General features: G+C 42.8%; 2 protein-coding genes across 3 annotated transcripts; one reads left to right on the forward strand and one right to left on the reverse strand.

The window, feature by feature from the left end:
• Positions 1-44072: 44072 nt before the first annotated feature.
• On the reverse strand, positions 44073-58814 carry SPRY4 (sprouty RTK signaling antagonist 4). 2 transcript variants are annotated; one of them, XM_074960509.1, is made up of 3 exons: positions 58569-58814; positions 54321-54570; positions 44073-45781 (listed from the first exon to the last, which is right to left on the reverse strand). In XM_074960509.1, the coding sequence occupies exon 3, from the start codon at positions 45730-45732 to the stop codon at positions 44842-44844; it is 891 nt and encodes a 296-aa protein (XP_074816610.1). In that variant the 5' UTR covers positions 45733-45781; positions 54321-54570; positions 58569-58814; the 3' UTR covers positions 44073-44841. The 2 variants fall into 2 exon arrangements, with proteins under 2 accessions (XP_074816610.1, XP_074816611.1); XM_074960510.1 differs by lacking the exon at positions 54321-54570.
• Positions 58815-58893: 79 nt separating this feature from the next.
• On the forward strand, positions 58894-92501 carry LOC141992658 (uncharacterized). The gene is made up of 4 exons (XM_074961990.1): positions 58894-59002; positions 86673-86787; positions 90301-91321; positions 92434-92501. Exons 2-4 carry the CDS (start codon positions 86728-86730, stop codon positions 92499-92501), a joined length of 1149 nt encoding a protein of 382 aa, XP_074818091.1. The 5' UTR covers positions 58894-59002; positions 86673-86727.
• The last annotated feature ends 51678 nt before the right edge of the window (positions 92502-144179 follow it).

Consider the following 144179-nt stretch of genomic DNA (forward strand, 5'->3'; position numbering starts at 1 on the left):
CTGGTAGAAGATGGAGATTGTGTTGATACCAATGGTGGTTGATTTCCTTCTAGTGACAAATAAAATCAGCATGGACATTTTATTCTTATCTGCAGCCATTGATAGCCTAGGATGTGGGGTATTGTTGACCTTTCTGCAGGATCTGGCGTGGTTGAATGGAAGACACTCCATTGGCTACACTCCTCCTTTCTGTCGGAGAGCTGTATTGGGAAATGTTTCATCTTTGAGGGTCTTCACATGCGGGATTCCATGTAGTTCTATCTTGTGACTCCTCTGGTTCGATATGTAGGTGAAGCCAATAAGAGAGAGTGCAAGCTGCTTGGGCTGTAGTGTTATCTGTAGGGAGATGGTATTCAACTCTGTCTCCTTTTCTTTGGACTTCCATTCCACTATCTTTCACTATTCTTCTACTCATGACTGAGACGAGGATCGCATGAAAAATAGCTGGCTGCAGATAAACCAGGGTAAGATGGAAACAAGAACTGTTGGAGAGGGAGACAGAGAAGTGGGTAGAGTTTTTCTGCCTCAGCTGTGGAGAGCGTACACTTGCCTTTCTCCAAAATGGTTCACGGCCCTATTGTCCCGTCCAGTTGGGTTCACTGCTGCTCCTGGGATGTCAGGTAGCAGCAGTGGCACGTATTAGCTTTCACGCTCCGCAACTAGCCAGAAGGTTGCAGCCACTCCTCTCTGATCTGGGTCTTATAACAGTTATCCACATCTTTGTCCCCTGCAGGCTAGTGCACTGTAATTGGACATTCTATACCTTGGAGTGCCCTGTAACCCCCATATTTCTGATTTTTATATAATTGTGATCTTGCCTGTAAAGCATGCCATGTAAGGTATCGGGGGAAGTCACTGTTCTATCTAAATATGTGTATCATTAGTGCATATGAAGTTATGAGACTGTGTTGTATGGCTGTCAGTAAAACATGCTGTGAGTTGGGGAATCAGCCAAATATTAGCTCCCCAGAGACAACAGCAAGGAAAGTAACCAACACCTGGCCGGGTGTCAAATAACCATCAACAGCCATTGTCCAGCAAGGGAATTACAATTCAGTGACTCACCTGCATAAGGCCACACCAGGGTAACTGCTCAACCCTGCCTGGGGACTCAGCAATGCCCACCAGACATGCCTGGACTTGTGTTCTCCAAGAACACGAACTAAGGGTGTAAAACAGAACACACGGGTCCCATGCTTTGCCTTTCTCCCGCCCCCACCTATGATGGAATCTTCAATCTTCTGAGTGCCCTTGTTATTTGCAACAGAGGGGACTGGCCCAAGTTTTAAGGGTGAAACCTGTGTACTATGAACTGCAATATCCAGTGGGGTGAGAAACTGCTTAATCGAGATGTTACCCAGCCTAATAGGTTGAGAGTTTAGATTGCATCCTTATATTTTATTTTATTTTGGTAACCACTCTGACTTTTTGCTTATCACTTAAAATCTATCTTTCATAGTCCATAAATTTAACTGTTTATCTTTACCAGTGAGTTTGCCTGAAGTGTTTGGCAAGGGAGTTTGCTCAGGTTTACAAAGGCTGGTGTATATCCACGTTCCATTGTTGAAGTGGTGAACCAATTAATAAATTTGCACTGCTTGTCTTGAGCAGTGCAAGATGATATATTCCTGAAGTACAAGGCTGGGAGCTGGGGGGATTTGGCTGGTGCCTTTCTCTGTGTGATTCATGAGTGGCTCTGGGAGCATTCATGCAATCGAGCTGGGTGTGGGGCTCCACATGCTGTTGTGCTGAGTGATCACAGTGCCTGGAAGGGTTTGCTCGTTGTCACTAGCAAAGCATTGTGTGAGATAGCCCAGGCTGGAGAGTTAAGGGGGCACAGCAGTGCCAGACTGCACCCCGGGGATCCTGTCACATTGTTGCCCACCTGGAGACTCCAGCTAGTTGAGAACAGTTGCCCAACAACTGAACGGGACAAGCACCTGTAAACACATTACACCTGCACTCCAGACTTAGTACTGGCTTCCTGTTTCCTTCTAGGTTCAAGCCATGGTGATGATCCTTAGGGACCTGGGTAGTCCAGGACCCAGAGGTCCAAGAGATCAGCCTCCTCCCTGCCACCCCATAGATGCCATTACAATAATCTAAAAAGCTGTGATGGGATGTTCATCTTACACTAGCCTTGAAGGTGTTGATGAGGCTGAGAAGGGGCCAATTAACAAGATAGGCCACAGCTGAGGGGGAATTAAGTGGCCTAAGTAACCCCTGAATGATGATGAAGCCCAGCTGAGAAGGAACAGGCAGGGCTATTAAAGAGCCAGGAAGTGGGCAGTGGTGAGGGAACCTATAACCACTCTCTGGATGTTAGTGAGGAGACGAACGAACGAAGGAACCCAGGAAGGAACCCAGGAAGGAACCCAGGGGCAGAGTAGAAATTCTGGGATCCAGGCCCGGAAGGAAGGAAGGATTTCTCCAGAACAGTGGTGGAGTGAAAGCCTGAGAGAGGGAGAGATGGCAAAGGCTCAGTGAAATGGCAACAAGGTGGGATACTGCGGACCGTGGCTGCTAATTAGAGAGCCCCTGAGCAGGAACCCAGAGGAGAGGGCAGGCCTGGGTTCTTCTACCAGCCACTGGGGAAGTGACCCAGTCAGGGCAGTGAGGGAGAAGACTGCCATTTTGGATGGAGAGACTTTGATAAACCCCGGGAAGGGTCAAAAACACAGTGGTCTGGCTGGAGGTCCAAGCCATGAAGAGAGTATCCTGAATCAGAGAGAGAGAAGGATGGCAGGGTACACGGATGACTGACAGAAGGGGATGGCAGACCTGGAAGGAGCTAATCTCCCGAGCAGTCAGGAGGAGCTGCCCTAGTGGTGAGTGAGCCCCATCACAGAAGCTCTGGGTGTCAGTTCCCACGGTTGAACCCTACTCAGTATCAGCAGATTTGTAAAGCACAGCTGGAATTAGATGGATACAGCAGTCAGGTTTCAACTTGCATGAGCTGGAGGATGTTTATTAATAATAATGATTATACTTTCCCCTATCTGCAGTATGTATCTTCCAGGAATCTAAAAGCACTCTATAAACATGAGCTAATTAAGGCTCAAAACATCCTTATTACATCAGTATGGGTTACAGTTGGATCACTTAACTGCTGAAATAAAATTACCTCTACCGTGGCACACAGCAGCTGTAGACAGCGCACAGCAAGACCACACAACAGTTTAGACACTTATGTGACTTAAAACCTAATAGGATATTAGGTAGGCAGATATGAACTAGAATTCTGGTCAGGACACTGAAGTTAACACAGCTATGCTTATGAGTAGTGTAGTCAGTGAGATCTTTAATGACCTTAAGTGGTTAGGATTTCTCATGTAGTACACTTTTTTTTTTAAATAATTTGGATATATCTCATCTAAAAGGCGGTAGATTCCACAGAACAGCACTCCCTAATACCAAATGGGGCACTGAGTCAGTGCTGACGACACAAACAACACCCACTTCCCCTTTTGTGTTCTCCCTACATGTAGGAAATTAATTACTTCAGTTGAACAAGAAGAACTCAGTCCTTCATCAAGTTCAAGGTTCACGTCTCTCTTCTTTCTGACTGAAGTATAGATGTTTCCTTAGACTTGAAGTCATTTATACCCTATTGTATTGTTTGTGATTATGCTTCTGATTGAATTATTTTTGTTTATTATGATTTCTAATTACTTGTAACTCACTGGCTGTGTGACATGGGGCAATCCCTTAATCTCTCTGCTGGGGTTTTCTTGATGGATATAAAAATACTGCAACACATTGGTGGCTATTTGAGGCTTTACAAGTGAATATTATTTATTTAAATCTTGTAATTTAATATCAATGGGATTTTTTTTTTGTAAGTCCAAGGAAGGGGAGTTTTTCCTTCCAGAGTTCAATCAGAATTAAGGGAAGAAATGAAAAAGATGAACCCTCATGGAAACTAGCATTGCATGGATACACTGTGCTAGAGATCTGATGTACTTAGCTGGCTGATCAAGAATGGCTAGCATGCTTGACCCTGGCAGAATTAACAGGCCTTGTAGCAGATTCTATACACTAGACTTCAAAACTAGCCTGCAGAGAAATTGCAGGTGGTCTGCTGGCTGGTCACATGATGCTGGCACTCCTCCTTGTTTCCATCGGTTTCTTCAGGCCTCCTCCAGGTTCTTAATGGCAAAGAATAGCCCAGAAGCCTTTAAAAGTAGCTGGAGAGGAGGAGCTTAGGGCTCACCACAACATGGGAGGAAATGGGAACTGTACTCTGGGACCACAGCCACTGGTGGGAATGGGGCTGTTAGCTGCCAATGGGACAGGAATATATAGGGGAGGAAGAAGTAAAGGATCCAGGCAATATGCCCAGAGATGCAAAGGGAAGAGGGAACCAAACACCAGGAAGAGAGATACAATGGGAGAGAGGGACCAGACAACAGAGTAGCATTTGCTGAGAAGAGAGGGAAACCACAGATGGGAAGGAGAGAGTGATACTTTCAAAATGGACAAAACACTTACCACAGTGAAGACAGTTAAGGACATGTAAATACTTTCCTAATATTGCTTCTCCATGTTAGCAATTGCTGTAGTCCCATTGCTACATGAACAAAAGCAGGCGGATAAGTGACCCAGGAGACAATCTCTGCTGGTAAGATGTGGTCAGTGCAAGAACCACTGCACTAAACCCCCTAGCGATGCTGAACCCTTGCAGAAATAAGGGATCAAGGAGTATGAGCCATGCAAGGATGCAGCATGGTAGGGGATTGGTGTATGCAGCCTATGGATCAAGGTTCAGTGCAGCTGGAAGGATAACTTGCAATCAGCTTTTGCAATCTAAAAGAGACACAATTTAATAAATACAGCAATATAATGTTTTTTTGATAGCGTGAGCAAGTAGTAGAAATGCATGTAACACTTTCTTTTTCTGGCCCCAGTACAGTTTAATCATTAAACCACACTGACCAAAGCAAGGCATCAGGTTTGGATTCAGCTCAAAGAACAATTAATTAAATGGGAGAAGAAAGCTTGCTGTTTGTTACTGATTTAGGCTTTTTCCTGGGCAAAACAGGATCCTTTAATTGGCTCAGCTGAAGAAAACCAGATCAAACAGTGAGTGCGCTGGAACAACAAAGGAATGTCCTGGTATTTCTTTTTCCAAGTCCAGAAGTGGAAGTCATGACAGCCTTGGGATTTGTGGAAATTCCTCCATGTCTTGTTACTAGGTAGAGGAAATGGTCTAAAGTTCAGTTTTTAGTTTCTGCATTGCAGAGCAGGGGCCAATTTCCACTCTTTAAACTGATTTGAACTAACCCAGCGCTTTACTGGTTTGGGTGTAAATGGCATTTATAGTGTCTCATAAAAGCAGCTACAAAGTTAGTTTGTTGATCAAGTGAATTGTCAAAACACCTATTATTTCCATGATGATCTCCCCCAATCCCAATTCCAGGTTTAGTGGCACAAGGCCTAGTAAAATAAATGGAAACATTTTTCCATTCCTGCTAGTATTTCTTTCTGGCAGCTGCCAGAAAGAATCGGAATTGTAAAGGTTATATTTGCAATACACTCTGTGTCTTGCAGAACTTTTCCCTGTTAAGGATCTGTCTATATATTCCTGTAATAACGATTATTGTGTTTAATTTTCATCACTTATTTCCAAACTCCATTGGAGCTGCGAGTCAACCAAGAGCCCATGACCCCCCTCAGGAAGGCTATAATTAGAACAGCAGGGGGGGAAATCCTGATTTAAAACAGTTTAAATTATTCGCTTTCCTTGTTACAATATAGGTTTTGTTTTTTTTTTAAGGGTGTCTCTGTGGATAAACGCTGTGCTGACAAGACTGGAGTCCTGCAAAGCTTGAAGGCAGGAAATGAAATAGGATGCACAATCCCGGAAGCCTGAAGTGTCCCTCAGGGGAGGCTTTCCCTAGATGAGCCAGGAAGTAAAATATTGATCAGGTCTTGCCAAGAAAAACCTTTCTCCAGAAAATCCTCTTGGGCTTTGAGTCCTGGTGGAATGTGTTCTCGTTCCCCCCCCCCTCTCTTTCTTCCCTTCCTCTTTCCCAAATTCTTTTTAAAGAGGATTGTTCCAGCCCAGCTAATTCGGGAGTATCACACTAACTGGTATTATTTATGGATTCTTAGATTGTAAGGTATAGAGGACAGGGATTGTCTCTGTCTGCATGTGTACCTTATTTAGCAGTCTGGGCCCTGATACTGAATGGGGCCTTTAGCTGCTACTGTAATATAAACATTTAAAATTTATGAGCCTCAACTAAAGTTGGCCCTACCAGGTGAGGAGGGGCCTGATGTGGTGTGGGGCAAGCCGAGTGTCCTTACCTTTCATTGTTGTAATGCTGTCTAGAGTACCCAAATGGCCTCCATTGCCATAGGTTCTGAGCACCTCACAAACACCCCTGTGAAGTAGGGCAGTACTATTAAACCCATCCTACAGATGAGGAACTGAGGCACGGCGAGACTGACCTGCCCAAAGTCATAGAGCAAGTCTACCTTGGAGGAGGCAAAAGCAGAACTGAGAGATCCTGAATCCCAGTCTAGAGCCTTAAGCACAAAGTCATTCAGCAGCATTTACTGCTACTGTCCAGGGCAGTCGGTCCACTTTCACCCAGATGAAATTCACAGAGCTATAAACCCCCCAGCCCTTTCTCTGCAATATTTCACATGCATTTCTAATACCATAACATGCATAAGGATCAAAAATGCTTTCCATTTGCTCTCTGAGGATAAGCAAGAAGGATTCAACGTGCCAAAACCTATAGGGCTTTCTGTCCTCCTTATAGGCTCCAAAATAACCTCTAAGCACCTTTCAAGTGATTAGCTCCAACTCAAGGATGGGATGTTAGCAGGCACTAGAGTCTTGCTATCTAGACTTGCTAAGTCTTTCGTAGCAAAACCTTTTATCCTGTTCCCAAGAGCTGATTTTGACTCCAGTATTCTATGACCAGGGTAAAAGCTTCCCTAGAGCGTAAATATGGGCTGTCCCCAAATATGAGCTTCCAGGTGCCAGAAAAATTCTCTTAAAGGGTGAGGGGCTTTTTTGCAAGTCAGTAACTTTTGCACATCAAGTCAGTGACATGTGCAGATGTGTAAAATAGGCACACAAATCAAAAGCCTCATTGCCCAAATAGACTCTGGGAGCAGGAAAGCTCCATGCCCAATGATACAGTATTTGGTGGCTCAATAGTACTGAGCCATTTTTAAGAGGGTGTTTTTTATATCTTTTGTTCCATACATGCCTTATTTTTGTTCTAACATTTTATTATAATGTCTTGCTATTGACAGTGAAGTGCTCTGAGAGTTAATGTAAAACAGTCTTACATTTTGTGTGTTTTGGGTTATTTGTTTAAGCTTCTATTAGACTTGTCATGCGAGTCATCAGACAAAAATGTGAAAAGGAAAAAAAATTGTCTACATGTTCATACTGGGCGGTGAAAACAAGATTCATGAATACCTCACATAGGGGATTGTTCTTTGTTTTCAAGGGAAACTGAATCCCCTGTACAAGGAAGACTTTAGTGTGATAATGGAAACTAATTTATTATAGCTCTCTATCAAGACATTAGTTTTGTTTCCCACTGATCTCCAGGCTCCTTTATATTCTTATTTAAAGCTCTGAAATTATCTAGCCCATTTGGTGACTTCTAGATGTAATGCTCTGGATACATCAACTCCCAGTTACTAATCAGGACTTTAGAGTAACCAAACAGGAGCCTAGATCCTAGACAATATAAGCCAGGTTTTTTCACTTAGTGCAGTGAATGCTGGGATGGGACTTCAGAATTTTAGTCAGTATAGTCAGGCTACCCAAGCAGTGCAGATGTGACCAATAAATCCCATAGTTGTGTAATTCACTGTTAGGGAATGCTTTGCTTTAAGAAACTCTCAGTTACTGGGAACGCAACTTCTGAACTGGAGCCTTTAGCTGTGGTGCCCTTGAATTGTGTTGCTCAAGAAACACAGTTACTATCTCCATTTTTGAAGAGCAAGTGACAGGCATAGTGTGTTTGTGTTTTCTGCGGTTTCTCCCATTCACTTGTGCTGTGGGACCTATTACATGACCAGGTTGTATAAAATATAGCAAAAGCAAATATATAAAAGGAGATTATCTTGTACTGTATCAGTCAAACAGCTCTGCCTCCTGCTGCGACTGAGGGAAGAAGAGAAGCATCGTGTTTCAATAATTTAGAAGTAGGTGTTCTGGAACTTCAGTGACGACCCCACTAGTTTCTGGTGAGGCCAATACTTAGTAATGGACAGCAAAAACCTCCTCTGCATGTAATTCAAGTGTCTACCATTCCCAACCAGAGAAAGGATAGAGATCTGCTGCAGAACTTGCATCCCTCCAACCCACCTGCTTATAGGATTATCCACAGTGGAGTCAGGTGGGTGACAGGAGGAAATCAAATGAACAGGAAACCTTTTTTTTTTTTTTTTTAAGGATGCTAAAGAAACTGGGTGAGCACAGCTCCACGGTGGCCACCACTGCAATTTTGTGGGCAGTGCTTTCTGTATACAGACAACTCAAGAATGTTACTGGGTTGGATCAGGAGATGACATATAATTTCTTCACATGACACTACAGAATGTGAGACTTCTGACCCTGTCTTGAACTTCGCCATAGATGTTTGGATCCGCCTCTAGTTAAGACAGAATGATTGGTTATGAAAATGTATTAACTATTGTGAGGGAAGGAATGGAAGGACCTGATTGGCCCAAAGAGAACATCACTGTTTTGTTTCTCAGTGACCTCCAGACACCTAGGGTGCCACTCATATTAGTGGCACTATGCTCTGTAGTAAGCATTTATGGGAGCAGACCTCTAGGCTGTCACATCCTAGGGACAAGGACCTGCCTTCCCGCATGACCGTGAAACACTCTTGGGCACTTCATAAACAATGAGAAAAATAATGCGGTAGCAAGTAGCCTGATCCCAACTAGCCAAAACCACAATAAAAGAGGCCCGTGTTAAGCATTATTCAGTGAGCCAAGAACTTCTGTGGGGAACCAAGTGTGAGTGATGGAGACATGGCCATATAATTCTCAGTGCTTCTTTGCTCTGTGCCTCTTAATAGAAAGCTGCACCCCCTGGCTGAGCACATAAACCTGAATATTGCTGTGACCAGACACATAGCTGAGATGTATTTTGGATTACATTTTAAAATTAAAATGTACACTTCTGATCTAATAGGAATCTGTTAAAGCAAGAAACTTTAGTCTGGGATTCACTGGCCTGTCCCAAGCAAAAAGCACTCGCTGACCATGGCAGTGCTGGGTCTGACCCGCTGGCAGGTCATTTCCTTGGGTTAATCCATCAAGAGATGCAGTTTTCAGCTGAGTCAGCTAGAGGGAAATTACAGACTGAAATTTCCTACTTTACATCCTGATCTTGCAAGGTGCTGCTGAACATGCTCCGCTCCCAGGGGGCGTGAAGGGCTCTCAGCACACAGCAAGATCAGGCCCCCAGTACCTGTGTCTGAGCTGAATGCTTGCAGCAGCTATTTCATTGCAAAGTGAGGTCCTTTTCCTGATGGTCCTGTCCCTGGGGCACCAGAGCTGTCCTGCTCAGAAAGAGGAAAGAAAACCCTTCATCCCAGTTCTGCACTCTCCTCACAGCGGTTAACGTAACAGGGTAGCGTGCTCATCTTCCGGAAAGAGTCAAGCCAGGGCAGCTGCACAAATACCCCAGACTGTGCTGCACATGCAAAGGACATTTGCAGCAGAAAGGGCTGGCGCAGAGGAGGCCTTGGGGGGGCATTTTCAAAAGTACCCGCAAATAATTAAATTAGCTCAGCGGCAGCTAGGAAAGTTGCAGTCTCCAGTCTAGGTCTGATCTTCCGAGATACAGCACCTGCAGCTGGCACAGAAGCAGCAGGACTTAGGGCCAACAGCCCAGCCGGGGCCAATAGCCCAGCCAGGGCGACCCCCCTTTCCCCCAGATGCTGCCAGAGTGGGAAGTGCCCTCTGGGAGCATAAGGCCCCAGTAGCCCTCGTCCCCCAGCCATGCAGGTAGAGGGAGGCAGGATTTCTCCCAGGGGGTGGCTAGGGTCTCTGGGATCCAGAAGGTGCAGCTCCCCCTCCACAATGTGTGACACCAGCAGAAGCAGGTGTTTTGCTGTTTGGTCCTAGCCCTTCTCCATGGGCCCACAGCCAGCAGGAGGACTCCAGGCCAAGGCTCCTCTATCCTACATCCCTCGTGTCACTTGGGGCCGGAGGCTCCCCCATGCCAGGCACTCCTGAGCTGGCCCCTCCTGAGCCTTTCCCAGCTGCCTGACCCAGCCCTGCCAGGTCTGGGGGCGATCCATTTGCCTATGGAGAAATCCCTGCCTGATTGGCTGGCTATCCTCTTTTTCCCCACCTCCTGGAAAAGGCCAGCCAATCAGTGCTGGGGCAAGCATTGAGGGACAGCCTGGATGCAGCACCTGCGGCAGCTGCTGCTCCAGCAGTGACCCCTCTCTCAGGCATTCCTCTGGCCTCTGTGGGGTGGGGGAAGAGGAGGCTTCAGCTGCTACTCTTTCTGGTGTCTGAAGTGAGGGGGGGCACCACGTGGAGCACTTTTAAAATGCGATATCATAGTGGGGATGGGGCCTAACAGCAAATGTGGTGGGGCCATAGGTGCTGGAGACAGGAGAAGGGGGAGCATGAAGGGCCATTGGCCTCCACTTTTTAAACTGGGCCATGCCCCCCATTTGTGAGAACCTGAACTTGGCAGGGGTGGAACTGGGGGGCGGCGTGGGTTGAGGAGGGGAGAGGGGCAGGCGTAACAGCAGAGTCTATTCCCTCCTGGCATGATAGAGGGGCAGTCAGGGCAAATTTGAGTGGTGGTGTGACTGCATGTGCTAGGTCGCAATGCTGCTCACTCAAACTTGGTCCATTTAAGTTGCTTCCCCCTCTGCCTGCCCCCCTCCCCCCCATTTTTACAGTCCACCTGGTGAGGTTTAAACTGAAATGCCAGTGGGAAAAGAGCACTGAATACTGGGGCCTTGCTCCGGCCCCCTTCGCTCTCTCCTCCTTTCCCTCCCTTAGTCTTTGGTGTATTTTTTTGTGTGTTTCTGTCTTCCCAGCTCTAAGCAGGTTTGCACACGTTTATGTAATTCCCATAAATTTAAGTTTATGCAAATGTGTGCTTGCTGTTTTTTGCGCTGAGGATGTTGGGTGCGTATGCCCATCAGCAGGGCTCTCCTTGTTCAGACCCCGCCCAAAGGCTCAGGCCCACACCTGCCAGCCAAAGTGTGTGCGTTAAACACCCCATGCAAGGGTAACCCACTGGTGAGTGTATGTCCAAGGTCCCCAAGCACAGAGCTGTGGCTTATTCTGTAACCATTCATGCTTTTAGCCCTGGAGGTCCTTTGGTTCAACTCTGGTGTATTGGCCACAATGGCAGCTATCACCCAAGCACCTCCTGCTGGACACAGTGCTTGTTTCACTCTGCTCTGATTTCTTCATGGTATTGTCTTCTGTTAGCTCCTTTTTTCCACACACGCTCCTAAGCCCAACACGAACCCAATGACACACAGTTCAAGTCACAGTCTCTGCGTAAGTTTGAAACTAGACTAAAGGGATTAGCGACTCCTCAGGGCGTGTGAAATAGAGTGGACGTCCCACCCCCTTTAAGTGCAATGCCGGTGCTGAAGAAGCTCTGCTGAGAGTGAAATGGTGCTGGAAAGAAACTGTCTTTTTCTAGAGGAGGGTTGCAGTGTGTCTGCAAGGAGAAAGAGTTCAACGTGGTCAAGTGAGAGGGAGAGAGTGATGCCCTGCAAGGGTAAACTGCTCTAATGTGTGAAGTTTGCTGAGCTGGATACAGGGGCTGTGGGGCAGCCATCCTACTCTTTCCTTTGCAATCGCGGCTCTTTGTTGGCTGTATATAAAAGGGGAGTGACCTGTGTTTTCTGCACTTATTAGTGCCAGCCCCTGCCTTCATCGCTACTCAGTTTCCCACTGTTTCCTCTTGGGAGGGCAGAAACGGAACAGGAGTGCTGTCTGAGGTTACAAATTCACATTCCTCAGCAATAAAAATCTTCTGTCTTAGAGCAATGGAATTGGTTATTGCTGCACTTGTCAGGCACTCGGTTGTGTCCTCTCTTTATTTACACAATCATATTTTCGGTTCACTTGTGTCTTGGCATTATGGATTCATGTCATCTTGTGGTGAATCATTCTTATTCCCTGATCCTGCATGAAGGAGATGATGTACCTAACATTCTTCCCTGGGTGGAGTTACCTCTTCCTTGTATTGCACAGTGACTCTCTGTGATGAGCCTGTCACATGGATGCTCTGATGATGGCTATTGATATAAGAACCTGGGCAGATGTTTGTACAGTGCCTAGCACAGGGGGCTCCTCGTCCATGATAGGGGCTCCTAAGCACTACGAATAATAGATATAGTACAACGACGCCCCCCCGAAATACTCTGGGATGTTAGCTTAGTCTGAAGGCAGTGCAACACAATATTGTGTTTAAGTGGCCTAATGTTAAGCAAGCCGCCCTATGAGACTGTTAGAGTTCAGATTGTTCAAGATTTAAAGGAATTTTTTAAATACCTATTTGGAGTTTAGTATCAGGGATAGCCGTGTTAGTCTGTATCCACAAAAACAACAAGGAATCTGGGGGCACCTTAAAGACTAACAGATTTATTTGGGCATAAGCTTTCGTGGGTAAAAAACCAACTTCTTCAGATGCATGGAGTGAAAATTACAGCTTTCATAAATGGTCCCATTGACACCTCTCCATTTAAATACAATGGGATTGACTCACTGGTGCCCGGCATCTTGTGCACTCATTTGACATTGATGCCAAGTGAGTGTAAAACTCTCTTTGGTTCTTTCAGGTTCTTATTCTGTGTCTATGGCGGTGGTATCTGGTATCCCCATTTCCCTAACCCGTGCCCCAGATTCACATGGTCATTGCCTGTATGTTCAGGGATGAATAAGAGTGCATTGGCTTGGTGTTGGGAGGAGGGAACAAGGAACATAAAGAATTTCAAAGGCATCTGAAAACAAACAATGAAGAGTGCTAGGTTTATTGTCCTGCTGTGCTGGAAGAAGGACAGGAGACACTAGATGTGACTTAATTAGGCTGCAACTTTATTTTTACACACACGGGCGCCGACTTTCCATTGTGCCAGGGGATGCTCGACCCCCGGCTCTGCCCCAGGCCCTGCCCCCACTCCATGCCTTCCCCCAAGGCCCCACCCCTGCCTCTTCCCACCCCATTCCACCCTCTTCCTCCTTCACTCCACAGCCTCCTGCATGCTGCAAAACAGCTGATTGTGGGGGTACGGGAGGGGCGGGGGGGAGCACTGATCTGCAGGGCCCTCTGGTGGGCAGGAGGGTGGCTGGGGGGTGGGGGAGGAGCTGATGGGGGGCTGCCGGTGGGTGCTCAGCAACCAACAGTTTTTACCCAGGGGTGCTCCAGCCCCGGAGCACCCATGGAATCGGCGCCTATGCTTACACATCTGGGAGTACGAGGCAGATAAGTGTCCAGTGCAAGTAATTCCATAGTCATTCCAATATATATAGCTGGGGGGCTTCTGTCAGCCCTGGCCCTTACCCATCCTGGTCTCCAGCCAATCCACTGTTGGGACCTCATCATCTCCCTCTCCCCGCCCCCCCCATGAGGGTTAAGGGGAACCATAATGGAGGAGGTGTTGGCTCCCTGCCATACCAGTCATAGGAGCCCCAAACTACCACCAACCCATTTCCACTCCTTTAAATACCTCCTTTAAATCCTTTACCAATCCATTTGATCTGCTCACTGTATCTCTTCCCTATCGGGTACCTGCATGTTTACATATTGGGTTGTGACATTGTAGCCTAATTCCTGTTCCATGTTTCCCCTAGCTAAGCCCTCTCCCCCAAATCCATTGTGGGGAAGGCAAAAAAAAACCCCCACTTTGCCTTAGCCAATCTGGCAGTAAGGGAGAAATTCCTTCCCAGCCCCCAAGAAAGGAACAAACTGGTGCAATGCCCACAGCAGATCCTGACAAAAACCTGGTATTTCACCACCCCCGTGGGTGGGAGAGTGGGTGCTGCTCCTCCTGGTCCAGGTAAAAGAGGGCTTTTCCTGCACTGGCATAGACCTATATAGTCGTCCGTCCCCTCCCCACCACCTTTCCACAGGTGGGGGGGATGGATCAACATTCCCATGGTGACCTGGTCTGCAGCTGCAGCAGAAAGTCACTTCTGGCTCTCTAGCCCTTAAAGGGACACGCACACCTTGTTTAACAAGCCAGACAACGGGCCCCACCGCTTAATGTGCGGTGAAGTCGTTGTACAAACAACCCGCTTTGGGAGAGGTACCTTTTTTTTGGTCTGTGTTTGTACAGAGCCTTGCACAGTGGGGCCCTGATTCATGATGCAATACAAATAATCAGCTTTGCAGACGATTTCTAAACTCATGTCAGTGAAGCACCTGGTCTAACAGAAGCTCTTTATAAGAGAGTGGCAAATCTTTATTTTTGAAATCATTTTTAAGGAGCGTTTCCTGCATTCAGACAGAGATGATGGATGTGCCTGGGAGGATGTGGCTCTCAAACAGCAGCTGATATAGCTTCCTGCCCCCGGCAGCACTGTGTTCTCTTGGTGGTCAGGCTGGCTTTGGTTACATTCTTGTTCATGTTTGTCAGGCCACTCCTTTCTGGGTCCATCTGTCCTTCTGTTCCAGCTGGCATCCTGTTTAGTAATAATTACAGTGGCAGCATTGGGAGTCCTCCTACTGACATGCCCCAACCATCTTAGCCTTCCTTGGTAAAGGAAGAACCACAGTCACACAATACATAAATATCTAGTGTTCCTACAATAAGAATCTTTGTTTTTAAATATAGCCCAGAGAGTGTCTTTTTGCTTTTCTTAGCTTTCTCTCCCCTATTTTAAAATAGATTCTCAGCCACTCACTTCCAGTTTCCCTCAGATGAGAATGAAACTTTTCCCCCCTAAAGACTCTTGTTAGAAGGGAATGTTAGATGGCTCAGGAGCCTGGCAGTGAGTTGGGATATGGAGCATGTCACCTTATACAGTAGTCACTGCTTCATATCCAGCCGAGGTTGGCATTGACTGAAATTTGTTACTAGAGACATACCCAGACCCGAATACCCATGAAACTTCAGGCTGTTTGACATCAGGATCCAAATTTTGCAATGTGGGATCATCTGTAATTATTACCACCTGATAGCTGTTTGGTGGCCTGCATGCAATTAGCATCAAAGGCTATGTCTACACAGCAAAGAAACAGCCCCACGGGTATAATAGGCCAGGGGAGGCTGGTGCAGTTGCTGCTGACCTGTCGCCAGATGCCTGGGCCTTGATGGCCCCACCTGGGCACTGCCTCTTTCCATCCCTGCTCCACCCCTCCCCCGAGGTCCCCACTGCCTGCTGCTACCTGGCTGAGTCCCTCCTCTCCTCAACTCCACCCGCCCTCTCCGGAGATCCGCGCTGCTTGCTGCATCCCTCCTCTTTTCCACCCCTGTGAGGCCTCCCCACATGCCATGTCCCTCCTCTTGTCCACTCCCACCCCCAGGAGGCCCCCCTGCTTGCCACATCCCTGCAGGTAGTGGGGGCCTCCCAGAGGGATATGGGAAGTGGGGAAGAGGAGGCTCACGGGGAGGGTGGCTGGAGGAGAGGAGGGATGCAGTGGGCGGGGAAGGGGGACTGGAGTTGAGGAGGGATGTGGCAGACAGTGGGGGTCTTGCGGGAGCAGGGGTGGGACCTGGTGTGGAGCAGGGATGGAGTGTGGGCAGGGCTGCAGGCAGAAGAGGTGGGATAGGGAGCTAGCCTCCTCCGTGAGATGGAGAAGCTTCACCCACCACCCAGGCCTGCAGCATGAGCCCAAATTAGCTAGCACTGTGCCCAGGCCAGTGGTGGGTGTCTCGTTGCAGTTTAGACATACTCTCAGTTTACTTCCTCGAGAACAAGTCTCCACATCCTCACCTCCAATGCCGTTGGCATCGCTGTCGGTAGTCTCCAGTAAACATTGAATGGGCCATGGAGACTTTATTACGCTTTCAGCTCTAGAGATAGCTATGCCCTGGAGGGACTGAGGCACACTGGAAGCTGCTGTCTGCTCTGTAGCTTTAATGAAGAGCAACAGAAGACTTATGTTTCCAATACTACGGTTTTCCATGAGTGATAATTTCACTTTAGAGAAAAGGAAAAGAAATATTTGTTATAGTTCAATGCCATAAATTATGTACAATAATGTAACACCAGAGAAAAGTTATGTCCATTGGTAACTAAGCTACAGAAGTAAGTGCAGCATATCTTCAAAGAGTGGGACTGAACATTCTGTTGAACAAAAGCAAGAAGATGAAGCTAAAAGCTAGATGGAGTGTGGATGTGTGCCTGGTATCACATGGAGATCAAGGAGATAAGCTTATGGCATAAACATGAGTAAAAACCTTCCTGAAGACTGTGAAGAAATGACAATGAGCAGGGGTTAACCATGTTGTAAAGGAACAGCTAGAAGACATTCCAAGGCATTTAGCAGTTTTGGCTGGACATACAATTATTCTGTCTCTCTAACACTGGATGGACACTCTTATAAACATGAGTAAATAAAAACAATGGAACAGGGATGGATGATATGCACAGCTAAAACCATCCCCAAACAGGGTGATGAGATGAAGTGGAAGCTTGGCAGAGCCTACTCGTGTTTGGCCCAGGCTGGGGCTGGCTAGTGATTCCATGGTGTCTCTTGCTGGTTACTTGGAAGATGTGACAATGAGGATGAAGTAGACACAAGATGTCAGTTATTCATAGGATATATCAAACCATATTATGCTTCATTATCTGGACCCATGTGAAGTGGTTCTTCACAACAGTAAAGAGTCCTAAAATACATGCTATGTCCGCATGTTGCCATCTGGATGAGATTTGACTGATTGGGTCTGTTTGAATTAGGATTTCATGATGGTTAAACAGGATTTCCCTTTATTTCTCCAATGATGAAAGTGTTCTGAGAGCCTTCTGCTGGGACTCAACTCTTTACAAGGCAGAATATACCATAAGTTCTATCAACACACTTTTACCTAGTGTGCAAGGATAAACTGGCCTTTCAAGAGGGGTTCAGGATCCGGCTCTGGCCCTGTTCCTAGTTCATCCCAGAACGAAAGCATTCTGGGGCTTGTAGTCAAGAGAAATCATGGGATCTGAAGGCTGGGCAGCAATGTATGCTGGGAAAGGGGACAGGGATATAATAGTACTTCCTTTTCCCTAGTAATTGGGAGACCAGGGAAGAGAGAACACTTATTGTGTACCCCTATCACTGAAGGGAACAGACCCTACTGTTGGATCTTTCTATTCTAAACACCTGGAATGGATTTTCGAAGAGCCTGGGAAAGTCTAGAGGGAGGTAGGGATGGGGACAAGCATTTTGAGGAAGCAATGGCGTTTTGGACTATACATGCAACTTGGAGAGAGAAGGAGCTGCTTTTAGGTTTTCAGCAAAGAGCTATGGAAGAAAGGGAGAAGTTTTTGGGTTTGCCTGGAAGCTAACTTGTCCAGTTATTAAGGTGAAACTGAAGCAGCAGCTGTCTTATGAAGAGAAGGTAAGTCATTGCTACACCTACACTGAGGGGAACATGTTTAAATTTGATTCCAGCTCAAATGGTTTCTACCAAGGTTTGGCAGTCTGGTGTGAATGCGACAAAACTGTTTAAAAACCACATTGTTTAGCATGGTTGTAAGGAGGTCGGACAATGCATAGGAAAATTAACCATGTCATGTATATGCTGCATGTCCAGAAGCCTGCTTTTCTCTGCTGTTTAAAGAGAGAATTGTCATAGTTTGATAGGGATGTGCTAAGTGTGTCGGAAACATTTGTAGGCAGATAACTCTTTTTCTCAGCTTTAAAAATGAAGAGACAGCAGAATTGGCTGACCCAAATGCAAATGAGAGGAGGAAAATCAGCCTTGTTGTTCAGCCTTCCTTCAGAGATTGTATCCCCAGTTCACTTTTATGCCATAGCATTGCTTGATTGGCCTGATATATTTTGTGGGAGGGATGTGACCTTGCTTTGAAGCGTCAAATATTGGCCACTTGCATAGGAAGGAGAATAGAGTTGATGGGCTAATGATCTGATCTGTTGTGGCAACGGCTGTGCTTTCCTCAATGTGAAGAAAGTCGGTCAATGCTGAAGATTTTGCAGAATTACATGGAATTGTGTAAGTAGTTTTGAAGTAGGGGAAGGCAGATCTTTAGTTGACCACACTTTCTCAAACTTATCAGTTTAGTTCATCTTAATCTGACCATATAGAACTTCACATTTGATGTTTCTTCCCATGATTTTTTTTTGCTTGTGGAAAAATTATTTTGTCCTGCAGCACATGGAGAATGAAATGTGAACTGAAATAGTATATGGAATGTCTTGCTTAGGGATATATCCTTGACTGGTTGATTCTTGTTCCGCATTGCACTCAAAGAAGAAGGGAAGAGGGAAAGTGTGAGCAATTCCAGCTGTCTGACAGGCTATGAGAAAACTGAAAGTTTAAAAATATTTAAAACAACTATTTCAAAGATGGAGGAAGGAAGAGTATTATGTGAGATGAGAATAAAAAGATTGAAAATCAGAAAGACTCATGTACAGATGAAGTAGTAGTATATGAAAATGTGGGCTAGATTCACAACTAGCTCCATTCAGTTAAATGGAGCCATAACAGTTTGGACTAGCTGAGAATCTGGCCCTGTATTTTGATTGGAACACTAAGACATTAGTGACTAAGATTAACACATTTTGTACTAAGCCCCTGCATTAATACAGAGTAAAAGTTTATACTGATAAGTGGAAATGAAGGGGGAGAATGAAAATCTAGACTATGATGGGTAGTAGGTACAAACAGGGATGACAAGTTATTTGGCATATCAACGCCCACTGGTCTTTCTCCTTATACTTTAAAGATGCCTCTATTTGCTTCCGTCAAATACTATTGCACATATTAGTTTTAATGGGACACAATGTCCTAACTCTGTTCTGCCCAGAAATCGTCAATTACAAAATATTGTTGACCTTGTAAACTGCACTTAACAGCGCTATTCAAACAGTCTTCAATGTGCTTCATTGAAACAACAAAACCCACAAAAGAGACAGGTTTGCTTGCTCATCCATAAGTGTATAAGGAAAAGCATAAACTCAACAGTCACCAGAGCTGCACATAAGTGAGGCTCTCTTTCTACAGAGCATTTGGAGTCTGTCTGCTGAAGACCATGCTTGAATAACATGGTTAATGTGTCTCATTCCAAAAGAGACACTTGAATGAGTGTGTTGTGTGGAGGCTTGAGTTAACTTATGCGCAGTGAGCATTTGTCCTCCAAGTCATGGGACACTACCAAGCTGGCTGGCTCCTTTCAGGAAAGGCCTGGGTTTTGCAATTGTCATGGTGCAGTTGTCTACATACGGACAGATCTGTATGAGGGAAGCTTGCGTAGTATTGTAAGGACTATGAATTGAGCAGGAGGGAGGGTGTGAAGTACATGCCTCACGGTGCTCATGGGAGCCCAGGCAAAGTGAGAAAGGAGGAAAATGTGTTACAATTTGCTACGCTACAAACTTCTGCCGGCATAGCTATGTTGGTCAGGGGTGCGCTGAAGTGCAATCTCAGAGCAACGCAGATATGCCAACAAAAGGCCCTAGTGTAGCCAGTTAGACCAGAAAAGCTGGGCTTTTGCAGCTATAGTTTATTTTGCGTGGGGGAATTGGATCAAGCTATAATGGCAAAAATACAATTTTGCTTGTGTAAGCTGCATTTACACTAGAAGCAGGCGGCCAGGATAGGACACTGCTATTGCTATGATGGCAAAGCATGCCTGGTGTGCACCTGGCCTTAAATTAAACAATAAAGAACCCAGTTTAATCCTAGTGTCTATTAGCATGTTTTGTGTAGTATTTTGATTGGGACAGGCAGTCTAGCTCATACCTGGTTCTAGACAGGACTTCTGATCTCTTTGGGTCCAGTCCTGCAAACGCTACTGAGCATGGCTTACTACTGGTTGAATTCAGTGAGATTACTCATGGTAGTAAGCACTACATTGGGTAGCAAGTTTCTTATGCCCCACTCTTGCATTTGGATCTGCATGTGTGGCTCCTTCTGGCTGCAGAGTCCCACTTGAAATCAGGGAGGCCCCAAGTATGGAGTCGACCCCTAAGGATCCCTCTATGAGATCTGCCTTTAGTTCTATGGGTTTTGTGTAGCACTGTGCACACAGCATACACACACACAATTGGCCTTTAACTTGTCATGGATATTAAAGTCTACCCAGATTTATTTTTAATCAGCTTTTAAGACTAATGGTAGTTATTGAAAGACATTAATGAAATGAAGAAGTATTAATACTTAGCTCTCATATAGAACTGTACTTCCAAAGAGGTTTACAAATTGAACTACTCCAAACACCTGCTGGAGGGTGGTAGATACAAAAGGAAATGGGAACAGAGAGGTCAAGTGACTTGCCAAAGATCATACAGGGAGTCAGTTGCAGAGCTGGAATTATCCAGCACTGATTGGGGCGAGGGAGAGGAGGGAGAAAAATGCCCATGGCCTGATTCTCCATTGCCTTGCACCTGGTGTTGCCATTCCACTTGCAGAACTTTATCAGCACAGAATTATAGTTCTTTCACACTCTGTCCAGGCTTAAATGATGGCAACAGGCACTGGAGAGTGGGACCCCAGTTTTCCTGCTACCCCTAAACCTAGGCTTACCTGCTGATCTATCAGTGAATTGCTGTTTCTGACAACACCACATCTAAGGAGTGGCTGGAAGCGCTGCTCGGCCCAGTAGGGACCAGGAATTTGCTTTGCCCTAGCAACTAGTGGGATGAAGAGCAAAAGAAAAAAACACAACCACCCTCCCTGCAGCTGGGCAATACCCCTCATGTTTAGAGGCTCATTAATCTTCATACACTTGTTAAGGAACCTGGAAAAAAAATCCTGCACTAAAACTCAAAAGTCTTTTTCTTCTCAGTATTTTTAGCTGCTGGGTGAATCCCAGTCAGTAAAAAGGTCCCTGCAATTATTACAACCTGTCATCTCTCATTTAGCCATCCACCTCAGAGCTCTGGGCTGGGCTTCCTGCATTGATAGCTGTTCCACACATGGAAAGTGAGTGAGATGTTATTGGTGTTGAAAGTTGCTGCTGACGCATGTCCTTTCGTTAGTGCAAACATAAAATTATCTCACTTCTGGTTGACATTTCAGGTTTTTCAGCTCCCTTGTTTCCACCAAAATATGTAATTTTTGGGGTAGCCGTTTTTTGGTATTGTCATTATTATAGCATTTTTTGTTTCCAGCACTTGTGGCATGAAAACCAAGAAACCTGGAGGAAGCAGGAAAACTATTTTCTGAACTGACAGAATGAGTCATGCTAGATGAATGGGAATGTAAAACAGAGGTGCGTTGTTGAACAGAGCCAGTATTGATTGCCCCTGAATCATACTATCTCCTTCAGATTGAAAAAGCAGCACATCCTGTGGGGTTTTAATGGAAAGACAGGCAATCCATAGAAGTTACCTAACTGGCCCGTGGATGTTGGCGTTTTCCCAGAAAAATTCAGCTGGGGAATCTGACAATGGAAATAGAAGATGAGGTACTTTGGCAGTAGCATGCAAATATGTTGCTTAAGTATAAGGACTCAGTTTATACTGCCAGTTTTGATAATTGTGTTCAGATACTACATACAGCGATGGGAGCCATGTAAGTCCCTGAACAGACTGATAGTTACACAGAATGAATCAGTGGGCTTAAGTAGGTGCTTGTGTCCTGCTGCCTTTTGCATTCTCATTTCGGCTACCTGCAGAAAATGCCCTACTCCTGAGGGAATTCTGTGCCAAAAAATTAAAATTCAGCGCACAATATTTTAAAATTCTGCAAATGTTATTTGTTAAATATGGAGGCCCCAGTATGGCATTGGGGAGCATAGGCCACTGGCTGCACAGAGGTAGGAGATCACAGTGCAGTCCCCCACCCCACTCCCCTGGGACACAGACTCAGCAGTGAGGCTGCACCCAACCCTGACCCAGCGCAAGGACCATGTCTTCCCCAGAAACACCCCATGGCCCTGGCCTTCCGTGCCAGGTGCACCAGGTGTGGGCAGGCAGGCTCAGCAAGACAGGAGCCAAGTGTTCAGGGAGGGGCTCAGTGTGAGGGGATCCAGGTGTGGGTTGAGAGGGTTCTGTGTGGGGCAATCTGGGTGCAGGCAGTTTAATGGGGGATCCGGATGCGGGGGAGAACTGGCTTCACAGGGGCTTGTTGGAAGGTTCTGGGTGCAATGGTAATGGGACTCTGCAGGGAGGTCCAGGTGAAGGTGGTTGGGGCTCAGCGGGGGGGAGGTCTGGGTGTGGGGGGGATAGAGCTTGGCAGTGGGGTCTGGATGTGTGGGGGTCAGTTGGGGTCCAGATGCTGAGGGAGTGGGGATCAGTGGGGTGGGGAACCTGGTGCAACTGGTTGGGGCTCAGTGGGGAGGGGATCTGAGTGCAGGTGGCTTATCAGGGTGGTCCAGGTGCAGGAGGAGTGGGGCTCCTTGGGATAGGTGAGGCTTGGTGAGGTATGAGGGGATCTGGATGCACGGGGGTTGTATGGATGGGGGAGCAGCTCCATGTATCGGGATCCCGCCCCCTGCAGCTGAGGAGTGATGGGTGCAGGAAGCGAATGTGTGTGGGGGAGTTTTCAGAACTTCCTGCAGCTGGGGGAGAAACCTGGGGGTGAGTCTGACCCAGCCCCGGATGCCATGCAGGGGAAGAGGAAGTCCCATTCTCCCCATCTGAGCTGAGACTAGCAGCTGATCCCGGCATAAGGTAGAAGTCAACATCCAGGTCTTCCCTGGTCCTGCCCCTTGCCCCATGATTTACCTCTCTGACAGCTACCCTGGGCACCTGAAACATACTGCTGTGGAGGGTCACATGACTGCTCTTGTGGCTTCCCTTTGCTTCCCATTCAGAAAGTCATTTTTATATGGGGAAGCAAAGAAATCTGCAGGGGACATAAATTCTGCACATGCACAGTTTTGCAGAATTCATCCAGGAGTAATGTTCAGATTTGGATGCTTACCCAAACTACAAATCTTTTGTGCCTTACCTGCCATTAAGTCCTGTGGCATCTTTCTTGCCAACTCCCTTGAAAAATGTGGAAATATTGAGGTGTAGGATTAAAAAGGAAAGAATACAGCACAAATTAGACTTTTGAAAACTCCTCTCAAAACTGGGTCTGGCTTTGAGCTAACCAGGGTGATGTACGATGTTTCCCTTGAAACCACCTGAAATTCTGTCTTATGAAGCTTTGCCATTGAAGTGGGTGAATGTTACTGGTTTTTATCTAGTTCCACTTTGTGTTTTTGAATTTGTTCAGACACAACCTGAAAACTCCCCACAAAATGTATCTGGGAAGGAAGGGGTTGGGAATCCACATGGATCAAAACTAAAGAAATTATTTGCACAAGACTCCTAGAAACAAACCATTCAGTACTCTCTCAGCTCTACAATCACACATGGGTGCTCAGACAGTACCCATCATGATAATACTGTAGAGGTTCTGAACACCTCGCCAAAAGCTTGGGGGCAAAATCCTGGTACTAGAAGTCGGTGGATAAAATCCAATTCATAGATATTAACGTCAGAAGGGACCATTATGATCATCTAGTCTGACCTCCTGCACAATGCAGGCCACAGAATCTCACCCACCCACTCCTGCGATAAACCTCTCACCTATGTCTGAGCTATTGAAGTCCTCAAATCGTGGTTTAAAGACTTCAAGGTGCAGAGAATCCTCCAGCAAGTGACCCGTGCCCCATGCTACAGAGGAAGGCGAAAAACCTCCAGGGCCTCTTCCAATCTGCCCTGGAGGAAAATTCCTTCCTGACCCCAAATATAGCGATGCGTTAAACCCTGAGCATATGGGCAAGATTCACCAGTCAGATACCCAGGAAAGAATTCTTTGTAGTAACTCAGATCCCACCCCATCTAACATCCCATCACAGGCCATTGGGCCTATTTACCATGAATATTTAAAGATCAATTAATTGCCAAAATCATATTATCCCATCATACCATCTCCTCCATAAACTTATCGAGTTTAATCTTAAAGCCAGATAAGTGTTTTGCCCCCACCGCTTCCCTTGGAAGGCTATTCCAAAACTTCACTCCTCTGATGGTTAGAAACCTTCGTCTAATTTCAAGTCTAAACTTTCAAGTCTAAACAAGTAAAAACCAGTTTATATCCATTTGTTCTTGTGTCCACATTGGTACTGAGCTTAAATAATTCCTCTCCCTCTCCAGTATTTATCCCTCTGATATATTTATAGAGAGCAATCATATCTCCCCTCAACCTTCTTTTGGTTAGACTAAACAAGCCAAGCTCCTTGAGTCTCCTTTCATAAGACAGGTTTTCCATTCCTCGGATCATCCTAGTAGCCCTTCTCTGTACCTGTTCCCCTTTGAATTCATCCTTCTTAAACATGGGAGACCAGAACTGCACACAGTATTCCAGGTGAGGTCTCACCAGTGCCTTGGTACTAAAACCTCCTTATCTCTACTGGAAATACCTCACCTGATGCATCCCAAGACCGCATTAGCTTTTTTCACGGCCATATCACATTGGGGGCTCATAGTCATCCTGTGATCAACCAATACTCCAAGGTCCTTCTCCTCCTCTGTTACTTCTAATTGATGCGTCCCCAGTTTATAACTAAAATTCTTGTTATTAATCCCTAAATGCATGACCTTACACTTCTCACTATTAAATTTCATCCTATTACTATTACTCCAGTTTACAAGGTCATCCAGATCTTCCTGTATGATATCCCAGTCTTTCTCTAAATTGGCAATACCTCCCAGCTTTGTATCATCCGCAAACTTTATTAGCACACTCCCACTTTTTGTGCCGAGGTCAGTAATAAAAAGGTTAAATAAGATTGGTCCCAAAACTGATCCCTGAGGAACTCCACTGGTAACCTCCCTCCAGCCTGACAGCTCACCTTTCAGTATGACCCGCTGTAGTCTCCCTGTTAACCAATTCCTTATCCACCTTTCAATTTTCATATTGATCAATTGACTTCAGTGGGGCCAGGATTTCACTCTGGGTGTCCGGATCCAGGGGTCAGCTTCCCAACATTCTGGTGATAGGCATGACATAAGAACCTGAATAGAACAGAACAATTTTATTGTGATCTGTTAAGAATTCTAGTTTGGGATTTTCGAGTAAAATATCCAATAATGAAACAAAATATTTATCAGTGGTGGGGGAGGGGGGGAGGAAAAGGAGGAATCATTTGTTTATAATAAGGAATTAATGTCCCAAGCTCTAAGTTGTCCTGGCATTTCATATCCATTCCGATGTTAAGTCCTTTGTTGCTGGAAAAGAGCACTGGGCCAGAACAGTTAATGATTCCATTAAGATGGCTTGTGCAGTTGCCTTTGTTTACACGCTTTGAACCATTTGCTCTTCCAATTTGGTTTGACCAAAAAAAAAAAATCTTTCATTTTTGCAAAGGGCTCTGTCCCCCACCCCTCAACCCAGTCGCTTGGTATGTGAGGAAAATAGCGCCACAGTTCTTTAAGGGGAGGACATACCACTGCAGATTCCCACAATTTATAAGACAAGGCAGGAAGGTCTTGGTGACTCATAAACACTAACAGATTCTGTGAATGTGTTCCTCTTTGTTGTTTGTTGTCCTTATTTTCATGGTTTTCCTTCTTTTGAGCATGTTTGTGTATTTTAGACCATGCCATCATTTTGTGAGGACAATTTTGTGTGTGGTTCCCACAGAAGAGAAATGTTGTTGACTGCCTTATGGCTGTTCCTTGTGCACTCAGAAATACAAAAAAAGCAGCTGATGTAGGTTTCCGAATTGCACCAAATTCGGGACACGCTGATTACGGGATAATGAGCAGGAGCAAGAGAAACGCTTTCAGGATACGGGACAGTCGTTCTATTACTTGCACCTATAGGACCGGCTCCTTGGCTGGTGTCAATCGAGTAGCTCCATTGAAATCAGTGGTATTATTCTGATTTATGTCCACATCTAGCCCATAGTCCTTTCCATCCAAGGATTTCAGAGTGATTCACAAGTATCAGTGAATTTATCTTTGGGACCCCTATGAGTTAGTTATCCCCATTTTAGAGATGGGGTAACCAAGAGACTGAAAGATTGTGACCTAACCACGGTCACACAGGATGTCAAAGTATCTAGATTTCCTATTTCTTGCTCCATGCTTTTCCACAGGTCCGTTCTTCCTCCTGAATGCTCTTCTATATCCCAGTTGTTTCCCAGTGCCCAAGCTGCGAAAGACTTGGGATATGTGTACAATATGGAGATTTTCTATTGGTGTATGAATACCACCTCCCCAAACAAAGTTAGCTATGTTGACAGAAGCCCTCTTCAGCTGACATAGCTACATCTACACTAGGGGTTTTGTTGGCATAACTACATCAGTCAGAGGTGTGTTTTTTTTCACAAACCTGACTGATATCAGCAGAGCTACATAACTTTTCAGTGTAGACCAAGACTTGAATGGTGTTTCTACCTGATGCCGAAGTCTTCTCTATTAACTATTCTCCCCATGAGAATGGAGGAGAGTGTTCCTTTAAAAGATGGAATTATATATCTTTTATGCCACTTCTGGGTAGATGGGATAAGAGACTGTAAGCAAGGAGATCCTGTTGTTTCTGTATGGACCATCAGAGACACGATGCCACTTTCTGTAAGCCTATGAACTCTTCAGTTGTACCTCCAGCCAAAAATTCTCCTCCACTAAAGAACTGTGCACCAGCTGATGCCCACCCTCTACCCCAAAGATGGCTACAATTTAATTGTGCTGGAAGTATAGTGTATAGAAAGCACTTACAGGATGTAAAGTGCATTATACAGGTAAAACATTGTTTCACTAAATAACCCCATGCCAACCATGTGGACTGTCGACCTGCAGCTGGCAAATACTTGCATGTTACGAGTTGTCAGTTGTCCAAGAACATACTTGCTATACAGAATTACATATTGAAAGACCTTTTGTTCCCCGTCTGTAGACATAAGGACAACATATAGCAGCTGTTTCAAACAAGACGCATTAGTATTTGTCTGTCTCTCACTGTAACCACATGAATCTTAAAACTTTCCCAAAGGTTGTTGAGCAATTCTGTTTGCTTTAGAATTTTAGTCCCCAATTACCTAAGAAGGATATTACCTCTTTAAACAGAGTTCAAAAACCCCAAGAATTTTTATAAATAGCTCACATCCTCTTGATAACAACTAGGCTGCTATTTATTGCCCACTTCCCCTCAGACAGACAGGTTGGAGTGGTTAAAACTGAACTTCCCATGGAATCCACAGGAACTTGGTGTTGTCAGGTTCCTGCAATTGTTTGTGACTCTGGGCTTCCTTTTGCAGTTTATAACATCCAGCCAAGCTAATTCTGAAAAGGAGGTGGCCAGGGGATTGTTAAAGTACATTCCTGCCTTGCTGGAATCTTAACCAGCATTTTGTGCTCACTTCACTGGGACATGAAGTAAAGTTCCATCATTTCCCAGCTGCATGGGGTGTTTCTTTCTTTCTTTCTTTTTTTTTTTTTTCCCGTTCCTTGGGGGATAAGGAGTAAGAAATGGAGATCCTTCTGTATCTTTGTTTTACTCCCCCATCTTTCATTCAAAGGTCACATATCAATGAACCTTCCCCCTAACTTTGGGTGGGTTGGAAATCGTTTTTTAGGGACATTCTTACTATTGGTCAGAGGGTAAAATACTAGTAAAAGGTGAAGTTCAATTTATCAAGAGAGCATGACTGTGGGGTAATAACTCTAGCCTATCAAAACAGCAGCTGTGGGTGGAGACAGTGTATTGCTGGCATTTGGGGGTCAAAACACATAAGACTTCAGTGCTAGTTCCATATCCTTAAGCCAAGCCAGCCCTACAGTCCATATATTTAAAAATCTTCCTGGTGCAACAGCTGAACCTACAACCCTTTGACAGGGCAGCTCTATGAACTAAGCCATAATCAATGTAACATGGAAGAGGCCAGGACAAGAGCTTGTCTGACTGAAGAGTTTCCAAATTGACTATTGACTGGGGGAAGCCTCCTTGTTATAGGTGTCAAATACCATTCTTTACCAAACTACTCTTTATAAGTACAGGCCAGATTTAGGTAAAATAGGCACCTAAATAAAAGTACCCGGATTAATGGGAGCTGTGGGAAGTCAGGAGCTCTGGCTATTGAGCACAAAGTTTGGAAATTTTGTCTGTTACACATTTCATGATTTGGAATCATCCAAGATTTTATCACTGCTCCTCTATCATCTAGTAATTCTAAAATCCACTGTTTTACCTACAGGTAAAGACATCTGTAGACCTCTTTATAACCAACTACAAGAGTGCATCCTCACCTCTGGGCTACCACAGCTGGACACAGCACTAAGGGGACTTCACATTTTATGCCATTGGGCCCTGCACCCAAGTGGACACTTCCTTGGCCATGATGACCAGTCCTAGCTGATGTCTTCTCCTGACTCCCTCTCTGGGTTTTCTGTGGCTTGGCCCTCCAGTCAGATCACACGGTTCACTCCCCTTCTGGGGTACTCAGAGTCTCAGCTGACGTACACAACGGGTCCTCTGCCCCTCCTGGGCTTCTCTCAGTTTTTAATCATTCTTGTTAGAGAGCTGACTCCCCAGAGTTTTCCCTGCTGGGAGTCCACATACCACATAAACTGATCATCTGCCCCTTCTATTCCCTTATCCTCTTAGGCCTTGCTCAGGACTCCCACGCAGGAACCTACTCCGCTTTCTTTGGGTCTCTTTCTCCTGTTACAGACCCTAACTCAGAACTCCCTCCACAAATGTACCCAGCTCCCTGTGGGTGCCTCATCCTAACTTCCTTGGGTTCTTCCTGGAGGGGAATGCACCTTGTTCCTCCCTCCAGGGTCTTCATTCTCTAATCAGCTCCCAGCTATATTTAAGTAGTGCCCTCCCACATTTCACTACCACAGCTTCACTACCACAGCTGGGGTCAGTCTTCCTCAGGAAGGCCCATTACACCCAACTAGGATCACGAATTAACCCTAATGTTGCCAGCTACTCATTGAGGTTGAGGGAGAACTGCTAAGTCATGGGCAAGCCTGAGCCCAGCTTGCCTCAAAGGGCCAGCCAGCCACCCAGCCCATGATACGGACGCTCTTCCGAGAAGCATCAGGACAGATTGGAAATATTAATGACAAATTGTCACTTTAGAATAGTGCATAGCTACCAAAAAATAGGTAAAACAGAACCATAGTTGCTCTTACTCAAACCTGGGAACCTCTATCAGATTTCATAAAAGCATATCCAGTGAATTCTCCATCTTCTAGTACAGCTTCTCCTTCTCAGGGACAATATAATGTAGGGTGGAATTTTCAAAAGCAATTAGTGTTGACCTAACTATGCACCTTTTGGAGTCAAGGGGAGTTTTATCATTCACTTTAATTGGAGCAGAGTTAGGGCAACACTAGGCACTTTTAAAATTCCCACTCATAAGCCTGATCCAGAGTTCACCCAAGTCAATGAATTGCTTCTGTTGACTTCAGTGGGCTTTGGATCAGGCTCCTATAACCTGAAGTGTAAGATCAGTGGTATTATTGCAACCTCTTTAAGGAAAAAATAATAAAATACAATAACAAAAATAGTGGATGTTTTTAAGCACCTGTCTGAAGAAGAGGACTCTCTTGTAAAGATTAAATTAACCATTTGCTTTATAGCACTAAGTCCAAGCGTACCTTGGACTAGACTAGAACACTTGATAATATTGTTTTTCTAAACATAATCATCCACTCAAGTGGGACGACTAAAACGGAGGGACGTGATGCACAACGTCTGAGTTTCATGCTCTGAGAAGAATAGATGTTTCTGATTAGGAAAAAGCAATTACATAACAGTGTAACATAGTCACAAACATACCTAGAGCTGAGTGGAACTTGGTTTTATGGTTTATCTGGTGTTTCGTCTCACACAAATTTCTGTTCATTCTCTGTAAGAAAGAAACAAGTCAGTGAAAACTGCAATATTTAAGAACAAGCAAAACCAAAGAAATATTAACTTTTCCATCTCTCTAATACAATATGAATAATGGGTGGGTGTTTTCAGAAGAACTCATACTCTGTGTGAGCTCCTTTGAGTATTCTAGGCTAGTGTTCTCAACCAGTTTTCAGTTGCTTATAACGTTGTCAAACTCAAACCATTTGGGCTGAAATATTCTCCACTGGATGTTTGCCTGGGGCTGAATTTTTTTTGGAAACTTTCAGCTAAAATGGAGGATGGGGAGATGGATGTCAAGGATGTGCCTTTTCCCATTCCCTTGAAAATATTGCCAAAATTTGGCCAAGTTATAAGGCTCTGAAAAATGTGTTTGCACGTGCCCTGAGGATTCTAAAATAACAACCCTGATGATGACCAATTGGGAAGGTGGGGGGTCAATGTGGTTTTACAGGATGAAATTGCATCCTTAATTCTTAATCCATTGGGCAACCTAAATTCCAATATTTCCTAACTCTGCAGTGGCTGATTTTGCAATCTTACTGTTTTTTCAACATAAGATTATTACATACAAAAACCTATGTGCCGTGGGCACCAGGAACACAATATTAAATATGCCACAGAATTTAATTTTTGTACTGCAATATTTGTTGCATTTCCTATTCTTAGACCAGGATATTGCAAACCCTGGTAATGTTGCTTTTTTTTTTTATTTCACCCAGTGTATTAAGTTAGGTGATCATCAAACTAGAATTCATACTTACTGAAAATGGGCCATATCCTCAGCAGGTGAAAACTGGCATAGCTTAAATGAAGGCAATGGAGATATACCAGTCGAGGATCTGTCTCAATACTTCTAGTAATTGTAATTGTGTTTATGGAAGAATGTTATCCAGTGGCTAGAGCAGGGGCTGAGAATCAGACTTTTTATGCTCGACTTGTTTTTTTACACTGTCCATGTGCAACTTCCACAAACCATGTGTGAAATGTTACACTGAAACACCACATCAATAAATAGCAGCAGCCATCGTTTGTATTATTCCCCGCACCTGTCCAGCCTTCTGTGGAAAGACATGAGGACCCCACCCCTCTGCTGTGAGGATATCTTGCATATGCAATCAACCAGTCACAGGTCAGCCACCATGCTAGGAGTCTGACTAGCAAATTAGAGAGGGGAGTTGTCATGGTAAGTTGCTAACTTCTGGTGCCAAACCAGACCATGGATAAACCCCCGGGATGGAACAGAGGGAGCAGTCAGTAATGCTACAGCTGGGGTTGGCAGCCAGGTATGGGGTCTCTGGAGCTAGGGGTCCCTATATGACCCCAAAGGTAGCAGAGGTGTAATGCAACCACTGTCAATAAAAGGGACTTTAAAAACTGCCTTAAAATGAAGCTGCAGACAGGTGGTTGGGCAGTGTCTTAAGAAGGCCCTCTAAAGGAGAGAATCCGACGAGGCTTTAGTCTGTCCCCTGCTGGTGAGAATCTGGACATGCTATAGGGCAGGGGTGGGCAAACTTTTTGGCCCGAGGGCCACATCGGGGTGCGAAATGGTATATAGGGCTGGGTAGGGAAGGCTGTGCCTCCTCAAACAGCCTGGCCCCTGCCCCCTATCCACCCCCTCCCACTTCCCACCGCCTGACTGCCCCCCTCAGAACCCCCGACCCATCCATTCATCCCTTCTCCACTCCTTGTCCCAGGACCCCCCCCCATCCAACCGCCCCCCCCCCCCGCTCCTTGTCTCCAGACCGCTCCCCTCCCCCCGAACCTCTGCCCCATTCAACTGTCCCCTGACTGCCCCCTGGCACCTCCTGCCCCTTATCCAACCCCCCCCTCCCCGTCCCCTTACCCTTACCATGCTGCTCAGAGCGGCAGGACAGGCTTATTGGAAAGCCTGGGAGGTCGGCGGGTGCAAGGGGGAATGGGGGCAGCGGGGGAGGGGATGGGGACTAGCATCCCCGGCCGGGAGCTCAGAGGCCGGGCAGGACAGTCCCACGGGCCGGCTGTGGCCCGCGGGCCGTAGTTTGCTGATCCCTACTATAGGGGCTGGCTGGCTCAGGGGAAGAGTTAGGATTACGGAGCCTTTCATGAGTAGATGCCCAGGTCAGACTGAAAGTTATTACTACCTGTTCAGTGGCCTGTATGAAATGAATTTAAAGGGGTAACTAGACCAAAGACCTGATTCAAAGACCACGGAAGTCGATAGATTAGGCCCTGAGCATCAATATCACAAAAATCACCCTTGATTTTCTAGATGGCAGGTTCAGCTGGGACTACATGGGTTATGGAGAGTGAACTCCCCTCTGAGCACATAGAGGGGGGATCCGTGCATGTCCGGGTTGGGAACACGTGCCGCGTTCCGTTCTGTGCTGTACTAACTCTGTGAGAAAAGGACTCCAGCCTTTAGGGCTGCGTGATGGGGTGTACCAGGCAGGAGCAGATTTACCATGAAACAAACCATGCGGTGGCATGGGGCCCTCAACAACAGGGGAGCCCCCAGAATGGAGGAAAAATATCTGACAACCTGCCCCTGAGTCCCGGCCGGTGGCCCCACGCTGGTCCCGGAAGCGGCTGGCTGCTGGCATGTCTCTGCGCGCCCCTGGCGGGTGGGGCTGGGGGGTGGCTCTGTGTGCTGCCCCTGCCCTGAGTGCAGACCCCGCAGCTCCTATTGGCTGGGAACTGCGGCCCATGGGAGCTGCGGGGAGGTACCTGCAGGCAGCGGCACATGGAGACCCTCCGCCCCTTCCCTCCCCCCTCCACCTAGGAGCTGCTGCCGGAGGGGTGTGTGTGCCTGTTGCTTTGGGAGCCATGCCACCTGAGGTAAGTGCTGCCCCCCTGCCTCACTCCCGCACCCCAACCCTCTGCCCCAGTCCAGAGCCCTCACCCTGCACCCCAACTTCCTCCCAGAGCCTTCACCCCTCCTCCCACACCCCAACCCCCTGTCCCAGCCCAGAGCCTGCACCCAAACTTCCTCCCAGAGCCTGGACCCCAACCTGCACCCCAACCCCCTGCCCCAATCAAGATACCTCACTTTGTTTTCATGTACTTTCCATTACTTATAGGAGGAGGATGAAGAAAAAAAGAATGAAAAACGGGGGGTGGGGAGAGATAAGAGAGAATGTTCTTTTTCTTGGCTGGGTCCCCAGGGGGGCCTCCCCCAAAAATGAAGCTGCGCACAGGGCCCCACTAATTCTAAATCTGCCACTGGTACCAGGCATTCGTTGCCGTCTGCCAGAAATTCTGCTGCCTTGATGCACCGCACCCCAGGAAGTGGCCCTTTAAGAGGAGAAGAGCAGGAGTTTTGGACCTTCCGGTTTGCCTAGAAAGGCCCCCTGGGTCAACAGCTGATGGAACGAGCAAGACTTGGTCCTCCTGGAGCTAGAAGTGTTGGGAGCAGCCAATCAGGGACCAGCAGGCCAAATGACAAAAGCAACCAGCCCTTTTCAAATGGCAGTTCTTGGGTGAAACCAGAATGTGGGTGGGTAGTAGGTGGAAGGACTAGTTAGTCACTCCTCCCCAAGAAGCCAGGCCTGGGCAGGACCTATTACTGACCACAGTTTGTATTTAGGTCACTGAGGGAGCTTTTTGATTTACTTTGTTTGAGTGTACAGCCCAGGTGGGGCAATCTTTTTTAGACATTGGTGGGATTATTGAGCTCACTTCACAAGAGCACCCTGATTCAGTCAACCCAGCACCTTTCACCAGCCCAAATTCACACCCAATCCTGTGAAAATGCTTTTAAAAAAAATCAGTCAGTATTGTAGTGAACATCTTCCCTCCCCGCTTTTTTGGAACACTGAATACTTTTCAATTTTCTGATTTCTTAAATCTAAGATATTAAAGCCAAAATCTTTCAAAAGTGGCTTCCAGCTTTGGGTGCCTCAGCTCAAGTGCGCCCCACGGGAGACCCCGAAGGCTTGATTTTTTCAGAAGTGTGGAGCACACGCACCTCCAGTTGAATTTAGTAAAAGCAGCAGCTGCTCAGCACATGTCACTGATCAGGCCCAAGCTATTTTTGATTGGACACCCAGAAAGCGAGGCAATCAAAACTCAGTCTCCAGTTTTGGAAAAATTGGGCCCTAAAATCTATTCAGAATATTTTCTTTAGCAAAATAAAAAGATAGATTTTTTTTTTTTTTTTTTATAATCCTGTTTCTGCTCTGATGCCATTTTGAAGTGTTCATGGTACTACCTCAGGGGGGAATTTTGCTCTTCTATTCACTAAACCACAAAGTATTTAACTTTCCCAGGATCACTTTCCCCAGACCTTGCATGGAAATCGTAGCTACAGAAAACAAATCTTTAAAACAGAGTTTCCACTTTTGAAATACTTTGCCTTGACCTTTTCATTTATTTTCTGAATAGGAAGCATTTGCTTTGTATGCAGACATAGGTGCCTCCTGAACGGTAGCTGTTGCTCTCAACTCTTTGATGGAGATCTGTAAAGTTTTATGGCTCTCAAGGGAAGAGCCTAGTGATTCACTGTGTCACACAGGAGTTGTTATCATTAGGAAGTAAAACAAAATGCAAAGGCAATTTATCTTTATCTAAACCATTTGTCTGACTCTCACAAAAAGCCAGGCTGTTTATATGTGTGATGTATATTGGCCTTCGAATTATCTGAGTGGAGCCAAACTCTCATCATTACATGGGACTTCCCCCTCTCCTTACCCCAGATTTACCTCCATCCCACACCACTTTGGCATCTGCTGGCTCTGTTAGGAATTATTTACAAGGGAAAGGCTGACTCAGGAAACTAAAGTTATAGAAACTGGTATGTCTGTTATGGAACTAAAGCCAAACTAATTTGAAGTTTCCTGTGCTGCAGTTAGGCTCGTGGCCCTCTTTCGAGTATTTGGGACCTGGCAACTTGAGCGAAAGTTCTCAGTATCAGCAGTACATTATGAATGTCAATTTGCAGCCTGTAAAAATAACTTTCCCAAGGCATAGGAGGACCAGGCCTTGAATTTCTTATCAGGTTTCAATATAAACAGAGTAGAAACTGTTCACTAAGTGGACTAGCAGCAAGTTATGCCTCCTTACACAAAATGAATGTGTGTGCCTAATTACATATGTATAATGTAATGTGTATGTGTCTATATATGGGGGAGAGAATATTTGTATCCTGTTTACAAAGAGCAATAGATTAACCGTATGCTGGAATCAGCTAAATTTGAAAGGGCTGGTTTTGCTAGATCCAATAAAATTAGGATTGCCAACTTTGGTTGGACATATTCCTGGAGGTTTCATCAGATGACATAATCTTTTATTAAAGATTAACCTTTAATTCCTGGAGACTCCAGGGCAATCCTGAGGGTTGGCAACGCTAAATAAAATCCATGTTTATAGGACCAGATCTGGAAACATTTGTATGCTGAGTCTGAGCCTATAAAATACTCAACACCTATTGAGAGTGCTCAGCATTTTGCAGAATTGGGCTAAATGTGACGTTAGATTTTGATGGGCCTGCTGCATTATATCTTTGTGACTTTGTGCTGGGCTTATTGTACCCAGCCTGGATGATCATATCTGATCATGAATCGTGTTTATACCTTTATTCTGGTTCTTGTTCTTTACCCTGACTCTTCCATTCTGTCTTTTTGGGCACTTGCCTCTCATTTTCAACTGTAAATATTCCCATCACTTCCTATTAAATAAAAATCCCACAGGTTTTTTTCAAGCCATAGTAGCTTTATATTAGAAAGTTATAGCATTGTTGTGTATATGTCCTCTTGTTTTATAGTCACCCTGTACTGATGGTTTTGGAGATGGGGGGGGGGCACAAGGGGGTTGCTCAGTTACTGAAAATGTTTTAAAAACAGATACTAATTTGGATTGAAACATTATCACCCTAACATCTCCCCCATAAAATCAGCAAGATTCCTTTGGCCAACTTCCAGCCAGGGAAATGTAAATGTTCAATTAACATTTAAAAAGCCCTGTGAACAAGACATCAATACGCCAAACTCTAACAGGGTTCAGATTTATATGTTCCTGCCAGGCTGATAACTTTCAAGAAAAGTTCAGTGTGTTTCTTCTCAGCATTACTTGTATTTGTAAAGTGTTCTCATATCCTCGACCAAAGAATCTCCTCTAGTTTTGGTCCAGTTTCATATGATTTAAAGGTCAAGTCCTTCACCCCTCTACAAGCACTGGGATAACTTGAATTAAAGAAAGTAAACTTATACAACTCATGTCCCAACTCTTGGCATAATCTCTTTAACCATTATACATTACTGCCACTGTCTTATGTTCTCATTAGTCTATATTCTTACATGTGATTGGACTCTTGAGCGATTGAGGTTTCACTGTCCAATGCCTGTGGAACACTCCCCACACCATTCAACTAAGTAGTAAGCCAGAAGATAGATCAGGATTGATTGTCTTGCCATCCTGGGTGCTTCCTGCCTTTGAGGAGCAGCTTATCCCGACTACTGAGCTAACTGGCGCTCCAAAGTCAGTGGGAGGTAGATGCTGCTTCCAGAAATGAGGCACTGATAGGGGCAGGGATGCAGCTGCAGCTAATAGATCAGTAGCAATGGAAGGAGGTTCTTCACTGATTTATTCCCCTTCTCGATTTGACCATAATCACCTGTATGACTGGGCTGAATCTGTTGCAGATCTGGATGGGGTTTATTACACAGAGAACAGCTGCAGTGAGCCTGGTTGTCTCTCCGGTGGTTAAACAATAATATAGCAACACTTAGCACTTCTCATCTGGTTTCATAGTGCATTACAAACACGGTACCCCTGAAATGGAAATCAGTTTTTGTTCCTATTTTATATGTGGGGATCCTCAGGTGGAAAGAGAGACAAACAGAGAGTCAGTGATAGAGGCAAGACTGGAATCTAGGATTCCTTGTGTAACACCAACAGACCCTGGTTGCTGGCAGGCGGGATCGAACCTGGGGCCTCTGGAGCTTAGTACGCAAGCTAAAAGTCGACTGGCTTTTAACTAAAGCTGTCAAGCAGACTCATTTAACTCTAAGTGGTCTTGGTGCCACTAGATGGGACAGAACACCACAGCCAGGAGGTGTGTGGGTTACACTTGCTCCCACTCATCTCCATGCTCTAGCTTCTAGAGACCACACTCCCTCCTCTGATATTTATATTGCAGCTGGTTAGTCATTTTCTACCACTAAAATGTCATTAGAGGAAACCCTATTATGAAAACCTGGTTATTTCACCTAGCAGTTCTTATGTTTGCACTTAGCAGAGGAATTTGTGCTCCTTTACATTTTTTCTTTGAAAAAAATTAATAAATAAAATCATAGGAAACAATGCACCACTTTTTGGAGACAATGGTATGAACTAGTAACACTGCTTCTGTGATCACCAACATGTTATGTTTGGCACCATATGTTCCTTTTAGGCTACTGCATTCCGACCTACACTGTAAGGTCTTTACAACTGTTTTCGAAAGAGTAGCACAGTCCCCCCTGGGGGCTTCTAAGTGCCCAGGAAGGTTCAACATGCAGGGTCTTCTTGGGCTCAGAGACACACTGACTGACTGAGCCGTTTCACCTATGAAGATCTGGGTTTGAATCCTGTAACAGTTTGGTGAATTGTTCTTAGTCCAAACTGACCTTTGTCCACAGCACAAAATCCATAACATGAGAGGAAACCTTTACTTGTGTGGCCAAATGAGTGTCACAGCATTAGTCTTGATGCCATTGCCCTATCAATGTGTGGGAAACTTGTGTAGTATCTGCCCTATTTGTGCCAGGTTAACCTGATGCTATGACACTAATGCAATAATAATAAATTAAAACACAACAGTCTCCTGTGCTCAGCTTTTCCCCCAGAAAACTGATTCTCACTGTCCTTTGTTCATGGTGCAGAGATCTCCCCTAACGCTTGGAAGCTAGACAAATTAGATTCAAAAGCCAAATGCCTAAACACCTGCAACCTACTAGAGACAGGGACAGACTGGCTGCAAAATAGGTCAGGGTGCAGTGCGTCTTCTGCAGAGCTCATCTGCAGAGACCAAGCCACTCTAGTGCCAACTGCCTCTGACCACTACTTTTGCCTGGCTGGCCACATGCCAGACAGGCCAGGCTGCTTATAGGTGTTTTTCAGACTAGGATGCTCTGTCCCTGGCCCCATGGGTTGTGTGCCTATGTATGTTAAAATAGCAAGGGTCGGCCATTCTTCTGTTTCTGCAGCCAGTGCCTTGCTGAAACAAGCATACATGTATCCACATGAAAAGCATCTGTGCAGAGAGGGAGGGGAAAGTATAAAAAGGGAAGAGTTTTAAAGGGGGGGAGGGGGAGTCTATTTCAAGCCTGTAGCTGTTGAGTGTTAATATACATGTCAATACAGGAAGTGTCTTCTAATGACATGGGGAAATGAGGAGAGTTTTTCAATCATCTCCTGCTTAACACATACAGATGTATTCATAATTATCCTGTGCCTGAGGGTGGCAGGCACAGGTGGGTTCCGAAAGGACTTGTGTTCCTGCCAGACAGCGCAGCCTGAAAGAATAACATGCAGACAATTGGAATGCCATTTATCGTGCAAAACACAATAAAACCTGGAGCTTTCTTCCTGTCTCAGAGACCCATAAATTATGAAAATTACACCTGCCTCAGGCCACGGACATATTGTTGTATTAAAGTTTGGCTGAATAAACTTTAAAACTGGTGGGGGGAGTCCTGCTGGCTTTTCCTCCGGCCTCCATCCTTCTGTCACACAGTTGTCTGCTTATGTTAATCCAGTTAGTCATGACTGTACATTTAAAGTCAACTTACATTGCAATTGTTTGGTGCAAAAGCACAGCTACACTCTGTGAAATGAAAACAGTGTACTGGAATGGGGGAGGAGGGCTGGATGTTAAGAGGAGCCCTTGTTTCTCTGCAGCTGAGGTGATTAAAGCCTGCATTCAGCTTCATAATACTAAAGACCCAGCTGTAGCCATGTTAAAAAAGCTTGATTTTTATTTGTCCCTAATCTTTTTAAAGAAGAAAATGAATCCTTCCTGTCCAAAAGCTTTTTCCTGCTGACAGAGCAGGACACACCCCAGCACCTATGAATTTGCTGTCTCCTCACTGTAAATATCCTAAATCAACCATCAGTGGTGCTGGCACACTGGGTCAGACTAAAGGTCCATCTAGCCCAGTATCCTGTCTTCTGACAGTGGCCAATGCCCGGTGCCCCAGAGGGAATGAACAGAACAGGTAATTATCAAGTGCCTATCACCCATTCCCTCCTTCTTGCATTGGAGGCTAGAGAAACCATTCCTTCCCATCCTGGCTAATAGCCATTGATGAACCTATCCTCCATGAATTTATCTAGTTCTTTTTTTAACCCTGTTATAGTCTTGGCCTTCACAACATCCTCTGGCAAGGAGTTCCACAGGTTGACTGTGCATTGTGTGAAGAAATACTTCCTTTTGTTTGTTTTAAACCTGCTGCTTATTAATTTCATTGGGTGACTCCTTGTTCTTGTGTTATGTGAAGGAGTAAACACTTCCTTACTTACTTTTTCCATACCAGTCATGATTTTATAGACCTCTTATCATATTCCCCCTTAGTCATCTTTTTTCCAAACTGAAAAGTTCCAATCTTATTAATCTCTCCTCATATGGCAGCTGTTCCATACCCCTGATCACTTTTTGTTGCCCTTTTCTCAACCTTTTCCAATTCCAATATATCTTTTTTGAGACGGGGCAACCACATCTGCACACAGTATTCAAGATGTGGGCTTACCATGGATTTATATAGAGGCAATATGATATTTTCTTTCTTATTATCTATCCCTTTCTTAATGATTCCCAACATTGTTCACATTTTTGACTGCCGCTTCACATTGAGTGGATGTTTTCAGAGAACTATCCACAATGACGCCAAGAACTTTCTTGAGTGGTAACAGCTAATTTAGACCCCATCATTTTAGATGTCTAGTTGGGATTATGTGTTACAATGTGCATTACTTTGCATTTATCAACATTGAATTTCATTTGTCGTTTTGTTGCCCAGTCACCACTTTTGAGAGATCCTTTTGTAGCTCTTTGTAGTCTGCCTGGGATTTAATTATCTTGAGTAGTTTAGTATCATCTGCAAATTTTGCCACCTCACTGTTTAACGGTGAGCTAAATACTTCCTTTAATAAAGGAAGATTAGGAAATGGGCATGTACGATGTTCCCTAAAACTTTTTTAAAAAGCTCTAGAAGGATGAGGAGGCATAAATTGATCACAACTTACTCACTTGTCTGCTCAACTTAGACATAGAAAGCAATTTCAATACTAAACGGTAGTCTGACAGAGGATTGTCTTATCATTGTAGAACATTGCCTCAGCTTCATTTGTGTGTAAAAGTGAGCCAGGGTTGAACAAGTCATCAGCTAAGCTAAATAAACAAAATGGGAGACCAGAGGAAATCAAATCGAAAAAGTTTTGGATTGTCCACTCGCTCTCACTCATAACTGTTTTAAGCTTTGAGAATTCTCTTCTGAGATCTTTGCGTTGACAGAATGATCAAATATAGGAGTGTGTTGTGTGTTCGTTCATGTGGCTGGGTTTGTTTTTTTTGCAGGGAGGGGTTGTGGGGGGGAAGACTTGGCAGCTTTCACTTTATTTTAGCCTCTGGATACTGTCAGATCAGGATTCTACTTGAGCTTTGCACTGTCACAGTTTCAGGCTCCCAGCCAGAAAGCAAGATAATTAACTGTAGTAGATTCTGATCTAAATGTTCAATCTGCTGCTTACCTCCTACAGACCTTGCCGAGTCCATGAACTGGTGCCCATGAGGGAGATGTAAGCTGTTATGATTGATGCAATTCAGGTTATAGAAGTACTTGCACATTCCAGTCCTACATGGTATCAAACTGCTGGGCTTAGCCCATCCGTGCTCATATTTCTAGAATAAATGCTAAAGAAAACCCTTTTTTAAAGAAACCACAAACAGTCACTTGTATATTTAACAATATATATTTTATATATATATTTCTAAATCAGTACATTCAGTTTTAACTTGTTTTTCTTCACAAACAGAAGAACTCTTACAATAGTAGACTTTCTAAAATAAATACTATTAAAATAGAGCTTCAAAATAAATATTCTATACAAAGGAAACCTTCTGTTGTAACTTTTGGGGGTGTGTGTGTGTGTATGGAGGTGATTGGTTGGTAGGGAAGGGAATTCTTGAACAGCTTTTCATACCATGAAAGAAAAAAAATTCCCAGTACTGCAAAAAAGACAGAAACTGAGGAAATAGAGATTTTAGTTTACTAAAAGCAATGAGAAACCACTTCCAAAAGACAGTAAAACTTAAGTGTGGTGCCAAATCCTGTCCCCTTCCTCCTTTTACAGCACTGTTCTGTTCAACACCATAGCATGCCTCTGAGGGAATACTTTTGCTTCCCAGGCAGTGGGTACATAGAAGATGCAAATTAAAAACTCTTCTAGGATGCACAAAATGGGTAAGTCCTCTCAGCAGGTGTCTTACTTCCACTTGTGTTCATGAGGATAGGAGCCAGCTCCCCCTGCACTGTGCCAACATGACTAGAGAGTAGCCCGAGAGATTATTAAATAGAGTTCATACTTATATGGCCTAGCCAGCAGTCACTCTCCTGGTCTATACTTAGGTTGATATAGCTATGGTGCTCAAGGGTGTGTAAAACAGCCATGCCTGAGTGCCGTAACTATGCTGACCTAATCCCCCTAAGTAGACACAGGTAGGGTGGATAGAAGAATGTGTCTCTCAACCTAGCTACCATCACTTGATGTTCCTAAACCAATGGGAAAAATCCCTTCCATCACTATAGGCTGCATCTACACTAGGGGGTTATGCTGGCATAGCAGTGGTGCAATAGCTATGCTGCTGGAGTCCCTGTAGTATAGACATGGCCTACGAGAGAGGGGTAGCTTGCAGGGATGACAGACCACGTTGCATGTCACGATCGGTTGTCTCTGCATGAGAGGAAGGCAGCTTATTTTATGCAAACTAGGCGTGGCTCGAGCCTAGACCAAATTTAGATGGCATATTACACTGTCCCTGTATGCTTTATGTCTCAGGAGTAGCAGGAGGTCAAAGTGGGAGCATGTCCCTTAAAAGCGAAGGTGGGAGAATCGGAGGAAAAAAGGGTAAACTTAGTTGTTGGCTGGAAAAATACCTTCCATCAGCACAGCAGCCAAAGGCATCTAAAGAAATAGTGTCATCTTGTCAAGGCTCCTCTCGCCTCGTCTAACCCAGGATCTTTTGAATGCTATGCAAGAAGCTCAACAATTTTGTTGCTATGCCTCAGGCAAAGAGCTGGTGAAACATGCCGACTGATTGCTACACCAAAGGGACTTGAAGAATACAAGGAGCTTCATTCTGCTACATTTACCACTGCACTAACACATCCACTAATGCTTTACAGTCTTCCAGCATGGGATCAGCTTACATTATAGCAGAAGTTATATATTAAAAGAAACCAACAAAGAAATAGGTGTTTACAACTATGTACAATGAAAGTAAAAGTTGCTGGAGGTCCTCTTCGTTAGAAGAAGAATGTAAGAACATGGACTTGCTCTGTGTGTTTACATGTGCACACAACTGTGGACTGGCACAGTGGAGACCATTCAAATGTTATGTTTGCTTGCAGTAACATGCAGCCAGCCAACAATTTCTATTGCAAATTTGCACTAGGATACCCTGCTGCACTAAGCTAGGGCCTGGGGTAAACAGAAAATGTATAGATGGCTGCCATTTGGATGTTGCATATGTTCAAGGTGGAAGATAGCTGATATAGATCTCTGTGCTTGTTGCTGCGTTTTTTTTAGCCCATTTGTACTTTAAGAAAATTATATATCATTCCATTAAATAGCAATGCCTTATACATTCAACCAGCAGTTCAGCCAGTTTGGGGTTCTTTTCTTTTTTCTTTGCAAGGTTCCCTCTGATCTGTGAAAGATTGAACATACAAACCCCTTCACTGCACACACAGTATCTTCCTGGTGAGGGTAAGCTACAGGAATCAAGATCTGGTAACATAGATGCAGTATCCCTTTTTCTATGATTTACCATAAACAAGCCAGCTATGCTATAAATATAAAAAGGAAGTTTTTTTAAAAAACAGTTCCCCGCTTAATAAATATCTACAATTAAACTTAACAAAAAAAAAGTCACCCACTCATAAATGAATTCTTAAGTAAAAAATAAAATAATTTTAAAAAAAGCTCCAATCAGTACATTTTGAAAAAACAAAACAGCAATTGTATCACAACCAAGCAAATGTGATTTCTGGAAAATGCTACATAAGCTTTGCCTATTGCTTATCTAATTAAAGATGACATTTCTCTGTCATTGCTGTGTATTTACGGAGTACATTTCCTCTAATTAAAAAAAAAAAATACACATACACACACACACACACACGGATTAGATCAGCTTTCAGCATGCAACAAGTACCTAGCTATTTGATTTGTTGCATGTTAGGACAAAGTTTTTTTGTTTAGCACCTTGCAGTTATCAAAAGAAAGGGGTTACTGCAGCATAAGGGAGTGCAGAGCGGGCCCTTGTACGAGTGCATAGACAAAGCCTATGATCGTTAGCTACTGAAAACCAAGGGCAAGGTTCCATAAATACGCACCCTTGACGTCCCCCAGTACTCATTAACACTAAAATAGACACTTGTTAATTTCTCTATTTACACTTTACAAAGACACACTATTCTACAGAAAAGGCAAAAGTTGAGCAGCAGCAATAGAAATGAAGGGGGGAAAAAATACTTCAAGCAAATGTCATTCTGCCCCCCAAAAAAGTGTCCCTAATATTATCAGCAAAGTAGATCTGAAGAGCTTGTTCCAGAAGAACAGGTATTGGATTGATATCTATTTAAAAAATATGTACATGTGTATTGTGCTCAGTTTTTCTTGACCTTGCCACTACCGTTTGAGAAGGGGGGGAACAAAAATCAAATTTCTCAGCTTAGTGGGACTTCTGCATCAGCATTTGCTGAGCACGAAATCACACGACAGAAGTCGAATTCATTCAAACCCCCTGGAAAAAGTTTTACTATTGATGTCATAATATATTTTTAAAATCTACTAAATGTGACATCTGAGGCTACACACTTAAGCTCACTAGCAAAATGACGATGTAAAATTTCAAAAGAAATTGACATGGGTGGGGGGGGGGGGAACACATTATGCCCATAGTCCTCTTATTGGGGCAAGGTGAGGGGGGAGAGAGATTCCATATCACTACCTCTGTCAGAAAACAAAATCGGCATCAAAAGGGGAACGTGACGGGTGGGGTAGGAATAGAAATATACCTAAATGGCAATGACAGTTGTAGAAAGTGATTTGAAAAAAAAGTTATTTCTGCTTCAAAATCTGTTCTGGAAGGGTGAAGGAAAAAGCTTTGGGGAAACATTTACTTTGTACTCAACTGGCCCTTTTAATAGTCAAGTGGAGAGAAAAAGTTTAACCCTTTACTTTCAACAGGCTGCTGGTAACATATCAGAGTTGAAAAAGGCAGAAAACCCACCCTATTCTGAATCCACTATTCTTTTGTGAATGAAAATGAATATTGCTTCTGCTGATGTGCCTGTCAAGCTAATAGTTAATTATTCTTGCTGGACGTAGGCACAGCGAGCAGCCAGCACTATGAACCAGATGGTGAAAAAACTTTTTAAGCAGCGGTACTCTGTGATCTGTGTTGGTTTTTGGCCTGGGCTCTGTAAAGTATTAAGAATCCTCCTCCATTGGCCCCCCTCTGTTTAACTTTAGATAATCAATTCCAAAACCCTGAATAACCCAAAGTGCTTCAGTTTATGGAAATAGTTACTTCGGCTTTCTTTGTTGATGGCAAAAGGCTAACATATGTTATCCTCAGAACACAGGTTATAACCTCCCCTTTGGTGTCTCTTCCACCTTTCTCATATCCCCCCGCCCCCTGCAATGGTCAGAAAGGCTTTTCTGGCCTGCTCGCTTTGCCATCCAGTGCCACCTTGCAGATGACGCTGTTTGTGTTTTTACATCTACATCCGGGCCGGCTCACTTGGTCATAGCATCTCTGGGATAGTTTCACGCAGCCGGTGGCTGGCAGGTAGCACAGCAAGCAAGGCAGGACCAGAGAGAGGGCACCCATGAAAGACCAGCGGGCACAGCAGTTCGAATGGGAGCAGGAGCAGGGGTGGTCTGCACAGGAGCCCTCGTCATCCTCGTTAGTGCAGTGGTAGAAGACTCCCTTCACCAGACACATGCACGTGGAGTAATTGACCAAGTTCTGCGCGGAGCAGAGACACTCCTGGTTGCACACCCAGCAAGAAGGCAAAGCCCGCGGCATGGCACACTCCTTGCACTTGCATTTCCCACAGGCTTCACACAGTAAAAAGTGCTTGTCAAGCTCCTGAGACATGGGTCCCTTCAGATCCATGGGTTTGCAATTCATCACCTTGGGCTGTATCCGAACCGCTCTCGGGGAGGGCTGCTCCGCCACGGGGGCTGGCGCCATGTGGTCCAGGAGCCGCTGGTCGGAAGCCGTGCTGCTGCTGCTACTGATGGAGCTGGGCCGCCCGCTGAAGGAGATCCAGGGGTGGGTGACGTCCTGCTCACATCGCTGCAGGTGCTGGCTGGTCAGCGCGGGTTCCTGGTGGCCTCTGGGGCGCTTCTGGGTGGCCAGGCTGGGATTGTCGGTGTAGTCATTCTCCATGTGAGTAGTCTTCATCTGGTCAATAGGCAGGATGGGGAGCGGATGCTGCAGCCTCCCATAGGGGATCCGACTGTCCAGTAACGGCTGTACCATGACAGAGTTCGGGGCCACAGTTATGTTGTGGGGAATCCGGGGTTCCATTGGTCAGAGCGTCCTTCACCACTGGGGGGTAAAAACGGCTTTAAGTGTCCTGAAAAAGAGAAGGGAAAAAGGGAACGGTTCCCAGATTAACTCACATTGTCACTATTCCCAGTCCAAGGAGGGCTCATTGCTCTAGCAGCTATTGCACTGAAGTCATTATGAGCCAAACGCACCTCAAGTGGAGATAAAGTATCTGCTCTCACATAAAGCCGGGATTTGTACTGGCACGGTTTTGCTCTCACTAACCTAGGCTAGCCTAGCGCTCCCAGTCATTGCTACATGTAACAATATCTTAGGCTTTAGTAGCCCCTTCTCTCTCAGTGGCTGCTGGGGTAGGGCTGGGGAGGCAATGCAGGAAGAAGGAAGGAAGTTGAGCTTGCTGCCTTAGAGTTATCAGCCCGTGTTAAAATATTCTTTGGCTGCTCGGAATGCTACCTTGTCACCTCCCTGGTCTCCAGCAGACATGACCATGAGCCACGGCTGGGACAGCTGGGAGCTCAGCCTAGCAAAATGTTGGTTCAACAGGTTTGGGAAGTACTGGTTTAGTATATTCACTCCAAGTAGCACAAAGTCTCAGGCCCGAATTAAGCCCCTGTGTGGATGGCTTAAGTGAGATAGCGTAGAGTTTGTCTCCCCACACGCTCAGAGGGGTAGCATTTGACCATCAGGGGAGTTGTTATGGCGGGGAGGGGGAGAGGGGGCTGTCATCCTAATCCACAGATCTACCCCATCTCTCCTCACTCATGACATCCTGGGAGGGCTGAGGCATCCACACACCATCCCAGATCCTGCTTGGTACACCCCTGCCTTCCTCTGCCCATGCCTGGTCTAATCCCTCTTCCCTCCCCTGTGCAGAGCAGACGGTCATTCAAGTTAACAGTGACAGTGGCAGACAATCTTCTCACGGAGAGTCGCTGTGGGTTTCTAGGGGATAATGCCACTGAACGTCTCTCCCCTATCCCACCGCACCTCAAACCCAAGGAAGTCCAACCGTGCAGAGTTGACTTGGCAGGCCTTACGCAGACTTGAAGGATAATGCTACAGCCAGTTCCGACAAGCCTGCTAAACTGGTAGACACTGGGATATGGTGCAGGCCCTGGGGACCCCACTAAGTGCAAGATGAAATGCCAGAGTGCTCTTTATTGCTCATGTTCCTGTGCTGCATGGCTTGGAGTATGAGCTGCTGCTTCTTGGTTGAAAGCCCTCCCAGAGAAGCCGATGCCCTAGATCAGTGCTTCTCAAGCTGTCTGATGTGGGGGACTGGCAATTTTTTCCCCCCAATGTGCGCGCCGACTGGCAGTCGATGGCTCGCGGACCGGGACCACCACTTTGAGTAGCACTGCCCTAGAGGGTTCAAATTATCCCCCCTCCCCCACCTTTATCCTGGCCCTGGTTGGGGCATCTTACAATTCCTCACCAACTCTCCAGTTTAATAGGACATCTCCAGGACATCTCGAACACCCACAGCAGCTGCTCTGAACATAATAATCTTCCTTCCTCCCCTGCTCCCTTGAGAAACTAGAATGGCGGAGGAGTTTGGAGCAGGGGAGTGGGAAAAGGTGAGACCCATACACTTAGGTTCTGCAACCTGGGTATCCTTTGCAAAGGTCCCCAATTTTTGTCTCAACAAACTGCCCTCCATCAGGCAGATATTGGCCTAAAAAGAACGGGTTTTCTACTACTTTCATCCCCATTGTGGGAAATATACATAAGGAGGATATATAGCCTTTCCCTAGCAGCACAGCCATCTAAGATACCAACAACAAAGGGATAGGCGCAAATTACAGGTAAAGCTCACTTCAATGAGCCTACTGAAAATCTGATCAGAGATCACATCACCCCACTAATTAGCTTATCTCCATCAAACACGAAGCAGAATAATATTTTGCCTAAATGCTGTTTACTAGCTAGATCAGCTCAACCAGCTATTGCTACAGTTTCTAATTTCATTGAAAGAGTGCAATTTATACTGGAGCCAATCCAAAGATTCAACTGCAGTGTAGGACATGAAACCACAGGAAGTAACTAAACTTAAATCAAAGAACGGAAACTACTTGGTTCAAATTTGGAAAATGCACATTGTTTTCTAGTTGATGGGCCATTTCCTTGCTGAGTGACCTTTATATTTATGAATTATGTTCGGGATCAGTTTAAAAGCAGCAGTAAGTAAAACTTCAGAGTAAGCTAAGGGAGAAGGGGCCTTTTGGAATCCAAAAGGAAGTAGTGAGCTGTTCAAGATCTTTATTTTTTAAGTTTTAGAAATGTGTGAGAAGATTTGGATTTTACAACAAAAGGTCCGGCAGTGGGGACTGATTTCTCCATAAAAGTTGTAAGTTTGGAAAGAGTGCATTAAACTGGAAGAGCCATCCAAACTCCTGCCCTAGAACTTTGTGTGTGTATATATGTAACATACACGCTATCCTATATAGCTTGGCTGTTAAATCATTTTCCACTAGTTTAATTAATTGGATGAAAAATACTGTACCAAAAAACCCAAAATAACCGTGCCACCCCCCTGCATCAACTAAGTGTTGTTTTGTTTTGGTTTTTTTTGGGGGGGGGGGGGAATATCTGCTTTAAAATGATGACTCGAGCCCATTATTAGAATAACTTATTCGCTTGATTGAGCACTTGGGATCTGATCCTGAGAGGTGCTGAACACCCTCAACTCATAGTAAAATCAATAGGAGGTGAAGTAGCTCAGCACCTCACAAAAGGTGCTCAGCGTCTTGCGGGATAGGGCTCATGCAGTGAAACTGGACTCTGGAATATCAATCTGTGGTCAGTACAGTATATGCCTTTTCTGCTGCATTAGCATAGTACGGGTTGCTGTGCTTGAGAGAGTCTGCCACCCAAGACAAGAAATGGGACAAATGCTTTATCTAGAGGGAATAATGAAGCTACTTATGGTGGCTTAGTCTTTAAGCTAGCATCCTTTGCCATTTAATGGTTCTCTAGTTATTCTTTCTCCTCAGTCAGTCATTCACCAAAAAAACCCAACCCAACCAAACCAAACAAAACAACCCCAGAACAAACCCCCTACGATCAGAAATCAATTGAGAATTTGTTCCTTAAAAATCAGAACTATTCACTGCTCTCAGCAATCATATTTTGGAACTACAAGCAGAAAGATTTTGGAAGCACTTATTTCCTTACTGCACGAGATGCTTTGATGAAATATTGTCTTTGAAAAAAAATTAGGCAATGATTTCCAATAAGCAGGGCTTGTAAGGGGGGTGGGGGGAATGCATATTTCATCTACCTAGAGTTCAGTGTCATAGTATAGAAAGTACTTGCTTAAGCTCAGAGTTCCGTATTATACAAAGTGTAAACCACTGAATTTGTCAGCCCGAGATTCTGCATTTAAAGGAAGACCGTTGTATTTCACAAGAACCTAGTTTTTTAAAGCTTAGAGGATAGAGATGCAGCTATTTCAGCTGGAAAGGTGCACGCTCAACATGACTAATGTTGGTATGGATGTAGCTGGAACTGTACAAAATGGTGGAATACTGCACCATATTAAACCAGTCCTGTCGTTTGCCCTTTATCTCTGTACCAATTGCTTTTTCATTACAGATTTTTTTTTTTAAATTAAAATAGAGCATATGCACCCTTAGCTTCCAAATATCAGATGGGGTCTAACTGAACCCCAGCTGTAGTCTAATGAAATCAGTGGAGTTATGCTTATTCAAAACAGGTCTAAACTAGGTTGAAAAAAATCCTCATTTAAGGCGAATTGTGTACCAATATATATGATGGACAAGTGTTCTGTCCTATAGGGTAGTGTCTAATGTAATTGCCTAGGCTAACAGCATTTAGTTTAACTTTACAAATTACAGGCCAGCTCCTGCACCACTGTATTCAATGCATGTGTGTGCATACTGCATCAATGAACAGCAGCCATCACTGTGGTAAAAGGCAGCTGTCAGGCAAACACCAATGTTTGCAAGGGAAATTGAGACTGTACTACATTTTTTTATTTATCTGAAGGGCCATGCAAATACGGAGTTAGCCGCATGGAACTAGTAGGAATACCTTGCATATTCAACCTATTCCACTGAGTTAGACACAGATCATACAGAGACTGTCGCCATGTCCGGCAACTGTTATACTCTCTGGGATAGTTCATATCCAGACAGACATTAGCAGGTGGTTTTAACTGGGATAATTAATGCTGGTCAGAACACCAGCTTTATTTCCTGGACTTAAACCCTTCCAACCTCCAAGAAAACCCCCACCCAAATGGACTTTAAGACAGTTAAGGTTGAAAATCAGATTTAGCACTTTTCATTAAATGATCTCAGTCACTTGGCCAAAGGTAGGGAAGTATCATTACTCCCATTTTAGAGATGGGGAAACTGAGACATGGAGAAGTTAAGTGAAAAGCCCAGATTTCCCAACTCCTAATACAGTGCTTTAGACACATTCTCTTTAGAGAATCCTTTAAAATGATATACATCCACATACTACCATTTTTGCTGTTTGGATTAAATTTCCTTTCCCTATTCTGCACCAAGGTTTAGTAGCAATACAAGACCCTGGTTTGGCTAAGACTTTATTACTCTTACAGAAATAGCCTGAAGCATAAGTACATTGTATGATGCAACAACTTGTCTTTTTGTGATTGCTCACTCAGCCTTTCTCCAGGATACACGCTGAGCAACTGGGCTGAGTGCTGGGAACTGACATTCTCCCACGAGCTTCACCCCTTTTATGTTTAGTATTTGGGTCCATTGATAGAAACAGACCTCAGAATGGTCATCTGAAGCGCACTGCTGATGACAAGCTTCTTGCAGGCTGAATGTTTAGAAGAAGGGTAGATGTACTGGACACTCAAGTTCTATTACATATTTAGTGACTGGATTCTGACAGCCACAGGAGAGGGGTAGAAGGATTTTACATGAATATTTCATCCAAACTACAGTAACTCCTTACTTAAAGTCATTCCAGTTAACGTTATGTTGCTGATCAATTAGGGAACATGCTCGTTTAAAGTTGTGCAGTGCTCCCTTATAAGGTTGTTTGGCAGCCGCCTGCTTTGTCCACTGCTTGCAAGAAGAGTAGCCCGTTGCAGCGAGCTGGTGGGGGCTTGGAACCAGGGTGGACCGGCAGCTCCCCGATCTGCTCCCCGCTCCCCTAAGTTCTCTGTGCAGCAGCCACCCAGCAGGCTACCAATTGCTGGCAGTTCAGCTGTCCCTCCCCCGACTGCCGTGTGTTGTTCTTGCCCTCTGCCTTGGAGCTGCTCCCGGGAGCCTCCTGCTTGCTGTGCAGGGGAGGGGGGAAGAGGATGGCTAACGTCAGGGTGTCTCCCTCCCCCCTACTCCTACCCTCCGCTTACCGCTTCTTCATATAGGGCAGGGTGGGGACAGGACAGGGCTCAGGATGGAGGGAGCTTGCTGGCCACAGCTGCTGCCTCAACTTCCTGATCTTTTTAAAGGCAGTGTACTTAGAGTGGGGTCAGCATACTTAAAGGGGCAATGCGCATCTCTCTCTCTCCCTTCCACACACAGGGTGTGTGTCTCTGTCTGTCATGCTGTCTCCCCTCCCTCTATTCGAGCTGCCTTGTAGAGTGTGAGGCTACATTAACAACAGTGTGTTAACCCTTGAGGGCTGAGCCGAGTGCTAGTTCATCATTTAGCAGTAAGGCATTCCCTGGGAAATATCCCACCCTCTTTCACCCTCTAACTTCACCACCTCAACCAAGCTTCACAATCATCATTGCTGTGTACAGTATTAAATTGTTTGTTTAAAACTTATTGTGTGTGTGTGTTTTTTGTCTGGTGAAAAAAATTTCCCTGGAACCTAAACCCCCCGCCCCCCCATTTAAATTAATTCTTGTGGGGAAATTGGATTTGCTTAACATTGTTTCACTTAAAGTCGTATTTTTCAGGAACAGAACTACAACGTTAAGCGAGGAGTTACTGTACCTGTAAGGTAGCAGCATATGCCTTAGCACAGCAAATCAGCATTGGGTTGTGAGCCCAAGCTCAGATAGAGGATTTTACTCCGCATGAAACTGATCACTGTATTTAAAGCAGCTCTGGACAGAGGAAGGGGCTGAGTTGGACAGCTCAGCATGTGCTTTTCTGAACTGAGGTGTCTGGTTCTGGCTCCCAAAGCCATCCTGGTTAAAGAAAGGTGGGAAATAAGAGTTGCTAGAATCAGCTGGAAAATGATCTTTTGAGGAGAAAGGGAACACTTCTGTTGTTTAGGGTTGACCAGTTGAAGCACAGTGGAAAGGAACTGACAGATGTTTGTGCTACCACTGGATTTTGAACAGAGATTTCAGTTTCCAGGGTTGTTGTGTGGGCATCACTCAGAAATATCCCAAATACCGAATTCACTTAAATTCCTTCATTCTGTTCATACAAATGCATTCTAACATGATGTGTTGTTTGAAGAGCCACTGCAGTTTAATAGGTGCCCTGCATTTCATCCTCAAGGAAGGGACTAATGAGGTCATAAAAAGGAGAGGGAGGAATCTCCCTCTGCTTTTAGTTGTTTAGAAGGATGAAACGACTTGCAGCTTTCATAGGTCCCTCGCAGATAACATTCAAACCAATATTCAGGCAAGAATGAATGATCAAGTTTATTGGTTTGCATAAAAGAATTAGTACAAAAACAGAAAGGGCATAGATTTTAGAAACCAGTTTTCTTTCAACTCTTTAAATAAATAAGTAAACCAGAAAATAAAATCCACCAAAAGTTACAAACTTCAATTTAAGAACTGTGAGGTAAAGCCCATTAAACATCAAGATGCTTGGTGACGAGCCACTTATCAACTAGCAGTCAAATAATTTAATCAAAACTTTACAGTACCAAGTAAAACTTAACTTACTATATAGTCTACCTACTGTATAGTCAGCTCCCAGACAGCGTGGTACCTTAAAGGTCCTACTGACTTTCTTTTTAAAGTTAATTGTCCTGCCTTTCAGCCCTGATTCATGCAAGGTATTTAAGCATATGCATACCTTTAAGCACATCAGTAATCCTGTTGTAGTCCACATGTGATGTATGGGTGCATGCAACAAATACCATCTCTTAAAGCACTGATATAATTCTGTATGCAAATTTTGTTTTCATTTCGATTAAAGAATAACATAACTATTGTATGTGCAAGTTGTGGGTAACACTTAAACCATTAGTAAATTCAGACCTGCTATTGGTAAACCAGGCACAAATTCACCAGGTTTGGCTATCCAGGCAGTTTTCTGAAACCAGACAATAGAAGGGAAATCTCACAGATGTTCTCAAAATTGGTTTTATGTTTAATTTTAAAGTTAATTCCAGTAAGTCAACTGAAACTCTTTTGAAACTGAGAAGTCAAGAATAAACATCCATTTAGAGAAGATGTCTTTTTTTCCCCCATTCAAGAACTAGGAGTGACCATATCACAGGTCTGCAACATTTGATATAAAAAGAATATACAACCCTTTATAGGAATTAACTCTGTGGGTAATTCCGCTCAATCGACTGCAGTTGCTGTTATCCCTTTTTGCCACTTCCTCTTTTCAATACCGAAACTACTATTTTGCTGCATAATAATTTTCTAAAACTTTAGGGTTAGCAAATAATTTTTTAAAACATACAAATGGTTGTTGTGGTACCATTTCAAACTTGGAAGTTTTGTAGGATTCACTTTATGGGGAAAAAAAATCTTACAGAATTTAATGGAAAAGTATTTTTTATAAAGTTTTTGGACGATCCTACAGAATTTAATAGAAAATTATACACTTACTATAGAACTCTGTGGAATGGTTTATATAAACCTACAGAAAAGCTCATTCTCTGTTAAATTTTGTAGGTTTTAAAATAATTTCTTTAGAGTCCCACTGGTTTATCTATTAAATTCTTTTGGATTTTCATAAGGGCTGGACAACTTCTAGTTACTTCTAGTTACTGAAAAACAGAACAGACTTTGAATAACTTATTTAACTTAGTATAGAGGTATGCATCTTCATACAATTAGTTAAATCCCTAACTGTTTAATATTTATATTTTTCCAATCTATTCAATGCCCTATGACCATGTAGTAATAGCAGGGTACTGAAAATGAGGGATTAACAAAGGGCCTGATTCTGCACCACTTACGGGGGGAGAGCAGTTCCACTGATATCACCTGAGGAAGGGCTGCAAGATCAGGCCTTAAAGTGGCATCCAATGTATTTGAGAGACATACGTGTCTTGATTCTGAAAGATGCAATTCCCATTAAAGTCAATAGAATTTGCAGATGCTCTGTACTCACCCCTCACCCACCTAGGACTAGGTCCAAGATATCCTTGTTTGGCCCAAGCAGCTTTTGCAAGGTGCAATTAAAACGCAATCAGAGCTTATGCTTAAATAAATGCCAAAAGAAAAGCCCCCAAAACATTGCTCGGAGCTTATTCAGTAATAAATATATCACTAGCTGGATCAGAGGAGTAATGCAATATAGAGCTAGAGTCAAAGCTCTACGCTTGTTAACATCAGGTATTGATTCATGGGTCACATTACCCCTTTTAATTAAGATTATGCTTCATAAAGGCAATTTTTCAGGGACAGCGGTTGGCCTTCAGCCTCATGCCTTTCAGCCTGTCTTGGTACTCACCTGGTCACATGGAGAGCTCTGTAGCTGGTCACATGGAGAGCTCTGTGGTGTCTCTCAGGCAAACTGATTATTTCTCATAAAACCAGGGCTGTTCTGTAGCACTAGAATGTGGTGCTCTCATGGTTTACTCCACCCCTCACTGCCAGCTGAAGTACTGTGTGCTGTTTCTATCAAATACCTGGAACTAAATTCCACAACACTGCCACAAGTACTCCTTTTCTTTGAACTGCATCAGAGGGTTCCTTTTGAACTAGCAAAAAAAAAAAAAAAAAAATCAGACCCTGTTGAACTTTGCTCTGGTTCAGATACTTGGCCCTGAGGTTTCACGGCATGAAGTTAACAGGATGGGGTGGGAAACAATGCAACCCAAGGTTCCCCCCATAACCTCAGAGCATAACCTATACAAATATTTCTAACATAACAAATACTAATTTTTGATTTGCTATAGTATCATCCATCCAAAGATTTCATAGTATTTCACAAGTATTAATAAAGCACCACAAACCCCTGTAAGGAAGGTATGTGGAAACTGGCACACAGAGGTGAAGGGCAAAATCCTGAACTATTGAAGTTAATGGGAGTTTTGCCATTGACTTCAGTGGGGCCAGGATTTCACTTTAAGTGATTTTGCTAAAATCATACAGTGGGTCATTGAAAGAGCTTGGAATAGAATCCAGATCTTTTGACTCACAATCCTATTATCTAACCACTAAATCATGCTAGAAAGAACCCCAGTAAGAAATACTTGCAGAATTTCCACCCATACAAAGTGAATTCTGATTTAGGCAGGGCAACGCTGAACTCAAGACAAGTCTAAGTAACTTCCTTATATCCAAAATTATCCAGAAAAGAAGGTAGCAATAGCTGGGGACATGTGTTAAGAATGAAGCCAGGACATCTGCCATGACAGGCATGCCATTGGGCAGCTGGAGGAACACATCAAAGGGGCTAACTGAAATAGCACAGTGCTCGGAGAAGGAAAACTTATGGACTTAACAACGTGGAGGACATGCAAAGAGCAGCCCAAGGTAGACAGGAATGGCAAAGCCTTGTTGATACTTTCAGTCATATTTGACAGCACAGGAAAGATTCAGAATGGTGAATCAGGCTTGCTGTGTAATTGCAAGGACGCCAAAGTAAGACTGCGTAATAGGCAAGACTGGACCATAAAAAACCTAACTCATTCTGAATCACAGAGATAAACAGCTGAATGATATCTGAAGAAATTCTCACCTTGCCTTTAGTTAGAACCTCTTAACCGAAGACACCAACAGTAGTTGATGTGCTTTACCAGCAGGAATCTAAAGATCCTATGAAGTCTTCTGAAGATTTAGTTGGAAGGAAAGAAGATGGAGGGGGTTATAGGTGGAAGAGAAAAATTGGCTTCTTGCTGTAGAAAATCCTTTACAAGGATGTCATAGAAAGCTAGACACTAAGTCAAAGGAGACATTCCCTACCAAAAAGTGTTGTAGAAAGTACGTGTGAGAGAGAGAGAGATAAGATATGTGGGTCTGAGTAGAATGTCTGTAGCTTCAAACTTCATTAAGTCTGATTTGATTTAATTTAAACTCTAAGCTCTTTAGCAAAGAAAAATTGTGCCTTAATTTTTTCTATAGTACATATACAAATGAATAAGAGTTGAATTCCCTTTCCAGCCTAATGGCCTTACCTGTGTGAAGATCGTTACAGTTTTTCCACTGAGAAGAATAAGGGGAGGGAGGGATGGGGGGAAAATCAAAAAGCTTAGTGAGGGAAATCTGACTTTTTAAGATGAGGCATTAAATCCCTGCCAATGGCTCTGAAATAGAGAAGCTGAAGAAAATAGACTTGTAAACTTTCCAAGTCTCTTTCTTGCAGCGTGAGTGAGGATTTGGACTGAGAATATTCAGATCTCTGAGGATTACAGTTTATCTGCAATAGATTCTCTTATTTTTATTGTTTAAATAAAACAAATTTTGATGTACAAAAATCACAGAATTTAAAGAACACAATTAGAGTTTTATAAGTTAACGATACTAAATGATGAATGCTACCAGAGGGCTTTCTAGTAAATGAAGGGAATTATACTGCATTAGATCTTAAATTTAAGAAAAAAAAACAAAAAATAACCCCCCGCCACAGTATTTGGCCAGTTATTTACCTAAAAAGAAAGACAACTTTAGACACCAGAGATGAACTTGCAAAGTTGTATAGTCAACATGTTTGATTAGTTTTCTGCCTTTTTTATGTTAAGGTGGGGAAAACTGTAGATATTATGAACTATACATTGCTGCAGTGCTAGAAAAGGGTTGTTAGGGCCATTTTATTGAAAACGGATGACCATTTTCCCACCATGGTTTGGGAAGGATAAAACAAGTTTTATTTTGCTCTTTTAGGAGATGAACAAATCTTTCCATATCTCACAGGTGATTTCAAAAGGACTGCAGGGATTTCAAAATGTTTCCTTAATTGTGCAATAGCAATAGAGTCCCTTCTATCAACAGAACAAAATAGCCTGTGGAATATGGCACATTTATCAAGGAGACATTCCCAGTAGGGTTCCAATAACTGAGAGCAACCACTCCTTCCTCTGTCATTCATTTCTATATATTGAGAAGGGGGAGCGAGTTATGAAGATAATTGTGATTCAGTGCACAAATTACAGCTTTATTTTTTAACCCCCAAAATCAGAGATGGCTGACTTAATATTGAACATGCAGGGTTTCAGTGTGTTTATTTTTTAAACTGAACTGAGATTTCTGTAAACTGACTGTTAGCATACCATGCCCATAGGATGATTTGGAACAAGGGAAGTTCAAGAAGTTTTAAAGAATAAAAGACTATTTTCTACTCTGGATAATTCCATCGTGTTTCCCCCTCTACGCTTCTTAAAATTGAAAAGAAAAGTGTGGCAATATGATATTTTTAAATTGAGAAATCAGACCCTTTTGGAAAGATTATATTGCAGAAAAGTCATCCCCTGTAATAAATTACTTCTGATCACTTGAGGAGAAAGAAAAAATGAAGTCCATTCCCCTTGTGATTAATGCTGATTCCTGTTTGCACTCTCATTTCCAAGGTCTGCATTTCCAATCCCACTCTCCTCTTGGACTTCTGTGCCTTGCATATGTCCCTCTCTGTTTTTTCCATTTCCTTTCTGATAATGGATTTTCAGACTATATCGTTTCTAGTCTTGTCTTTCCACTGTGATGCCAGGACTGGTACCAGAAAATAAAACCCTACCTTGTCTCTGTCTGCTACGCAATTGGTGGAGAAGGGCACTCAAGACATTTTTCTCCATAATATATATATATATGGAGAAAATATATGTGCAAATATAAATGACTATATGCATAAATCTTCGTTAATTAACTACAATTTAAAACATGTAACCACGCAGCCCCATCCAAAGTTATAACTGTAGCAACAAAACCGCATAGCGATACAGAGAAGATTGTGGGGAATAGAGCAAAGATGGAGTAAGAAATAAAGGAAAACGGAATTGCAGGACAGTTGCATGAAATAAAATGCTAAAGAGCAAAGGTCATCCAGTAAAGATCTGACACTCCAGTGGCTGAGCGCTAAAGTGTCCTATTATGGAGACAGCTCCGGAGCCACTTGGTACTAACAAGATAGAGGGCTTGGAGAGAAGAAAGACATAAAATCAGGTTTCATACTCCACGGAAAGACCAGGTACAGGTTTTATTTGTAAATCTAGGGGATCCTGCATGGATGCCCGTTAGGGGAAGGGGTGGGGACGAAGGAAAGGAATCTCCATCAACAGAAGAAAAGCCTAATGCGACTCTAAATAAAATAATAATAATAATAATTAATAATAATCCCAACCCAAATCTGGTAAAAGACGCCTGCCGTGTCCATACACCAAATGCAGATGTTAATGGGAGAGCAGGAAAAGGAGTTTCAATACGAATCATGGGTACACATGCGAATTGTCCAGGAACCAGGATATTTCTTTTCTTGCAAGAATGAAAATTTCCCTTTAGGTCAGGAGACACCAGACATCTATATATAAAGCATAGGTGTATATATAAATATATATAATATGTTTTACTTTTAGAAAAATCATAACATACACATTTGTTTGTGTCTAGTTTGTGTCATGCAAAGGGAACAGATAAATGCACCGAGAAGGACAGCAAACATTTTCTGGGGGGGGGGGGGGGAATGGGATTTATTTTTCTATTTTATATACATATTATATATATATATATATATATATATATCCACAAATATGAATCTCCCACTTACTTTAAAGAGTTCAGACAAGACCATCTCTCAACAGGCAAGTTAATCCTAAATCCGAGACAGATCAAGGGGCTGGACCTGCAAATCCCTGGCACGAAACACCATGGATCTCAGAGAAGGACCTGCAAGTGCTGTGCTGTCAGCAGCAGTAGCTTCCCCCTGCTTCGCCTCGATGTTGCAACAACTGCTGCCTGGGAAAATGGCTATTTTATGAATGGGAGGAAAGGGACTCCCTCTGCGCATGCCTGTCCTCCCAACTCTATGAATGGGTGGGCACTGAAGCCCCCAGGCGCATGCTCTGCTCTCTTTTATGAATGGGGGGCCGGAAGGGAACTTGTTGCAAGTTGCGAAGGCTAGATGTGGGTTGGGTTTTTTTTTATGAATGGAGGGCAGGCAGCAGCTGCGCATGCACTACACCCCCCAGTCTTAGGCTGAAGGTAAAGCAAACTGCAGCAAACGCGGCGTGCATGTGCAAGGAGGAGAAATAAGGGGGGGGGAGATGGGCTTATTTGGGGGGTTGGAAGAGGGGATGAGCCTTGGTGTGTCCCTTCAATGTTCAAGGCGCGTGGTGGAGCATGGCAGAGGCTGGGAGCGTTGTTCTTGCTACATGTCTGGCCGTTGCTCCTGATTGCTGCTGCTCAGATGTAAAACTGCAGAGGTCCCCGTTTCTCCTCACCCCAGCTCCAGGGGCTGTAATGACAGCAAGCAAGTTCCCCTTCCGTCCCCAGACAGCTCTCCTCCCGGCAGGACAATCCCCGGGCTACTGCTGCCCTGTCTCTGGCATTTCCAGCGCGAGAAGGGGGGTTCCGCTGATCTGCAGCGGGCAATTGTGACCTTCTGCAAAGCAAAACACGCTAAGCGCAGGGAAGCGTTGGGCCACCATGAGTCAGTTATTTCTCCTGTGATTATTTTATTCTCCATCCCCTTTCTCCCCTCCCAAGCAAAATAGGGATCTGTATAAGGAAAACGGAATTGACACGATGTACTACCATTAATTCTATTTTGCCCTTTTCAATTAAAATCTGCAGTTTGATCTTTTAAGCATCTGGGAATCTCAGCCAGGACTGGATTTTCGAAATAATGGGGAATCTTTATATTACGCCTTTATTTATTCATTATTGGTTTAACCCCATTGGAGTGCATGGCACTTCCCAGACAAGAGAAAAGGAGCTCCCTGTCTTAATGACGGACAATGAAAACTCGCATCATGCTATGGAGAGGGAGAAGGAGAAACAGGGTACAGGGGAACCCTTTCTCAGGGAAGCCTTTATTTACGAGGAAATCTGATCATTTATTTTGGCAGGCAGGCCTGGGGTACTTGCTTGTTTATACCGTGTATAGGTACATGAATGTGACTAGATGGGAGAAAGAGGAGAAATAGTCTGGAGCTGATGTTAGCGACCAGAATCCAGCATTTTGTGTGGGCGAGAGAGTGTGAAATATAATGTGAAATAAGTCATGGCGAAAAATAGCTTGCTTTGTATTGTACATCGTTTACCAGTAGTTAGACTTTCAGTTCAATCATTTTAGTGCAGCATAGCATAGCTATACCACAGTGTCATCCCAATAATACATCACGGCTGATGTTTACTGTTAGTTTGCAAGTAAAGTCTGTAGGGGACAATATCGCTGATATGCAACATATTTAGATTTTGATTAACTTCAGTGTAATTCACCAGGGTCACCTTCTTCACTGGTTTATTCCCCGCCCCAGATTTTAATGAAACCATCCAGAGGAGAAGGATGGTCTTGTGGCTAAAACTAGGACAGTGAGTGAGAATTTAGATTTGGGTTCTATTCTCAACTCTGTTGTTGGCTTCCTGTGTGGCTTTGTGCAAGTCATGTAAGCTCTGATCCAATCATTCAAAGCCCATTGAAGTCAATGGGAGACAGGCCCTTAGGCTCAGGAAGTGCTTAACACCGAGCAGTTACTATTGTTCTGCTTCTGGGTGCTGAGCTCCCTTGAAAATCTTGTCCTAACTGTGGATGCTGAGCATTTGGAAATTAAAAACTCCTTCTGTGCTTCCAGTTTCCATCTGTAACCAGAGACATTTTCCTGCCTTGCCGAGGGGCTACCAATATATAACTGATTGCTGTTTGCAACAGTCTTCAGAATCCTTGCACAGACAGTGCTAGGAAAGTAGAAAATATTAGAAATAACAATTTGTTGTTTAATGCATGATGGCTGTTGAAGTGGACACTTACGAAGTGCTGAGCAGATTTTTTTTTACATTTCCCACTACACTCAGTGGAACGTATCATTAGGACCTTGCACAGCACTTTGAAAATGTAGTATTATTTATTAGTCATCTATTGCTAAGGATGAATGCAGTGTTGTACATTCGATTAAATATGCCGCATAAATACAATTCTTCCTCTCAAAGAAGGTAAACCCGGTAGATTGCAATTGGTATTCAGTCATATTTGTAGGTTTCTGAGGACAGGGAACCTTTCCAGTTATGTACGGATGTTGTTATTGGACTGTCTGCAAATGAAAAGAGTTGGGGGAGGGGAGAGAGAAACCGAAATGAGCAAGTCATTTATGTTCTCGTGAAAATGCTTAATAATAACACATTTGAAAATCAGGGGCATATAAGAGAAAACTGACCTGAGGTATCCTTTTCCTTCCAATGTATGCATTGAAAGATCTATTATCCCTGCACTTGCATAACAGTGTTATCAGTGTTCGTGTTAACAGCAGTGATGTGTGTATGGAGGAGCAAATATACCCCTGAGCCTGGGCCCTGTCTCTAAAACAAAGTCCTACAACAAAAATAATGTATGTAGGGTACAATCAATATTGCATTCTGTTTGTGTAATGTTATGCAGTTCCATGACCACCAGCTGGCTGTTGGCCTCCACCCCAGAAGTAGCTGCAGCTGTGGTTCAGTCATTTGTAAAATACTGTGAGATCTTTTGGTTGAATGATGTTACATAAAATATTATTACTAGATCTTAAACATGCAAGATTGACATCTTTTTTAAAAATTACCTAAAAATAATGGAAATGGTTGCCAAAAAGGGTTTTATTTACTGTTATTGCTTGCATATAATTAAATATAATGTTATATTAAAAAGGCAGAAAAATCAAAGGATTTTCTCTGCATTTCCCTGTTCAGTAGATTAGTAAATATTGGGCTAAAAGAAGAAAATGTAAAGGTAACTTTAACTGAAGAAGGAAATGTGCAGGGCTACCCTGTTGTTATTTTTATGGCTGAAGACCAGCTAGAAGTTGAGAGGTTCAAATGCCCAAACAAAGAACTCTGGATCAGATCACTCCCAGGCACAAATTCTGAACCTTGATCTGAATTTTGCAAATGTGCTGTAACTTTATACTGTTGTTTGCTGTGGTGTTGTAGCTGTGCTGGTCCCAGGATATTAGAAAGACAAGATGGGTGAGGTAATATCTTTTATTGGAACAACTTCTGCTGGTGAAAGAGACAAGCTGTCGAGCCTACACAGCGCTCTCCTTCAGATCTGTCTCTTTCACCAACCAAAGTTGGTACAATAAAAGATGTTACCTCCCCCACCTTGTCTCTCTGTAACGTTATATCAACATGAGATCCAAATGTACCCCCTCCCCAAAATTAGAGGTGTTCAAAACTAGGCTCTGAGTTATGTGATCAAGCACATCTGTATAGGAAACATAACAGAAGTCCTTTGCTACCACACAATACATTTTGCTCCATGAATCCCTAACTGCCTATGTGGCAACTGCTAAACTGCTATGTTTATCAAAGAAGGCTGATGCCATAATTAAACCGTATAACTATAGGCACAGCGGAGCAAAAGCCTATAATCTTTGATATAGGCACTAACAATGGGACACAGAAAAGGGGAACCCAGCAGGGATAACTCACTGCACCTAAGAAAGGAAGCAAAAGATTAGTCCCCAAGTGCGAGGGAGAGGACAGTAGAAATGGTTTACAGTATTGTTGGAATCCATACAACTTGCATCAGGAATAAGATTTTTTTTTTAAGTATATTTTTGGGAAAATGAGAAGATTTCCTGCTTTGTTTCCCCTTCCCTCCCCCAAATCCCACTCATGCCTGGATGAGTGAATGACTGGAAGGTGACTTCCTTAGGAACTCATTGTCTTTGCTCTGAGCTTTGGCCAGAAGGGATTGCTCAAGAGCTACATCAAGTTCTCCATTCACTCCAGGGTTGAATATGCTTATTCCTCAATGCTATCAACCTCTGTGGTAGCAATACTGGCCTGGCACTGCAAACCCCAAGCACCCAAATCAGGAGTCAGGCCCTGAAAGATAATAATGATATTATTGACCTAATAATAATGATATTAAAATAATACATTTGGGTTCTTTTTATTTGTCCTCTCTTTTTTGACCCTTTAGGTTTTTCAACTTTTCTCTGCAACCATGAGTAACTGAAGCTTAATACTCTGTTTTTATTTAAATGAAAGTTGAGTTTCTCACCTAATCACATGACGGCAGGAGCTGGGGCTTTAAGAAAATCACGAGGCTTGTGATAAATGTGCAAGAACTGGAAATACTAGTGGCACAAAGCTCCTCATTGCATGCCTTTCTTATGCCATAAATTAATTGCTTATATAAAACTCAATGCATCATTTAATCCCTTTAAACACCCGTCTTAAATGGGCCCAGATTCTCATTCGAGCCCCTGCAGTGGGGTGAATTTTGCCATATGTGCATTGCATACAACTTAGCATGCCTTTGACTATTCTGGCATACCCTTGGAAATATTGTAAGACCAGCTCTGCTGCTCTGAGGGAGACCAGATCATTTGTGAGGCATCGTGCTGCTTCTAGCCTACCAATCCCCAGGTCGTTAATTCCTTTATTGGAATTTTATTTATAACGAATGTTTGTGCCGCTAATGCAGCTCATTCCCCAAACCCCCAATACTTCTGTCTTTGGTTTGACAGGCTTACCATTCCCTGAGTCTGAATATGTCCTGGAGGAAGCTTCTAATTAAATGACAGCTCAAAGAAGACCTTCTGAGTCGTGACTCAAATTGCAAATGAAGGCCCTATAACTGAGGCACTCATGTATTTTAACAACACTATATTGATCTGATCCATCTTCTATTGCATTCCGTCCTCTTGGTGCATTGAAAGTTTGGCTCTGGATATGTTTGTACTTCTGCATGCTGCGTGTGCTGGTTTGGTGAGTGGGACATGTTTCTGAAGGAAGCTTTGTTTCAGAAGGTTTCTCTGTAGTAGAAGGAATGGAACTTGAAGTTTGATATAAACTTGCTTATTTTCAGCTTGGAAAACCTTGTCACATGGAGAATAAAAATGGGTGAATAAGGTTAGAATTTGGGGCAAGTGACTTCAAAATCATACTTAAAGTGAGAGAGAAAGAGAGAGAATTACAAAACATCCAGGGCAAAACTCTGTGCTCACAACCCATGCAATCCCATTAAGATAGAAAATACTGCACAGGGTTTGGACATTTTTATGGTTAGATACACTACCTGCTGTTCCACAGTCGAAAGTGCATGGGCCAATAAAGATATAAAAGGGGTTTGGTCTTTGTGGGCATTTCAATCCATAACCAACTGGCCTTATGTTAAAAAGCAGAGGGTAGAAATTTGTATTCGGTCATTTGGGGCCAAACCCTGAGAGATGCTGTGACATGCATCTCCCATTGACTTCAGCAGATGCTCAGGATGTAAAAGAGGAAATCCCGATGAGTGGCAGACATATGACCCTTTTCCTCCTCTACTGTCTTTATTCTGTACTCAGATTGTTCCTGCTTGTGCTTCAAATGACCATACAGTTTCAGGTTTTAGTATTGTGCATTGGATTAATTTAGCAATAGACTACAAGTGACATTTTAAATGGACCTTTTGTGCTCTGCATTAAGTTACCATTCACTTTTATTTATGTGGCTACTGGTGGTCTATCTAATAATATTCCATGAATGTCACTCTGTAGTGTATTATATCTGTTGAGTGAGTGTGAGACGATGGAAAGAGCTATATGCTTGGCTGAGGGCTCTTTTTGTTCATTTGAATATCACCAGGTTGAATCATCAGTGGGTTTCATGGTCTGTTACCATCCCGTTTTAAGTTCTCAGCCATTTTGACTTTCCGAATTACATCCATGAAGTGTACAGCTACAGTAAGGCAAGCATCTATGCCATGCCAAGAGTCCTAGCCCATTGTGATAGCTGAGGTAACTCAACCAATCGCCATCCTTTTACTCTACAGCTAATTTGCATGCAACATTTTAATTGGTTATGTGAGGGAGACTGCACAGATGGTACATTACTTGGCCCAACTGCTCCTCACACATACCAAATCTCCCGGTAGAACACAACCCACATACAACTCTCCCATGCAAATGCACACAATTCTCCCAGCACAACTCCTCCAGGCACAAATGAACATAACCACTTTCACATTACTACCAGTGCATACATTAACCCCAAATACACCTCAGCCTCTCACCGCAACTCAAACCCCTTGTTCGCCATCCACACAACTCTCCCAGCACAACACAACCCACACACAACAATACAACCAGCGCGCACACGAACCCCAAACACACACAGCCTCTCACTGCAACACAACCCTTCATTTGCCACTCATGCAAATCCACACAAGTCTTCCAGCATAACACAGTCACCAACAACACACCCAGCATATGCAATAACCTCAAACATCACTCTGAAGCCTACAATGTCTGTTGGCTGTAGTGTCAAGTGATGGAAACAGTGACAAGCATGGCTGAAAGCTCTTTTTGTTTAGAATATCCCCAGGTTCAGCCATCACTGGGATTCACGGTCTCTTACTGTCCAGTTTTTAAATTCTCAGCCTCTTTTGGCTTTTTTATGTGTATGACTTTACGAATTACACCTGTGCGACAGCACAGACTTTCGGCCATTAGTGATTAGTTATGGTGTGTAAAGGAAACTTTGAGATCCTCAGGTGAGTGCTAAGTTTTACTGGGACTAAATGGCAGAGGGACAACGAGGGAGTGTATTTCTGACAGCCTTGCTGCTTATCAAGCGGAAAGTGCCAGCGCACTAACATTTGATTCTGTGTATGTCATCAAGCAGAGTGAGGGAGCGTGTGCGAGTTCAAATGCCCACATGACAAAACCCTTTCTGTGTGTTGCGCATTTGAGCACTTTAGCCATTGGAAGGTCAGAATTCACTCCCCAGGCTGTATGGACATAGGCAGAATAATCCAAGTTACAGGCACAAATTTCCAAAAAAAAGCGGCCCTAGCTAGTGCATTTTCGGAAAACTGGGTTTCCCAATGTCCTATAGTAGCTATCATTAGAGCGTAGCCTTTCTTCACAATTACACAGATACACATATTCAAAGGCCAGAAGAGACCATTGTGGTCAATTAGTCTGACCTTCTGTATAGAACTGGAGCAGGGGAGGACTCTTGTCCTGCCATTGCCTGGTGTGTGGATAGAGAGAGCATTTGAGCCTGCACTTTACACAAGAACAAAACTAATGTTAAAAATTGTATCAGATACGGATAAAAGGAAGCAAAGCTGTGGGCTTGTTAATATTCAGAGGTCAGACAAATGTCTTTCCTTTCCTCCCCACTCCCTTCTGTAGCTGGGATCTGGCTGGGCCACAAGAACTTGGATTAAGTGACGTGTTTAACGAGCAGATAGCAATCTCCTTGCCAGTTCACCTTGGAGCGGCTGATTTTCTGACATGGGTCTCCAGATGGGCATGTTCTGAGAATGTGGGCTGGCAGGTCTCCAGAAAGGGGTATTTGCATGTAGACCCATAGTGGGCAGTTCTAGGAAATGCCTGGTTCCTAATTGACCATCTGAGGAAAGGCAAACGTGAAGACAATTTAGTAAGTGAAATTGCAACTCCCTGGGGAATGCATAATTCAGAGGTAGTCAATAGATGGACCCTGAGCCAAATCCAGACTGTCAGAAGCTTTGGAATGGACCCTGAAATCTTTTTATTTACTTATTATTATTTTTGTAATTATTATTTTCTCTGGAGTCTGGACCTTGACTATACCCTGAGAAAAAATAATTGACTACCCCCGGCATAATTTATGCTGTCGAGACATTTCAGATGTGTAGCCAACAGGGGAATCTTTGGCTACTTGAGTTTTACCATCTTTAAGCTAACTCCAAGACACACATACAGAATTTAGCCTTTTGGGGTCCTCCATGAAGATTTGGGATGCCTCCCGGCAGGTTTCTAACATTATGGTGACTTAGCATGCATATGGGATACTTGTGTGCAGGAATGGCCAGTTAGTAGTAAATTGCACATGCAGTATCTTATTTACATGCATAATCACAGCGAGTGTGAACTCAAACAACTGTGCATGAGAGGAGCTTCTTAAAATTTGGTCTTCATTTTGGAAAGCAAAGAATGCCCATATAGGCAGTTTTGCCATCTGTGGCAGATATAATACTGAGAACATTTTTCTCTTTTATTATTTGCTAACCATTTCCAAACACAATACCTAAAGGGAAACTGCAGAATGGAAACCTCCTGTTAAAAACGCGGGGAGTGAGGAAAAGAGGTTGCAGTGTTTTATGGCTTGACTCCTAGAGGCATCTCATATCCTGGCTTTTAGCCTGCAACGTCTGATCTCTGTCAGTGAGAAGCCATGCCACATGCTTGGAAATAGCTTTAACCCTGCTGCAAAATATTGCAGTCTGTGTTCCTCAAGCATAATGTTTCTGTGCTGGGCGCATCTTGTGATTCCAATAATAAACGGGGTGGGCGAAATTAGGGGTGCTAATCTGCAGCGTATAATATCAAATGTATTGGTCAGATGTATGTTGGAGAAATTGTTCTACTCTTTTAGTCTATCTTTTATGTTTTGCTAACAATATTTAGTATATTGGTCTGTTATGGCTGGGAAATATATTAGCAGGAACCCTGTTTTGAATTGGCAATGTAGTCGATACAGGTGAAACACTGGCCCCCAGTTTGGCAGAAGTATAGATCTGCAATCTTCAGCCACAGCCAGATCTAGGCTAACATACGGAAGCCAGTCAGAAGGCCAGCCGTGGTAGACACATTGCTGCCTTGGCTGCATAGAGATGAGAGCCAGATGAAACTCTTAAAGGCTCACACAAACATTTCATGAGTTTTGCATGGGTCCCAGAGGGTCGGGGACAGCTAACGGCTCTCTCTCTCCCCTCATCTAGCCTCCCCCAGTGTCACAATAGATACCACTTCCCTTTTCTACTGCATCTTGTGCCGTCCTCTTTAGATCAGAGAGCTTGATGATCTAGAACCGAACCTCCTCAGGCTCCCTGTTCTGTGAGGTTAGCCTCCACCCGCTCTCGCTTTAGCGAGGAGATGTAGGTAGGAGCACCATCCTATGGGTATGGTTCTAGAGGTGGTAGGTTGCTGGCCCTCTCAATTCTTCAACAGTAGGACCCAAAAGCCTCCACTAGTCTTATCTGACCACTTTAGGGGGTCTGAAATGTCCCAGCATGCAGCACCGAATTGATAAGGAGTCTGGGATCAATGTAAGAGGCACCTATTGTCAGGGTAATACCAAATAGTGCTAGCCCATCTTTCTCCCAACTAAGACTCTCAAATGACTTGGCAAACATTTCTGCATTGAAGCCTTGCAGCCCTATGTACCCCCATTTTACAAATGGAGAAATGACATTTGTCCACCTCTGCTGTGAAGATGAAAGCTCTGGGTTTTCCTCTTGCTCATCGGGCACCTGTTGCTTGTATCCTGGCATTACTCACATCCGATAAGTCACATCTTGTTTTGCAGAATAAACACCATCTCTTTTGTTTCCTTCCTTCCCTTGCAGTTTTGTTCTGTTGCCTTACCTGACTATAGGCACATGCTCCGTTTCATTCTTGAATCTTAATCAAAAAGTGAATGTGAGTCTGGCTGCCTGGGTATCACTTCAGGGGTGGAGAAGGAGAACATGGCGTTTCTGCCCCTAGACCGAGGGCTATGGGATGATGCATTAGAACAGAACGGGCTATTGGTGCTATTGTGTTGTGTGATACTACACAAGTTTCTTCATTTTTTTTTTTTAAACAAAACCAAGTCGGGTTGTACATAATGCTGTGCAGTTGGGAATCTGTGCCAAGCACATGACATGTTCCCTGCCTCAAAGGGCTTACATTTTACAGGCACAAACTGGTGCTCTACAGAGTAGTGTACTTACGTGCTCTGAATAAGCTTGGCTCCTTTGAGATGAGAGGTGCTTATATCAGTTGGAAATACTGTTTTCCAAAGCATGTGCTATAGTTGCTTAGTTCCCTGTGATTCCTATTACAGGCATGCTAAGATCCCCCAAAATGAAGTCTTTGAGGATAAACTGTATAAGCCAGGGCTATTCCTTTTTGCAATCACAGTGTACCTGATTCTGCAGGCACTTAAGTACGTGAGTAATTTTCTATATGTGAGGAGTCCCATTGACTCCAATAGGATTCTTCATGTGTATAATAGACCGAGAGACTTTGTCCTTTGGACCATATGAACTGGAACCATAAACTCACTGAACATTAAATCTCACCAAATGAGGGTCAATCCATCCTCATCATTGTATCCACTCATTATACTCCACACCTAAACATAGCCATTATATGAACAACATACCCTCATATCTCAATGTCTGTACTTTGACCCGTTAACCTTTTATCCCCAGTCGGGGATATTGCAGATTATGTATTCCTTACGCCATCCAATCTTAAACCGAACTTCACAGCCGTTGATCATCTGTACGTTATTCCCTGATAAACAGAAACTTCTGCGTTTAAACTCTGTACTGTTCACTTTTTTTAAACATCATCTTAATAAAAATTTTACTCATGTGTAAGTGTTTATGAGATTGGGCTTTATAATTATAGATGAATAGTAGATATAATATTTGACTTGTGTGGAAGCCTAGTAATTCTAGCTGCACGTGCTCATTTCCTGATTTTTTGCTTTTCAAAATGTTGCCAGTATTAGGAGGATAACAACTGAGGTTCAGCACTCCTGTGAAATATTTGTCTCCTTTTTTCAAGGGTAACAAGTTGACGTATAGCTGCTATGTTCTGGTTGTGTCTCAATATGAAAATCTGAGCTAGACTAAAAATATTGTCAACATACTTTGCCATTGACTTAAGGCAAAAATCCATTGAGTTCAATGGAAGTTCTTCAACTGGAACCCAGCAAGATAAGGACCTTAGACATACCGTTACAAGTACATGTATTGTACTTAGGTAGTGCCCCACGTAGTAGAGAAGAGTCATGGCTCAGTTGTAATGATTAAAGGGGATTCTTTTCTGAGGCTGCTGGACATACAGAAGACCTGTGGGTCTTTTTGGCTCACAAGTTGGCAGAATAACCCATCCCGTCCCCAAACAGAGTCTCCTTTCTGATATGGACATTGTAGCCATTCAGCCCAAACTGGAAATTGAACCCACTCAGCATCCGTAGTTGGGAATGTTGATTACTCGACAATTTATAGATGTCAGCTGTTGCACAATAGAACAACCAGTGACCTATGAGAAATAGATTTCTGTTTCTCAAATTGATTAGATCATCTCAATTACCTTATTTTATTTTTTTCTGAATATTTATTTGCTGCTCAAGACAATAATCTCCAGAAACACAATTCTGCTTATAAACTTAATTAGTGGGCTGAATTCCCAGGCATCCCCATGTGACTTAGACATTTCTAGCAACTAAATGAACAAATGCAAATACATGGATATGGGGAGGTGGAAATAGTTTTGTTTTGTTTTTGTGTTACCATAGCGCATAGGATCCCTGGTCATGGACCCGGACCCATTGTGCTAGGTGCTGTACAAACATGGGGGAAAAATAAGTTCCTATCCCAGAATTTACACTCCACATAACAAAATATATAGTGTGGTTGTATTGCTCATTTTCTGCTTAACTTGGTCACATCTGGAACAAATTGGTTGTTTTTTATGGGTTCACAAGAAGTTGTTATGATAGTTATATTTTCCTTTTTAAAAAATGCAATGAAAAAGAGAAAATGCAAAAGCAGAATATGATACTGTAAACTGGTGTCCACTATCACCCCTTACTTAAATGTATATAATTCTATTTGTGATTTAGGAAAGAATACACCCTGAATTTCCAGATGGAGACAGCCTCTTCTCTGACAAAAGCAGCACCCTTGGGTAAAAATATTATTATTAAATGTCGGAGCAAGCATAAAGCAGCATTTTACTACCCTCTAGGTGTTCATATGACTGCAGCAATAAATAAATTGCAGGCCTGTGTGTTCCTGAAAAGTACAAGTGCTATCCTGATTGCTTTTCTCACCCCTCCCTGCATTAGTTCATAAAGATAACTACAAACTATCAATAGCAATCTGGAAAAATAGTGCGTCCCTCGTTAAAAGTAATACCTTTTAAATTTTAAACAGAAGTGGCTTAATTTTTTCCAAACGTGAAAGAAGTTTCCACTATAAAGCTGGTTTGGCAGTGATCTAATTAGTTAACAGTAAAGCAGACACTTAAAAAAAATGTCAGGTAGAACCCACCCCCTTCTAATCAGATTACATTTTGGTACTACATGGCTGACAAGGGATAACAAGAGAAAACTCAAAAGTTTTCTATGCAATGGATGCTGATATCAGAGCAGAGGACAATACATGTTTGTTACAGCATGATTAAGCTCCTGAAGTATAGCTGATCTTATTAGAAATAGATCAACATCTACAGTAAATGTAATAGCACAATATAAAACTCAAACATAAGTGACTCAATGTCAATTCCTTTATCTGAGACTTTTTTCTTTAGAATCGGGTTTGATCGCCAAAACCCTATTTTCTGCTGCTTCCTTTTTAAATCCCTCCCATTAAAAATTGTGTTTCCCTGCTTTAGAAAGACTTTGCTGTGGAAAATCAGCTTGGGGCTGTTAGGTAGGATGTTAGGGTTGTTGCTTTAAATAATTTTTTGTTCATGCATATGTACAAATCATTTGAGCTCACAACCATTTGCTGACTACCAAAGCACCTTGAATTCCTTTCCTGTTGCATTTCAGGACCTAACCTATGGCAATGGAGCAATGTACAAATTGAAACAGAAGGGTATAGATTTAGTTACACAACAGCTAGGTGGCAGCTAACTGTATATCTGAGGTTAAGGTTTAAAATGCCAGCATTTTAGTGGGACTAATGCTTTGCAGTTAGCCCAGGGGCTGTACTCAGGTAAAACTACAGATTTTTTTTTCAACTGTAAATTCATTTTATGAGCTAGATCTTTGATATTCTCGGAGGGCTGGCTGTGAATAGCTGCATGTTTTAATCCAATCTCCTCTGTGGGCTGTAATAATGTGACTTTAACTATTTTCTTCTGGATTTAACTGTTTCAGTGAATATGTACAAGTGTGTGTGTGTGTGTGTGAGAGAGAGAGAGATGTATTGATGAAGGATTCGTTTATTTCCGAGGTTATAAAGAAAAGGCTAAAATAGTCTCGAGACAGTACTTTCCTCGAGGGAACAACGGGGGAAGGAGTACGTTCCGAATTAACATCGACGGGGGAAGATTCAAACAGATCGAGGCGCGTTTACACGCCGCCTGGTTATCCAGGGTTGTGTGATTTTAATTTGAGTTGGAATATTACACCCTGGTGATGGAAAGCGTCAGACAACACCATAAACCCAAACCCAAACCCCTCCTCGCACGGAGGTGGCAATTGCCCTGCTTCCTTTCCCTGCCCCCCCCAGTAAACAGCCGGAGGGGCGTGTGTTTGTATGTGTAACCTTGTGTGAAAACTCCTCTCCCTCCCTCCCGCACGCTGTCATTTACTGATTCAAGCCCTCTGAAGTCAGGATTTTTTTTGTTCAGAAGGCTCTCTGCAGTCTGATCTCCCCCAGCTGGAGGTTAAAGGGCTGGGCAGTGGAGGGCAGTTTGCATTGAACACATTCGAGTCCTAGGGATGGTTTTTCATTTGGAAAGTGTTACATTTCCATCGACAAGTGACCGTACAGGAAAGCAACGTTACTGTCCCTGCAGATCGCTTTTTGACCCCTTCCCCGGGGGGGCACGGCACAGAGAAGGGGGGGGGGGCTGCTGCTGCTGCTCTGTGGCTTTAAGGGACTCCAGCGATCAGCCTGGCAGGCGCCCCTGAGCCTCACAAAAGAACAGGATGTTGTTGATTTGTAACCAAACCACAGAGAGGAAATGATTGTAAATTTCCTCTAAACATCCCCACTGTCTGCCTGCCTCCCTCCCTTCCGCCTCCCCGCCCCGCGGTAGAGAAGCTGCTGTTGCCTGCAATTTCCAAAGGGGATTTCTGCTGGGCAAATGGATCCTACCTCCTTTTACAGCCCCCCCCCCTTTAATTAATCTGTTTTTAGTTAGCACATTACTGACACCTTTTGTGTGTGGGTGGGTGTGGGAGGAGAGACTGGTTTCTAGTTGACACCTAGCCTGCAAAGCCAGTTCAGCACACAGAGAGGGAGAAGGGAGTGAGGGGTGTTGATGGATTGTGTGTCTGTCTCTCTTCACAGAATGAGTTGCATTATCTGTATTTGCTTATCCTAATTCGTTTACTATTCAGGATGCTGCAGTGGAATAAATGTTTAACTCAGCCCTTCCTCCTTAAAAGTAGCGCTGGACTATTACAGCACTGCCTAGTTTGATATAATTACCAAGTCTCAACACCTTAATATTTTGCTGACTAATTTCCTTCCCATCCCCTCCTCCAAATACCCAGACTATATACATAGAAAAAACAGAAACCTTACAGGTTGGAACATTTATGATTTCAAAGGAAACTCGTACGTGAACAGGATCTACGTCTTTTTTTTATTTAAAGCCAGCTGTATATCAGTATTTAAGTCAAGTATTCATGGGCCCAATCCAGCAGGCTTTACTGTGGAAACATTCCTATTGACTTAAGTAGGAGTTTTGCTGGAGTAAGGCTTACAGGAGTGGGGGAGTAGTGTGGAAAGTTACAACAGGATAAGGAAGAAAAGTAAATTCTTAATTATTTTGCCTTTAACCAACACTTTTTTTTTTTTTGGTAAAAAATTGATTTTGAATTCACAAGATCTTAGTTGCTGTTACTGTAGAAGACCCAGAGAAGAGTGTGTAAGCTTCAAAGCTATTACTTCACCTACCTTCTCTCTCTAAGATCTTGGTTGAGGTCTCTAAGCACCACTCTTCTACTAAACCTGCTAGTTTTCTTTGTAGTTTTCCTTTTTTACTGACTCGGGGAATTTACTGATGTTAGTGACCTGCAGTCTATAGGAAGATAGTCTGGGCATCTAAAGTTTTGGTGGCACATTTGCACAGTCTAGTAGTGAGTGGTATGGTGACATTTTTAAAGGGGAAGTATTGGTTACTGACAAACAAAACCTTATAGTAGTTCGAGAAAGCTGATCTAGGGGCTGTGCTGTAAATTATCTGCTACTGCGGCTGTCTCATAATAATGATCATAAAAATATGAAGCTCGGTTACCACCACAAAGAATAAGACCCTACTGGCAATTTGATACAGGTCAATTCCTACCTTTGTATTTAAAGAAACCTGAATTCCAGTTAGTAAGATGGGTGTTAAATCATTATGCAAATCTGTACCATTTGGAGGATAGGAAACATGTAGGTCAACATCTCATCTCCAATTAAAACTGCTGGATAATTGGTTGCAACACTGACATTAAGGTTAAAAGGAAAATGTGAATAAGGGGAAACCACCACCCTGTAAAGGAAGCAAGGGAAGCAATGAAATATACATACATCCAACCTAATTAAGCCTGAAATTGTATTTCTAGAGGCCATCAAGCTCATCCCTCTCATTGTGGCAGGACTGATTTAATTATTCCTAAACCATCGTTACTGGATGGGTTTCTAGGCTAGCCTTGAATGTCCTCAGCACGAGTGGGTGATTCCACAACTTCCATTGGCAGTGGCTTCATTGCAGATCTGTGCTTATAAAGATTTTTCTGACTCTTCAAAGTCTATTTTCCCTGCTGCAGCTTAAACTCATTACTATCTGTACTGTCCTCACTGACTGATGAGAATAATTGAGTCCTGTCCTGTTGATACTATTCCTTTGTAGCTGGCCCTGCTTCTCCTCAATTTCCTGTTCTCTAGACAGAACATGCCTAGTTCCCTGAAACTTTCCTCATCACAAGCCTTATTTTCTCAAAATGATTGAGAGTCTAATTGAGGGTACAATAATCCCTCCCTGGATTAACCAGATATGCTGGGGCAGACCCAGTGAGGCTTCTACAAGGAAAGTGGGGACTCTCCAAATTGATTTTTTTTTTTAAATGGAAAGTTAATGAAATAGTAGACAATGAATGTGACCCAGTTAATTTTCAAACAAAGCTTCTGATAAACTCCCTCATGGAAGTTCTGATTCAGCTAGAAATTTTAATCATGTGAGCTGTCCCATTGACTTCAATGCACTACTAATGTGCTTAAAATTAGCATGTGTTTAAGAGTCATGCTGAACTGTGGACATAAAGAATTCAGAAGAAAAATAGATAACAATATTTTCTTTTGCACTACACATTGTTTGGGAAGGACTGGCTGACACCCCTATGTTAGGATCCAGAATTCCACACCCTCCTCTAAAATTCAGGGATTTGGTGGCTAGTGTTTTGGTTCGTATCCCTCTTTTGTTTAGTGTCCGGAAACAGAGTTTGATGAGCAGCTGCTCATCAGAATGGGATGAAGTGTCCCACTGTTGGTCCAGTATTTATTTCCTATATTAATGCTTTGCAAGAAGAAGTGCAGAGTGAGCTGGTGAAATTTGCACTTTACATTATTTACATTGGTTAATTTTTTTTAGGATTGCAAGAAACTCCTGATCAACTTAAATGCCCTTGGGGTGGGCAGGGAAGGAGATTAGCCATCCTAATGGCAGATGAAATGCAATGTGGACAAATACAGAGTAATGCACATCGACAGAAATAGTCTACAATTCAAATTTAGTCGGCTCTGGTAGCAGGTTACTCCAAGGAAAGACTCTGAAGTCACTGTGCACACCTTTAGTGGAGGTATCTGTCCATGCTGCATGTTAGAGGGGCTGACACTGCATAATCAGTTAAAAAAACAAAAGAGAATGTTTGGGTGAATTAAAAAAAAATAGAGGAACGAATAGGCCATGATGTCTACAAAAACAAAACAATGTCACTATCTCACTTCTGGAGGGAACAGGTGTAGGGGCTCATGGGCCAGGGGGTAGGGGAGTGCCAGGCTGCTCGTGGACAGAGGGGGTGCCTGAAAGGGGAAGAGAAGGTCAGGTTTGTGTGTGTGTGTGTGGGAGGGGAAATTTATGTCCCCATTTAAATGGTGCTCCTCAGCCCCTGAATAAAAGTAATAAACAACAGTACAGAGAATACTATAATGGCGTATCCTGCAGACTCTGTAGTAAAGGTAATGCTGAGATTAGGTAAAGCAGGTCTAAAATCCCATTTTTCCAGTTTAAAGGTTGAATTCAGTCTCTCCATTAGGCACAGTAACTCTTCCTGGAACGATTTAATTTTCATGTAACTAAAAGCATGTGCAAATTTTAGAAGGGGAAACATTTAGAAATGCTCCCTTTTAAAAGTTCGGCCTGTTTGTCTCATGTTTCTTTGGCTTCCTCTTGCTTAAAAACTTAAATGTTCCAAAAGGCTTCGAATTTCACTCAGTAACTCATCTTTACTGTCTCTTGGACACAGGCTAAGTATCAGAACTCGAGCTATTAAAATGTAGGAGTTACTGCTTGAGATTTTCTTAACTAGTTTTGGAGTAGAAAAGTGATGGAAATGAGAAGTGTGGCCAAATGTTTCCATTCTCCAATGCTACTCAACCCGAGCTTGACAGCTGGGGTGGGGTGCGGCGCTTTTGGGGGGGGAGGGACAGCGTTGCAAAGAGAAATGGAATGAAAAGAGCTCGGCATTAGTTAATGAGGGTGAAGCACAGAGGTTGGCAGTGGGACTAGGGAGCAGCACTGGAGAAAGTTTATGGCTCCCACTGCCTGAAGCTCCCCAGTCATGCTGAAGATCCTAATTTCCCAGATCTAATAGCCCAGCTCCCTAGTTCCATGAGCCCTCACTGCTCTCCCGTAACCCCATTCTATATAGAAAAGCACTACTTTCCTTGCTTCTTAGGGTTGTTTGTTTCAATCAGTACTCGTTAACAATGAAAACAAATAACCAGATTTGATTACTTATAGTAAATTAGTGGCTGCAATGGAAAAGATACAGAGAAGATCGATAAAGGTGGTTAAGGTGTGGAAGGATTTATACATAACAAGTAATGACAGAGACTATGGTTGTGTGTTGGAAAGAAGGGCTAAAGGGTAGATAATGGAGGTATTCAGAATTTGTGCAGGGTATAATCAGTCAACCCTTCCTTGTCGTTCTGTCTTACAATACAACAAAAAGGAGCTGCTTGATTAAAGTAGTGACTGGTAAAATTAGAGCACAGGGAAAAGCCTTATAGTTAAGGCTATGATTTAGTCACAGGTATTTTTAGTAAAAGTCAGGGACAGGTCATGGGCAATAAACAAAAATTCACGGCGTGTGACCTGTCCATGACTTACACTACATATCTCTGACTGAATCTTGGGTGGGGTGGGTGGGTGATCCAGGAGGGGGCTGCTGCGGGGGGCACCCCAGGTGGCTGAGGAGGCGGGGCCACTTAGCAGCAGCTTCTCTGGCCACCCAGCACTGCTGTCGAGGACCGCTGCTGGGAGCTGCCGAACAGTGGCTGCTCTGGCCACCCCCGGGACCGCTACTTTGGCGGTTCCCAGGGCCAGCTGCCCGGGGCCGCTCGAGCAGCTGCTGGTGTGGCTGTCTCCGGGGCCACCTGAGCAGCTGGCCCCAGAACCAGCTGTGTGGGTAGCCCTGGGGTCAGCCACACTGGCCGCTGCAGAAGGCACAGAGGTCGCGGAAAGTCATTGAATCCGTGACTTCCACGACCACCGTGACAAACATGGAGCCCTATGTATAGTTAATTTGTGGAATTCCTGGCTGCAGGAGATTATGCAATCAAATGTGACGGCTGAATGTCTTTATAACACAGTAGTAACGTTCTGTATTTATAGATCAGATAAGGACAATCAAGCTTCATGCTTGGCTTTGTAGGTCAGTAATGCATCCCCCATTGTCCTACCACGTAGCTTTGCAAATCTGACTCAGTTTGTTATGAGGGGTGTGTGTGTGTGTGTGTGTGTGTGTGTTTTGGAGGCAGTATATTCAGCTTGCTGGACTAAGAGTAGCATTCCTCAGAAAGGAAGCTGATCGGTATTTGGGCTTATAAGAAGGGCTTCTGTGCAAGTTTGTCTGGATTGGAGTATATCTTTTCATTGACTTTGATTTCTCTCAGCCATCAATCTGTTGGTTGTGTATAGTAAGAGTAGTAAATATTTCTATTATGGTAGCATCCAATGGCCCCAGCTGGGATTGGAGCTCTATTATGCTGGGGTGCAGCACAAACATGGGAAAGAGACACGGGCTTACAGTGTTGCTAGAGGAACAATTTTTCCAGGTGAAATTTAAAACTGTGGTCCATGCTCGTTAAAGATCTCATGGCTCTTTTCATAAAAGTAGGTGTGCTGTTGCTAACTTCTGTATCCAGGTTAAATTCCATTGTGGATAATGAAATTCTGTTTGCTTAGAGCTTTCCCCACATTTGCAATTGGGTGCAGTATTCTCTAACCTGGCTATGGCAGACAGTCAGCCCAGAAACACATTCTCCTCTTCTGTGAATTGGGCAGGGGCTTTCTTGTTTGTTAAATGTGTTCCAGAATGCATTATTCTGTGACAACGCTTTTACAGTGGTACTCATGTGACACCTTGTTGAATTTTTGCCAGGCAAACCTTGCATCTCAGTATAGCTGTATAGATTTGTAGCTTCCTGGCATTGTATTTCTGTGAGAAAGGCTTCTCTAGACTTGTGTTGTGTTGTATTCTTTTGAGTTATATAGTTTAAGAATGCATCTCATTTGTCTAACATCTGTATGCTGGACAGTGCCTCGTGCAATGGTGCCCGGCTGCTGTTTGGAGCCTCTGGTTAAATATCACAATATGGGCTCTTCAAATGAAGAGACAGGCCATTGATTAAATTGACTCTAAGCTGGAGGCCGTGATCTTGTCCTTTCAGTGTCTGAGGGTTATGTGTTTGGCTGCAAAGCATTGCGACTATCGCCCATTAATGTAAAGGGAGTTTGTGATCAGGGATCTGAATGATCAGTGAGAAGGCATTGGCATTGCTCTTCCTGGAATGATTTCTGTGGAAGGTGGAGGGAAAGTAGAGGAACCTGTCATGATGAAATCCTTTCACGCAGACATTTTCTAACCTTTTAGTAACATTTATTATTGCAGAAAAGGTCACTTCTGCAGCTTGCTCTCTCTTTTATCTTTAGCTGATGGTTTCTAATGCTGTGTGGCAACAGTACATCTCCACCCCTTCTCCCTAAGTCTTATGAAGAATGATATATAATAAGCAAATATATAACCCAGTCGCAGTAGAGGCAACATCACCCTTTTGGAGGAGAGAGTACAGGATGCATTTTACACCAGCTTTAAGGAACATCGTTTACTGCAGAAATTAACAAGAGGGCAGTGAAAGTAGACCTTGTTTTAATCTTCTTTGGAGAATAGTTTTCTTCGCAGTATGGAGCTCTCTAAATCTGCCCAAGTCAGACTGGTATCAATACAGTAAACCACCCTCAAAATCTTCAAGAAAAAACATTTTTTTAAAAAACCAGTGTGAGTGTATTGACGGCCTTGCAGACAGCATCCTCTCCAATGAGAAGATGCTCTGGGGCTGCCCATACTATAAGATTCCCCCATGCTGCCTTATCAGCATCCCTGAAAAATTGATCTGGGCTGAGGTGGATATTCATTCCTCATATCCCATGCAGTCATTGGCTTCACTGCTGAGAATGTCAGCAAGGGACCCATTCCGAATGTCTTTTGTGAATGGGACATGTGCTTACAATGAACTGGACTGACAATTTCCCTACCACCCCCAACCACCCAAACACATTTGGCACAGGTCTCTTTACTGCTGTCAGGTGTAATAGTGATTGGTCAGTTCCCAGCTGGGGCTTGATTTGTGCTAGTGACCTAGAGACAGAAGGTATTCAAGCCCCAATCCTGTCACTGAAGTCAATGGGAGTTTTTACCATTGACTTCAATGGGAGCAGGAGCAGGGTCTTAGTCCCCTGGATATATATATTTTTTTTAATTAAAAGAACGTTGCTGGGATTTGGGTGAACGTCACATGTCTTTATTAGTTTCAGATCCTTTTATTAAACCCGATGTAACACACCAAAGGTGGTAATGTCTCCTTTGCCTTTGTTATACAGGATTCCAATGGACTTCGCAGCTCTGTCTGTGAAATAACCACAATCCTCCTTGAATGTTGTCTTCCCAGTTACGTACTTAGGTAAACTATTCCAGTTTTAAAAGCACCAAACCCCTTTGTTTTACAATTTGCTAAGCACTCCATGATCCCTTAACACTGTGATATCAGAGTTTGCTGTGTATCCTGAGCCTTTTTCAAGCATTGGTTCCTGCAGCAAATCACCTGTGCACTATGCTGATAAAGGTACGACAGAGGGCAAGAGAAAACTGTTTTTGTACAATTCTGTATTTTTGTGCCTTCAAACTTTGCGTGGAACGTATTTTGTGTAAATGTTGTGATCCACTCAAAAGTACTTATTATTATGTACTTAGCATATTTACCATAAGCATTTTGTGTAATTGCTTTTACCCCGTTGAAAGCTTTCATGACTTCTGAGACTCGGATGGATGACTATCCTTGATACATCTTCTGTTACATTATTAATTTTACCAGAGAAAGTGTTTTGTTTTCAACATAAAACAGAGCAAATTGTGGTCATGTAAAAATATGTAGCTTTTAAAAGCAAACCATTAACTATGGATGCCTATCAGGACAGGGGAAGGGGATTTGGTAAATTTCTAGTAGGACTGCAGAAACCTTACTATCTGATACAGGAGGGTTAGAAATGGGTGGATTAAGAAGTCTTTTCTAGCTCTATTATCTTTTTGGGTAGGGAATGGGAATTTGAAACTTCAGGCTGTATTGTAGTTTAGGGAAGGAAAAGACGTACAATATTAAAATATCGACTCCATCTTCATACAAGAGCAGGTTAAAGTCTCCCAGTAAAGAACTTGGCATTTGATTCTCCCAACCACTTACAACTGTGTGCCACTGACTACTTTTAGTAGTAAGTTCTACTCAGTAATATGTATTTGGAGGATCAGACTATCCTACATTAAACTGATACTACACTTGATCTTAGTAAAAGGTTAAGACCAGGTCTGTAGTCCTGGGCATCGAATCTGCACAGTTTTCTTAGGCTTTGTTGTGGATTAATTAAGATGCACCTCTATTATTGAGATGGATTAGTATAGAGCAAGTGCAGCTAGACATGGACTATTCATCTGTTTCTTTTTGAAAGACGCACTGAAATGATTGACAGTCCTGATTAAAACATTACCATTCACAGATGTGCAGGTAGTCAAAGAGCATTCTCTACCAGCAAGAAAAAAAACAATCACTCCACCCCAGTGGTCTGGACCGAATATTAGAATTGTCTTTAAGTTCAATTGTCTTTAAGTTGTAACATTGAAGAGTGCAACCAGCAGCTGCAACAGAACTGATTTCTTTCGGTGCCTTTGCGCTTTAATTTTAGAATCAGATGTTGATTCTGTAGTTACTTGAACCACAAATTGCTGTAAGCAGAACATTGTGTGTGACACTGGAATTACTGTATAAACAGTGATTTTTTTTTTTTTTTTTTAATTTAGAAAAATTTGCAGCAAGGAATTTTTAGCACATCATGCAGCATGCTCTGTTTTCTGGCTTGTAAATTCAAGCTGTGTAATAATATTTATATACAAATGCTGACTGTGATTTTTCCATCTTGGAAAAAGGAGATCTAATTTAAAACCACCGTACGTGATGCAAAGCAGATATTTTTTGACTTGCATAGAGGTGCACGTGTATGTTGTAATTTTTGTTTGAAAAGGGATTGCTTTTTGTTTTTTGTTTTTTTTTAAAAGACAGTCTTACATGTGCACAGTCTAGTGAAGAAAAGGTCATTTTGTTGTTTAAAAAAAGCAAATTGCTCTTAGAAAAGAGTGTTTCGTCCCCATGACTTCCTCCCCCGAATTTATTACTTTAAAATGCAAGTGACTAGCTGTCAGGCTATGACAGACCTTTAGACTTTGTTCACACTAGGATCACTAACATGATGGCTACATGATTAAACACACCATGGCTTCTGTGGTCATTGTGAACAAGGACTTTTTTTTTCTTTCTTTCTTTTTTTTTTTCAAAGAACCATGGTATCAGGAAAAATCTTCTCCACAAAACTGTGCTAGAAACTAGCACCCCAAGTCTAGTAAACATTTGGTAGGTTTATTCACGTGTAGTCACGCTGACTTTATGTTTGCAAGATCATGAAGTGAGCTGTAGCTCACGAAAGCTTATGCTCAAATAAATTTGTTAGTCTCTAAGGTGCCACAAGTCCTCCTTTTCTTTTTGCGAATACAGACTAACACGGCTGCTACTCTGAAACCTTTAGCTACTCGGTAGCAGGGATTGTAGCATAGATTTAAGACAAAAGCAATGCTTATCCGTTTTAGCCAAAAACACTGTTCCAGAATCTTAGCATGTTTTTGATCCCACAGTGCACAGGGCTTTTGGTTTTCATGATGACTCCTAGGACTCCTTTTATAAAGTGTATATCTGAGAAACAATTACACAAGATTTAAGATTTGTTAATTCTATAAATTTGTTAGTCTCTAAAGTGCCACAAGTACTCCTGTTCTTTTTGCTGATACAGAATAACACGGCTGCTACTCTGAAGACTACAGATGTGTCTCTGAGCTCAGCTCCTAATCCAAACTTGCCCAATGTGCATAGGGGTCTGAATCAGAATTTTGGTTTGGCCTGTTACAGAGGTAGGAGTCAGACGTGAAGTTCAGGTCTGAACACCTGTAAGTTCTTGTTGGTCAGAGTCCTTTGTAAGCTCTTTGAGGCAAAGATCATCTTTATATATGTACAGCTCCTAGCACAATGGAGGCCTGAGCCTTAATTTGGGCCTCTCGATGCTATCATAATACACATTTTTATTATTATTTTATTAGTCCAAAATTTTGAATTAGGGCCATTTCTACACCAACTAGTTAAATTGCATTTGTAAACAATTGCTCAGAAACAAGAGAGAGCCAGTTGTACAAATGCATGTAGCTGACACTCCTGGTTGACCCTAAAACAGGGATTCTGAGCCAAAGAGAATAATGAGGTACTGAAATAAATTACGCAGTGGGCAGCACAGAAATCCGGTAACTTGCCTACTGAGGGGCTTAGACAATATATGGTTTAAAAATAAGGTAATGCACTTTGACATTGAAATTTCCTGTTACTTTTTAAAATTACACTCTGGTAATCCGGATACTTTTGTATTGTGTGTGTGTTTGTTTATAGAACAAAACACCCAGTTTTATCATGTTTTTAAAATAGCTTCCAGTAACAAATTAATGTGGACATTTTCAAGTGGTGCATATTTAATGCTAAAGCTCCACACCGTTAAATCTCATGGCAGAATTATATAGATGGCAGTACCGAGTTGACAGAAACAGCAGGGGATTATATAGAAAAGACAGGCGATTTAGATAAATTGTCTTTAGCCTTTGATCACCTTGAGACTGCCTGGAAAACTTCCTTGGTCGTTCCTAAATTCTGAATTGTTCAGCTGCTGGTGCCATTCATTGAACTAGCACATTGTATCCTATCCTAGGTGCTCTGATATAACATCCCCCATCCTGAGGATGCAGGGTATTGTTAGTGTTGTAAAGAACTGCTGTATTGAGAGGGATTAATGTGAGGTTTGGGTTCCAAATGCCAAAAGCTTTAGGTGGGGCTACCAAAGAAAGCTTTATAATGAGGTTAGTTCCAGTATACACCTTATACATTGCTGCAACAAATCTATTTCAGATGCTAATATATATTGTGTCGCACATGTCGCATGATCTAAAGTACACAGGGATCTCATTCCTTCTCACTTAATTCTCAAAAGAAACAAAATGAAATATACAATTAAAAGGGACACAAAGTTGTTCTGGCCCCAGATTTGGCCTGTTTTAACAATGGTGCCTTTACCTTGCATTTCTTCTTTAAATGTAATGCTTATATGTACTGATAATTTATACTTTACATACACTGTCATTTTAACAATAAACTAGTTAGTGTTATGTATGGTACAAGTGTTCTGGCAGGAAGCACATGCTTCACATGTGCTTTGGTTTTGTTTGCCAGCCCTCCAGGATTGTCCTGGAGTCTCCGGGAATTAAAGATTAATCTTTAATTAAAGATTATGTCCTGTGACGAAACCTCCAGGAATACATCCAACCAAAACTGGCAATCCTATGTTACAGGAGTTCGCTTCTGTCAAGCAGTACAGAGCCTTGTGCCTCTAGGACACTTTTCATTCAATAATCTCATTACTTTGCAATACAAACACTAACTGAACACAGCTGCATCATTCTGAGACTGAAAAATTGTAGCGTGCCCGATCTAATCCATCCAGTCACTTTGTGGGCACCAGTTTTCAGATGGTGAAAGCGAGGCCCGGGGAGGTTCTGCAAATTTGCCTAGGTCTGTGCCAGAGCCAGGGATAGAAGGTACCGTGTTTGATTTTTCTTCGCATTCCCTAACCAGTGAACTATGCTGTCTCTGAAAAGCGAAATCGTCCCATGAGTCAGAAGTTCTAAAATCAAAAGTTAATGTCTTCAGCAGTGAACTACCAACCCTGCAGAAAACTCTGCTTGTTAGGTAAGATACATTCATACTGGGGCTATTTTCCTGTGATAGATATTATTAATTCTGTTTGTTTTCCTTTCCATGTGCCTCAAAATCTGCAGTCACCTGTTGATTTGAAAAGAGCACAGTGGGTAGAAACTGTTGAATTCTGGGTTGTCCTGTTTCCAAACATCCTTTAAGGAATGCATTAGGAATGATACAATGCAGACTCAGAGTTGCCATTTAGGGTGAATGAATAGGCTGTGCTATCTTGTTTTCTTAAGATCACATTTGTTTCCTTCACCAACTAGGAAAAGAAGATCTACAAACTATAATTTGATCACAGCTGTTTCTAGCAGTGGGATCCTGGGGAAGTAAAGCTTCTAGGACAGTAGGTGTGAATTGGTTAATTTCAGTCCTTCCTGCTATGAAGTGTTACTTTGAAGCATCACCCCCTTCTGTTAACACCTGGGCTCCTTAAATGAAGACAGCACAAAATGTTTGGGGAAAAAAATAACCTTGAATTTAAAAAGAAAATTAGAGCATATTCTTAGTTCTTTTACATAAGGTGTTATATTCTCTATGCAAGGTATATTTGTGTTTATTTTTAGATATAATCTTCCATAGCTAATATGTAAAATATATTCCTTAAAGATTTCAGTCTTGTCCATGCCATTATTCCTATCACCCAGTACACATGTGTATGTAAGCTCATGCACAAAGCATCCACATATAAAGGTAGACTTGTTGACAGTAGTAAAGGAGTAGCTGAATTTTATACACCTAGCCAGTTTTACATTAGTGTCCATTTCTGTCTGTTGGCTGGCTGCCTCACTTTGAAAACCTTTACGTTTTTTGCCTGTTGTTAAATCTTTCCTTACTAGCTTATTGCAGATGAGAAATTTGGTATTTGGGACTGGAACTGATATCTACAAGCTAATTTACCAGTGATGATATTAATGGGCCAGATATTGGCAATGCAAAAGGCTGCAAGAATTAAGAAATGGGATTCCTGAGAATGTGCCTTGATTTTATGTCCACATATGGCAGCTCTACAATCTAAAGAGCTGTTGACCTTTCTTTCGTCACCTGGCAATGTGCTGGAAAGAATAAGAGCATGGTGGGAGGGATGGGGGACGTGTTACCCAGGAGCCATTTGATAAACTTCTGCCACTCCCCCCAGTAGGAGGATTAGGATGACTTCCTTGTCAGTAGTTTTGTTGAATTAAGAGAAATAAAATGCAATGAGGTGGAGAGTTCAGTTAGATGAGCAAAGTTGTTGGGCCTCAGCACCCAAGAGTCAGTCCGTTCACAACAGCTTTATCATCAGGGAGGCTGTCAGGGTCAAGCCAAACCTCTTGCTCAGAGCAGGAGTTGAGGGTGTTCAGTTTGTCTCTTTGGTAAAAGGATGCCTTCCTCAGCAGGAAAAGGACCCTGGAAAAAAATGTGTTGACTGTCTGTCTGTTTTGAACAAGCTTTCCCTCTGGGATGATTGTTCTTTGGCCTAAGCAATGACCATGCGTGAATAGAATACCTGTCTTTGAAAACCAGAGTGACATGGCTTTAAAAACGCTGCTGGACAGGAGATCAGTAGCTGGCACTTCCTCTTCTAACCCATTCAAAAGCAGCTTTAAATCGGATTAGCATTTTAACAAATGCTTCATGGTTTACTCTCCGCAGGGAGGATCAAAGGACAAGGAGGACTTTTCAGCTGTTTGCTTTTTCCTTTATGTAGAAACTTTACCAGGGCTGCATTTTTTTTTTTTTAAACCCAACAAACCATATGACCACTGGCTAAAATAAAACGTTGATTATCTGTTGACATTTTTTAGTTTCCTTTTTGCTGAGTTCTCACCCAGGAGAGCTGTGTGCAGGTACTAAGCACCACAGCTGCAATTTAAATCAGCAGAAATTGCGGGCTCTCAGTAGATCTGAAAATTGGGCTCAGCACCTGCCAGGAAGTGCTGTTTTAATTTAACTGCAATAATGACCCACCGAAAAAAAGTTAAGACTTGCTTGATAGAAAAACGCAATAAGAAAATGGTTTCTTGTCTGTGACTGGAACTGCTGCTCTAGTAGAATTATTGCAGTGATTCACACATTGCTTTTTTCCCCTCTCCCTGCAATATGAATTTTGATACTTTCTGTGTTTGTATCTCTCTTACACTTTCCGCTCAAAATAAGCAGTAACTTGGTCTTTTTCTCCTAGCAGGATCTAGGTCCCAGAGTTGAAGCAAAACAACAAAAACAAAGTTATTAAAATTAATAAGCAAGTAAGCGTGGCCTTGTATCTAAAGAAAAGTACTGTACTAGGAGCCTGGAGTTCTGGATTCTATTTCTGGCCCTCCCACAACATTTCTGTGTCACCTTGAAGTCACCAAGGTCCTTTCTACTTTACAGTTTCACCAGAGTCAAGGGACTGGGGCCTTGTCTACATCAAGGAAATTGCACTGGAATGGCTACCTCAATGGAGTTACATCGTTGCAGACCCTGGATGCAGATGTGCTGTGTCAGTGTAAGGCTTGATCTGTCTTTAACAATAGTCTGGATGTCATAGGGCAGCTTCTTTCCCACTCTTCCTTATATTTTTCTTCTTGACTCAGCTACAGCTGCTCCCTATAGGATCCATAAGCTCCTCACATCATTACTTCTCTGTAAATGGGAATTTGCTATGAAGCACCCTTAATATTTTTGGTTGCTAAACAAACTGGTTTTGGATGGAAGCCTATTGTATTTCAGCGGATTAACATCTAACATGGCCATTACTAGAGACTGGCCTGAAATTAAACCCCAGATCTGAATACCTCCAAAACTTGGGTGAGTTTGGATCTGAAAGCAAACTTTGCAACTGACCCCTGTTTTCTTATGGGCAGAGCCAAATGCCCCAAAACTGTGGGAAAGTTTAGATTCGGATGCCAGCATTGCAATTTAGACCCATCTCTACCTCAACCCAAGAGTTGGTCCAAGCTCACTTGTATTTCACCTAAGCTTCATAAAAAGGCACATGAGCTCAATTTTGCATTGATAACAAAACCTGAACCCAGACTTACCAATATCTGGGTGGTGATCACAAGGCTGTTTGAAGACATTCATAACTCTTTATTTCGTTAACTCTTTATTTTTAGGGCATTATCTATTTCTATTCCCTCTGTCTAACTTAATTTGGATAGGAATACATAAGTTACATGCAGAATTAACATGAATCCATATAACGAATAATCTATATTTCATAGGCGGGGTGCTGTTTAAATGTTGAAACAGCAAAGAATGGTTTCTGGCTTTTCAGACACAACATGTTGTGTGAGGAATGAGGAAGCGTGGAACAGATGCGCTCTTGTAGCTTGCTCTATTTGTCTTCTTAAAAATAATAAAGATGACAATTTCAGCTCATTTAATGCTTTGTTAGTTCAAATAAACCATTTGGCTAATCAATATTTATGGCAAACTGATAATACTTTTGTGGCAGTGAAAGTTCCCAAAACAAATGAGACCACTTCCTGTTTTTTGTTGCTGATAGATCTGGTAATGAAATCAGACGGTGACTAGACCCATTCTAATCCTACATCCTGTTCTTTCATATCCATTTAAGTACTGGAAAAACCAAAACTGTCTTTATAAATTCTAAAATGTTTTCAGTTTTTTGCATCCAGTTTAGAGAAAGCTTAACCAGAAAGGAAGGATTGTACAGAAATCACTCACAACTGCAGGCATCATAACAAATCTGATGGGTTTTTTTTTTGGTAGTTAACTAACAATTTTCCTTCCCCTCCCACCCCCTTTCAATATTGACTTAATTTATGCAGTGATATGGGAGTCTCAGAGTTATTTTACCAATTAAAGTGTGATGTTGCCTAATAATTGCCCAGGAAAGGAATAAAGAAAAGAGCTGTTGCTCTAGCCCTCCAGATGTTTCTCATCTGGAATATGGACCATTTTGTCTGCTTTTTTGATTGGAGGATAATAAAGAATGAAAATAAACAATAATTACTAGCAAGAAAAAAGTGCACAAGAATCCAAGCAGCTGAGTTGAAAATTTGTAGTATAGTTATAGTTATTCAATTACTGGTATTTTAACCCTTTTTCTTCCCTTTCCAGTTCAGAGACTTCAATACCATTTAGAAATGTGAGTGCTTATTTCCAGAGGAAAAACAACGAGGAGTCCTTGTGGCACCTTAGAGACTAAAGTGCCACAAGGACTCCTCGTTGTTTTTGCTGATACAGACTAACACGGCTACCACTGGAAACCTATTTCCAGATGAAGTGAGCTGTAGCTCACGAAAGCTTATGCTCAAATAAATTGGTTAGTCTCTAAGGTGCCACAAGTACTCCTTTTCTTTTTGTGAATACAGACTAACACGGCTGTTACTCTGAAACCTATTTCCAGAGGGTAACTAATGGGGACCTGTTGGCCTTTTTTGCCACCTAGTGCCTCTGTCCTTGCATTACTGTGAAAGCACTGCTCTATGGAAAGAGTGGGAATTCTTTTTCAGTAACCATCTCTGCTAAATGCACACGTTTAATTAAATTTAATTTAACAGATTAAACCTAGACATTCTCCATTCTAATCAGGAAGACACGCTATGGACTCATGTACCCCTTCAATAAGTAGAATGAAAAGGAATTGGTTTGAATAGCACCTCTGCTTTTTTGGACCCAAAAGGTTAATCATGAGTAGCTCACAGATTTTTAAACATGACTTATCCCTTTTCATGTTAGGTGCTAAATCATGTTTAACATCGTATTAGATAACACAATACATTTCCCCAGTATTGACATGGCCACAGATAAATGAATTGATCCTATAATTGATGATCCACTTTCTAAACTCCCGCTGACTCAGGCTTATGGCCCAGATTCAGATAAGCATATGTTTAAGTTCCTTTGACTTCATAGGACTCTAGTAGAACTTAAGCCCATGCTGACATGGGTGGCTGAATCAGAGCCCTAAAACCATAAAGTTTAAACTGTTTGTCCTCATCTCATTTTGTATACAATTCTACTGTGGCCTGCATCTCTGATCTTGTTCTTTGCTGTCTTCCCCCACCCCCTCAAACATCAGTGCCACACTTGGTGTATCATAGAATCATAGAAATGTAGGGCTGGAAGGGACCTCAAAAGGTCATCTAGTCCAGCCCCCTGCGCTGAGGCAGGACCCAGTAAAAGTAGGCCATCCCTGACAGGTGTTTGTCCAACCTGTTCTTTAAAACCCCCACAACCTACCTTGGAAGCCTATTCCAGACCTTAACTAACCTTCTAGTTAGAAATTTTTTTCCTAATATCTAATCTAAATCTCCTTTGCTGCAGATTGAACCCACTACTTCTTGTCCTACCTTCAGTGGACATGGAGAACAATTGATCTCCATCTTCTATAGAACAGCCCTTAACATGTTTGAAGACTGTCAGGTCCCCCCATAGTCTTCTTTTCTCAAGACTAAACAAGCCCAGTTTTTTTTTAACTTTTCCTCCCAGGTCAGGCTTTCTAACCTTGTATATTTTTGTTGCTCTCCTTTGGACATGTTCCAATTTGTCCATGTCTGTGCTAAACTGTAGTGTCCAGAATTGGACACAATACTCTAGCTGTGTCTGCAGTATCATTAGTCGCTCCTTACGTGCCTTTTTGTATGACCCAATCTACATGTGGGATACCCTCCACCACTCCAGTTTGCCAAACTATCACCCGCCCTGCAGTCAAGGTCCCCCTAAAAATTCAGTGATTGCCTACGGGATGTAAACCAAACCCACCATTTAAAACTAACTATTCAGTCATATTTCTCCAAATTACTCCTATATCTGGGTTTATCCAGTAGTCCCTGTCTTCTCCTTTTTTGGCTATTAGTTTGTAAATTCTTTGTAGCAGTGACTGACACTCAGTTTTACTGTGCTGAACTAATTATTCTAACATAGTTTGTTGTTGTTGTAATATACATATGTTGGTTGAATTACAAGCCAGGAATTTTGAGTGTTTTCAGTGCTGAACGAATAGCAGTGGAAGCATGTGCTAATTTTGTTAGCAATCTCCTCTGATTAGTTAACGGATTTACTGTGTACTGGGACACATGGAAAAGAAGCCCTTGAGGAATTCCACCATGATTTCAACAATTTCCATCCCACCATCAACCTCAGCCTGCACCAGTCCACACAAGAGATCCACTTCCTGGACACTACGGTGCTAATAAGTGATGGTCACATAAACGCCACCCTATACCGGAAACCTACTGACCGCTATTCCTACCTACATGCCTCCAGCTTTCACCCAGACCACACCATACGATCCATCGTCTACAGCCAAGCTCTACGATACAACCGCATTTGCTCCAACCCCTCAGACAGAGACAAACACTTACAAGATCTCTATCAAGCATTCTTACAACTACAATACCCACCTGCTGAAGTGAAGAAACAGACTGACAGCGCCAGAAGAGTACCCAGAAGTCACCTACTACAGGACAGGCCCAAAAAAGAAAATAACAGAAAGCCACTAGCCATCACCTTCAGCCCCCAACTAAAACCTCTCCAACGCATCATCAAGGATCTACAACCTATCCTGAAGGACGACCCATCACTCTCACAGATCTTGGGAGACAGGCCAGTCCTTGCCTACAGACAGCCCCCCAACCTGAAGCAAATACTCACCAGCAACCACACACCACACAACAGAACCTATCCTTGCAACAAAGCCCGTTGCCAACTGTGTCCACATATCTATTCAGGGGACACCATCATAGGGCCTAATCACATCAGCCACACTATCAGAGGCTCGTTCACCTGCACATCTACCAATGTGATATATGCCATCATGTGCCAGCAATGCCCCTCTGCCATGTACATTGGTCAAACTGGACAGTCTCTACATAAAAGAATAAATAGACACAAATCAGATGTCAAGAATTATAACATTCATAAACCAGTCGGAGAACACTTCGATTTCTCTGGTCACTCGATTACAGACCTAAAGGTCGCAATATTACAACAAAAAGACTTCAAAAACAGACTCCAAAGAGAGACTGCTGAATTGGAATTAATTTGCAAACTGGATACAATTAACTTAGGCTTGAATAGAGACTGGGAGTGGATGTGTCATTACACAAAGTAAAACTATTTCCCCATGTTTATTTCCGCCCCCCCCCCCCCAACTGCTCCTCAGACATTCATGTTAACTGCTGGCAATGGCCCACCTTGATTATCACTACAAAAGGTTTTCTCTCCCCCTCCCCCGGCTCTCCTGCTGGTAATAGCGCATCTTAAGTGATCACTCTCCTGACAATGTGTATGATAACACCCATTTTTTCATGTTCTGTGTGTATATAAATCTCCTCACTGTATTTTTCCACTGAATGCATCTGATGAAGTGAGCTGTAGCTCACGAAAGCTTATGCTCAAATAAATTGGTTAGTCTCTAAGGTGCCACAAGTACTCCTTTTCTTTTTGCGAATACAGACTAACACGGCTGCTACTCTGAAACCTGTGTACTTGGTGTACATATTTGTACAATATGCATAGTGTGTCCTTACCCATCTTCATAATATATATTACGCTGGGATACAGAATCATAGGACTGGAAGGGACCTTGAGAGGTCATCTAGTCATGTCCCCTAGCGGAACTCTGTTTTATAGCAGAGAAAGGCCTGAATCAGAAACTTGAACTTTGCATTGAGGAGGGATTAAATCTCACTGCAGATTTTTGACTTGGGCCCATTGCTTGTTTATAATGAAGTTAAGTAGAGTGGAAGTCCCACACTATTGCAGTGCATTTTAATGTGCAAATTCCAGCTCTAGGACGAGCAAACCTCAGCTTATAATGGAGTTGTTCTGCTTTTTTATTTTGGGGGGGGGGGTATGCAAACAGGAACTGGAAGAAGGGGGGGGGGAGAAAGGGGAGGACATGAAATTTTTTTTATAATAGTAATTTGTTTTCCATAGGGCAAAGTCACCTTAGTAGAATTCCACAATATTGTAATCAATTACCAGTTTCCTTTTTCCTCGCCTTCCACCTGTCCACAACAGAAGGGTGTATTGTTATGAAGCCCAGGATTCCACTGTATAAAACACCCACGTTCAAAATTAGAGGGTCAGTGGCTGATTGGCTGAGTGCTTTGCAGTGTTGTATAATGACTATTTTTATGTATAAAAATACACATTGTGTGTAATATATTACCTTTAGGTACCCGGCTGCAGCCTCTATTGAGGCAACAGAGGCAGTCAGAGCTCCCAACATTTGATGATCCATAAAGGGAAAAGTGGCACTTAAAACGATTTTATTCAGGTGGGGGCTCTGTAAGAAATGAAAATAAAGCTTTTGAATTGCTGCGTATAAACTTGAGTGTAAATGAAAAGCTTTTTATTTGGCTTTAGAGCCAGAGTTTTCTAAGCCAGTGTGCCATGTGGTCTGGAACCAAATGTTATGGGTAACAGATCGGAACAGGGAACACTTTGAATGGCCAAAAAAAAAATCACTCTAATTAAGCTGGAACAGCTGAAATGCAAGTATGTCAGGAAACATGGAGTCATCTCATGGCAAAGCATTTTCCTGGGGAAGATTTTGGGGAGGGGAGGGGGCGATGGGGGAGGGGAGGACAAAAACTCAGGTGCACTTGCTTGATTTATATGTAAATATATAAATGCACTAGTTTATTAGTGTCTTCAATTTTACAGCTTTATTTCCAGTGTGTTGTGCACGCACCTCTTGTCAGCCTGTTCTGTGCAGCGTTTTATGTGTGTGTTGCTTAGCCTGGCTGGATTGGGGAACGCTCTCCAACTGCTGCCTACTTGGTGCCTTGCCAAGGCAGCACTGTAGGATTTGCTTCAGTAACTTTTCAGTTCAAACAGAGGAAAGCTGCCTCTACCCTGCAGACAAAGCAGAAGGGAACCAGTAAAACAACTTTTGCAGACACATGGAACCAGAGAGAGATCGCACTTTAACTGCTTATTTAATTTGACACTGTCCTTAAACATAAGGTCACTTTATTGCATGCTTGAGGCCTGCCAGACTGAGGAAGTTACCTTGTGAAGGAAGGAACTACACCGTACTGTCTAAATATTGTTGATTATGTATTGAATGGAGGCCATAGCTTTAAGAATCTAAATAGTAGTTCTTTGTGCCCCTGTTTGCCTCCTGCCAAAGTACTTTCCATAATTAGGCTTAGAACATATTTACATTCCTGTTGTCTTTGGTACTAGGCACATATCACTGTGTGTATGTGCTCTCTATATACTGTACAAGTACGTCGCTCAGACATATATTTATATTCATGCAGAATGTACATTTCTACCCAGTTCTGATGAGAATAACTTCAGCAGAAGGATAAGTAACTGACATACGTGCTTTGAGAAATCTAGGATCACAGGAGTAAGAGGTGGAAAAGATCAGTTTCAGCTATCCCTGCCCCCCACCCCTGCCATGCAATGATACAATCTCCATATAGTGGAGTTACAAGATATTAAAGAGGTACTGTCTTTTTGTCTCAGTCAGAAGGTCCTGGCTGAATGGACCCTTTAAAAAAACACCTGATGTTCCTTTGGAAACTAGAGATGGGCTTAAATCAAGAATGCAATAACCATACATAAAACCCAGAAATATCTGCTCTCTATAGCTGGCACTCGTCTACTTGTAGCCGTGCCACTGGTGAGTGTCAGGGTCAGTCACCCTATTGCACGAAGATAAATGCCAATATTCTCGGTAGCATAGCATATGACCTGATTTATCTCTGTGGTATTTGGGATATGGTGGCTGGTGCACAACTGCTTTTCAAATGCATTCCTTCCCACACCCTTCCATCCCTGCTAATTAGTAGCCAGCCATTGAACAGTTCAGTTTTAAACAATGAACTTGCATAAAGGAGCACTGGATACGTTAGAGCAGAAGTTCCCAAAATGTGTCCAGTGGAGAACTGTCTGGTCACATGGTACTGGCACTCCACCTGCTTCCAGCTGCTGAATTTCATTAAAAGGCAGCTAAACATACATGAATGATTCCCCTACTTTCATGTAAGCCATTACTGTAGCTTCCACCTAACTTTGTGATCATGAAGGGAAAAGGAGGTGTGGGGCCTGTACGATCACTAGTGGGAGGGGAAATGACCACGAGGTAACTTCTGTGTTAAGATGTAGTTCATGTTATGTGAAGCATTTAAGAACCCCTGGGTTCGGAGAATGGTAGTAAGAGAGAGCGAGTTTTTCACCTCTAAGTCACCAGTTCAAGTGTAACCCTGGTCAGCAGAGACTAAAGTGGATGCTGTTTCCTCTCTGGTGATCTTTGTGAAATAATAACGAGGAGTTCTTGTGGCACCTTAGAGACTAACAAATTTATTTGGGCATAAGCTTTCGTGGGTTAGAACCCACTTGATCGGATGCATGGAGTGAAAATACAAGAGCAGGTATAAATACATGAAAGGATGGAGGTTGTTTACCAAGTGTGAGGTCAGTGTGAAATACGTGTAACAGTCAAAGTCAATTCCCAAGGGACAGGTGTCCACATCTTGAAAGGGATCACTACAACGAGAACAAATTAGCATCCTTGTTGGCAGTAGCTACAGAGAGAGCAGGGCTTGAATAGGCTATGGAGACTGAACACCCCATTTTCCTCTAAGCCCTTGTCTGGAATATGTTTTACCCGCTCCTAAAATTTCCCATTGTTGTTGCCACCCCCAGCGGTGGGATTTTTAAGGAAAATGTGTATTGTAGACACAGCCTCAGAGAGTAGGCACCCCGGAAGAGAACTGATGCATGCTGATGAGGAAAGCGGGGGAAGTTTGCATTATTGCTACCTGTGTTGTATCTTAGCTGTCAATGAAATCCAGGCCTTCAGTCTTCACAGCTGTCCATCTAGCACCTCTCAGGACGCTAAATTCACACAGGTGAAAAAAGTTATATGAAAACAGAAACAGTTTAGTGACGCCTTGAAGTCTTCTGGATCTGCTGTAAGTAGTAACCATTTGAGTTCAAAGCTGCTCTCTGCTTAGTTCAGTCAATTGTTTGCCAGATTTGGTAAATGGATCAGCGGGCTCCCTTTGCCCCTCAGAAGAAATTAGGTTTCTCTAAGAAAACATGGCTGATTATATGTGACCCCTGAAGTCATTCTGTCAGAGGTTTTACAAGGTTTTGTACACAGAGACGGCAGTGCAGTAAAGTGTTGTTTCAGGCTGACGGATATATATTTTTCTACTTGCGGCACGTTGCTCAGAAATCCCAGATGTTTCTGCCACTCTTACTTGACCTAATGTCCTCCCTGTACGCCCTTTGAACAGTTGGGACTGACCCAGCATCCAGCTCAAACATATGGCTGCACTTGTGCAGACAAGTGGCTCCAGAGCTGTTGGACTGCACCTGGTTAGGTTGCAATGGGGGAAGGGGAGGAGGTGGATCAGAATGACTAATTTGCAGGGTGTTGACTGAAACAGCTGTGTGAACTACCCTGCAAATGAAAAGGCAGGCGTTTAAATGGCTTTAAATAGTATTGCTAGCTCTTCCTGTCTACCACATTCCTCAGGGTTTTGCATGTAGTGACGTCCTGTTACAGTCGGCAAAAAGGTGTTGCAACGCAGACCTTTTGGGTAGATTCCAAATGTGATGCCTTGTGGTGTGGTGAGAGGTCAAGAGGACTTGCTGAATCACTGCTAGTCCACACTGGGGGGGAAAAATGGTAGACAGCACTGTTTCAGTTGGCTTGAAGCTGGGATTGCAACCAGGTGATTCAAAATATGCTTGTAAACTGCCTGGGACAGTTGTGTGTGGACATACCATGTTGCAACAGCAAGACATGGCCTTATACACGTTTAACAGTGTAACTAGTGCTGGGTTGTTTGGCGCCAGGGTTTTGTTTCAGCCCACTATGACCTAACGGGCCGCAGTGAAGCTCTAATCCAAATTCAGGTTTTCCCAAGGTTCAGCGTCTGCATCTTTCCTAAAATGTGGCACCCAGAATTGGACACAGTTCTCCAGCTGAGGCCTCACCAATGAAGAGTGGGACAATTACAACTCACAACTGAGACACTTCTGTTAATACACCCCAGAATGATATTAGGGCTTTTTGGTTTTTTTTTTTTTTTTTTTTTTTTGCAACTGCATCACAATGTTGGCTCATATTCAATTTGCGATCCATTATATCCCCAGAGCTTTTTAATCAGTACTACCGCCTAGCCAGTTGTTCCCCATTGTGTAGTTGTGCATTTGATTTTTCCTTCCTCAGTGTAGTGCTTTGTGCTTGTCTTTAATGAATTTCATCTCCAATTTGTCAAGATCGTTTTGAATTCCAATCCCATCCTCCAAAGTGCTGGCACTCCCAGTTGCCAATCTTGCCAGTGTTGGTATCACCTGCAAATTTTATAAGCATACTCTCCACTCCATTATCCAAGTCATTAATGAAAATATTGAATAATGTCAGATGCAGGACTGACCTCTGCCCTTCCACCCCCAATCCACCTAACTGAGGCAAGTTTTGAGTGAGAGAAGGAGAAAATACTCTGTACTTTAAATAGCACTTTTCATCTGAGGATCTCAAAGCACTTTACAAATGTTAATGGAGGCCTTGTGAAATTATGCGGCTTGCCCAAGGCCACATGGTGACTCAGCAAGTCAGCAGGCTCAGGTGTCCTGAATCTCAGTGCCTTTCTCTAACCTTTAGGTAACACTCTCTTTGGTTTTGCATCATTTAATGCAAGAGTCAGTAAGAGCTAGACCCTCAAGGATTAAGATCAGTGCAATGCTGTTTTCCTTTAAGAGAGAAGTTTGAGGGTTCTATTTTTCCCCCCACCGTGTCTTATGTCCCCTAATGACTTGTCAACTTCCTCCTTTCCTGTCACTCTGTTAGTAACTACCCTCAGGATGCACCTCTGTGAAGCCAGAATGCCTGAATAGGTATAATAAGCTATAGGAGAGCCACACAGCTAGAGTGACATATCAAAGAAACAAAGAATAATAAAAGAAAATAACAAAGGATAATAAAGAGCTAGGAGCCAGATTTTAAAAAAATCTTTAGGTGCCTAAAGTTCTAGACGGTCGCCCAGTGGGATTTTCAAAAGCATCTGGGCACCCCAGAAGTTACTACCTAGGGTGTCTCTCTGCATCTTTCGGCACCTAACCCCCTTTTTAAAATCTGGCATAAGGCTACTAATCAACATTTCTCCAAAAACATGCTTCTCTCCCCTTACAAAAATGCGTCTGTTTTTGAAAACTTTCTCTTGTAAATGTGGTTTCTTGTGAGAGGTACCAGGCTGACAGCCCTGCAGTGAGTGAGGCTTTCCAGTATGGCCCAGTCTCCGTTCTGAATGGGAGGAACCACCTCTAGTGTGTGAGAAAGATACAGCTAGGCAGGAGCTGAGTGCTCAGCACCTCACAGGATCTGGCCCCAGGTGTGAAACTGATATAAAATTCTTACCGGTACAGGGCCTCAGGCAGAAGGGGTGGGGCTGGGGGTCAGCCTCTCCCAGCCAGCCCATTCGCACTGCCTGGTCTGTGCTGTCTGGGGCTCTGGCAGTGATTTAAAAGGACCTGGATCCCCGGGCCCTTTTAAATTGCTGGCCCCGGGGCAGCTGCCCCCTCCTCCCCACCAGTGGCTCTGGCAGCGCTTTAATGTCACTGCGTACGGGCCGGTACCAGCTTCTTTCACCCCTGTCTGGCCCTCAAACTCTGGCCATTATTCTGAGACTGATGACAAAGGTGTCCACTGTCTGTGTGTGGGTGGGGGGTGTATTTTGTGATTATGGTTTCCTGCCTCCTAGCAACTGGACCAGATCAGCAACTCAAATCCAGTGGTAAGAGATTATTTCCCAACAATTTCACAGTGACTGTCCTGCCCAAAAGAACTGTCTAAGAGGGACTTCCTTTTATTTTTCTTCATCTATCTGTGCTTAAAGTTAAGCATGAGTTTACGTTCTCTGCTGAAGTGAGCTTTATTTAAATCCTTTTATTCAGGACTCCTGGAATTCGTAACCAGTTTTTCATCAGACTAAGTGAATGACTTAAGTTTTCTGGGTGAAGTTCTGGCTCCACTGAAGTCAGTGGGAGTTTTGCCACTGATTTCAGTGGGGCCAAGATCTCACCCTGTATCTTAGTCTCCACAAGAAAGTTGTTTAGTCTACAGTCTTGCTTAGGTTTAATTTATACAGGAAAGTCTGGAAAGTATCAATCTAACTAAAACTATATAAGCCACACTTGAACTGAAATGGGAGTCTACACAGAGTTTACCAAAGTTGTTTAAAAACACACCTTTAAATGGTGTAAGTCTGTGTGTAGACAAGGCCAGAGTTGACCCATGTGTACTAGGACGCATACAGTGAGCTGAATACATTTACAGCACTTTGAGAACCTCAGATGCCAGGCTCTACATACGTGCAAAATGTGTATCTATTGTCAGTTATAGTCAGCTTTCACCTCCAGAGGCCTGGTCTGGCATAGCTTAGAGTGCAGCAGCAGAAAATAACTCTTTTTTCAGTTTTTTAGACCATCCAGGGAAATTTTTTTTATAAGGATGATTTAAATAAATAAAACACAGAAAGGGTTTTGTGTTTTCCTACTTCTATAGTTTTTAGGGTAACTTAATCTATAGAGCCCTATTGGCTTAATCCCCATGGAATTGTGTAGGCCTTTTCCTATAGAGGCATTTTTCCTTAAAGCTAAACCACCCTGAGTGTAGTTTGAAGTGCATTGACAAAGCTGTGGGGTGGAAGTTTGCATAATTCCTGGCTCTTCTAGTCCTATCTGCTTTCACTTTCTGGACCTCAAAACTTCACAATGAAAAGAAACCAGGCAGCATTGCAAGTAAAAAGGAATTACTAAAAAATATATATATTTTTACTTTGTTTAAAAATTCCTTAAGTTGGTTTCAGGGTTATTGCCTCTAAATTCCTCCCAGTGGTCAGCATTTTAAAAAACACTCAACTACTAATAAACACTGAAGATTTATTTACAGCTTATCGTGCATCTGAACATCTGTTTCTCCATCACTATGAGGTTCTCTTGCAATGATTTAATGCAATTCCCTACACCAGGGTTAAATCAAGTTGAGAGGTTCTGACCATGAGCTTCATGCCACGAAGGCCTGTTCTACAAAAACAACTCGGCAGTGGAAATGTCTGACTCGAATTCGGAAATATACTAAGTACAAGGGGGGAAAAAAAGGGGGCCAGCCAACCTAGGCTTGGGTTTCAGCTTCAAGTCTTTTAGTTCGAAAGGAAGGAGCTTTAATGTGAAGAAAATTACTGGAACAGACCAATTCTACTGGATCTAAAGAAGTTGTGTTGTGTATTTTTCACCCCCTTTCATCCATCAAGTATAGCCTTATTCTTTTCCTTGGCTGGACTTCAAGGCTAAGCACTGAGTTTTGGGGAGTGGGGGGGCTTGTATTTTTTTTTCTGTGGGTATTTAATAAAGCCTTGTAGTGTTCCATGTTGGCAACAGGGCAAATCATAATTGTAGCAGGTGGGGATGGGAGGGAATGGTAACTAAACCCACAGCAACTGATCACAGGAACTCATTGGCTGACATCTAATGCCTTATTCTGGCAACAATCTGGGCTTTAGGAACCTGTGTTTAGTACCAGAATGAGGTTTCATGACATAAGGTGAACAGCCCCTTTAAACGTAGAGGATTTATATGCTACAAGCCTAGAACAGCATTCTTACATCACAACCGAGGAGCTTTGAAGTCAAGGGCATAGTAAATGTTTATTTCATTTTGCTGTGATTTTCTAATATCAGACAAAAGCAGAACTTAAGGAGAGGCAAGTAAGGGACAACCACACCTTCTGCACCTGACTTTCAGAAGTCTGTTCCAATTTTGCACCTATGAATAGCTTTTGGCTCTCATGCAGCACTTGAGTGCGCTAAGTGCTATAAATACACTGGCAATTATCTGCACTGCAAAGTTGTGCCTGTAATTATTTGTGGGGGGCAAAATTGGATGCAAAAGTGAGAAGATCGGGGGCCTTAAGGTTCTGCTAAGAAATCTTAAATAAGATTAAGATGGTAAAAATCCTTATCATTACTCCCCTTGTTCCTGCCTCCATTCCCTCTCACTCCAGTGTTATAAAGTGGCATCATTATTCTGTAATAAAGTAACTAGATTCAGATCCTGGTTACATGTTGCACACACCCTTCATGCAGAAACTTAGAATCCTGATAATGGGACATGAAAAACCGACCTTATTAGCCCATCTCGTCCCTCCTGCAGGACGGTTCTTAGTGTTTTATCCAGTCTAGTTTAAAACATCCCAAGTGAGCAGGGAATTAGCTCCCAGGGTTAGATGGAAGTTCTGAACCAATTTGGGGTCATAACTCTGCACAGTTTGTGCAGTGCTGTTTCCCATAACATTGATGAAGTTAACTCCAAATACTGGCAAGGGAAAGAATTAATGCTTCCATTTGACAGCAAAGGCAATTTTGATGTAGCCTGCATCCCATTACCTGCCAGTTAAAGAAGAAAAGGAGGACTTGTGGCACCTTAGCGACTAATCAATTTATTTGCTCAAATAAATTGGTGAGTCTCTAAGGTGCCACAAGTCCTCCTTTTCTTTTTGCGAATACAGACTAACACGGCTGCTACTCTGAAACCAGTTAAAGAAGCTCATTCAAGAAGACTGGGGCAATACAGCATCTTATTTGACCAATGAAACCTGATGATCTTTCTCCCCTTTCCATATGCCAAAGAGAATTTGATCTGCCTTGACTTGTTTTGCACCGACTTCAGTGAATATAGTAGGATGAAGATGAGATAGGATGCAGGAACCTTTTAACATCCAAAAGCATTTGAAGATCACTGGGCCTTTCCTGTCCTTGAGAAAACAGTAACACAGAGGACACCTGAAACAACAACCTCCTCCTCTCTTCATATCTTTGGTGAAAGTCACAAATCAACCCCCCTCTTTTGCTTCTTTGCATTCCTCCCATTTATCAAGTCAGTTTTTTGTTTTCATTCCTCTGCACCAGGCCAAGTCTCTGTGAGAGGCAGGAAGTGCTGTAATCAGAGGAATGTTTCTAACTTTAGTTCTTTTGACTGCAGTGACAATTGCCATGTTATTTTATTTAAATAAACGTCTCCTTTTACTGGAGTGTGAATTAGCCTCTGTGTCAGGCGGTACACTCTATAAAGAGACGAGTCCAGGAGACTTGTTACCAAATGGTACAACTGGGGCTTTAGGCAGGAGAATACTTCTGAATTAAAGTTCTTAGCCTGTGTCACATCTTAACTGATAGTACTGCCAGAATTTCACAACCACATGGGGCTCCATGTTCTCTGGACCAGCAGACTGAGGGTTTGATGAATATGATAGTTTCAGTCTTGGATGGATGGCAAGACTCCATTACTCTGACTTCTGTTGCAAGCTGTGTTTTGCTTGAAACTGCACTTCAGAGTTTCAGCCAGTCACCTGCAGCATTCAGGAAGATGTTTTTGTTTTGTTTTCTCTGATGCTCAACTGGCCTTATGTATTCTGGATGGTTGTTTCTTTCTTTCTTTCTCTCTTCCTCTGAAGCATCAAGGATTGGCCACACCTAGGTACAGGACACCTGACAAGGTGGACCAGTGCACTGAAGTGGTACAGAGAATTCTTTTTCCTTAATGCTTGGCTGGTGTGTCTTGCTCAGATGCTCAGGGTCAAACGGATTGCTGGATTTGGGGTTGGGAAAGAATCCACCCTTCCAGGTCAGCCTAGTGTTATAATAACTGCTGCCAGTGAAATGGGAGTTCTGACACTGATTTTGATAGGAGCAGAGTTAAGTCAACACAGAATACTTTTGAAAATCCCACCTAAATGACTTATCCAAACCTAAAAGTAAGTAATTGACAGGATCAGGAATAGAACCTAGGCAATTCTGACGCCCTCATCCTCTGTTCTAATCCATAGACTAGATTGCCTCCTCTTGCAAACTGTCCCTAGAATTATACCTATTGATTCCATCCATTTGTTTTTAAATGATTGTATTTTAAAGGTGGAGTTTGGATGTGTACACATCCCCTGCCCTGCTTCTGTTAACTTTGAGTTCAGAAACTTTTGAATGAAAGAGGGAGGCAAAAGAAGGGGAATAGCCAAACCCTGAATACTGTGGAGGGGGAAATGAAAGGGAACCCTCACTCAAAAGATACTGGAAGATGTTGGAGGAACCAGACAATCTCTGTTTAGGAGTATAGGAGAGGTGGGGATGGAGAAGGGGTCTGCTGGATTGACTTCTCAGCAGGTTGGCATCCTTCCTTGGTCCTGCTGTGCTTTGGCCCCTGTTGTTTGCTCTCCTGGAGCTTCCTCAAAGCAGCAGCGGCAGCAGATTGAGCCTAATTTCTCAACCCACCTCGTAAGAAAAAAAAAAAGTAGCTTTGGGGAGTGAAGACTAAGGGATGTTGTTTTTCTCTGAAGCGAGTTATTGACAAACAAACTGGCCAAGCTGTTACTTTTCCGTTCTTTCTTGTCAGTATCACTTTCAGATCTTCTGGCTGCCACATCCTGCCGAGGTTGCAGTTCATACAAAGTAGCAAGATCATCAAAGAGAGGATAATGAATTAAAAAAAACCCAAAAAACTGTTTTTTATGACATGTCTTCAAAGTGCCTTTTTAAAAGTTCAAAGGACATAAAGAAAGAAGGAGATCAAAATCAAAGGAAGATGGTAGAGAAAATTAAAGCCTCCAAGGAACTGTATAGCATGTTTTCCATAACACTTTCAATGCCAAAATCAAAAGTTTTCCCAGCAGAGGGCTTTCTGTTTATGTACAATTAATGCAAGGGAAGCAGATTGTTTGTTTGTTTTTTGTTTAGTTGTGGAGGTTTCAAAGTAGCTCAACATGGTCCATGCAGCTTTTACCTGCGCTCACCGGTAACAGGTGCCAAGCATTACATTTTATTCACTTTCTTGTTTGAAATTCAGCTCTGATCAGGGAGGGCTCTGAGTCCATTCCCCTAGGCCCAACTGGCAATTGTTGCTATCTACCAGCTCATGGGTGTGGTCTGCCTTTTGAAGAACTGCTTTGTCCCAGGGGAGGGACAAAAATGAGACTTGGTGATAATAATGCAATAAGCTGATTTCTTATTTCTGTGTAGGCTCCCCACACCTGGCTCTAATAGAACTCAGTTACTGGGTTACCGATTACCACCCCCTCCAAGTTTTCTAACAAATCAGGTTTGTATTTAATGTAAATCTATCAGTAGGTACTTAGACAACCCTCATCTTCATAGCATCTTCTAACACAGAGCCAGATTCTGTGGTCTGGGTTAAGGCAATTTCCAACCCCCTTTGAGGCAAAGGGATTTTCTTGCCTGAGTACAGACTGTAGGATTTGCCCCTGTGCTAGAAGATAGAGAGGCAGTATATCCCCAAATGATGTACTGGGGATTCGGGTTTGCCACAGGAGGCTTTAAATGCTAATACAGATAGGAAAGCGGTGAAGATGCCCTAATAAATTAAATGAATGGCTCTTAGTGTTCAGTTCTGCTCAGTCAGCACCATTAGTTTTATAGCTTTTCTGCTTGTCAGAGAGACAGAGGTTCCTTTGCTTGGCCGTGTCCATCTTATTAAACAATATGAAAAATAGCAAAATATACGAAGTTGGAAAGAAGCCAAGCTATTGTACGACTTGGGGCCACTTCCTATCTGCTTTATTAATGGGTGTGACCTCACTGAGGTCATTTGGAACCACTTCAGTGAGTGAGGGGAGCAGGACTGAAGCCAAATAGGAGGGATGTACCTTGGAAAATGCATTACTAACAATCTTACATTACCAGTTTGGGAGTCTTTGTTCGTATAGTTCCATTGTTGAGATGGAAAGGTTGGAAGGTAGCTGCATCAGCTAACTGAGGAAAGGAAAAGGTAACTGTAGCACCTATCTGTGGAGGGAAGGAACTCAAAGAAAATAGCAACAATTTTCTTGGTGATCCTATAAATCTCTATAGAAGATGTACGGATTGTTCTTTGTTACAACCCAGTCTTGCACCATCAGGCATCAAGTGCATTAGATTCATTAGGGAAAAGATCTTTCCTTATTTGATTGCTATTCAAGAACTTATGGGGCCAACACTTATTTGCCATTCCTCTTAATGTTCTAAAATCCTTCATTTTACATGGGTACAAATCACTGAAATTTGTTTATTGACAGCTTTGAAAGGCTGGTATTCAGAACAAACAGGTTAGAAAACCTTTGCTGGGAACTTTCCTGTTTAATTCCTTCTACCTCTTTTTAATTTTGCATCTTGCTCTGTTCCCTGCTTTAGGCAGCCTTCTGAGGATAATCGGTAAGGATGACTATATGGGAGTCAAATTAATTTTTCACTGTGGATTTGAAAGTTCCTGGTGGATCTGAACTCTAGTGTAGTGGGTGGTATTTCAGAGGAGAACTGGAGCAAGGAAAATTATAATGACTTCCATTTGTATAGTTTCTTTCACCCAGAAAGATTCCAACTCATTTTACAGACTATTCAGTAATTGCTCCACCCACTTCCACTGAAATGGGTCCTCTGGGGTGGAATTCAGCAAGTGTTTAATAGCACTCGGCAACAGTAGGAGAATTTGCAACTTCATTTATTTGCAGCTATAGGGAGAATTTAGGGCAAGCAGAATATAATTCCTCGAATTGGAATTCGGCCTAGATACTGGGGCTAAAACCTGTACTGTCTCCCACTTCCCCAAAGTGCCAGGTGATCTTGTTATCTTTAATAATACATGTGGTTAGACCCTCAGATTAAAATTTCATTTGAAAGATGGCACCTCCTTCACTAGAGTTCTGCTAAACACCATGCCTGGGCATTGGTTCAATAATAACTTTGAGGGGAAAATGCCACCTATTGAACACCTCTTTCTGCAATTTCTAGATTTTTCCATGGAGGTCCACCTCAGCCTTCTTGGTTTATGTGACAAGATCGCAGCCCAAGGGGTATGGTTTCAGGCCTAGAAAAAGGCCTAGGGACACTTTCCGCCTCCACACAAAACACATGTGTAGTACACCTGTCTTCACATGGCTAGGAATTGGGGGGGCGGGGAATTCATTGTCAACTTACACTGATATGCACTAACTTTTCACCTGTGGTGATCTGAGCTCCAGTCTTGGCTCTTGGTAGGGAACTCTTTCTGATCTCCTGCTGGTACGACTAAGAACAAACACCACTGAAGTTGCTGGAATTACACAGCTGTAAAACTGGTATAAATAGGAAGCGAAGAAACTGCCACTAGTGAAAATGCATTGGGGCATCATTTCCTACTCACAGGTGGATGCTTGTCACAAACCCACAACTTGAGGACCCAAGACTGCCAGCAGAAGTTTTTGCTGGTCAAGGTGTAGTGGCAGATCTGTATGTGCGTGTTGCATAGAACCTGGCCCACATTATGTTTCATGTGGAATTTCGCTATTTTCTAGAGGTGTTATTTCTAGGCTCTTTCCTTCTTCCTCTTTAAATTGAAAAAGGTTATGCAGATTCCTAAATGTTCCTCTAGTTTCTTTTGTATACGTATACAATTCTGTATTTTCCTCAATAGTTTCTTTTAACTAACAGTTGCTGAATGAACTCTGGAAATGTGAGTATAAGTCAAAGTCAATATGTATCACGTTTCACAAACTAGAGAATAACAATGTTTGGAGAGGCTTTTATGGCCATATTTGAGGGGGCGTGGGGAAATGTAAATTACAGACTTAAAAATGGGTTAATTTCACAAGATTAGGGGGTGGGAGCAGTGGGAAAATCCCACTTCCTACCCAAGGTAACACTCATAACTTTCTCCACCTACACAAGCCACATGTACCCTCAACGCTGAGCTGGATCATCTTTTGTGTTTCTCTGGCAAAACCTGTAGCACAATATTTAAAGTCCATATGCAAAGGCTTCTACACACAGCCCACACTCAGTCTTTTAATTAATGTGTAATTGGTCAGAGGGGTACTGTCAAATAGCTTCCAGTCTGGTCTATTGTACTGTGTTTGAAAAGTCCCAGACCAGAAGGGATAATAAAAGCAGAAAGACCCATCTGTTCGAATGATTAGTTCAAAGTATGAATTTTGGTCCTGTTTCTATTTTTGACAGTTCTGCTCAAAGTGCTTCTTCCTGCACATCCATGACTAGTGTATGTTGGGTTTATTCTGAGCTGAGGGCTGAAGACTAAAATGATGTTTCAAAACAAAGACTGGTTCTTATTGTTTTAATTGATTTAGGTTATTTGGAGGCTATGTCTTCAGAGGTCAATGGGAATTGTTGGGACTCCGCACCTCTCAGAACTAGGAGTTTTGTATCTGGCTGTTGTTTCCATTCTTTTAAACTTTTGGGAGGGGGTCTCTGGAAATAGTGAGTAGGATGGTTAAAAGGCAAGCAATATGCTTTCCTATTGAAAGCTGGTTACCATGTTAATATTGGGGACGCAGACAGGCCGCATGCAGGGCAATTATGTTATTTCCTAACTCTACTTTTAATCCACCCCAAAAATATGTAAGAAATTACACAGTCGGCCTTATGAGAAAGCAACATGCATGACTGGCTGGAGACTTAAGAGCAGAGTTGCCAAAAGAGTGGGTGAGAGTCGGATTTGATCCAAAGGAGATGGCTGGAGATTTCAACTTTTGTTTGAGGTGGACAAGATGAAGGATGGACAAGTTGTCTCAGGGCACTTTTGATGTTATCAAGTCAGATGTGGAAAAAGATGGACCTCAATCAGATACAAATATGCCAAAATCCCGATGTTTCTATTTCAAGTGTATGGCACTATTGAGTATATGGATATATCCATAATCTTGCTCCCCAATGAGGAAAGCATTCACTGGTGCCTTTTGAAGTTCTGGCTATAATACTGCACTGAAGCCTCTTTGAACTGAGGGACAACTTTAAAAGAACTAAGATTTTTCTCTTCTTTCTCTCCCCATCCCCATGAGACAGGATCCTACTCACAGTTGGTTAGTGTGATTCTTTAATTCTTCCAGATGTATATGTGGTTTTTAAAAAGTAATTAGCGGCTATAAATAGCATTTTACAATTCCTGGCATTTCTCTTTGACATATGTACATGTAATTAGGCTAATAGTACTTGTTTGATACTGTTACAGAATATAAATTTGGGATGGTTCCCACATGCCAAGATTTAAAGCAGTGGTTATACTGGTAGATTGTCGGCATCTGCAAGCAATCTAGTTTACATATTATAGTTACATGGCATCGATTAGCCACAAACTGACATTAAGATTACTGACAACAGTTAGAATGAGTTAAAATGGTATCATGTGTTCCCACTAGTAAAGAACTGAAGATCTGCACTGCAGATTGTAGATTTCAAACAAGTCCTGCAATTTACCCCAGCTGTTAATTTTGCCTTTTTCACTGCAAGGTCCTGAATGTAACAATGATGTCTCTGGGAAATCCACAGCTCAGCTACACATAGAAATCTGTTATTATAGAGTGGTCTGGCTGGTCTTAAAAGGGTCTCTTAATATATCAGGCAAATGAGTACATTAGCATAGATGAGAGTATTTTTTAGAGGTCTGACCAATGTTCTTATTTGGGTTAGTCTCACTCATAATTTATGCCTCCATCTTTTCTATAGTAGAATTGAATAGTGTCCAGAATAAATGACAAGTCAAGCTCAAGTCAGATAGACCATCTCTCATTCTTTACCATATATGTACTGCATACAGTCTGGGGGAATCCCCCATTTTTTTGTATTTATAGTTGTGTGCATTTTAAAATATCTATGTAACCATAGATGTCATATGTGGTGGTGGTATCTATGTGATAAAAACTGTATTTATCGCACACCATTGACCACTTTACCTGCACTCTGTCAGGACTGCTTCAAACTTTCCAAACTGCTGAGTAGTTTCAAACAACCCTTTTATTTTTAATTAAATAACTGCCAGAGAAACCATTTCCTTCTCTTCCCCTGCTATGGAATTCTCCCTCACTTAGCTCACCCCGCAACAGCGCCACCAACACATGATAGTTATTACCAAAATAGCTGAGCAACACACAGCTTTTAAGGTATTTGTAGGGAGTATAATTTTAGAGATGGAGAGCTGAGGTACAGTGATCTGTCCAATAAAAGTCCTGTGGTAGAGCAGGTAACTGAAACCAGGTCTCCCAACTTCTAGGTCATTTACCCTAGTCAGTGGGCCAATCTGTCTTCCACCCATCTGACGCCCGGTGGTAGCAATATTTGCTCCTGCTCCAATAACTGATCTAACTCTCATGAGCTTGCACAGCTAGAAGGGGAAAGGTTTTTTGTTTGTCTGGTTAGCTTTTACCTCCAAAGAGGTGAGATTCCCAGCTTTCCCTGGGATTCACCAAACTGGGTTCAAGCCTGGAAATATCTTGAGAGTCAGGCTTTAAAATCATTACTTTATTTTGTAGAGAAAAAAACTACTTTGGGGGGTTTCTAAATATTATCCACTAAGTGTATCTGAAGTAGACTTGGTTGGAGATTTTTTGACCACAGGTCTTTGCTTCAGACATTGGTAATTTGTCAAAACAGAAACTTTTCACAGGAAAGGGTTAATTTTGATTTATTTATTTATTTTGACTAGAATACATTTTGGAAAAAATAGTCATGAAAATTTTCTGGTTTTCTGGTTCAACGTGACTTTGTTTAAAAATGTAAGCTAATTTGTAAAAATTATTTTAAATAAAAAATTGTAACAATCAAGATTTTCAGCATAAAATGTTTTGATTTACCTAAAATGATATTCTCCCTAGATCTTTGTTTCACAAAACTTTTCATCCCAATTCGAGATGGGAAAACTTTTTTCAATATCTTGAAAATTTTTGTGAGACAGGAAAACCATTTTCCCACTCAGTCTAATCTGAACAATCCTATACAGCTGGACTAATGTTAATGAAGACAGAGATTTTTATAGGTTGCTTTCTAGCACTATAAGAATAGTACCAACAGGGCTCTGTTTACTTATACTGGTAGGTATGGAAATCATTACAAAATGTGTGTGTGTGTGTGTGTGTGTGTGTGTGTGTGTGTGTGTGTGTCCGTCCCCGTGTCCCAGTAAAGAAATCCAATATTGTTTCAGATACTGTCTCTCTTACAAATCTACTCTGGTGGAATTGCTGCTCTCTAATTACACTGACTCTCCACTAATCCATTACAAACTCTCCCTTTCTAACCACCACACACCACAGTGTAGCACAGAGATGTAGAGATGTGTATCAGTACACCCAATGTGTACCCACCAGTTCACTCACACATTACCTGCTGACCTATCCAACGGATCAACTTACAAGGCTTCTGTAACCTAAATCCTAGAAACATCTTCTGGAGCTATCTCTAAGGAGCTCGAAAAATATTTTCCTCTAAACAGTAATGTTCTGCACAGCTGACTGCCCCAAGGCTCTGATACTGTTCTGGCTCTTCAGTCAGATGGTCGGGACCCACAAGAATATGAAGGTGGGACATCCATTTCAGGGACTCCAGGGAGATGTAACTACATGCTCAAAAAGTGGCTGGAGAGAAGAATAGATAGTCTTCTCTTTTTAATTTTAAGAGTTCCCTAACAAAGTGAGAACATTAGACTTTGGATTTCATTTCACCTCAGGGAAAAGCCATGGAACCTGACTTCCATGTGGCTGAAGCTCAGACACATAGGCAGTGCCCATGGTCAGTGGCTGCTGTAAATAAAGGAGCAGAAGTTACTTGTTTTCTGGAGGCCAGCATCCTTGTCCTCTGAGTGATATGCCATGTGATTGCTTATCTGTATTCCCAAGGACACAGAAACTTGGTTTGCAAATTTTTCTAATACCTATGACAGCAACAGTGTTTTCCAACTTGTATTGGTGGTGAGGCCAAATCATGCATGTGACCACTTTATTGAATTAAAGTACTTAGAGAAGGGTGTGTGTCTTCCAAGCCTGAAGAGCAATAAAAGAATGCCAAGCTCTCCTTCCCCCACATCTTTTTACTCCTTCAGTAACTTCTGAAAGACCTGTCTATTCCATTTAGCTTTTAGCGTATAATGCTTGGCCATGCAGTACTTCATATTATAGCAGGGAGGAAGAGTAGTCTTGAGGGAAAGTGTGGGTCTGCGAATTAGAGCTGGGAATGGAACCCAGATTTCCTTTCACAGACTCCCTGTTTAGACTTGGGCAAGTCACCTAAATTCCCTCTGCCTTGGTTTCTTTATGGGTAATAATACTCCCCTACCTCCTGAGGGGGGTGAAGCTTGTTAATTTCCTAACACTTACACAGGGTAGATGAGATGACGGTCATTGCATAAATGCAAAGAGCTTTTATCAAGGATTGGACACTTTGAAGTGGCTATAATAATTACTTGAAGGGTTGCCAGCCCTGAATGCTTAAAAACCATGAACCAGGGCCCCAGAAATCATGAAGCTGGTTTAAAATCATGATATATTGATACAAAAATAATATATTTGGTGAATTCTGTTATTTGCCATCTAGTTTCTGAGTCTTAAGGGTACACTTGAGTCACATTTGTAGCTTTTCTCTGCAACCATGAATGCTAGAAACTTGGGGACAGGATGTTAAATGAAAGCTGAGATCCTCACACCATCATTTGACTCCAGGAAGGGAGGATTTAAGAGAAAACACCAAATATTGTGAGACTCGCAATAAAACTGTGAGGGGGGCAACACTGTAATTTTATCCATTCATATCTTTAGCTGATAAGCTCCTCTGGGCAGAGACTCTGATATTTACTTATAATAAAATACACAGGATCAGTGAGGTCTCACCCTTCCAAATGCAGGAGGTAGTCTCCCCAGTAGAGAAAAAAGAAAAGGAGTACATCGGATGCATCCGATGAAGTGAGCTGTAGCTCACGAAAGCTTATGCGCAAATAAATTGGTTAGTCTCTAAGGTGCCACAAGTACTCCTTTTCTTTTTGCGAATACAGACTAACACAGCTGTTACTCTGAAACCAGTAGAGAAAGTATCGTCTAAGTAAGAAAGGCCGTGTCTACACTAGCAAGCTTATCGCAGCACAGCTGTACAAATGCAACTGCACTACTAGAATATTGCTCGTGTAACTGCTCTGTGTCTACGGGAGAGAGCTCTCCCGTCGTCCTAATAAAACCACCTCAACGAGCGGCGGTAGCTATGTTGGCAGAAGAAGCTCTCCTCCCAACATAGCTCTGTGAACACTACCACTTATGCCAGTGAAACTTACATCGCTCGGGGGGGGGGGGGGGGGAAGGGGGTATTTCCACACCCTTGAGCGACATAAGTTTTGCCAACATAAGTGGTAGTGTAGCCATGGCCTAATACTTGGTTTGTTCAGAAGGTGGGTAGGCTCTTGCCACTCAGCCCTAGTACAAATGTAGGAATCCGTTGACTGTTAGTCCATCAGAAAATGTAACTGAGTAAAAAGTCTTGAAGCCTGCATAACTCAGCAATTGGAGGAAACCTTTCCAGTAATGAATTTTCAATGAAACGTTTTCTAATTATAGAAAATTATTTTTGCAAACATTTTCCTGGGAAGGGACTCTGAAGCTATGCCTAAATAGGTGGAAGGGTGGGATGCAAACAGTGCCTGGAATAAAAATCCAATTACATGCAAAACGTATTTATTATCAGACTAGAAAGCAAGCCAAAAACCTGGTGCTAGTTTCTGGGCAGACTGTATTAAGGCTTTGTTTTAGGTGTGGCCCCTTAACTGTTTTTTACAACTATCTTAAGTGAAGGGTGAATTCACACATCAGTTTGAATGATTTTTTTAACTCAACCCATAACAAGGTTTCACCCAGCTCATAACTATATATACAGGAGACAAGGACCCAGGTCTGGATCATATGTCTGACCACTCCAGGACTTGGATCTGGGGGTTTGGTTTGGCCAGTAGAGAGATTGGGAGCTAGTCGTAATATTTGTATTGGAATCCAAATAAGAACTTCCCCAAACACCCTCAGACTCTGGAGAAACTTGGATCCAAGTCTGATCTGTATAGATTGGGTCCATATCTAACACACTTAGGTATCTATCTCTTGATTTATACAGCATACCTCGCAAGTATCAAGACAATGCATGTCATGGTGTGTGCATAGAGATCACTTGACCTACAGTCAAAATACAGCCACCTCGGATGTGTTATTCAGTATTTCTTAAAGGAGAAGTTTCAAATAACTTCTCCATTTGAAATACAGGGGAGTTTAGGGAATATAATATGGGTACTGTTTATGTGCACAGCATTGTCTTCATGGCTCTGTGCTTAGCAGAATAATTTAATTAGAGGCCAACTGTGAAACACCCCAACAATGGTTATTATCTCTAACTATATATATTTTTAGAGAGAGAGAGAGAGAGATGTATATGATTCATAATAAGCAGCTTTAATGAATGTATGCTGAGTACTGTAGATAAACAGGAGTTATTCTTATTTTAAAAAAGATACAGTAGTTGACAGTATTAACTCCAGACAATGCAATAGCTCTATTGTAAACTGTAGTGTTGTGGACCATTGCTGTGGAATACTGTGGTACTTTTTAAAATATGGTGCAACCTTGATTACCTGAATCTCATGGAGGGCACAGAATAAATTTGGATTATGAAAATTTCAGATAATAGAAGGCACTGACAATACAAGTAAATAGATATCGTGGGACATAAACCTGTTTTGGATAGCAGAGAGTTGGGGATAAATGTGATTCAGGTGATGAGTCAGGTTTGGAAGCCTATTTCCATGCAATCTCTTAGCAAACCTCCAAATGCAGCTTCCAGGTATCTCATTGTGATTGCTCTTTATTATACCAGTTTAAGAATTAAAGATCGGTCACTTCTTTTTAAAGTCAGTGAAGGTAATTATACCACCATCTATTTAGCTGCTGAAGAATTTACCATTCAAGTAGATAGTGCCCTGCTTCACTCGAGCTGTTTAACAGTCCAGCAATATCACATTACCCAGATTGTATAAAGAGTATGAATGATTTCCGCTCGCAGATATCTAATGGAGGTATCTCCTTACAAAGCCCCTACTTCAGGCCAGCTGAATGCCTTAGCAGTGCCTCAGAAATCCCGCAGCCTTAATCCCTTTAGCAACAAAGATCTGTTTCTTTGCTTAGCATGAAGTAGGCCTCAGAGGCCTGTGTGTGCCTTGGCCTGTAGGCCAGAAGCCTCCTGTTTACAATTTCCCTATTCCTGTTTTTAATGTTGTTCTGAAAGCAGCCACAAAGGGCTAGTTTTGTCCAGCAGGAACAAGGGAGCTATTAGAGAAGGACGGAGGAAGGAAGGAAGGGAGATCCAAAAGGAGCAGCCCAGGAGGGATTAGCATACACAGCTGTTCCCTTAGGGAGAGGAGCTTTATGCTTTTTTATAATTTCCCTCTCATTTACATTTTTTAATATCTTGTTTCTTTGTCACTGACTCTCCATTTCTTCAGTATCATCTGCCCATTTTATTGGATTTTTTTTTTTTAAAGGCATATTTGACCATTGTACTTTTGGGCTGCTAGGTTAAAGCTTGCAGTTTATATCAGTTGTGCCTCAGCTTTTTAAGTTGTCTTGCTTTCTTTGCTTAGACCATAGCTGTGTCTCTTCCTACAGGCCTGCTTTCCCCACTGAGGAGGAATAGTCCCATCTTCATATGTATTTATCTATTATAAAATAAAATCCAGCAGATCCTCGCCAATTCATGCACATGATGGGAAGACCCGCTGCTGAATGTTGCCAATTAGCAAGTAAATAAACAAACAAACAAACAGACCTAGGTTTCTGCACTACCTTTATGGGCTTTGTTCTTGTATTCAGCAAGGATAGATCAGTTAACTATTTATAATACTGATAGCTAATTGGTAATGTAATTTGCAAAAAAGTGATGAAACCTTAGTTGTTAATGACACCTCACTACAAATCTCTGCCCTTAAATCTTTGCTGAGGAGTAGGGAGAAACCGCTGCTTTTGTGTGTGCCATGTGCCCTTTTTATGTGGAGTTTGTTGATAGCTAAAAAACTGCATTAGCAGCATCCTTTTACCATTTTTTCATTCTTTTCATCCAAAATGCTCTCCCAAGACCCCGATCCTGCAAATGCTTAGGCATGTGTTTAACACCGAGTACAGGAACAGTTCCATAGACTACAATGGGACAATTCTGCAAGATTAGAGTAAAGCATATGTGTAATGTTTTCAGGATCAAGGCCCTATTTCACTGGATTTCAATGGGAGTTATGAGACGTATCTCTAAATTTTCTCCCCAAATGCCCCTGTTTGTAGTGGTCAAATGTTGGCAGTTGTGAGTGACTGTCTTTCTGTAAAAGTCATAGAGAGGTGCATTCAGGTACTGTAGCTTACTCTGTTTACAAAGCGATTTTCACGCACATCTATAATAATTCATATTAGCCATCCTAACTATATATATTTTTATTTAAACTAAATTAATATAAGAGCAGCTGTTTTCTTAGTCATGAGAGGAGAACTCATGTATCTGACCACATACTTTTATGACTTTGCGTATTGGTTATTTTCGGTGCATGTGAACAGCCTTTGCATTTCTTTTGTGAAAGCTACAGCTGACCCTTCCAAATAATGAAGTTTCTTTTTTCCATAGAAGAACTTTAACATGGGCTTGACCGAAAGCCCATTGAAGTCAATACAAAGAATGTTCGCGGTATCCAGAATTGCAGTCCACTCATGGCAATACACAGGAATAAATCAGGGCTTGAATTGTACTTCAGAAACTCTGATGTTTTACTATATCTTAACTCAGTGTCAGGGTTCCCACTGAACCATTTAGAATGTCTAGAACTTTACATGGAGCTTCTTTAAAAGGTCTTTGAACTTAAAATATTAAGTTGCTTTTAAGGCAATGCATCATAGGGCGTGTTGGAATCAAACGCTAGTCACAAAGTTTTCGTGTACTTAGGATTGTTCAGTGCTTATAAATTTAACTTGCTTCTGTGAAAATATCATTAATGTATCTAATACAAGCAGAGTGTGTTGTTTTCTTTAATAGAACTTGAGTAACGGCGAGCAGGGCTGTGATGAACATTCTGCCGATTCACTCGGGGACATCCAGTCTAAACCCTTCCTTCCTGCCCGAAGTGGAATTATCATTAACTCGTAACTAGTTTTCAAGAGGAACATTTTTCATAGGCTGTGGAGTTCTGCCAAGAATTTTTCAATTTTTACAAATTTAAAATAGTCTAAACTAGGGGCCAACAAAAATGCACTTACTCTATAGCAGTTAGCCAAGGCCACATACCACAAGCACAGTAACACAGCCTGCGTTATCCTTTCTAGAATTGGCTGGTAAAAACACTCTCTAGAAAGCCACAATTGCAGCTACTCTTATTACTCATAATATCCTTCATGGAGAGGAACTTGAAAATAATTCTTTAGAGAACCTAAGCTTCAACGACCCCCGGTAGACTTCATTTTTGTGCAGTGCAGGTTTCCTTTGCAGGATTATAGACCTGAGACTGTCATTATAGTGTTGATGAGAATGATCATTTTCTCCATCTTTACTTGCCTATGAAAAAATAATAACAAAAGGAGTAAAGCCTTTGCTTTTTCTTTTCTTGTGGAAATGAATGGCGCAGCGATATTATTCAGCTTGCTCATCCAGGCAGATATATATTCCTTTCTGTTTTCACCATGTATTTATTAATCTAACAAATATATGTATCCACGTATGTATGTAAAGTACACTCAAATAGTATATTTTAGATCCTACTGGAGCTATCTGTCCAAGCAATGTTTTGTAGATGTATGACTATATTAATATATGTTGGGATTTTCAGTGCGGTGATCCTAAGGGAGTTACATGCTGAACTCACATTCAGTTTCAATGACATCAGAGTTCCTACATCCCTTGTGCTTCTATGAAATGTCAAACCTTAATTTATATTTCTCAAATGATAGTATGTCTGTTGCATTTGCATGTTTACACAGATAATGATAAATGGAAAAGCTAATTTATAAGCAATGTCACAATTTTAGAACCTAGGGTGAAAACATGATCCCATTGAAATCAACAGCAAAAATCCTATTGATTTCAATGGAACCATCCAGTATTTCACCCCTAGTATCTCAGACATTTTTGGAGATAATAATAATTGCTGTATATCCCAGCTCTGAATCTTTCCTTTCCAATGATATATTGCACCCATTTCTAGTCCTGTTAGGTCACAATTAACTGGAGCTTTTACCTAGCATTGGTATGGGACTGAAAATTGCCCATCCTGCACCTCCGACCAGTGTAATCCTGGTGGGAAATTTCACATTTGATGGGGAAAGAAGCAAATATTTTTCTAGCACCGTTTTTTTTTTTTAAAGGTGGCTCTTAATTTTCTCAGGAGTTGGAAGTAGACCAAGTGGAGATGGATCTGGGGCAGAGTGCATTTCCCCTCCCCCATATTTAGAATTTTTAGCCCAAATTACACTAGTGCATGCACTGAAAACATGACACAAGGGAGTGCTGGTAAGAAACCAATCTTTATTTACTGGCACCAGTCAGCTGGCATAGATCAGGGTTACAAAAGGTCTATCCCTGTCTCATGGCAGGGGATCATTACCCAGTCACTCCAGTGGCTTCTCTGACAGTCTGAGTTACAGGACTGAGGATATTCAGTACTGCATTAGTGACCAGTTTAAGATCTCATCAGTTAAATTGCATAATTTTTGTAATAATAATTTGTAGATCTTTTTAATGCTATAAATGCTCTGCTGTTTTACGTGGAATAAGATTTAATTTTATCTAGGGCAGAGGGTAATATAACCCTTCTTAACCAATATATTTTGCATTTATATTTCATGCTCTGAAATACAGTGTTGACATAAATCATTTTTAGTCCTAGTAGGCACTTTCAATATAATCTCTTTCTCTTCATTCACATTCTACAAAACTGGTAAGTTATTTTTCTTCCTGAGATGTAGGTAACTGTACTATATCCAAAGAGACTTAACTTGTCTTGAGCGAAGGCATTTAAGATAGTCCATAAGCATTAAAGAATAGATACTTTTCATGGCATTTTGACCTCCTTTCTGGGTGTCTGCGATCAGGGTGAAGATAATACAAAGGGTCATGGAAACTCTAAGAGCCAGATTCTCTGGTCTGCTAAGTTTGTGGAACAAAAGCAAACCATCCCAGTGGTGCCTGCATATAGATTATGGGTGAAATAATTCCTGTGCACACCATAACATGCGCCATCTTGATACATGTGAGGGCTGCAGCTTAAATCGAGAGAGATCTAAGTGTATATTCTCTCTGTGTAGGAGAAAACTGGAAGAGGTGGATCTGCCATCTCCTGTACCACCTTGGGGCAAGGAGAAAAATGATGTAAGGCCAAGAGCAGATGAGGATAGCGAGGGTGCACAGTTGAATAAAGTTGCATTACATCTCATCCTCCACTGCTGTGAGGTTCCTGGTAGTGGCATGTTAGAGCTGGTATCTTGCAGCTCCAGCTTGTGCCAGGACCAGGCAGTTTGGGATCAGGGGGCCGGAAGCAGAGACTGGGAATTGCTAAGTACTTTGCAAGATCTAGCTCTTAATAATGGTGGTTAGACTCTTTACTTACCATGATGCCTTTATATGTGAGAAATGGATATTTCTGTAAGTTTGATAAACATTTGTACTGTCCTAACCATTCTTACTCATGCTGGGATAACTCTCCTGGTTCCAGTGAACCTTTCTGCTCATTTTGATGGTTCTGCATCTAGTTTCACTCTTGAGTGTCAGGTTCGTACGAATCCGAGATAGCTCGGAGCTGTAGATTCAGACACAGATCTGGAGCGTGTGGCTCCAGACTTCTAGTGCAAAGACATCATTTTAAAAAGCATGGCTGGCTGTGGAATAAGTATCTGGGTCCTGGCCATCTTGCAGCTTAGGGGTGTTTGGATCCTGAGGTTTGGTTTGACCCATTTCTAGGGTGAAACTGAAGTTTCTCTGTAAAACTCAAATAAAACCAGTGAGGTTTATGTGATTGCTGTGAAAATGGTGAATTTTGATAGCTTGGCTAAGAAACCAGCAACTTTTCTAACAGAAAATCCAAGTGGCAGAACCAACTGGTTTCAGAGGAACGTTTCCCCAGATCTCTCCATTTTACTGTCTCCAGAACCCAGAGACAACATAAGGATTTGGCAGGACTTTCTTTTGTAGGGTGACTGCCTTGGCCGGGGGATCTGAGAACAGGCACACTTCATGCATTTTATGACAACAGTTTTGCAGAGCTCTAGTGCTAGCACTTTGTGTTGCAGAATTCAATAAAAATGTACAGTGAATCATGTCTGAAGTGACCGCTCAAGGGACAAACAAAAATCAATTGCTTCACAGAGCAATCAGGGTGGGGTGGAATTCTGTACAGTGCCTTGGGGATTCTTGGGGTAGTATCTTGTATAAATTCCTTTGTAAATTATATTTATAAAGGAAAATGATTTTTTTTCCTCATATGTGAGAATAATCCTCTGAGATCTCTCCTCTCCCCCTCCTTTTTTCCCCTCTTTTTGTGCTCTCACTCTAAAGGCCCCACATTATATTTTCTTCCAGCTCTCTCACTGCCACTCTTCACATTGGCTATCAGAGAGCAACATCAAGGTACTTAGTACTGCCATGAGTTCCAGGGATTGGTTCTGTCTGTCTAATATATTTTAACTATATAGCTCTCACAGGTATAGGTAGAGCTTCCATCTCTGTAGTATCAAAGCACTGTCTGACAGCTATTTGAGCTTGGGACCTCAATTTGGATCCTTTGCTACGTGATTGTGCTGGTACTAACTCAGACTGTCAGGTCAGTCCAGGAAAATAAGGGTCTAATCTTAGAAACTTTTACTCCCAGGTAGTCCAATTTAAAACAATTGGGCAGTTTGAATGAATGGGACCTAGACGTGAGTTGAAATGTAGCAAGGACACTTTCTTTGACCTCTTTTCCTCACAGTCCATACTGTACTGGGGCAGAGACCATGGGCAAAACTTTCAAAAGCACCTAAGTTCCTTTTTCAAAAGTGACTTTGGCACTTAAGCTCCTAATTTTCATTAAAAGTCAGTGGAACTAAGGTAGCTCTCTGGCTATATCACTTTTGGAAATGGCACTTAGGCTCCCACATCAGTCAGGTACTTCTGAAAATTTCCCCCTATATCTTGTGCAGCCCCCCCGTGCGATGCCTGATTGGGGCTTTTGGGAGCTACTGTAATAAAAATAAATAAAAATAATGATATGGTCTAGTGACTGTAGCTGGCACTGGGAATATCTGCTTTGTTTCTCCAAGACAAAAGCTTTCATCCATGCTAGACAGAGTGGGAAGGAAACCTAACTCCCCTCAAGGCCCCTATTTTTGCTCGTTTTCTTTTTTTATTCTTCTTGTCACCAGGTTCCTCTGAATTCAGATTTGTCACCTTATAAAGATGTGGCTTGGGTGAGATGCTCTAGTCCTTACCAAAGAACAGCAGGATATTGAAGGATTTGAACTGCAATCTCTGAGCTGCAGCAAACGTGCCTCCATAAGCCAGCTCATTTCCATGCTAGATGTAACTCATTCAGCTCTTGATTTCCTTGAGTTAATACTCATTTCCGAGTGTTCATGTTTCTGGTCACTAAATCTTTTTGTTTTTCTTTCTAGTTAAATTATAAGTGAATCTAGTGCCAGTGAAAGATGCCAGAACGAGAGCCCTGAAGAATGAAGTCCTCTATTTAGTGATGGGATAGGACAAAAGCAATGCAAGCTTCCCCTTCTCTGCTCTGCTGGTGTTCCTTAAGCCCTCTCCCGTGACTGGTGAATACTCTAGGTGTGAGCTGGGAGCTTAGTCTCCCTGCTTACTCAACAATTGGCCTCTTCTGAGGCTACCACCAAGTTGCTAATATTTAATGCCAATTGTGGTGATGTGGATGGCTATCCAGGACAACTGGACTGAGACCATCAATTTGCTTCCCATAGGCTGGTTAGTAGGCTCTTTAAGTGCATTGTTTTGAGGGTAGCAGGAAAAATTCAGGCCACTGTCTTTGCCCCTGAAATTTCCTGTGCTGTTTTAATAGGTGTAATGTGAATGGTTAATAGGTATAATGAGTAGAGTCTGTTCCCTGCTCCCAAACAGAGCATGTCTGTGCAGGCACATACTGGATTAGAGTCCAGAAGTCATACCTCTTTCAGGGCTGGTCTGAGAGGAGGTCCGAGGATAGAAAAGATCTCATGGGGAAGCACAGCACAAGTTCTGCTTATGTTCCTTACTCCTCCACATGGCACATAAGGAGTGAACATGAGCAAGCCATGTAGAGCCTGCCTTTTTACTTGTGGACCCAGAGAGTTTGCAAGTCCCCAGTACTGTGGTATTCCCTCTCTTCCCCCCTGCCCAGAGCAGTAGAAGATATCTAAGAGGGAAAAGGGGGAAAGGACGGTGTCCTTTTCCTCCCATCGTTCTACCTGCCAGTTGCCTCTGATAGATTTTGAAGCCAGAAGGGACCATTGTGATCATCTGGTCTGGCCCCCTGCAGAACACAGGCCATAGATTTCACCCAGTGATTCCTGCATTTAGCCTAAAAACTTGTACTGGAACTGGAGTGGATCTTGTAGAAAGACCAATCCAATCCCAATTTAAAGATGCCAGGTGATAGAGAATCCACCCCATTCCTTGGGAAGTTGGTCCAATGGTCAATTGCCATTGCAGTTAAAATGTTGTGCTTTAATTCCAGGATGAAATTTTCTAACTTCAATTTCCAGGCTTACTTCATGTTCCTGGGGCTGCCTGTGACTGAGGTCTTTAGCTCTTACTAGAGGTTGCTCCTGCCCTAATCAAGACCTGTTACTAGTTCTTCCCTCTCCCCCACAGAGCTGCACTGACTTTATAAAAACCTGCTCTGGGGCGGCTTCTAGGGCCCCAAAGCCTCTGAGGTTGTTCCCCTGCACCCACCTGGGGCTTCCTCTGACTTGCTCTGCCTAGCTGCTCCACTGCATCTGTTTTGGGCTTCCTTTGTCTTCCCAAACCCCCCACCCGCACAAGAGCAGTTCTTGCCACTGACTGGCGCTTTCTTTGGCCTCTTCTTCTAGGTCACTCCTGACAGTTGCTGAACAACATGGCTGCATCAGGGGCCCCTGTATTATGGTGGCTCCTACTGTCTTAGTCAGGGGCTCCCTGTGGGCTCCTGTCCCTCCTGCCTTGAGGGAACCTGCTCTCACTGTGTCCAGGTGTTTGTCCCCCATCCCTAGCACTGCCCTGCCACTTCATGCTGACTACTGTTTTCCATCCCTGCACTCTTTCGCCTTCCCTCCACAGACAGCAGTCGTTCTCAAAGCCGGTCTGCCACTTGTTCAGGGAAAGCCCCTGGCGCGCCGGGCCGGTTTGTTTACCTGCCACGTCCGCAGGTTCGGCCGATCGCGGCTCCCACTGGTCGCAGTTCACCGCTCCAGGCCAATGGGGGCTGCGGGAAGCGGCACGGGCCAAGGGACGTGCTGGCTGCCCTTCCCGCAGCCCCCATTGGCCTGGAGCGGTGAACTGCGGCCAGTGGGAGCCACGATCGGCCGAACCTGCGGACGCGGCAGGTAAACAAACCGTCCCGTCCCGTCAGGGGCTTTCCCTGAACAAGCGGCAGACCGGCTTTGAGAACCACTGACATAGAGCATGTGCTTGACTAGGGGTTTGGAACAACTTCCATATGAGGAGAGATTAAAAAGACTGGGGCTCTTCAGCTTGGAAAAGAGATCACTAAGGCGGGATAAGACAGAGGTCTATAAAATCATGACTGGTGTGAAGAAAGTGAATAGGAAAGTGTTATTTACCCCTTCACATAACACAAGAACCAGGGATCACCCAAAGAAATTAATAGGCAGCAGATTTAAAACAAACATAAGGAAGTACTTCTTCACCCAACGCATAGTCAACCTGTGGAACTAGTTGTCAGTGGATGTTCTGATGGCCAAAAATATAAGTGGCTTAAAAAAAATAATTGGATAAATTTTTGGAGGATAGGTCCATCAGCTGCTATTAGCCAAGAAGCTGAGAGTGGATGACAGGGGACGGATCACTCAATAATTGCCCTGTTCTGTTCTTTCCCTTTGAAGCATCTGGCACTGGCCACTGTCAGAAGACAGGATACTGGGCTAGATGGACCATTGGTCTGACCCAGTATGGTGGTTCCTGTGTTCTGTTCATTACATACCTGACTCTAAGGGCTGTATGTTCTAAAAGTTCCATGGCATATTGTGAATGTTAACCAACAAGCAGTTTCCATAGGTCCCATAAAATGACTTGTAAAAGAGCCAAAACAAGTCAACATGGAAAATAAATCACAGGTACTACAGGGAGTGACACCTAACACTTTTCATTATAAGACCTTGTTTTCAGTTGCTTATAAGTTTATCAAACTTGAATCATTTGGGCTGAAAGTTTCCATTAAGGCTGACTTTTGGGGGGGAAGTTTCAGGCGGTAATTTCTAAGACCGAGAATAGGGAAAAATGTATTGTTTGCCCATGTTTAGGGCCTCCGTTTTGGCATGGGGGAAAGAAGTCACATATATCATGATTTTTCTGCTTGTCCGTGACTTTTCCCCCTGTCCATGATTTTCCTAGACACTTGGCCCTGGCTCAATGTTGAGGGGAGGCCTACAGGCAGGAGGGACTAGAGGATGAACCTGCCCTTCAGTCATCCCACAGTGGTGCATGTGGCCAGGCCTGGCTCCCCACTCCAGGCATTGCAACCTGGTGCACTGGGTCACAATACCTCTCAGGTTTGGCTCCACTGACCCCCATCTTGATAAAGGGGTGGATGGGCCAAACTTTAATGAGTGCACAGTGTCCTGTGCAGTGCCCCTCAGGTTTGGCCTACCCGCCCCTCTGTTACGAGAAAGGAGCAGAGGAGCCAAGCATAGACAGCACTGCAACCTTGCCTACCAGGACACAGTGCCTGGAGCAGAGCGCCTGCCCAGCCCTGTGGGACAGGAGCTGTAGGAGCCACGGTTGTCTGGGGTGACTGCAGGGTGGGCTTTCCAACAGCCACCTGCCCACCGGCCACCCCTCCTCACCAGGAGGGTTTAGGATTGCAGTGCCTGACCGGAGGGTGCTAGTGTGGGTTGTCAGGGTCCCCTGCACAGGACAAGGAGAAGGGTGTTTGTTTTGTTAAGGATCAGGGAGCAGCCACAGTAAATTTAGTAACCGATGCCATTTTTCCGAAATTTAACAAAAATGCTGTGAGGAAGCTGAAGCCATGTTTTTAAAAAATGAATTACAACCATTTCATGACAGGTTTCAGACTAACAGCCATGTTAGTCTGTATTCGCAAAGAGAAAAGGAGGACTTGTGGCACCTTAGAGACTAACCAATTTATTTGAGCATAAGCTTTCGTGAGCTACAGTTCACTTCATCGGATGCATACTGTGGAGAAGCTGTAGCTCCGCCATGCTTTGGTGCAGGGATTTGAAATTCGACAGGAGGGCTTGCCCCAGCGCCAGGGATTTGCTTTTCCCAGCCCTGTTAAAATTCACCCCTATTTGGCCAAGCCTTTGAAAAAATCTCAGTTCACATGTGCTCAGCAGAGACTTGTTAAGAGTCTGATACCTCCGAAGATTCCAGCCTCACTGAGCATGCGCCAGGCCAGGGCTACAGGGGCTGAGCAGGACTTTCCCAAAAGTTGCTCCTCTCAGGTGATGGGGATGCTCTGGTGCCACACGTTAGAGCTGAGACCAGGGAGATGGTCTCTGCTGTGCTCCCAGTGCTCCCCCTGTTGACACCTAAGCAACGTGGAGGGAAAGCATGAAACAAGCTGACTCAAATGCAGATCGGGGAAGGAGGTAGGAACCTTGGACGGTTTAGCAGCAGGAGCCAGGGATGAGGGGTAGGGCAGGAGCTGTGGAGTGGGGAGACAGGAGCAGGAGTGGGATTATGGGCAGGAGTAGGGGTCAAGGGCAGCTGTTGAGGAGGGAGGACAGAGGCAAGGACAGGGCCTGGGGGAGCAGAAGCCCCGTTTACAGTAGAATTTGAACCATTTTGGAAAATGGAGTTGAATCTGTTTAAAACATCCTTTCTGATAAAGGGGTTTCAAACGTGTGTCTGGCCAGTGTAGACAAGATCATTTGGTTTTAAAACAGTTTTAAAGAAACTGTGTCAGAGCTCAGGTAGGACTTTGATGGGTTCAATGCCAGTGCAGGAAGGATCTCTAGTAGTTGATGGAGTAATTGATAGTCTAGAAATTGATGCAGTATTCCTAACCATACAAAAAGCATGCATTGTTTCTGCCAATACCAGAAAAGAGCCTAGGTGCCAGCCTGTGATCTTAATTACACTTGTGAAAATCTAGAGCGACTCCCTTGAAGTCAGTGGAACTGCATTGGATTTGCAGAATCGTGGCAGATTTACATAAAGCAGAGGTGTGAAATTCATAATTTTAGTTTTGTAGAGTAAACATAGTTTCATTTTGCACTGTTGTAAAAATGGTACTAAAAATTCATTTTGTGCAATATTTCTAGCTCAGTGGCTACTTTAACACTGAAAATATTTTTCTCATGGCTTTGACACAAAAATCATATTGGCTTAAAAACTGGCCTGTTTTCAAGAATTTGTCCCTTTGTCTTTGAAATATTTGCATATACGTTTGGAATTCTTCACAGAAATCGTCCATTTTTTAATTTTTAACCAATTCCAAAAATACTTGCGTTTTAGTTGTATTGTGAATATTTTGCAAACTGTATAAAACTTCCATCCCGTATATTAGTTTAATTACATTGTTAGGTTCTCTCGTTCCCTGGATAGAGGGTTGAAATGGTATTGCTAGAAGTCAGTTTGGGGTCAGATGATTTTTATGTATTTGAGTGTTTTTTGCCTCATGGATTTTTCAGTTTTCCAGCCACAATAAAACAAATTCACCTTTTACTTTTTGCTTTTCTAAATCCTGTTTTCATTAATCAGTTCGGAGTTAATTTTCCACTTGCAGCAGGTAGCTGCTGCTACTGTGCATTGTAGAAAAAGCCTGATATTTCCAGTCATTGGCATGAATATGTGTTGCTGTTTTGTCTTTAAGACACATGACATAAGGAAAGGTCAGCTCTGACTGCCAGGCACCCTGTTTCTTCTGTTCCATTTCATCTGCTACTTCACTTCACAGGCTGTGATAAAATCTTCTGATCTCACAAACAATGTTTGTGGTAGACGACTAGAGAGAGATTTTTTAAAAAAATCTCTCAAAATTAATGAAAATATTTACAAAATTATTTAGGTTTTTTTTTTTAATTTCAATTAAAAAAATCAGGTAGCTCTGGTGCTGGTCAAAAAAATTTGACAAATTGAATTTTGATAAAAAAATCCATAAAACCCAAAATTCAGAAGTTTCTGCTTAGCTCTAGACATGACCCATGTCTGCCAACTCTTCTGCAGCCTCTTGGGGCAAACCCCAAACTTAGTTGATGAGCCTTTTAACAATGGGAAGAAAAAATGTAACTTCACTTCCTCTGAGAAAATCTGGTGTGGCAAGTGATAAAGAATGTTGGTATTCTCTATGACCTGTGCTAGAGATCCCTGCTCTTGGCACATTAGAAGTAGATAGTGCCTCTCTTCACTTGTTCAGGCTGATGGCCTTCTCAGAGAACATGTAATAGGACAAAGACCAAGTTGATCTGCAATGTATGGCATCGAAGGAGTCAGGATTTTGCTTGGGTAACTTTCTCTCAGACAGTAGTCCATGGTTTGAAAACCTGGCTTCTCTGCAGCATATCTAGGAAGCTGTAATACAGACTCAAAATCACAAGCTCGGAGGGATCTCTAGAAAGTCTCCAAGTCCCCATCGCCTACTTTATGATAACTTAGAATTATTAGCCCCAATAACTTTGTGGTGACTGACATAACTTGTGCACTTGCCATGAGATATTGTGCAATTTCTGCCGGGGTCTTAAAGCAAGTTCTGTTCATGGTGTCCCAGAAAATGTGTAGTTTACTATGTCCATGATGCCACCCTTTTATCTCCTGATAACTGCGCCAGTAGTTTGGGCCCCCCGTCGTAACACAGGAACCTGTGCTCTGAAGCAAGCCACCACAAGCACCTTTCTGAATGTGTTGAAATTTGTTTGCTTTGGGGTCAGGGAAGAAGACAGAGGTCAGGGAAATGAAGACCTAAAGGGAAAAAAACACAGATTCTAACAGACTACTACCTTCCCCACACTGCTTCAAAGCCAGGGATGAGGTAAAGCTGCAATGAGAACACGATTACATTAGTGTCAAATGCTTCCTTTCTCCACAGCTGCAGCCAGAGCAGAGCCCAAGAGTACAGAAAGGCCAACAGACCCTCTTCCTCAGAATAACAGCCCAACATGTACATCTGTTGTTGCTCTGGAGAGAGCAGAGGTAATATTTCATACATGGAGAATTTGCATTACACTATGTGTCTTTCCATCCAAGGATGCAGAAGAGTATGAGAGCATGAGCTTAGGATTGTGGGTGGGTACTTAGGAGACCCAGTAGATGAGAAAGCCTGAAGTCTCTAGCCCCAAGTGCCACAGGACTCAGGTAGACTTCTGTCTAAAAAGACTAGGTGGATGACACACCTAATATGTGTGTGTATATTTATTTATATATATATGTGTGTGTGTTTATACACACACATATATCCACATTATAAATGAATTAATCATGCAGCCTTGACTTCTTCACCTGCTCTCCTCCCACTGATCCATCTCCCATGGGACTCTTTCTAATATTTTCCAAATGCCTGAAGACCTTCAAACAACTGCTATTAGAAATATTTCCTTTTTTGGCCCCAAAATATGACACCCCGCCCCAACCCCCATTTTACCTAGTTGAAACAAGTTTTGAGTCCTGTACCTAAAAATGTTTTTTCTATTCTCAAGGGTGTCATGATTTTAAAGTCTGATATGCCATGATCCTGTAGGGCTAGAAATGGCAGCTTTGTCCCTTTGGAAAATGGGAGATACCTCATCATCACACACACTTCCTAATGGGACCTAGTCATTCCTAGCCCAGGAAATTCCTGAGATATCAGACTCTTTGTATACAGAAGAGCTATATTGGTTTATTTTTAGAGGTATTTATGGCTCTTTACGTGTTCTGTGCAGTTGAACTCATGGTAGCCAAGGACAGGCTTTACAGGTGGAAAGATACAAAATTATCTTAAACATTTTGAAAATAGTTTCTCCATAACATGTGGCAGATACAGAATACATCTTGCTTTAGGGTGGTATTAAGGTTTTATTGGTCCTCATTTGTGAATAACATACTTGTGGTTCTTACCACCAGTAAATATAGTGCGGCCAACCCAAATTCATGCCAATTAAACTTTTATTACACACCACTGTATCATATATTCTCTACAAGTAATATATACTTGTGGAAGATGTGATGTGATGTGGTATAAAGGTAATGTTGGCACAAGTTTGGAATGGTCCTATTTCTTCATGAGAGTTCAAGCCGAGGATGAATTATGCATGTCATTGCAAACAAGTGTAAATAATACCTTTATACCACACCACACAGTTGTGTATTCTGTGTATGCAAGGCCTGGCATTTTCTGCAGCAAGCTTAATGTAAATCCTGTAGCGGTGGCCCCAGAGCCTTCAGAACTCAAGTGCATAAGGGTGCAAATTCTGCAACAATTGGGTTACCTGCCTTGTTTGCCAAGCCTTGTTAAAGGGGATATGCCATTGCTACACCAGCTCAGAGCTGGCTTAACTTCAGCAAAAAAAAGTGTAGCTTCTGTGAATGTGTCGCTATTAATGTTATTTTTTGGCTCTGGTGAATTAGAATGAATGTTCCATGGTGGGGAAGGGAGAAGCCTCAATAACCAAGCAGCTCCCATGGTCTTTGGCCAAATAACATTGTGCAGCTTTGCCAGTTTCTTTGCTGGACAGCTGGACTGAGTGCATCAGCCATGGCCACAGTCTAAAGTACTGGGTTGCCAAGAACAGTTGTTTTGGTTCCCACGCACTGAGTGAAATGTGCTTTTGGCCTGAGTGATTTTTATTTCAGATTAAGGAAAGTCAACAGACAGAACAAAGAAAGAACAAATATAAGTCTTAACAATAGAGACAGTGAGATCACGGTATCTGACTCACAACCCTGGCTCCTCAGCCAGAAAAGCAGGGAGAATCCTAATCTGAAAAAGTGTAACGTCCAGAAACATTATATCTTTCCTGCTTTTACCTAGCTACTGTATGTGTATGTACCAGTACCATGCTGTATGTACCAGAGCAGGCCTACCGGTTGAAGAAAATTAAAATGTTCTGTGGCGGTTAATTAGCATGTAGTGACAGATGCAGAAGAAAGAATGAGCGAGATCTTTGTAATGGCATATATACTGACAATTTAAAATTTTCTCCTTCAAGTTTGCTTAGGCTGGGCTTTTATTAATGTAATTTTACATGAAACCCTGGCTGGGTTCAGTGGGTTCCATTTCAATTTCAGTCTTTCCATTTTATTGTGGAACCCCTTCACAGCTTCAGTAAGAAGTACTTGCCTGTATACCATGCATAAGCGCTGTGCATACATGCATAATTACCTGCCTCACTGGGATAGTGTTGTAAGAGTTTTGTAATGTTTGAATAGTGCTTTGAAGATATAAAATGCAGTATAAGGGCTCTGTAGCATTATTGTTGTTCTGTAGCAATTGATCCTAATCAAACAGTGAACCCAAACCTCAGATCCAGATCGAACTGAATTCAAAATCTCTAGCCTATCTCTGGCTCCCGCTGCTCCGCCACCTTACATTTTGGAAAGTATGAAACCAAGGCTTCGAACCTCTGAGTATGAGATTGTTTGGACCTACTACATAAATACCTTTGTACATACACATAAAATGTACATATGTTTCTATTTACATAGATGCTTAGGGGGCAATGCCCAAGCTTAAAACCAGCATTATGAGTGGTTTAAACATAAAAGATAATTCCTGTCACCTTCCTCTCATATTGGAGTTAAGAATTTTTTTATAGCCTTATTCCTCTAATTATCCTTTCCTTTGTTCACAAATGACTTATACAAATTTTAGTTTTCTGTTAAGTAACAGTGAGTTTTAAGATTGCATTTTAGCTGCAAAGGCTGTAACTGGAAGCTGTAATTTCTTTGTTCAGCTCTATATTTTTTCTGAAACTGGGGGATTATCAGAATGGCTGAAGTGTTGGGTTTGAAATACCAGAATCCCTGGATCCACAAGCAGAGCTGGATACATTTTTTCAGGAAAACTTTTTTTTCAGCAAAAAATGCAGATTTGATGGCAACAAACACGTAGCAAATTTGTGTTGATTTTCCCAAATTGTTCATTTTAGGGGGTGGAATGGTTTGAAATTTTCTAAATGAAATGTTTCCATTTAAAATGACTTTTCATTTTGAAATATTCTTCAGTTGTATTTAAAAAAAATTAAAAATGTTAAAATCACTTGAAATCGAAACAATGTGTCATTGTGGATCGAACAAAATATTTAATTTGCTCCTAAATGATATTTTTTCTGACTTTTGATTTGCTGAACATCTTGAAATCCATTTTTGAGTTGAACCTGAACTGAAATTTGGTTTTGGATTTTTTTTTTGGATTTTCAGCATACCAAAAGATCAGTTATTCACACAGCTCTATCCACGAGTTGGAAATACCAGCAGGTCAACTGAAGCTGTCAAGGTAGATGCATTGTAGTTGGACGAGACTTACAATGTGTTTGGGTTTTTTTGACAAGACGTTTGAGGTCCTCTTCGATCTTTGTGGATGTTAAAGCTCCCAGGGCATCTGTCATAAGACTAGGGGTTTGCGTTATGTCATTGGCCAGAATTTCCTCTCCTTCGATGATACGCTGTGCATGCTCGTTGTCTGCCTGGCCCTGGCCCCACACTCCAGAGGTGACTGCATTTTATCGGGCTTGTATGTGTATGATTATATCACACACAATGTTACGACTTTTTTCCCTGGGAAGCACAGGTGAATACACAAATTTTCTTATAACAGTGGTATTACTCCTACTAAATATTTTGCACTTGTGTAAAATGGGTGTAATAATACTTATCTCCTTTATATGGGTGTTTTGGGGCTTATTTATGAGGGTTGGATAGCTGTTTGAGAATCTCAGATGAAGGATATTATAGTCTGTTGGTGAGAGCAGGGGACTGGTGATCAAGAGACCCTAGGTTCTACTCCTGACTTTGCCATTGTCTCATTGGGTCTGTTCCTAACTCTTCCACTTTGGGCAAATGCTCTCTGTGCCTTAGTTTCTCCATCTGTAACATGAGTAAGATTGATAATACTCATTGTCAGGGTTCGCTCCCCACTCTGAATTCTGGGGTACAGATGTGGGGACCTGCATGAAAGACCCCCTAAACTTATTTCTACCAGCTTAGGTTAAAAACTTCCCCAAGGCACAAATCCTTTCTTTGTCCTTGGACGGTATTGCTGCCACCACCAAGTGATTTAGACAAAAATTCAGGAAAAGGTTCCACTTGGAGTCCCTGTTTCCTCAGAATATTCCCCCAAGTCCCTTCACCCACTTTCCTGGGGAGGCTTGAGAATAATATCCTAATCAATTGGTTACAGTGTGAGCACAGACCAAATCCCTTGGTTTTTAGGACACTGAAAATCAATCCAGTTCTTAAAAGAAGAATTTTATTTAAAAAAAAAAGTAAAAGAATCACACCTGCAAAAATTAGGATGGAAGGTACTTTTTACAGGGTAATAAAAAGATTTAAAATACAGAGGATTCCCCTCTAGGCTCAGCTTCAAAGTTACAAAAAAAACAGGAATAAAACTCACTCTTAGCATAGGGAAAATTCACAAGCTAAAACAAAAGATAATCTAATGCATTTCCTTGTTATTACTTACAATGTTTGTAATCTTAGATGCTCATTTCAAGTATGTTTTCAGGAGATGTTTTTCCAGCCTGGTCTCTTTCTCCATCCAGAGAGGGAACAAAGAGAACATAAACAAAACCACGCCCCCTTCCATCCCCTCCCCCCCACCGATTTGAAAGTATCTTCTTTTCTCATTGGCCCTTTTGGTCAGGTGCCAACTAGGTTGTTTGAGCTTCTTACCCCTTACAGGTAAAGATTCAGTACAACTACCCGGTTGCTACCCTTAGCTATATGTGTATGACACTCATCTTGTATAGTATTGTTATTACTATACCTGTCCACATTACATCTGGACAGACACACACAGTCTTGACCGACAAAGAGTGGGTTTTAATGCAGTAACAATACACAATTTCCTAAAAGTATCTAACTTTGCTAACTAAGGCCACGACTTGCACTATAATCTACCTTTCATTAAAGAGGTTATTTTTCTTCCAGACTTCGGAATTTTCTAACAGTTGTCAGAGAGAGCTCCCTTATGCTTCATTTCCCCTTCTGTTTAAGTTAAGTCAGCATAGCCGAAACCACATTGTTAGAATCTGCAGAAACCTCTATGCTGCTCTGTAGGCACTGGTTTTGTCTTTCATTCTGAGAAGAAGTGTTTGTGCAAGGCATGTTTCGTGGCTGGTGTGGAATTCTGTAAGATCCTGTTCCAGGTTTGTTTGCCTCAGTAACAGAATGGGATGGATAAAATCCAGTCAAACAGTGGAGAACATTTTCAATAGTGGAAAAATTATTGGATCTCTGCAGGGAAGGGAAAGGCAGCAGGACGGTTACCGGAGGGATGAGAGGTGGCAAGTGGGGTTGGAGGTTTAATATATGGTGAAGGAGAAAGAAGGGCAGCTAGGGTGTTTTTTGAGGAGAGACAAGGAGTTGGGTGATGGGGAGGCCTATGGGTGGATTCTGAGGAAACACTGGGGATGGAAGTAAGCTTTTAATGGGGATCTAGAGGAATATTGGAGAGCTTCTGGGATCCTAGGGGCCTATCGGTAATTTCTGAGAATGGAATTGGGCTGGAGGCTTATTAAAAACTCCTTACACCTGCTTCAGTCGCTTTATGCCAGATAAAAGTGCCAGAATGACATAAAGATGCCCTAAAACCCCAGTTCCAGCAGGACAAAGATTCCTCTGGTTCATGCACTGCAGAAGACAGCCATAGGGCTGCCTTCAGATGATCCCCTCACAAACCCTTTCATGGGGGGGTGGGGCCTGGGCAGGAGGAGTTTGTCAGGGTGGAACAGCAGCACGTATTCATGTGGCCATTGCAAGCAGTGTTGCAGCCCATACGGTAGCCCCAGGAGGTAGGGTGGCCAGGTGTCCTGTTTTCAACTGGAAAGTCTGGTTGAAAAGGGGACCTGACTGTGTCTGGTCAGATCTACTGGTGGTGGGGGAGGCGGGGAGGCGCCGGGTCATCACCTGTGCCAGCCCCTACTCAGCCAGGGTCAACTCCTACCTGCATCAGGCGGCTGCAGCTCCCGACCCTGGCTCTGCAGGTGAGTCCCTCCCGACCCACGCAGGGATGGGAGGAGAGGGGGAAAGCAGTGAGTAACTGGGGGGGGGGGGGAAGAGGAGCAAATGGGGGGGCAGGGTCTCAGGGAAAGGGGCAGGACAGGAGCGGGGCTTTGGGGGAAGAGGCGGGGCAGGGGGTGAGGCCTTGGGGGGAAGGGGCAGTACATGAGCAAGTCCTCAGGGGGAAGGGACGGGAAAGGGGAAGTTCTAGCACTCGTGCTGGAGTGTCCAGTTTTTAAATATTACAAAGTTGGCAACCCTATCAGGAGGCGTCTGAAACTTAGACAGGCTCTCAGGGCTATCTAAGTTATGACGGGGGGAGGGATGCCTTCCAGCACCCAAACCAGTGTAGGTTTGGGAGATCGTAAAAGAGGTTAAAATCCGCCCTACCTCCCTGTCCAATGGGTTGCAAGTTCTGTGCTGCATTAGAATTTTACTCACAGGGAAGGAGGAAACCAGGGTCCAGTGGGAGGGTTATGTGGCAAGAAGGAGCTTTGGGGAGCATTAAAGAATCATAAGGCCCCAGACCTGTCCTCCTTTCCCTATTAGAGAGCAACATAGAGGAAGGCAGCTAACGAGCATCACTATAGAGGGTTTGTCATGATCCACCAGGGCCAAACTGACATTGGTGCTACAGAGACAAGGTGGGCATAGGTGCCGACTTCTAATGGCGCTGGTGAGTGCTCGACCCCCTCCGCCCCCAGCCCCGCCATTGCTCCACCCCTACCCTGCCCCCATTCCAACCCCTTCCCCAAGGTCCCCGCCCCAACTCCGCCCCCTCCCTGCCCCTATTCGACTCCTTCCCCAAATCCCCGCCCTGGCCCAGCCTCTTCCCCCCCTCGTCCCCTGAGTGTGCCACGTTCCAGCTCCTCTCCCATCCCTCCTGGAGCTTGCTACAGCTGTTTGGCAGCACTGGGAGGTAGGTGGAGGAGCTGGGACGCGGCGTGCTCAGGGGAGGAGGCGAGGTGGGGCAGGGTGGAGATGCTCCAGCCCCAGAGCACCCATGGAGTCGGCACCTGTTTCTCACCCACATTGTCCCTTTAATATCCTGGGACCACCATGGCTACAACAACACTGCATACAACAATGGAAGATATTGAATTTTGCTTTCTCATTCTACAGTCCACACAATGGGAAAAGCCATGGCCTGATGTCACATTTCCTCCTTCTTGCTAGATCGAAATATAATACTCTCCTGGATGCATAATCTAGGACGGGGGATTTTGGCTGTGAGTGGTGTGCATTCTAATGCACATTTCAGCAGCAAGCCTGATATTATACTGAGGTGATTAAAGGGCAGCTCATCCCATGTTTATTTCTACTCTGATTGTATCTGCAACCAAATGCATGACAGGGACAAGGGTGTTTGGATGTGGAGAGATCAGGTTTGTACTCAAACTGATATAATCATATTTTATGTTATATACAAAGATGACTTCAATGCGTGCGTGTTTTATCTCAGGAAAATGCATGTATATTAACTTGTTCTCTGACATATTGGAGCTCACAGTGCCATCTCTGAAACACTTTTTTTTCCCTGTGGATCATCCTATTGCTTCAGAAGTGGAACTGATAGTAAATGAGATTTCTTTAAATGTCCCTATAGGACTTAATAGATGTTAAGGGCCTGATCTAAGGCCCACTGACGTTAATGGAAAGGCTCTCACTGACTAGAAGGGGCTTTCAATCAGGTCGCATATCAGTAAATTTCAGCAGAAATGGAATAGACTTCTAAAAACCTACAGAATTTAATAGAGAATGATAACCGTTCCATAGGTGTGTGTGGTGTTGTTTTTTAAAGTCTTATAGAATTCCATAGCAGGGATATAATTTGCTATTAAATTCCATAGGAATGTCCATAAAAAGTACAATATGATTAGCCTCTTGATCATTTGAGCAATCACATTTGAAACAAGTTGCTTTTGTCATGGTTGTTGCCACAATAGAGTTTGCTGCTAGAGAACAATAATGTTTATTTCATTCTGCAGCTCCCTTAACAAATGATTAACTATTAAGTGCCCTCTGTGTATTTACATGTCTTAACCTAAACAAATAAGACCAAAGCCATGCCTCAGTTTCCCATTAGATAAAATGGGGATAATAATACCCTGCTCACGCATGTAAAGAGAGATCCATGGATGTAAAGCATCTGTAAGTGTAAAGTTTCATTACTCGGTAGCTGCTAACTGTCCTCCTCCACTTCTCCATTGTCCGCTCATTAGTTTGAGACTGCAAATAACCTCCAAAGCTTCTCTAAACAGAAACTAGAAAGGCTTTGCTAGATCAGTGGTTCTCAAACTAGGGCTGCTGCTTGTTCAGGGAAAGCCCCTGGTGGGCCGGGCCGGTTTGTTTACCTGCCGCGTCCGCAGGTTTGGCCAACTGCGGCTCCCACTGACCGCGGTTCGCTGCTCCAGGCCAATGGGGGCTGCAGGAAGCAGCATAGGCCAAGGGATATGCCGGCCGCCCTTCCTGCAGCCCCCATTGGCCTGCAGCAGTGAACCGCGGCCAGTGGGAGCCGCGATCAGCTGAACCTGCAGACGCGGCAGGTAAACAAACCGGCTCGGCCCACCAGGGGCTTTCCCTGAACAAGCGGCGGCCTTGGTTTGAGAACCACTGTGCTAGATGACAGTTCTTTGCACATCTCTTGTGATTTTGCAATACAGATGTGTGGGCCAAGGCCTGTGATTTGGAAGGAATTCGGCCTGGAGGGTTGCAGTTTAATGGAGAAATGTTAGGGAAGCATTGCATAAAAATGACCCTCTTTCTGGTGTTGTACAAATGGCCACAAGCCGAAACGCTGTAATTCCAAGTTGTGCCTCAGCCCAAAAGTACACATGCAAGGCAACTGGAGCCCATGGAGACAGCGCAACATTCATTTACAGTGTCTAATTCACCTCCTCGTTTAGTAATTTGTCTGCTTTCTTTCCTCTTCTGCTGCTTCCTCTCTCGCTGTAAAGTGATAGCTGCTACCTCTTCAAGGGAATGATAGAAAACCCTGGGGATCGACTTAAGGGAGGGAAAGGTTGAGGGCGGGGGGGGGGGGGAGTGAAGGATCATTTGGAAAATGGACACAGAGTAAATTGCTGTCTTTTCCTTTTTCCTTTTCCTTTCTTTTCTCCTAAGCCAGTTATTGGGCTGTACTGTTGACAGGGCTCCTATGCATATAAGAGAAAGAGGTCAAGATAACATGTTTCTTAAGTGAGTCATTTTTCTGTCTTTTCTAAAGAAACCATTTAGAACATACCTTCATGTTCCCCACACCCCCTACAACTCCCAACTTTTAAACAAATACTGGAAACGGGGGTCCTCTTCCTTCTTAATGCTTCTGTGTGCTTGTGACCCAAGAATATTGTGTGGTTTAACTTCAAATATAATTTTTTTTTTTTAAATTACAGATGGGCCTGAACCAAAACCCAGCCTCGCATTCCTTCCTTTCCTGAACTTTAGAGACGTTTGGATCCACATCGGAACTGTGCAACTGCCTCCTGTCTCTAACATGAACCAAAGAAAAACCCCACATCCAAACTCCTCTGAAATCCTGGGACGCTCCGATTTGGATTCCAACATTGCCATGTGGGACCATCTCTACTGTTCCCCCTCAGCTAATGGAAAGAGGAGGTTCCCCCTCTGCCAAAGTAAAGGGGAGGTAACTCTCACTCTGTTCAGATGTAGAACTGAGTTGACTTAAGATTTACAGAAGCAGCCCCTTTCCTGAGGAGATCCGAGATTGCATAAATCCATTCAGTGACGGTCTTGCCATTTGCAGGAGGCCATGTTGGTGAAAGCGGGGAAGCTAGGCTGTGAATCACCTCCTCTTCTACTCCCTTTTCTAGGAAGCGTGTGTTGTTTCCTTCCTCTCTCTACCCTCTGCCTCCCCTCCCCTGACGTACAGAGTTTGCATGTGTGTGGAGGTCAAAGCAATTGCTTGTGCTTGAGGCCATCACTGCCTCCCATCTCTCATGAAGGCATCTGGTGACTGCAGGAGCAGAACCACTGCTCCTAGGTAGCTGTTTGGTGCATGTTAGCCCTTGTAATATGCTGAACCGCTCTAGCAAATCGTTTTAAAATGGGCTTCATACGTGATGCGGAGGAGCCCAAGGAAAACACAGACCCCAGCCAAACCCAAATTTATGTTTGTGGTTTCTGGAGCTCGTGAGATCAATTTTGTTTGAGTTAAAATTGATTTTAAAGGTTTTGGATTTTATTCTCCCTCATTCTTGGTTTTTGGGCAGGGAGGTGGTAGCACCGAGCATCGCTTCAGCATATGGGAAGTGCCTCTGTAGGCCCACAGCCCTGGTATTGAAATTTGGGGCAGCTCATGTGTGCAAACAGAGTCCTAGAAGGGTCCTGGGGAAGCAGGAGCATGTGGAGGTGATGCAGTTAGTGTCTCTGGCCAACAGGCCACCGGAGGCATTCTAGAAAGCTAGCAAGGGCACGACTCAAACTCGCAGTTCCTGGGTGGTGCTTGGGTTCAGTGGCTGGTGCATGTCACTTTGAACGAACCATTTAATCTCTGCGCCCAAATAAAGACTGAGCCAAAACTGAGTGAAGAGGCCAGGCGTCAACTCTGAGAGTTTAAACATCAGAGAGTCAACCTGTGCTATGACAGGCACCTGTCTTCTCCTGCCATGTAATGAAAAGGGGCCACCTCTCTAGAGCTGTGAGTGGCTTGGCAGTTTCGTGCTGCAGGAGTTGATGTGAGTGGTTTTGATCTGTGCAGGTTCAGACCTTCCCTCGAATTTTGCTTTGAGATTAGGATTTGGAAGTCAGTCAAAATAGCCAAATTAGCTGCCTAGGTATAGAAACTATATTCAAAAATGAAAGGGCACAAAAGGAAGGGAGAGGCTCCCCACTTTGAGGCACCAGCTCAGAATACATTGTTACAAAGCTTGATTTTCTTTTCACTGTTCACTCTAAATAATGAAAGCGCATCTTAGATAAGGTTGTTGTATTTAATGTTGCAAGAAACCTGTGGCCACCTAGGGCTTCCTGTTTGTTGCTATGGTGCATGTCAGGGCTACTCAGAACATCAGAGCAGCAGCAGGGATAAAATCCAGACCCTCCTGCTTCAAAACACCACTTGAACAAAAGGAGACTCTCCATTATCTATTAACAGTACAAGGTTTATGACACACAACTGGGTAGTTCTGATCAGTCCAGTAGTGGGTGCTTTAGTGGTCCACATACACAGTAGCTTTGCTGCTGCAGTACGAAGGAGAACAAGAAGGTGAATGAAGGGCTAAAAAGAGGCATGTGAGCAATCCTTCTATGAGAATCATGTATGTGAGAGTCCACAAGCTACAGTGATGGGTGCTTTAAAAATCCATAAAATAATAAAATAAATGTAATTACTTGTATTTGTATTTGTATTTTAAATGTAATTACTTGTACTATTTCTCATTGTGTTGCAAAATATAACACCCTTGTTTTAATTAATGCAGCTGAAAGGAAAAAGTAATTTCCGCATTTAGCCTTGTTTCACTAACAAACTACATGACACTACAGTAATTCCATGATGTAGTATTATTGTATTGAATTATATATTTATATGGCACCAAAAGCAGGCTAGGCACTTTCTTGACAATAATGAAGATTAAGGGCGACATTCTGATCTCAGTTAAATCTGGAGTAACTCTGCTGAAGTCAAAAGAATCACTCTGGATTAAACTGAGTTTGTAAAAGCCATGTCTTGAAGACTGTCTAATAAAATAATATCAATGCAAAGCTGAAGATTTGCCCCATGTTCCAGCAAAACTGGACACAAGTTCACCTGTAAGGTTTGTGACCTTTAGTGAATCAACGACACATAAAGTGAGTTTAATGCTTGTATCAACATCAATAACTAGGTGTGATAAGAGCATTTTGTTCTTCTCTGCATTCTTGCACAGATCAAAGATAATTAGGCTTGGCAGAATTCTATTTGTAGTTTTTTATAATTTTGATGGATAATACTAATGTTTATTTTTAACCATTTTTGTTTGTTTCTATTGATTTTATATTTTCATACTTGCAGGAAATTATTTGAGGGATCACACAATGAGCAGGTCAGGCAATTATTATTTATTGACAGTAGATGTTGAGATTCAAAAAGTTAAACCTTTATAACATTAAAATAGAAATTGTTGATATCATATCCAAAAATACAAATATATAAATCAAACGCTAATTAGTCCAATTTTCTTATTTTGCTTATCTGTAAATTTGAATTATTATTGATGGAAATATTTTTTCGTTGGTTTATGTGAATGGTGAAATTGAGATTTACAGATTTTTACAGATATTTGCCAATAAAAACCTAACCCCTCCAAGCCTAAAGATAGTAAATTTTAAAAGAGCCAGTTTAGCAAGAAACTGCAGAGATGGCAGCAGCCTGAGCATAATAATATCAATGATGGTTGATTTAATCTTCTGTGGCATCCCACATATATTGAGTTTACCCAACGGGATGGGATGGCCTGGAAAGTTACACACTGACATGTTTCAGCATAAACAGTATAGAAAATAAACATGGGGGATAAATAAAGCAAAGAGAAGGAAGTGATGGTTTAAAACGTTGTTACCAAAAACAACACAGGTGAGGTCAGGCGCAGAACCCTGCCTCTACCTCTCGCTGAGCCTGTTAGCTCTGGCATCGCTCAATAAGGACCTCCAGGTGGAGCTGTTTCTTTGGGATTTTGCCCAGTTTTAGGGAGTGGGTGACCTACCTTTTTTTAAGAATCCTTTGCCGCAAGTTGTGTGGCTTCCATTTGAGCTGTGACCTGACTGCAGCTTTTGCCTTTTTTAGTTGGCCTAATGGTTCTGAATTCCAGGACAATAGCTTTGTTGCTAACCACAACTCACAGTTCATTTTAGCATTTAGCAGTGATGTGGTAAATAGCAATAGATGACAGGGCTGCCTGGCGCATTTTCTCATCCAATTTTTTCTCTCTGGCTCCCTCTCTTTTCTCTTGCCCTTTTTCTTTTGAGACCCACTTAGAGATTTTGTTTAAATAAATAAATAAATGCCATTTTTACCTAAGGGTGATCTATTCTGGTTTAAGCCAGGCTTATTTCTGTTTAGGAGAAAGCTCTTGCTAAGCTGCAATAAGTCACTCTTAAACCAAAATCAGTGTCACCACATAGCCTTCTGCTCTGCATCTGTTTAAAATCACACCTAAACATGGGCGGTGGGTGAACCACCGTCTGGGGGAGGCTAGGCCCCAGCTGGCCCCACCCTCCCTGCCTGAGGACCTGCTCCCCTTCCCCCACCGGAACCCCAGCTCCCTGCGGCCACCAGCCCCTCCTGCCCCGGAGTGCTGGCCATGTGGCCTCCTCCCTGGCCCCTGCACTCAGGGCTCCCAATTTGCTGGGCGGCCCAGCCACCCCAAGTCCCGGCCGCCCAGCAAGTCCCACGCTTCCCTGAGAGAAGCAGCCTGCTTGGGCTGGGGTCAAAGGGGAAGGGCAAGCAGGATCGGGGAGGAGCATGGGCGGGACCATGCCGGGCTGTCTGGGGAGACACAGCCTATGCGAGGCACCGCCCATGCATCTAAAGTTAAATCAGTACAACTTCCTTGTGTAGATAAACTGTAACAAACCAAATTAAGGCCATTTGAGAGCATCTATGCAAGTGGCTTACGCCTATTTTAACTAGACTGATTTAAAAACGGATTTTGTTCTGTTCGTACTGCACCTAGGAGAATAGGGTCCTGGTTCATGACTTTAATACAAATAAATAATAATAATAAAGTCCATGCAATTTCTATGTGAAGACTAAGCCTCGTTAAAATGGCACCTCCTTACTCAACAGATTTGTTCCTGTTCCTTTCCTGCCCTTTTCTCCTACACAGCTCAGAGTCTACAAAACTCAGGGAGTGAGCTAGATTCTTTTCCTTCTTGGGTATCTCCAGCAGGATTGTTTATGAAGTTCCAGTCTTTTATATCTGTGCAGCGCTATTGAAGGCAATGGGCTTCCAGAGATGGTAACAGCATTATTGAAAGATGGTTGCAAAGTGGTAACTGGGGACCAAAGTTGGCAGCAGACCCTTTGCTGTTGGTGATGGTGTGAGAGATAGAAAGAGCCCAGTTTCACTCTGGGTCAAGGCTGACTTTAGAGAGCTGGCACTTAGAACAAAAATATAATTTTGCTTATAAACTGAGCATATTTTATATGAAAAATCATAGAGAGAAATGTGCTGTGCCATTTTTATAGTCATTTCTCTTCATAGAGCCCCACTTTGAGGCTCATTTTATTACTGATATTATGTGTTGTTTCATCACTGTCAGATGAGAGTTAAATATCGAGGTGGGGGCAGAGGGCATTCTTTGAAATACTTGGAAGTGTTTTAGGTGGGTGGAGAATTATGGATAGGCTTCCAAAGAGAAGTTTTGCACTTTCGGGAGGAATTTGAACAATGAAAAGGTGCACGTGCATTGGCTTGGAGCTCCCTCCATCTAAGGAGTGGCCTAGAAGGCAGGACAGTGATCGAAGTGGGATCAGAGAGACACTGGTGTGCTTGGCGGCAGCTGCAGAAGGAAGCAGTGGAAAGGAGGTTGAGGTCCAGCCAGAAGGATTTTAAAGAGCCATGAAAGTGAGGATTAGAAGCTTGAATTCAATGTGAAAGGCAAAGGAGAAGCTGGTGAAGGGATTTGACTAATGGAATGACATGATCAGATCAATGGGAGATGGAGATGATTTTGGCAGAAGCAATCAGCAAACTGGAAACAGATTTTTTTTCTAATGTACCCCTGTCACCATAGTGGCTTGGCAACAGTTTCTTCCCTCCAGCCCAGAAGCAACCATAAATTTCAGCAGAATATCTCATGTGGTTGCTTTTCCTTTTCCGCTTACATCTTTGCTGCAATCTGTTTTTCATAACAGGATGATAGATTTAATGAAACACATATTAAAATGACTGGAAATACATATGAACCAAGCTAATAGTAAGGCATTCTATGCAGTGCCTATGTAGAGGGCAGTATTGGACTTCTGAGTCTGTTAAAGACACTTGTCCTCAGGCTTCTGTCCCACAATGCAGCTCTGGTTTGCTATAATTCTGGTGACATGCACTGCCTCTTGTGTCTTATTGCTCAGCAAATAACCAGGAGGCTACAGAATTTTTATTATTGCATGGAGACTGGAGGCCTAGATACTCCCCCCCACCCCGCATTTTAATTTTACCATCATTGTGATTGACTTTCCGTGCGTGTGTGTGCCAATGTCAGAATGTTTTCCAGTTCCTGAAGTGGGAGATAAAAACAATCAGTCGCACTTAAAATGTGCCCGCCAGCCTTGCTTGACTGTACCTTTGGGTTGTCCAGGTCAATAAAATTCAAGGCATGTGATTTATTTGTTTGTGCTCTATAAAAAACAACCTCTGTACAAAAAAACGGAACCTAGGCTGTTCTCCTTAATCCTTCTGGATTAAGGCTGGAATATGAGTAAATTCAGATCAGGAAATTGGAATTGTCCCCACCTGTATTTTACCTCTCTTTGGAGTGTTACATATGAACAGGCAGTAGTCTCTCCCTGTAAAGATTGGAACCAGGTGTCATTACAAAGCCCTACTTTAGCCCCTTCTATAACTTTGGCTTGGAAAATTGGTTTGGCCAGAAAAATGACATTTTTACTCTGGAATCAGAGAAGAATGTGTCTGCAAAGTCTGAAGAAAAGCTATCAAATGGTATTTGAATTATAGGTCATTACTGAATTACCTGGACCTGCATTTTGACTTTTGTCTTATGATTTTTCTCTCTCTCTCGCTAATCAAAGATGGCATGTTAGTGCTCCTTCAAATTTCTATATTTTTAAATCTCCTTGAGAACTTGTCTGCCAGCTATATTAAAAGAAAGCCATAATTAATCAAAGTTATTAACTGTTTTTACTGTGGTTATTTACCCTGGTCCCATGAATGTCAATGGGAGTTTCACTTTTTGTTGTGAATACTTCACATATATTGAGTCTCCACCAAGAGCAATAGATTTGCCTAGGTGAATCAAGATTGGATCCGAATGTCTTTGAATCAGAGTTGGGGTTGACCTCTGAAATATGAAACTGCTTCTCTGAAGCTTGGGGTGAGGGGTTTGGATCCAAGGCTCCAGTTCAGGCCCATTCCTAATCAGAACAAAAAGATCTAACACTTTAATATTGTAGATCATTAAATTTTCCGTATGGCTGTGGCTTATACACATGTTTGAGACGTGTATTTTCTAACCTATATTACCCTGTAAAATCCACATTCATTGACTTGGAGTTTGCGGCAAGCATTTGTGATTTGATAATAGTCCTTTTAAATATCTTTGCAAAGATAGCCATTAAAATAGTTATTTAAAAGGATTATTTTCAAATTACAAATGCTTGCAGTAAACACCAAGAGAATGAACATGGATCTGGACATGGTAATCTGTGTAACAGGTGCATTTTTCTCTAATTTATCTCCCCTAATCTCTCTTGAGAAATGCTTCTCTGGTTGTTTTCATGGTGTTGACAACACTGACTCTGCCTCCACAGAGCAAAGATAAAACAAACCTGTTAGTTGTTAATCTCTTGGACTTTGTACAGATTTCAGGAATATCTGTTTTGGCAACTTAGATCGATCCCTGGAAGCATTTTGAGGTGTGGCATATTTTTGCATCCACAATGCAAATATTGAATGTAAACAGCCAAGGCTATGTTTACTTTGAGCTTTCTGGATTTAAGGTGGTTTCCCAAGTGGATACAGTACTGCGAATATATATTTGTATAACATATATATAGATAGACATCCACACTCTGTATGCTAACTAGATATAGATCTGTCTATATACATGTGCAATATATATTGCACATAGAGATATATCTGATGTATAAAGGTTTCATGAAGAGGAATTTGGCATAGCCACAATACTCACAAAGGGCCATATCACTTGAAAGTAATACCTGTCACTGGGCCCCCAGAAGCTATCACATTCTCTTTAGTGTGTTTGTACCACAGTGATTATCTCCCTCTTATTCATTACCTTTTTATTTCCCCAATTTAAAATCAACAGTTACCATAGGAAAAGACATTTAAAAACCCGCAGCAAATGCTGCATACTAACATAAACACAGACCATAAACTCAGACTAATTTGGCACTGAGTTAAGTTGTAAAGGGTAAATGTGCTTGATAGCCTCATTCAGGATGTAGATATAATGGATGAATAAAAACATACCCAAATTCACAGACGCTGTCAGTTAACACTCAGGGGGATCGTATTTCCATACTGGCAAACCGTGACTATTGCAAATCACTGTTTGTTGAGAAAAGGGGGAAAGGATTGAATTAAATGAGTGCAGAAGGGAGTGAGAGGTGAGGCTGCTGGTGAGGAAAGTTTATTATTAGGTCATATCTGCTGTAAAGGGTCCCCACGTTTATCATAGAAAGTGTGATTTCCTCTGGCATTTCAAGGTCGGTAAACCAGAATGAGAAAGTGGGATAGCCATCCATTTTGTATGGGCTCAGCATTTGGTATCTCTTCACATGCGTACTCACTCATATGGACACATGCAATGGACTTAGAAACCTAAGGCCCAGACTGTCTGTGGTCCATTGGCTGGAGATTTTAACCTTCTGAAGTTTGCTTTCTTGTCATCTGTTTATCACTGTAAAAAATTATTAGGTTGGCAGCCTGAATGCAAAGGATTAAATGTATATGCGGGGGCATTATTTTGTCTCACTGTGATCAGCTTTATGCTAGCTAAATGCAATAGTTTTCTCTAGGAGTGATTATTTATGTGACAAGATATGATTATTTCCCCC

This window comes from Natator depressus, chromosome 8, assembly GCF_965152275.1.
Source record: "Natator depressus isolate rNatDep1 chromosome 8, rNatDep2.hap1, whole genome shotgun sequence".
In the NCBI taxonomy this organism is placed as follows: Eukaryota; Metazoa; Chordata; order Testudines; family Cheloniidae; genus Natator; species Natator depressus.

Bases quoted from the DNA above. Each gene is read 5' to 3' on its own strand.
- SPRY4 (XM_074960510.1), bottom strand. From the start codon at position 45,732: ATGGAACCCCGGATTCCCCACAACATAACTGTGGCCCCGAACTCTGTC.
- LOC141992658 (XM_074961990.1), top strand. From the start codon at position 86,728: ATGGCTACCTCAATGGAGTTACATCGTTGCAGACCCTGGATGCAGATG. The intron at 86,788-90,300 runs GTAAGGCTTGAT...TCCTCTGATTAG, and splicing joins TGCAGATGTGCTGTGTCAGT to TTAACGGATTTACTGTGTAC. The intron at 91,322-92,433 runs GCTTGAATAGAG...TATTACCTTTAG, and splicing joins ACTGGATACAATTAACTTAG to GTACCCGGCTGCAGCCTCTA.